We start from the raw sequence: 144,179 nt of genomic DNA on the forward strand, positions 1-144,179 counted from the left end.
TTTAAGCTGTATGTCCTCGGCGTGGGCAAGGGTGAAGACTCCCTTGTCTCTAGTTTCCCTAGAGGTCTTGTCTAGCAACCCATGAAGGTTGGACAGCTAGTGGAGGAACAACTAGTGACATCCCAGAGTGTGACACCTCACAGAGTTACCTTTACACAGGTAGATACAGAACTTAGTGGCTCATCTGTACTGGGACACTACATAAGCATGCAGATCATGGCATAGTGACTTATTGGTGCTTTCCTGCAGATGCTTTTATAGAGAGAAAGTCCAACACATGCAGACTGTCAGAGAGAAGCCCCAGAGGAGTCATGCCACGGGGGAGAGCACAGGTTCCGCTACAATACTGTGTCAATTGTATCTGGAACAGCGCCTGAGTCGGTCTCTAGTAGAAGAGCAGCACTAGTGTGACACCAAGAGCTCAACAACAGCCTTATGCAGAGTGTTTTCAACGGCCGTTATTTTGAGGCCAAAACAACGGCCGTAGAATTACTATTGTACGGGTTAGTCGTGAAACTACGACCATTGTTTAATTTTGATTCCTAGCATGATTATAAACGGGATGAAACAGGTCATTTACTTTAAATACTGCGCCAGAGAAACCACTCCGAAAATTTTTTGACATCAAAATCAAGTTTAATTCGGCAGATATAAGTTTTACGTTCGCGGCTGCATTGAAATCCACGCCCGTTGTTGCAGTATTACCGTCCGGAAATAATTGACATGTTAATTTTTCACGGGGCCGTATAAACAACGGCCGTTATCTGATACGTAGTGTGAATTCAACGGCCGTAGTTACATTGCATTGCAGTCATTATAGGGAACCTCAAAACAACAGCCGTTATTTTACGTAGTGTGAACATAGCCTTGAGCTGGATATGTGAAATTGTCAGGTTTGTTTGGCTAACGGGAACACTTTCTGGGGAGATTTATTAAGACTGGCGTACTCGTATGCTGGTCCTAAATTAGGCCCCGTCTCCATCCACCCCACTGGATTTCCTGAGCGGTGCATACATCTGGCGGGTACCAGGAGGGACATCTATTAAAATTCCCACCAGGCGCATGCCACATAAAAGGGTCAGATTCGCCTCTTATCTGTGGGGTATTCCAGCTGTGTCCCCCACTTATCTGATGGGGGGGAGGGTAGATGTGGTGCACAATGCGTGCGCCTCTTAGTAAATCAGTCCAGCAATCTGGAACTCCCTTTATACCCTTCCGGCTACAATTTCTAATATCACCGTACAGTTTGGTGCCTTTCAAAGTCCATCTTCAGACGCTGCCCTGACTTGTAACTAAGTTTGCATAAGTTTGCCTAGGAAAATACTGAGCATGAAAACAAGACTTTTGTGCTTTTTTAACAAAAAAAAAATAAATAAATATATATATATATATATATATATATATATATATATATATATAACATCATATTGTACAGCCATCATCATAGTCCTTTTATTTTACAGGTTTCAACTTGCAGTTTATCTTTTATTGTACCATAAAAGAAATAGGACCTTTACTCACAGTTTATGTTTCTTTTTGTATTTCCTATATCACCTCTGAGCAGAGATAGTAGCAGTCAGAAGTTTTCCAATCTGTTGCACCAAAAAGTGTGAAAAGTGTTTTATGCTTTGCTGCCACCTATGGCTGTGTTGGGAACTGCAGGGCTGCTCAAGCCCTAGCTATGAATATGTCGCTAGTACTTGCTGCATGCAGATACTGAGCCTCCACTGTTGTCTATAAAATGGATGTTACCATTATGCAGTGTCCCACAACCCTGCTTGTTGTGCTGTAAAGATATGTATTTTTGTAAGGCGAAAAAAGCCTAACTTTTATTTCAGGTCTACAGGAAATTGTGTGTGATGAAGGATGTTAAATTGAATTGCTGCATTTTACTGTGTGTTCTATTCCCCTACAGTAAGCTTCTGCTGAAGTACCACAAGAGGTTACCTGTGTACATGATGTTGTGCACATACTTGTCTGCCACCTGCTTGTGTAGCGCTGGATAACCCCTTTAACAGTTATCCCTACTCACTCTGCTATAGAGACAGCTCTGTGACAGCTTCCCCAAGTGTAGTGTCTATTCTGATACTAACATGTGTTTTATAGACAACATAGGAGGCTCAATATCACTAGCCATATGTAATTGTACCAGGACCAGGGCTTAAGCATATCTTGGATAGTTCCGGAATCCCATGAAGCTTAGTGACATATAGTGTCCTCTGTATTTTTCTGTGTACAGAACCTTACTCCATAGATTACACCCTATGACCCTCCTTCCAAGGACTCGAATTCCTCCTCTTCTATAGAATATGTCTGTTACTCCATTCTGCATAGTTGCGTTTGATCCCCCCCCCCCCCCTCCAGGCTTAGTCGGAAGTGTACTGAACACTTGATTGAACTTTTTTTGATTTTTTTCCAATTTTTTTTCTTCTTTTTTGGATTTCCACAACATAACGAGTGGTGAAAGCCAACCGCACACATGTTCCAAGCATTACCTTAATGCAAGGAATGTTATAGGAACCCGTCAGGAATTTATTTAATGTGGGATTTTACACCATTCTACCAGTCTGAGCAATATATGGAATCCAAATACAAACAGAGGGAGAATTCCAGCTGAAAGGTGTCTGTGTTCACACGACCTGCAGGTGGGTGTTTGGGAGCTGTAGGAAACATTCTTTGAAGAAGACATCAAAATGAAGATTCCCCCTCTCCAGGCAACAGAAAACAGGCAACATGTTCATTAATCACTCGAACAATATTAAAAACAGGGCGTCAATAATTTACGAGTGTTCAACTGTTAGACGTTCCCTTCGGCGGATCGACAATCGGCAGATACAGAACGGATCTGAAAAACGAAGGATATGCTCGGATTGAGCCAACACCTCCACACCAAGTCAACGTCACTGGTACATAGACACGTCTACTGTATAGAAATGGTCCCATTTTGATCTGGTTGATGGCAATGAAGGGCCAAAAGCCCTTTTACACTAAGCGATCATCGACTGTTCTTGGCTGATTATCGGCCGTTATGGCTGTTTAGTGTAACAGCTAGTGTTAAAAGGTAACGATCAGCCAACATCGCTGTCTTCCAACATGTTGAAAAAAAATTCAATGATAGAAATGTGCTGATCAGACATTGATGGCCTACTTTGTGGATTGGCCATAAGTGTTTAAAACACTGACGACCCCTTTAAGTTTCTCATATACATTGGTCAAAAGTTGGCTTCAGTGTATCAGCTTACTGTCTAAAGCAGAATAGGGAACGTTCGTCGCGTCAGCTGTTGCCTGACTACAATTCCCATCATGCCTTGACAACTGGAGGGCTGAAGGTTACCCATGCCTTGTCTAAAGTAGATGGCAGCCCTTAAATCTTTCCAGACATCATCTGTCTCATAGGTTAGGCATGTTGAATCTCAAATCCCCCCCTCAAAACATTTTATTCTTGGGTAGATAAGCCACAACCAGAGCTGTCTGGCATCTCTACACTAGAAACACATGAATGCTCGGCAATGCCAAATATTCAAGTGTATGAAGAGATTAGGAAAGATGGTTGTCCACCAAATGTTCAGCCAAGAGATGTGAAAAGTATCTAGCCAACTTTAGGGCATAATAGAAACCAATGGGTTTTTAACCGAGTTAAACCATAGAAGATCCTGGTATTGCTGATCATTAGAGAATCTGGTTGTATTTTGCAGCTTTCCATTGTTTCCACTTGTGGAGACCAGTTGATGGTGTAGGAAGTCCAAAGACTGGGCAATGTTGGGTGAGAAAGAAGCTATGTAAATTAGTTCTCTTCGATAAAGAAGGAAGCTGCGTCACCCATTGACAAAGCTACCCTAAAAGTCAATGTCCGAACCTTTATTGAGTAATAAGGAGGGATTTTTGGGGTAGATGTCTCCAATAGGTGGCACTAGAGGGCTTACTTCCTTCTGGAGAAAAGTAAATTTGCATATTCTGATTCCCAAGCTGCATTGCCTGATCTGTAAGACTCGCTATACTGGCTGGTACTCTCCATAAGGAGAAACATTACCCATAGAGACCTTATGATTGATTCCTTATGTTTTGTTTTTGTTTTTTTTCCTGCTCATGGTAAATGTTCCCTATGGTGGTTGTCTTATAGTGAGGAAACCTTGTCTAAGACCACCTGGTATAAAATCCCTTTCTCTATAGAGATACTAACAATCTATGTAATGGGGAAGCCACTATATTTGCCCATAAACCAATCCATCCATAAAATGGCAGCATCCTAGCCCTAATTATAACCTGGGACTGAATCAGAACGTGATAAGGACTGAACCGCAGAATCATTTCTCACCAATTGAGTTACATCTCTCATCCTTTTCAAGCATGTGCCAGAGACGTTGCAGCCTTAGGGCAATCATATGGCTCTTTATCATTTAATGGCACGATTACAAAGCAGGTTCCACGGCTAATATTGTGATGTCTTGGAAACTGGCCGTTCTAAATGCAATGAGTGGGTGTGAGGCTGCTGTGAAAATAAGTGCTCATCCCCCTCCTCCTACATGAGATATATGACAGACGTACAAAAATAGCTTCAGGTTCATGTCTTGTCTTGGGAATTGCAACCGACCCTGAACCGGTGACATGCTCACAAAACCGTTTTTATTCTGCAGGCACAGGATCCCCGATTGACCTGCCTGTGGTGCTTGAGTGTTTTTCAAAGGGTATGCTGGGAGTTGTAGTGTTGCACAATATTTAGAACACCAAATAATGATAATTGACCAAGATATGGAATGGTTCAATACCCTTGAAAAAATCTTGAAGAATTTCCTATGTTTTCCTCTGAATGTACCCATGACGTCTTCCATCCACATTGGCTGCCCAACTTTGAACAGTAAGGCTAGGTTCACACTGCGTTTTCAGCATCCGTTTAACGGATCCGTTTTTTTTAACGTCCAGAAAAATAGGGTCAGCAACGTTTTTTGGTCCGTTTTGGTCCGCCAAAAAAAACGGATCCGTTTTTTTTAATAATGGAAGTCAATGGAAAAACGGATGCACACAAATGAATCCGTTTTTTGCAATCCGTTTTTCATGCGTTTTTTTCAAAAAACGGATGCGTTAAACGGATGCTGAAAAGGCAGTGTGAACCTAGCCTAATTGACAAGTCATCCCTCAGCATAGCCATGAGATCCTCCATCGTTATCCCTTACCTAACCTTTGGACAGCATTTGATATGTTTGTGCTCAACGTGCTATGAGGTCCTACATCCACATCACTGCCAAACCTTTTGATAGAATTTGATATGTCTACCGTCAATGTATACATAAGGTCCTCCATTCTGATCCCTTCTCTCAATGTAGCCATGAGCTCTTTTATTCTCATCCTTGGTTAGAATTCGACTGGTCTCCCCTAAACATGAGGTCCTCAATACTAATTCCTTGCTGAAGCTTTGGACAGAATTTGACATATGTTCCTAAAATGTAACCACAGGGTTCTCCATCCACATCCCTTGCCAAACCTAGAATTTGATGTTATCCCTCAACGAGGTCCTCCATTCACATCCTTCCCCTCAACATGTCATGGGGTCCTCTATTCTCATCCCTTGCTAAACCTTTGGACACAACTTGATATCATCCCTCAATAAGGTCCTCCATCCACATCCTTTACCCAAAATTTGGACAAAATTCAACATGTCCCACCTCAACATAGCCATGAGTTTCTCCATCCACATCCCCTGTCAAACCATTAAACAAAATTAGATATGTCTTCCCTCAATCCCTGATCCCTCTATACACATGAATATTTAGCTTAGCCCAAAGTTTCTCCCCCCAACAGATGTTGTTGGTCAGGGGAAAGAAGGTAGATGAAGTAGCTGAAGGTACAGTAGATGAAGAAGGTAGATTAAGAAGTTGGTGGGTTCAGCTGACCTTTCGCGAACATGTATGGTGACCTCTATACCATCAGACATGATTGTGCTCTCCTCAAGAAGGTGGATGCAATGCAGAACTTCCTCATCGCTTGTTGGCTTTTGATTCAGGAATAGCTATGATAAGGAAAATTGTATTGTTGCTCCACCTATGGTGATCCTAGAGAAATAGATGATGTGACCAGGATAAAAGATAGGCAACCAAGAGACCAGCAGAGGGAGGTAGCAAATGCGAATGGTTCCTTGGTACTTGAGGAAGCCCCAAAGTCCCTATGAAACCAGAAGACACCAGTGGAACATGGTACTGTATCTGAAGTCAATCTTACAGGTTTTTGTACTCAGGTCTCATAATTTACTATCCTAGTTCTCTTCTATATAGTCAGATGTGTAGGCTCGCTTTGGGCTCATCAGAGGAGAGCTAACACCCTTACGTGTAACAGTAGTTTACTCTCAGGACTCGTGCAACACTAAATATAGAATGAGCTTTTCTATGGACTGTGGTCCTATTACACACACTTCCTGTGGGTCCACCGAAAACAATTCTCGAATATTATACACCCTCATCTGCCGAGATGATATGCTTCTGTAAATACCCAAGTGAAAGGAAGTGAGAAAGAATCAAATAACAGTCTGCCCTTTGCAGAATCTTGCCCCGATGACCTATTGGACCATATCTCATATGATAAAAACAATGTTTTACATTGTTGAAAAGTTCAATCAGATGCAAGGAAAGATACTGTTCAGAGAGAGAACAAATGGTCGTAGAGATTTGTTTACATACAGAATAAACCAATGCAAACACAATGAGGGTATTATGACAGTAACTTAAGAAAACAAAGGCTCGGAGGAACAAAGTCGGATCCGCTTCTGCATGAGTTCATAGTCTAAATATCAGCATTTGAAAGCTTTGGTGGCCTGTTCAGCCCTTCCTGTACACACAAATACTGTCAGTGATACCTGGTGCGTCAAAGGGAAAGTGGAATTATACTGAACATAGCCCCAATGGGCTACATCCATCCTAATCTGGAGGGGAAAACAGCCAGTGTATAAGACCATTCTGCGCCCCTCCTTCTAAGGACATGGTCTTCTTATTCTTCTATAAGTGTGAAGGGCAACTATTGGGTCCCAATATATACTGAAAGAGAACCAATGGTTGGTATGGTATGAAGTATGGAAGTAGGACTTCTTGTTGGTTGGCTTGGGTCTTTCTTCTGACCTTCCATGGTCTGCTACTCCTGGTCGTCCCATGACCTGGATTTTGGAAGAGACCAACAGCAGCAGCCAGAAGACCCTTTTGTGGTGTTGTGTCTACAATCAAGTACAACAAAACCAAGTGCCTAACCTTGTACAAGTAATGTGTCTTCTGGGGGAGACCACCAAGGTGCCATAGGGAGTCATATAGGCCATACAGGAAAAAAATGGTATGTTTCAAAGTTGTATTGAAGGTCAAGCATTAACTTGAAGGGAAGTTTCCTCCAATATGTGGTCCTAGACGAGAACCGGTTCTTTTCACTCTCAAAGAGAGTTTCTACAGTTTCTACATAGAGGTCATGGTTTGATCATGTCTTAAGGACGTATTAGATGGCCCAATATTTCAGAGCAAGCAAGCGCCGACCTCTCAGTTCAGCGCTCGCTTGCTCCTTGTTTCCCACTTGCTTTCGGTGCTATTATACACCCCAACAAGGAGTAGGGAGCTGCGGGGTGGAGAACGTCTTCATTTGAGGATCGGTTTGGATAAACCCAAACCTTCAAAGTTCAGCCAACCTGTCGAACCGAACCTTTAAAAGTTTGCACACCTCTAGTCAGTATCATCTCCTCTGATACACCCAAGAAGCCCTGTCCAGCACCTAACCAGACCCATTGATCTCCAGTATGAGAACCCTTAATGTAGTCGATTTCCACCCACAATGTTTGATTGGTCAAAGGTGACTCAACAGCCAACGTTTAATGACCCATTTAAATGACCTGTGAATTCACTCAATATCGTTCAATCAATAACCAAAAAACTATTTTGCCAGTAAAAAATAAAAAAAAATAAAAATAAAAAAAAAGAATTTTGCCATCAGTTTAAGGGTGGTTACTTCTATGGTGGTGACAATCACTTCTGCCACAACTGATTAGAAAAATTCCATTATCTCTATAAGTAAACAAGCTATTGACTCCTGTTCTAAGCTCTGATATACTAGTGTATGGACAATGATAGATTTGGGGAAGATATCCTCTTAAAGGGGTTGTTTGTCAAAAAAAAATTCTTTCAAATCAACTGGAGCCAGAAAGTGCCACAGATTTGTAATTTACTTCTATTAAAAAATGTACTTATCAGCTGCTGTATGCTTTGTAGGAAGTGGTGTATTCTTTCCAGTCTGACAAAGTGCTCTCTGCTGCCACCTCTGTCCATGTCAGGAACTGTCCAGAGCAGGAGCAAATCCCCATAGAAAACCTCTCCTGCTCTCCAGGCTGGACAAAATACCACTTCCTGCAGGATATACAGCAGCTGATAAGTACTGGAAAACTCAAGATTTTTTTAATTAAAGTAAATTACAAATCTCTGGCACTTTTTGGCACCAGTTGATTTAAAAGTATTTTTTTAAGGTGAATAGCCCCTTTAAAGTAGGAAGAAAATCCTGACCCTATTGTCTTGCCTTGTCTGTCTTGCTCCCTATATCACATCTGTGATCACGGCACATTTATAAGGCCGCGCATCACAGTGTTTGTTATATGACACAGAATGAAATCGAATCCTATACACTAATGGTTTTCACACCCATAAAGATTAAAGGATTATAGAATTTCTTATGTCTTCTAGAACTTGGAGAACAATGACTTTTGTGGTCGGCAAAGATAAAAAAGAAAAAAAAAAAATGGGATGGATTTATGCTCCCATAGGAATCTGTAGGGAATACGAGCAAGTGATTTAAGTTTATATATAGAATATTACAGATTTGTAATTTACTTCTATTTTAAAAATCTCCAGTCTTCCAGTACTTATCAGCTGCTGTAGGAAGTTCCAATCTGACACAGTGCTCTATGCTGCCACCTCTGTCCATGTCAGGAACTGTCCAGAGCAGGCAAGGTTTTCTATAGGGATTTGTTACTTCTCTGGACAGTTCCTGACATGGACAGAGATGGCAGCAGAGAGAACTGTGTCAGATTGCAAATACACCAAAAACTACAATTCCCATCATGTTTGGGCAGCCAAAGCTAAAGCTTTGGCTGCTCAAACATAATGGGAATTGTAGTTTTTCACCATCTGGAAGCTGGCATGTTTGGCCTAAATAGAATACTTATCCCATCTTGTTGGATACTCTAGAATCCATTTGTGTACTGACATGCGCTAAGCCTGCCATGCCACCTGTGTGCATTCTATCACTCAGACGTTACCTAATTCCGCCTTTTACAGCCCCAAACGCTTTATTGCCCTCTAAGAATGACTATTAGTTAATGGATCTCCATTTCTCCACCATTAGATTACCAATTGAGGAGCACTGAAACGCTATCCCAGCCCATCACCCTGTTTGCCCAGCTGGCCTGATAGCCCAATGCACCTGCCTGCCGCTTATTCTCCACCATCACTAGGCCCGGCTATCGGCTCCTTCATCAGTTTTATAACCTCGCAGGTCGTCCGCTGCTGCTGCATTTACGCAGGGGCTCAGGGTCATCCATCTCTATGAGCTGTCATGTCATGGCCTAGAACAGGTTACATTGATTTATAGATGGGTAACGGCAATCATATTAAGAGAGTGTGATGTAATGGTGACCTGCGGCTGGAGTGATGTCACCGCGTTCAGCACCTGACATATCCATCATCCGTGATATCAGGCTGGGGGATTGGATATAGGAAGCGTATAGATTTTATTTGTTATCTGTGTATGGAGGAGAATGTAATGACACAATGCGGCTTTTATCTTAGTGTGTGGTTTATACTATAAAGTATTATTGTCTATGTGCCAACTGTGTAAAAGGTCTGAGCCTTGTGCAAATGGTAGAGCTGTGTGCGAATAGCCTGTATGATGAGTCCCTATGGGTCCTTAAGGGTACGTTCACACTTACCGGCACCGCAGCGTATTTTCTGCTGCGGATTCGCAGCAGATTTCATTTAAATAACTGAACACAGCATCAAGTCTGCACCATCAAATCTGCTGCGGATCTGCTGCGGATCCTGCAGGTGTGAACGCATCCTAAGGCTAGGTTCACACTACGTAACTTTCCGGCCGTAGCACGCTCCGTGAATAAGCGGACGGAGACTTACGTAGTTTGCGTACAATGGAAAGTATACGATCTACGGCTGCACAGTTCACACTACGTACGAACTTACGCCCGGATCGTATGCGGCGCCGTAAAAAATTATCCAGACCATTGTTTCGGGAGGGAAATGCTGTAACTTACGCCCGTAGCGTAACATGCGGTCCCGTACGGAGTGGTGATTTCTTCTTTTTTCCACTTTGTTTTGCCGATCCAAAAGGTTCTGTGGGGTGTCCGGGGCTGGCCGAAGATTTCCCAGTAAAATACCGCTGTCAGATCGCTACGTACGCCGCTCGGGAAGCGTACGTAGCTTACGGGCGTAAGTTCGCGGACCGTACGTAGCCGGCCACAACTTGCGTAAATTCCGCCCGGAGTTTTACACGTATATGTCCGGCCGTGAAAAATATGCAGCCGGACATATACGTAGTGTGAACATAGCCTAAAGGGGTACTCTGCCCCTAGTGTAAAGATTACTATACTTAGCGCCGCTCCCCTCCCTCCTCAGCTCCTGTTCACCTCTGTCCAGTCTCCTGTTCTTCACTCTCTCTTCCTGTTTTCAAGATAAGCACTCGGCATCTGGACCTGCCAGCTCATCCAATCACAGGCTGTAGTGGTGATCTGTCTCGGCCAGTGATTGGCTGAGCAGGCAGATGTTTCTCTCACTCGCTCATCTTGGAAGCAAGAAGATAAGGGGACTGGATAGGAGCAAACAGGAGCAGGCTAAGTTTTTTTTGTTGTTTTCTAACCTCCCCACCACCACCAAGGACTGGAATAACAGCTGAGCTGTTTTATGTAGTTTCCGCTGCCATTGACCTAAATGGGAGTAGTGTTAATAGCACCACAAAGTGGCACTACATAACAGAAATAAGAAGTCCCACAGTTAAAGAATAAGCCAAATGGTCATATCTGTCCTCAGAAGCCCAGGGATCATTACTAACACGGTCTCTTAAAGTAAAACTCTATTATTCATATCCGCATTAAGGTTTTAGTAAGTTTGTAAATACTTTCTTTTATTTATTTTCTATTGATCTTGAGTTACAAGCTATTCTTTTTTTTGCCAGATGCATTGTGGGAGGCAGGAGCTAAGCTATTAGGTCACATGACTGACAACATGATGAAGCCAATCTGTTGTCTGTTTCTAAGGACAACCAGCAGAATTCTAAAACCACCTATTTCAGTAGCCTGTAAGAATAGATTATCTGGTGGTTTAGACTCCACCCATGAGTTAGGTCACACCCACAGCCATGTATGGCTTTAGAGTATTTGCTCACACAAAATAATTTGATCCCTTTTTCCCCTCCCTAATTGTTCTTCTCTCATTCCCAGGTCACTTTGACGATAAAATTTACTTATGAATATGGCCTTTTTAATATAGAAGTCCTGTTCAGCTGGAGCCTCCCCCCAGATCTGTCTATAGGTACAAGCCTAATGGGGGAGATTTATCAAGCACGGTGTAAAGTGAAACTGGCTTAGTTGCCCCTAGCAACCAATCAGATTCCATCTTTCATTTTCCAAAGAGTCTGTGCGGAAAGGATTGGTTGCTAGGGGCAACTGAGCCAGTTCTACTTTACACCAGTTTGATAAATCTCCCCAAAAGTGTCTATAGGTAAACACGATGGGGGAGATTTACCAAACTGGTCTAAAGTAGAACTGGCTCAGTTGCCCCTAGCAACCAATCCTTTCCTCACAGATTCTTTGAAAAATGAAAGGTGGAATCTGATGGGTTGCCGGGGGCAACTGAGTCAGTTTCACTTTACACCAGTTTGATAACTCTCCCTCGATGAGCTGAATTTCTTGACATTCACTGTCATTTAGGTGGAAACAATCAGCATGATTGCTGACAGTTTCCCTTGTTGCGGCAGAGTGTCAGATACAGGGGAGGGGGGGATTCATGATGAGATTCGCCTGCGGCTATGAGCGTTGGGCCCAGTTAAGCCGTCGGAGGCTTCAAAAGAGCAAAATAAAATATTTCTGTCAATATTAACTTTTCGCGGGTATAAACCATGGAAAGAATGAACAATAAGGAGCAAACACGGCCAATGAGAGTAGCGTTTGGTTTTATGAGGAACACAGCCTACCTGACTAATCTTTATTAACCTGCATTCAAATGATATTTCGTTTGCTTAGACAAACCTGGCGGAGATTCAAGGGCCGTAAATAAGGCAGAGGAATTAAGTCCTGGAGGAAGTGGAGGCATGATATCGGAGCTGAAATCTGGGAGCTGCCTCGTATTACTCAACGGAGGTGACAACAGGCAAGGAAGCAAACAAACAAGTGTCCCTGTACAACCAGCCATTCATCACTGCACGGGAAGCCATGTTGTCCTGCAAGGTAAAGAGTCAGCGCCTGGTACTCTAGTGACGGGAACACTCACTAATCCATAGGGTGTAGCTATATGGGGTGTACAGGTTACTGTCACACTTTCTCCCTGAAGCCTTATAACATATAAAAAGACTAGTACTAAAATGTTATTAAAAAAAAAAAATTACACTGAGTGGCAGTGTCAGAAACCACAGGGCTGCTCAAGCCCTGGTCCCTTAAAGGGGTTGTTCACAAAAAAAAAAATTATTGCAAATTAACTGGTGCCAAAAAGTGATAGAGATTTGTAATTTATTTCCATTAAAAAAAAATCTCAAGGCTTCCAGTACTTATCAGCTGCTGTTTGTCCTAGAGGAAGTGGTGTATTCTCTCCAGTCTGACACAGCGCTATCTGCTGCCACCTCTGTCCATGTCAGGAACTGTCCAGAGCAGTAGAAAATCCCCATAGAAAACCTCTCCTGCTCTCCAGACTGGAAAGAATACACCACTTCCAAAACATACAGCAACTGATAAGTTCTGGAAGACTGGAGTATTTTAATAGATGTAAGTTACAAATCCCTGGCACCAGTTGATTTGGAAAAAAATATTTTTTTTTTGTGAACTACCCCTTTAACAGTTCTCTGCTGCCTCCCCTGATGTCTATATATTACATGTTGGCATTAGACTAGACATTACACTGGGGGAATCTGTCTGTGTCACCAGCACAACAGACAATCAGACCAATCAGTAATTGACTATTATCTAAGCTTGCTCTGCTACACCTGCACCTGCAGTGCTACTGACACAGACAGCTTTCCCAGGGGTAATGTCTATTCTGATGCCAATTGATGTAATATAATAGACATCAGGGAATGCTCAGTATAGCTAATGCAAAATACAGCAGCTCTACCATATGTAAATTTGCCGGAAACAGGGCTTGAGCAGCCCTGCAGTTCCCAACCATTGGTGGCCAGTGGTTGGGAACTTGAAAGGAGTTTGATTAAGTCCTAGGAGATGGATACCCCTTTAAGGATAAGGAAAAGTCACATCTGACTCATTAAATGTATATCACACATAGAAACTTTACTTCTCACACAGACCTCTCACTCTTACAGCAAACATCTCATAAAATATCACATTATAAAGGGACGGGTGGTATTTAAATTCCACTGGAACAGCTTTCACTGCGAGCAAAAAAAAAAGATGAAAGACGGGCGGAAATCCCCTTCAACATGTGGAGACGGAGAAGAAGCCAAGTCCTGCTGCCTACATACACGGGACAGGGCCGCGCCCCGGGCAGCAATGAATAGCTTTTGTCATGTTGCTGCTACTGTGCCGTACATATTCTGGGAGAGATACAAAATAAACACACAAGCTTCTTCAGTGAACGGAACAGATAGAATTAACCATTTCTGCTCCAAAACCACATATAGAGATGCAGCAGAGCTGGATTGGTCACTGCACTGACCTTTGTATGCACGGCGATGGGCATTGTGCCAACAATAGACTAGTCATTCTCCCTATATAGCATGCCCAGATTCATCGAAGAGGGCAAAAAATCCTACCCTGATACACAGCCCCAAATCCTCACCATAGAGATAAAGTGATGCATTTTTAACTGCTTTCAGCCACCTTTAGAGGGAGCTAGAGAGCGCACTGAAGACTGTGTTATCAATAGGTAACCTAGAAGAAAAAACACCATGACAAATATGCGTTCAAATAATTTTATTGGGAAAACAAGAAAAATTTAAGGTGATCGATCACACTAAAGGATGGAATTAACTAGGTCCATAAAGTATACAACTCTAACCAGATTAGTCTTGGGATATAGCAACAGTAGGAAAAGAAATGCAGACATAGGGGTATGAAGCTAGTCTTTTAAAGTAATTTTAAAGCGATTATCCAGGAGTAGAAAAAAAAAAAAAAAAAAAAAGATACTTTCTTCCAAGAGTCACCCCTGTTCCTAGGTTGTGTGTAATATTCAATTCATCCATAACAAACCATAACCAAACAGGCGCTGTTTCTGGAGGGAAGCAGCCATGTTTTTGTTAACCTGGACAACCCGTTTACATGGGGTTGAATGTGATTCAACCAACATGACTGCTGTTTCTTTTTCACACCAGTCTATGGATTGCGTTTGGCACTGGAATGGTGCTGAGCTGCAATACCAAATACAACCTGTGGGCAAGTGTGGCGCTGTTTTGTGGCAGAAAACAGACAATTTTATTTTCTCTAATTCTTTAAACTCAAAGTGGTCACTGGTATAGGAGTTAACACATTAGATGATAGGAGTTGTAGTGATGTAACAGCTAGAAGTTTTGATCGGTCGGGGTCTCTATGTTTAGTACAATGAGCAGGAGGAACAAGTGCACTTCAATGCTTTACTCTTTGTCTTGCTCCATTCTTAGACTTATGATGGTGCCATCCAGATGGTGCTGCTTCTCCCTGCTCATTCTACTTATCATGGGGGACTCGGCACTAAGACCCCGACCAATCAGAACTTTTGACTTATCCCTGAGACACATCAGAAATGACCAAAACACTGTAATCCTTCATTTCGAATCACCGCATAACCATCCAGCAATGTGGATTTTTTTATCATGACTTTCCCATATAATTTAAGTGTTGCTCCTTTTAGAACAAAGAAAATGTGGGGAATCCCGAATCCTTCACAATGAGCTGGAAGTAGAAGTGAGTCACCGAATATTTGGAAGAAAATCCTGTGCCGTCTCCTGCTGTATACAGATACGGTTGCAGCAGGCGTCAGGCACAACTCTGTCAAATATTTGGCGAGTTATAATGGACTCTAACCTCCCGGCTCCCATTATTAACACATTCATTGCCCTTTTTAACTGTTTAATTTCTTTATTTACAGTACTTTTTTTTCTTTCAAAGCTGCATCTCATAGGATACACTGAAGAACACAGAAGAGCCAGGCAGTTTGAGACAGGGCAGTGATACCTACTATATCACTGCACTCCAGGTCTCTTTAAGAGGATCAAACTTATTATTTTTTTGCAGCACATATATACATAGAGCTGGGTGGATAGGGGATGGGCTGCATCTCATAGGATACACTAAAGAACACAGAAGAGCAAGGCAGTTTGAGTCAGGGTAGTGATACCTACTGTATCACTGTATTCCAGGTCTCTTTAACAGGATCAAACTTAATATTTTTAGCAGTACATATATAGCTAGAGCTGGGTGGATAGGGGATGGGCTGCATCTCATAGGATACACTGGAGAACACAAAAGAGACAGGCAGTTTGAGTTAGGGGAGTTATGTAACTTCTAAGAGCTAATCATTGTATGGACTCACCTACTGTATCACTGCACTCCAGGTCTCTTTAGGAGGATTAAACTTATTATTTTTAGCAGTACATATATAGATAGAGCTGGGTGGATAGGGGATGGGCTGCATCTCATAGGATACACTGGAGAACACAAAAGAGACAGGCAGTTTGAGTTAGGGGAGTTATGTAACTTCTAAGAGCTAATCATTGTATGGACTAACCTACTGTATCACTGCACTCCAGGTCTCTTTAGGAGGATCAAACTTATTATTTTTAGCAGTACATATATAGATAGAGCTGGGTGGATAGGGGATGGGCTGCATCTCATAGGATACACTGGAGAACACAAAAGAGACAGGCAGTTTGAGTTAGGGGAGTCATATAACTTCTAAGAGCTAATCATTGTATGGACTCACCTACTGTATCACTGCACTCCAGGTCTCTTTAGGAGGATTAAACTTATTATTTTTAGCAGTACATATATAGATAGAGCTGGGTGGATAGGGGATGGGCTGCATCTCATAGGATACACTGGAGAACACAAAAGAGACAGGCAGTTTGAGTTAGGGGAGTTATGTAACTTCTAAGAGCTAATCATTGTATGGACTCACCTACAGTATCACTGCACTCCAGGTCTCTTTAGGAGGATCAAACTTATTATTTTTAGCAGTCCATATATAGATAGAGCTGGGTGGATAGGGGATGGGCTGCATCTCATAGGATACACTGGAGAACACAAAAGAGACAGGCAGTTTGAGTTAGGGGAGTTATGTAACTTCTAAGAGCTAATCATTGTATGGACTCACCTACTGTATCACTGCACTCCAGGTCTCTTTAGGAGGATTAAACTTATTATTTTTAGCAGTACATATATAGATAGAGCTGGGTGGATAGGGGATGGGCTGCATCTCATAGGATACACTGGAGAACACAAAAGAGACAGGCAGTTTGAGTTAGGGGAGTTATGTAACTTCTAAGAGCTAATCATTGTATGGACTCACCTACAGTATCACTGCACTCCAGGTCTCTTTAGGAGGATCAAACTTATTATTTTTAGCAGTCCATATATAGATAGAGCTGGGTGGATAGGGGATGGGCTGCATCTCATAGGATACACTGGAGAACACAAAAGAGACAGGCAGTTTGAGTTAGGGGAGTCATATAACTTCTAAGAGCTAATCATTGTATGGACTCACCTACTGTATCACTGCACTCCAAGTCTCTTTTAGAGGATGAAACTTTTTTTTTTTTTTTTGGCGACCGATACAGATAGCACTGGGTGGGTAGGTGAGGGGACTGCTCTGACAGAGAATGAAGTAAACCTGCAAATCACAGAAGGTTAGCCACACAGGAACGACTACTTCTTGTTACACATGAAGCATGTAAATTTCTGGCGCTAAGCGTGGTCACATGATCCAGCTGCCTTAATGAAATATATGGATGCAGCTGAGCTGGGATAAAACAGATGATACTGTTAAAATAATGGTGCTCACCACCATTACAAGTTCTATGACTCCCCTGACTCCTGCCTGTCACTTCTGTGTGCAGATTCTCTAGTGTATCGTATGAGATGCAGCTTTACATTACTCTCCAGAAACCTATCACAAGGAGACAGGCTGAAGCTGCATCTCATAAGAATACACTGAGACTCTATAGTGTAAAATAAGAGCCAAAAGTTCTATGTCACTAATCTGTCACTTTTTGTAGTTAGAATATGTGCAGTGATGAGGCTCTAAAGTCACTGGCATAATCAGAAGTGTAGGCTGTACTAGGATGGCCACTACAGTGGAAATAGGAATCAAGATGGTAGACAACCCATACGTGCAACTAAGCTTGGCTATACATACAAAACATTCTTCCAGAAACAACACCACTTTTGGGTCCAGATCGGGTACAGTTTTTAAACATTGAAGTGAATAGAGGTGAGTTGTAATACCACAAACAACCTGAAGACAAGGGTGGCGCTATTTTTGCAAAAACTACAAGTCTGATACAGTTGATACTGGATGTACAGAATGGTTGTTCAAACTAGGCCATAGCCAGATACAGTCCGGTTATAGTCAGGAGTCACGAGGTTGATCTATACACATAACATAATCCCGTGAAAGGTTTTATAAGCACTGGGGATATTTTTACACCCGTTTACAAAACAAAAGTCTCTTTTTTTTTCTTCTTTCCCATATCTTACAAATGTCAGGTCAGAATGATAGGATGTGGTTGTGTCCTCGTGCGGCCAGGCAGAGGCGCTGTAATGGTTTCGCTCCAGTTGGGTCCAGTATGAGCCAAGCTTTGATTCCCATTGACCTTTTCGCTTAATCCATTACATCTATATTTATAGATGAGGGTGAGTCAGACCGAAGTTTCATATTGAGATACATTGTGTTCATTCCAGTGGTTAAGACCATTAGTCATGTCAGAGTTGCCAATGAGACTTTATAGCTTTATAAATGCATTGTTTCTTTTCATAGGCATCCGAAGCTTTTGTTGCATAACAGTCCATTTCCCATGACAGTTTATAGCCCGAGCTTTGTTCTTAAAGGGGTTGTGCAACATTAGTAACAAACAGAGCTTAAAAAAAAATTGAAAAAAAAACAGCGCCGCCCCTGTCTACAGGCTGTTTGTGGTATTGCAGCTCAGCCACGTTCCGTTCCAAAAAAACTACTGCAATGCTAGGCCTAACCAAATGACTGGTTCGCCAATTATTCTGAATGTAAGTCACTGTGTTCTTCTAATTTAAGGGGTTATAAAAAATAAAAAAAACATGCCTCAATTTGGGTGTGTGGGTTTTACAGCTCAGCTCATTAAATTGAATGGAACTGAACTGTAATACCACATACAACCTGAGGACAGGAGTGGCGCTGTTTTTTTCCGAGAAAGTAACTGTATTCCTTCTAATCTTGTGAAATTCCTTTAAATGGAACCATATAAAAAATATGGACCAGAACATAGTATTTTTCCTCTCTGGTCTCTCAAATATATACGTCCTCTATACATTATATAGGTTCATTACAAAAAAACAAGTAATGCTGCATGTTACAGGGCTGGAAAGCAGAAGTTGCCAAATTGACTCCGTCCCTGTCTGACATAACTCAGTGCTCTGCAGCGATTGGATAAAATCCCCCCTTACACACTTCCTGCTTTGCCGCAGATGGGGGGCCACACCCCTGCTAACAGCCATGCATATAGATTTTATTCTGTCTGTATAGTGTTCCTATAATGTGATTTCAAGGCCTCTAGAATTACATTAAAAAATTCTCTGCAATCTAATGATAGTGAGGTGACTCTGCTCATTCTGTCCCAGTCTACACAGCAAAATTTTGTGTGTCCTCCAGTGGTTAATGTGAAAACTAGAATATTTCAAGATCTTTAATATTGATTCAGATGACATTTATGACAAATTGTCCCCTTTTTAGTCTTTTTTTGTTCTGTTGGGGAACCTTTTAGACAGTTTATAGTCTATGTAAGTGCTCAGACAGGACCATAGTAGGAATCTGGATAGAATAATTATAACAAGCAAAAATACCAGGATTCCCGATTCCATCTCTAAATAATAAACAGAAGTAAAGCGCTATTTTTTTTTTCAGTCAAATGTTCTGCTTCGAAGAGAGGGGGGTGGCTTCCTCCACATTGGGACCAGCTCTCACTTTTAGGTTGTTTGCCCTCCGACCCTCCGACAGGTTTCCTTGACAAGAACTTCGGTTTCACGACAGCACTGGTCAAATTGTTCTTCTCAATTTAATAAAGCTCTATTAAAAAAAAAAACATTTATTTAAAGGTGAACTCCAGCAAAAAGAAAAAATCCAGTATGGGCTGGGGGTGCAGAAACATAATAAAGAATCTATACTTACCCATCCCTGTGCCCCCACAGTGCTGCATCACTGCCTCCTGAAGCCCCTGCTCTTGCAACACCATGGCCTGGCACAGGAATGCCTGCTCGGCCAGTCAGTCACTAGGGCGGGACACCACTGCAGTCACTGACTGGCTCAGTGTGCACTTCCCACCATGTTGTGAAACCAGGAGAATTTGGAGACCTGTGGGTAAGAGCAAGCTGGTGCTGCAGGGGCACGGAGGAGGGTAAGTATAGATTCCTTGCTATGTTCCTGAACCCCTCTTCCCATACTGGATTTTTCATTTTTGCTGGAGTTATCCTTTAAGGAAAATATCAGTGTAGTTGATTTCTCTATAACATGTCCTAGTGGTGTACAGAGTTGGCACTACATCTTTTGCAAACCTCAATATGCTATCAGCATAGTGTGCTTGGTAGGGAGCAGGGACACCTGTCTTTAACAGATGTTCCTGCCCCTTTGCCTATTTTCTAGGATGCCCCATGGTATTAGCATAAGGCACCATGGAAGGAAGAGCAGAGTGACTAGTAGTCCTTGTTCCACCTACAAAACAGTAAGCCAGGGATGCTTTCTGAACGTTGTACTAGCAACGAGGTAAGGCTATCTCAACTTCTTTGAACTAGTTACTTTTGTATATAGTAGCCCCTTATTATGATGCTAGGCATTGCCTCCCATAAGGAACTAATATTTGTTGTTGTCGTCCCCCATATAGCCATGAAATAGCAAATGCAAAGGTATATGAAACAGAGATGAGTGCCAAGTGCCTCCTGGGTCTCATTGTCCGTCTCTATGCTGTGTATGTCCCTAATCTGGCCAGGACTCCTTTGTAGGTTAACAGAAGTAGGAGAGGGGAGCAAGAGACTAACAGGACTATAGGATCAGAATACACAGGGTTATTATTATTATTATTATTATTATTATTATTATTATTATTATTATTATTATTATGCCTGTATAGGGGCCCATAGGTCTGCATGGTAACTGTACACACAAAGCAAAAGAGATTCTCATTTTTCTTGGTGATAAAAGTGCAGAAAAATGTCTTAAAGGGATACTTCAGCAAAGAAAAAAGAATCTTTCAAATCAACTGGTGTCAGAAAGTTATACAGATTTGTAATTGACTTCTATTTAAAAAATCTTTAGTCTTCCAGTACCTATCAGCTGCTGTATGTCCTGCAGAAGGTGGTGTATTCTTTCCAGTCTTTCACAGTGCTTTCTGCTGCCACCTCTGTCTATGTCAGGAACTGTCCAGAGCAGTAGAGGTTTTCTATGGGAATTTGCTACTGCTCTGGACAGTTCCTGACATGGAAAAAGGTGGCAGCAGAGAGCACTGAAAAAATACACCACTTCCTGCAGGACATATAGCAGCTGATAAGTACTGGGAGACTTGAGATTTTTAAATAAAAGTAAATTACAAATCTGTATAACTTTCTGACACCAGTCGATTTGTAGGAAGAAAAAAAAAATCCGTAATAGGTTTTTTTGCCTATGGTGAATTTCTGTTTATATATATATATATATATATATATATATATATATATATATATTCCCATTATCAGTAATCTGTCTCCATCACTATAATCACACATATAGATGTATAACCCCTATATAATGTTATGTACATGGGCGTGATCAGATCTGTATCCTAAAGAAGACCCAATCACCGCTGCCTAACGTGACTATATGCTGTAAAGTAAGAGAGGATCAGCGTTACTTACAGAGTGGAAGCTTCTCCTAATTCACTGCCTTCTCCTTTCTATTGGCTTCAGCTACAAAAGTCACAAAGGTGCGAGCAACGCTCTTCTCCACTTTAAGCAAACTCCCATGGTGCATTGCAAAAATGATTAGAGGAAAAGAACTTTTAAAGAGTCAACACCTAGGGAGTAATATATCTGATATCACGTGTCACCTTGAGACTTTCTTAGTAGTCCAAGGTGAGATGGTAGCGCAAAGACCTCAAAGAGGAAAACTACAACTGAATAGACTTTAAGTTATCAGAACTGGGATATGGCACAATAGCTTCCTGTTTCCTTCTTATGTATATGTTGATCTTCTTTGATTAACTGTATACACATAGGGGGAGATTTATCAAACTGTTGTAAAGTGAAACTGGCTCAGTTACCCCTAGCAACCAATCAGATTCCATCTTTCATTCCTCACAGACTCTTTGGAAAATGAAAGGTGGAATCTGATTGGTTGCTAGGGGCAACTGAGCCAGTTTCACTTTACACCATGTTTGATAAATCTCCCCCCATGGACTCACATAATAATAGTCTACAATAGATGACTGACAAAGGGGAGAACCCCGAATAGCTAAAGTAGTAGGAAATGGGGTTTCCACTGATTTGCAAGCGATCAACGATCAAAATAGGTCCAAATTCTATTAAGCGATTAAGCGATTAAGCGTCTACTATTACACATAAAGATTATTGTTCAATTACGAACTACTTAGCGATTTTTCGGACGATAATAGTGGAATAGGGCCCTTACTCTGGGGACCAGGCCTGGCCTGAAGGTCAGGCAGGTCCTAGAATGCCATGAGGGACTTTAACACTTATCTTTAATGGCTGTAGTCTCTCAGCTACATGGGTTGAAGATGTAGTTTCCTTAGCTAAAATAAAGTTGAAGTTTCCTTTCCTCTCTGAGGCTTTAGCGCCAATTACCCCTCCAGCTGTTGCAAAACTACAATTCCCATCCCAAAGCTTTGGCTGTCCAGGCATGATGGGAATTGTAGTTTTGCAACAGCTGGAGGGCCGAAGGTTCCCTAACCCTGACCTAACACTTCAGGGATTCATCCATCTTAGGAACTTATGGTGCGTTTACACGGAGCGATAACTCGCCCAATCGAACGATTAACGATTTCAAAGTATCAATGTGTTTTTATAACGATCAACGTTTAGACAGAATGATATATCGTTTGAAAAAATCGTTATTGCGATTGTTTTAAGATCGCTTAAGCCCATCTCACACATAGGGTGAATCGGTGAAAGACGAATTTTTAGTGACCGACCGACTATTTGAGAACTTTGAAAGATCACAATGAACGATTTATCGCTCGTCGCTTGATCGTACGCTGTGTTTAGACAAGCCGATTATCGCTCAAATGCGATCGTTATCGCGAAAACTTGAGCGATAATCGCTCCGTGTGAACAAACAAAGTGTCCATTTACACAGAAATTATTATCTGACAGATTATCTGGCAAAGATTTGAAGCCAAAGCCAGGAATGAATTTGAAAAGAGGAGAAATCTCAGGCTTTCCTTTATGACCTGATCTCTGTTTATAGTCTGTTTCTGGCTTTGGCTTCAAATCTTTGTCGGATAATCTTTCTGTGTAAATGAACCCTAGGGGCCATATTACACGGGATGATTATCGTTTGAAAAATCGTAAGATTGAATTTAAACGATAACCGTTTAGTGTAATAGCAGACAACGATTAAACGTTTGATAGAATTCGGACCTATTTTTATCGTTTAATCGTTCGCACATCGTTAAGTGTAATAAGAAGTCATAGCTGAAACGTACGCAATAGCGATGACAAAACGACTGCAAGAACGATCATAAGTAACAATCATCGTTCCGTGTACTTGGGCGAACAATTTCAGGTCGTTTGCCGTAGCGGTCGTTTAAGATCGTTCATCGTTAATCGTTAGTCGTCAAAAAATCGCTTGGTGTAATAGTACCCTAACTCAGCACCATCTCCAACTAACACCGCAAGCAATACCATCTTTACCAGTGTCCACCAAAGTCTTTACCAAAGTTCCCAATGAACTTTTTTTTTTTGTAATTTTTACAATTGCCCTTGGGAACAATGGATTCTAAGAACAGGAAAATGTGTGATCTGGTGTGACCATGTGTGACCATGTGTGATCTGGTGTGACCATGTGTGATCTCTAGGCCCCATAGAGTGACAGCCCATCCAATGGAAGGGACCAAAGCTCCTCGCGATGTCCCATGATCTACAAGGTTCCCGCATGACCATGTCCCACTCTTCCCTCATCTCCACTCAGTCTGTATGACAGCCGCCCTGTTGCATACATCCGTCTCTCCCCACATAGCACGCCATAATTTATAATACTTCGTATCTAAAAGCTTTAAAAAATAAAAATAAAAAAATTGCCACGAACCCTTTCTGCATGAAAATCCCGGGCTCTATTGGATTGTTATATTTGACAACTGTTCTCTCATTGTCCCCATTGCATTTGTATTAAAATAATCAAATCAGCTTTATCTGGGTCTCTATGCAGGGGACCCCATGCGTGCGATAATTTTTAACGTTCACAGTTGCTTTTTAAGCCATTAGTCCTGCTATTCTTGTAGACTCAGTGTGCCCCAACACACAGCCCTTGTAAAGTTTTACTGCCAGTGAATAGACTGGAATCCGGCCGTCATTAGGGATGAGAAATGAGGAATACATGGCTGTTCAGGGAGAATTTCACAGACGATTGATCACAGGCTGCTCCAGTGGCTTCTAACACCAGCTGCAAGGCTCGTGCGGCCCAGCAGAACAAAGGCACAAAGCTTGCAGCTAAGAAAATGTTGACAGCTTGTTGGTTGTGGCAGAAACTAACTGTGTGAGGCTTTGGCACAAAAGCGAGATCTGAGACGGCCAGCAGCTTGCGGAGGGGCATTATGAAGTCGGGAATCAAAATTTAGTCTCCTGGTTCCAAAAAAAAAAAAAAAAAATCACTTTAAGAAACTTTTTGAAAAAAAAAAAAGTTGAGTAGTCCTTCGAAGACAAGATGTCCATAACTTTATTCTGTTGTTTTGTGGTCCTAACTTTTGCTATTGGGGTAAAGGATGTATTGACCTTAGTAGGGTCTGATCAGGGGACAATGGCCGTCCGGGTAATGTATGAAGAGTCCTTTTGGGCCGGAGGAAAAAATTGCTCGTTGTTGACTTCAGTGTGAAAATCTGTCCTGATCCAGGTGATTGACGGATATAAATGGACTGTGTGCCGCTGTGTGATCACGTGGTCAGGACGGACTCTGTGCAGTACTGTTGAGGTACTACAGTGAAAACGCTGCAGTACTGTGCAACAAAACAGGCAACGTGTGAACACTACCTAAGATCACAAGCGAGCGAGTGACAATCTCAGAGACTTTACAAGGCTCAATCAGTAGTGTAATTGGGCTGAAGAGGACTTAAAAAGTGTTCACATTTTTTTAAAAGTTTTAAAAGTTTTTTTTTTTTAAATGTTAAAGAAATTTACTCCCTAAAAAATGAAAAAATAAAAAAAGTTAAAATTTTTAAAAAAAAGTTTTAAAAGTTTTTTTAAAAAAATATTAAAGAGGTCTCCGCCCTTAAAAAAAAGAAGAAAACTATCAAATCAACCCATCCCCGCCCGTTTCTTATTTATCCAATAAATTAAAAAAAAAAAATAATAATTATAATATATTTGGTATCACTGGGTAATATATAATCCCATATATGGTCCCATATACAGAAAAAGTGCAAGATTATTTTATTTATGGTTTTTTTTGGGGTGGGGGGAGGGAGTTTACATCACACACACACACACCAAAAAAAAAAAATGTACCAATAAAAATGACAGATCACATGACCCATCAAAATAAAAAATAAAAAGTTATAGATTTAGAGTTAGATTTTTTTAATCTTAGAAGGAAATTTGGCATCATCCTTAAAGGGATTGTCCAGGCTTACAAAAACATGGCTGTTTTCTTCCAGAAACAGTGCCACACCCGTCCTCAGTGTGTGTGTGTGTGGTATTGCGGTTTGCTTCCATGATAATTGAGGAGGAGGAGGATGATAATCGTGATCTCTTACTACTGTGTAATAATAGTGTCTGAGATCAGGATGATTGGTGCTAATGATGATCATGACTGATGACGATGATTGATGATAAGGTGATGATGACGACGACCGATTATAACTATGTTCATAATGATGATTGATTATAATAATCATTGAATATAATCGTGATCTTTTGTTTGAGTTGATGAATATGTGTGTCTTCCGTTACCCGCCCTGTGTGATAAATGATAGTGATGCTTGATAATACCAGATGATGATGTCAATGGGGATGATGGTGATTGATTATGATGCACGGGGATGATGAAAACATGCGTCTTCTTTCAACCATATTATGTAACTATGATTGATGGTAATTGATTGAGTTAATGATGATGATAATTGATGATGACAGTAATGATGATTTTAACAGCGCTCGATAATTGATGATGATACTGTGGATGATTGATGATAATGACTGATAATAGTGGGGACCATAATGTTGGTTATAATAGCTGCTGATGATGTTTTATTTATGCCTTTATTTCCTTTCTTAATACAGTGATTATGATAATGAATGATGATAATGATTACTGATAAGGATTATTGATTATGATAATGATTGTTGTTGATAATAATAATAATAATAATAATAATATTTGGCTATTATGATATAAATGATTATTGATGACTATAATGATAATGATTGGTGACAATGGTGATAATGATGATGATAATTGATGATTATGGCAATAATGATGATGATAAACATTATTTGATGATAATTAATATTATGATGCTAATGATTATTGAGGATTATAATAATGATGATTGATGATAATAATAATAATTGATTAATATGATGATTATGATGATGATTGACGATGATTATCATTAGGAATTTATATGATGAGTATTGAGGATTATAATAATGATGATTGATGATGATAATTGATCAATATAAACATGATTACTGATGATTGTAATAATGAAGATTGATGACTATGATGATGATCATTAGTAATTAATGTGATTACTGATAATTATAGTAATAATGATTGGTGATGATTATTGATTAATATGATGCTTATGATTATTATTATAATGATGATTGATAAATATGATGATCATTAGTGATTAATATGATGATTGTTGATGATGATTATAATGATTGGTGATAATGATTAGTGATGATTATTTTAATCATAATTGATGACTATGATGATAATTGATAATAGATAATTGATGTAATTGATGATAATTGATAATTTTAGAGATGATGATTATAATAATGATTATTGATAATTATGATCAAGATATTTTCTTATTATGGCGCTAATGATTATTGATGATCATAATGGTAACTATGATGATGATGATAATTGATTTCAGGTTCACCAGATTAGGAATCTCTCTTCTTTGAGTAAGTCTGTGTGTACATGCAGTTTTTCAGTGAGTATTCTGCTGATGGAGTCACTGTCATATATTACATATCCTTAACTTTTTTTGTTTTTTCTGCCATTTGGTTAATTCCTGGAGCCATTTTTTTTTAACTTTTTCAGACTTTTTTCTCCCCAAAAAATGTTTTCCAAAAAGGAGCTTGCACTTCATTTCACAAATTTAACTGCATGTGTATTACCAGCCATCTTTTCGTTGATTTCAATAGAAGTCAATTATAAAAAAAAAAAATGCAGTTTTATGGCTCAAAAACAGCCTACACTACCGTCAGACCCTGAGGATTTATTGACAACATCGCTGACAGACTGGCCCGTATCTGATCCATCCTCTGGCCTCAGCCTGTCCTTGTACATCGCTTTTCGCCCTCATAAATATGAAGAGAGAATCAGGTCGACGCGTTTCCAGCAAAAGCTTCAGGGACCGGCGCCAATTAGAGGCTAGAATGGTACACGTCTAGGGAAACAAAAGGCTTGTCATGGCATACATTATACTTGGCACAGGCATGGCCATGTCCCCTTCACCTCCCCGCTATTTGGCTTTGGTATCAAAGCCAACAGTAAAATGCCGGGTGGCATGCCCCAATTACTGATCTGCCAACCAGCTAATGCCTGGCACAGTCCTCTCCTGGAATCCATACTGGGCTCTGCTTCATCACATCAACATCTATAGCCTTCAACTTGTCATGTGCTCCATATCACTCTTCTCCAAACTGTTGCAAAACTACAACTTCCAGCAAGCCCTGACAGCCAAAGGCTGTCAGGGCATGCTGGAAGTTGTAGTTTTGCAACAGCTGGAGACCTATAAATCAGTGTGGAGCCCTAGCCTGAGATCCATCAGTCAAAGAAGTAACCTAATGGCTCCTTTGTTGGGTTGTTCAGGATTAGAAAATTTATTGTTACTTCAAAAAAAAAACAAAAAAAACAGCGCCACACCTGGTTGTGTGTGGTACTGCAGCTCCATACTTATTGGACAGATGTAGCGATATATATATATATATATATATATATATATATATATATATGTGTGTGTGTGTGTGTATAGGATGGTCAAAAAGTAGGAGGACAGTGTGTGTAATAGGGTTATGAAGGGGGAGATTTATCAAACATGGTGTAAGCAACCTAGCAACCAATCAGATTCCACCTTTCATTCGTCACAGACTCTTTGGAAAATGAAAGGTGGAATCTGATTGGTTGCTAGGGGCAACTGAGCCAGTTTCACTTTACACCATGTTTGAGAAATCTCCCACATTGTTTATCTACTTTTGGACCACCCCGTGTGTGTCTGTGTATATATATATATATATATATATATATATATATATATATATACAGTATATGTGTGTGTGTGTGTGTGTGTGTTTTTTTTATTCTGATCAAGTTACCAGTGTTATTGCCCAGAGCAGCATTCATAATTCTGCTAGTCCTCACCTTTAACAACAATACTTATAAGGTAGTGGGATGATATGTTTTACTGCTGTTTACTGCTTGTAATTTAAAAAATTACTATACAGGCACTGAGAAAACAAGAAATGCTAGGAAATGTTGTATCTGAATACAGAAGACTTGTGAATGCAGCTCTGAAGCATAATAAATGTTGTAAATCAGTATCAGTACAAGTAAGGTAACATGTACCCAATGACTCCACCAGCAGAATAGTGAGTGCAGCTCTGGAGTATAATACAGGATGTAACTCAGGATCAGTAATGTAATGTATATACACAGTGACTCCACCAGCAGAATAGTGAGTGCAGCTCTGGGGTATAACACAGGATGTAACTCAGGATCAGTAATGTAACATATATACACAGTAACTGCGCCTGCAGAATTGTGAGGAGGATATGATACTACTACGACAAGATGAAGCAGTGACAATAAATATATTTATAAAGTGATTTTGTTAGTAACCTGTGACCTAATCTGCTGACTATGACTATGTCTTCCATCCTCTCCCACAATGCTGCACATTGTCACCTGTAGGCCTGTGATGACATTGCTCAGCCCCTGGCTAAATCTACAAATTCTGACACCGAGTCAATAGAATAAAACAATGGTTCAAGGTTTAAAAAAAAAAAATTTAACCACTCCTATGTGAAAAATGTGCGCTTCCCCTTTAATAGAACAGCTGAGCTTGTCACTTTAAACAATTCTCAGTGGTATTTGCAGAGGATTAGCATTTTGGTGCAGGTCTCCGCTGAGACACCCCGGCTCCTGCCAGGCCCCAGGTACGGCACTGGCAGAGACACCTCCAGCTCCTGTAAGTCGGCCGCTTTCCTTACCTGATAACCATCACAAGACGGCCGAGCTGGCAACCACTGAAGGATTTTTTTTTCCTTCCAGTAGCATACCTTGAAATGCTGAGATCAATGTGAATGCGTTTTTGGCAAAGGGCAGGGATATTGTCTCCGCACTGTGGGAAAATGTTTAATGCTCAAACATTTCCTTAAAGTCAGATTACAAGGGAACATTATAGGTCATGGAGGGAGAGCGTCCATGTTGGGCTGCTACTTCCATGGTGAGGCCATTGGTTCCCAGGTTACGTCATCTCTGGCTACAAATATCCAGATCTGACCTTAGATTGGATGGAGTCCAGGAACCTTCTATTGGCATCTGTATCTTTATACATTACCATATAGCGTCTACATAACACTACAGTGTAAGACTGGGGTATCTGGGGCCCACCTGAGGGAATGATCCTGGGGGCCCACCAATGAAATACCAGGGAGAAACAACATGTAAGTCAGTGTTTGTGCTGGTTCTAAAGCTGGGGGCCTTCTGGTGGGTCAGTCTGACACTGGGTATCTAAATAGAGGAATCTGGGGTCACTGTGTACATACATTACATTACTGATCCTGTACTGATCCTGAGTTACATCCTGTATTATACCCCAAAGCTGCACTTACTATTCTGCTGGTGGGGTCACTGTGTACATACATTACATTACTTATCCTGTACTGATCCTGAGTTACATCCTGTATTATACTCCAGAGCTGCACTCACTATTCTGCTGGTGAGGTCACTGTGTACATACATTACATTACTGATCCTGTACTGATCCTGAGTTACATCCTGTATTATACCCCAAAGCTGCACTTACTATTCTGCTGGTGGGGTCACTGTGTACATACATTACATTACTGATCCTGTACTGATCCTGAGTTACATCCTGTATTATACCCCAGAGCTGCACTTACTATTCTGCTGGTGGGGTCACTGTGTACATACATTACATTACTTATCCTGAGTTACATCCTGTATTATACTCCAGAGCTGCACTCATTATTCTGCTGAAGAGGTCACTGTGTACATACATTACATTACTTATCCTGAGTTACATCCTGTATTATACTCCAGAGCTGCACTCATTATTCTGCTGAAGAGGTCACTGTGTACATACTATACTGTACATTACATAACTTTTGTACATTTACCATGTCTATATGAATGACTTCTAATTCCGCCACGTCCATGTATGAGCTTACAGAGTCCATCCTCATACTGATCTCCACATACCTCTCATTCAGGAAGATACATATTAATGTCACTGAAACGCGTCGCCTGCTTTTTTTTTTTTTACCATTGATGAGATGGGAGATTTTCTTTCCTGTTTTTCTATCAGTCAAATACCGTTTCCACAAGTAATGACCGGACTATGCAAGCAATGACTGAGAAGAACCCAGAGGCTGAATCCTTTAAATTCTGCAGCCCACATACGATCTGCAGCTCTGAAGTGATACTGCTGCTGCTCTACACTATACTCTATACTGTGCAATGCCAGAAATGTAATAAAACACGATGATACGGGGAGGTCAGAATGCGGTGAATCAAAGACAAGTTCTGACTATATCCACAGGTTATGTCCAGTGGCAAATTCTACCGAGATTGGTCACGCAGGATAAATGAGACCAATAGCGCCCCCTATGGTATGTGAAATGACATGCTGTGCACTCTCTTATGCATGGCTCACATTTGCTGGTGAGTTGGTACAGTGATGGGCTCTCTAGTGCACTGGTAAGGAACCTTTCTTTATGACATCACATATATCTACGGAGAAAGCTGTTGTGACATCACATATATCCATGGGGGAAAGCTGTTGTGACATCACAAGCGGGTTTTTGATGTTGTCTTCTGTGACATCACAAACTAATTGAACTGATGAGATGTAACAAGAGGGATTCATATTGGTAGCATGATATGACATCACAAAACTGCATCATTCCGGCAGCTGTGACATCACGAATTGGGTTAAAGTAAGGTCCTGCTGTGACATCATAAATGGATTAAAGTATGGTCCTGCTGTGACATCACAAATGGGTTGCAGTAAGGTACTGCTGTGACATCATAAATGGGTTAAAGTAAGGTCCTGGTGTGACATCACAAATAGGTTAAAGTAAGGTCCTGCTGTGACATCACAAATAGGTTAAAGTAAGGTCCTGCTGTGACGTCACAAATGGGTTAAAGTAAGGTCCTGCTGTGACATGACAAATAGGTTAAAGTAAGGTCCTGCTGTTACATCACAAGTGGATTACAGTAAGGTCCTGCTGTGAAATTATAAATGGGTTACAGTAAGGACCTGCTGTGACATCATAAGTGGGTTAACGTAAGGTCCTGCTGGGACATAAGTGGGTTAATGTTAGGTCTTGCTGTGACATCATACGTGGGTTAAAATAAGGTCCTGCTGTGACATCATAAGTGGGTTACAATAAGGTCCTGCTGTGGCATCATAAGAGGGTTACAGTAAGGTCCTGCTGTGACATCACGAGTGGGTTAAAGTAAAGTCCTGCTGTGTCATCACGAGTGGGTTAAGCCAAGGTAAGGTTCTGCTGTGACATCATGAGTGGGTTACAGAAAGGTTCTGCTGTGACATCTTAAGTGGGAAAAAGTAAGGTCCTGCTATGACATCATAAAATGGATGAAGTAAGGTCCTGCTGTGACATCATAAATGGGCTAACATAAGATTGACCGCACAAATGGATTTCAGATAGAAAGTGTGGGACGACATCACAAATTGATGACATCAGAAGTGTGTTTAAAGCACAGCAAATGTTTTTTTATTTTTTACATCACAGCCTGCTATTACATCATACACCTGTATCACTCGGGCAAACTGCTATAAACTCCTATAAAGTGAGTTTCAGATGCTATGACATCACAGATCTGCAGGTTAAATGCTGTGACATCACAAGTGTATTGCTGTTGTGACATCACATGTGAGGTCGGTAGACTGCTATGACATCATACATGTGCTCAAGTAAGGCAAATGGCTGTGACATCATAAGTTGGTTTAAGGTGGCACACTATGACATCACAGGTAAGTTTATAGGTTTGAACTGCTGCGACATCATCGGTAAGTTTCCATTAAGTAGTCAGCAGTGACATCACTAGTTTGGTTGGGTAGGGTCAGCGGTATAGAAATCGAGGAAACTTTTTTTTTTTTTTTGCCCGGGGTCCCTCTGTTGTTGATGTCTATAACCAGCCATCTGCCAGACCTTGTGCTCTCTAACATCCTGGATGACACACACGGCCTAAGGACTGTCTTTCACTAGAGATCTGCTGCCCCCTAGTGGTCATATGTAGATGACGGTCAAGTCAGGGTTCAAGGGACAGACCATGGAACCTGAAAAGCTTACTAAATTTCCAGAACTAGGGGAAACTTTAGAAAATGTGAAAAAATTCCTAAAGCACAATACAGGAGGATAATCATTCAATAATGTGTCCTATCTGAAGGTCAAAAGCATACTAGTTCTCCATAAAGGGGTAGTTAAAAAATAAGCATTTCTTTCAAACAACCAGAGATTTGTAATTTACTTATATAAAAAAAAAATCTCACATCTTCCAGTATTTATCAGCTGCTGTATGTCCTACAGGAAGTGGTGTATTCTTTTCAGTCTGACACAGTGCTCTCTGCTGCCACCTCTGTCCATGTCAGGAACTGTCCAGAGCAGGAGAGGTTTTCTATGGGGATTTGCTGCTGCTCTGGACAGTTCCTGACATGGACAGAGGTGGCAGCAGAGAGCACTGTGTCAGACTGGAAAGAATACACCACTTTCTGCAGGACATACAGCAGCTGATAAGTACTGGAAGACTGGAGATTTTTACATAGAAGTAAATTACAGATGTACATAAAGTTCTGACACCAGTTGATTTGAAAGAAAAAGATGAAGTACCCCTTTAAATAGAATATGTAAGCTTTCAGTGTCCTCTGTCCTCTGGTGTCTTCTTCCTCTCCTTGCTCTGCAAGCGCACAAGTGATGTCACTCATGCACCACCGAAGCGCGGGGGAGGGAGCGACCTCTTGTGCTGCCTCTGGCTAGAAGAGAGAATGGCACAGCAGGGTGCCAATAGCTCCTCACTGTGTCAATCTTTGCCAGCCACAGCTCAGAGATCCCAGGCTGAGCAGGCAGCAGTGAGCGGAGCTTCGCATAAGGGGGAAACTGCCCTTAACCCCAGCTTGTGTGCGGTATTGCAACTAAGCCATTAAACTGAATAGATCCGAGTTGTAATACTACTCAAAACCTGAGGATAGGGGTGGCGCTGTTTTTGGAAGAAAGCAGATGGGTTTTTCTAATCTTGGATAATCCTTTAAACGGCATTTCGAAAGTCTGTCCCAAAAACTGGAAAACTCTTCTCCCAAGTTCACAAAACTACAATTCCCATCATGCTAAAGTTTTGGCTGTCCAGGCCTGATGGGAATTGTATTTTTTGCAACAGCTGGAGGGCTGAAGGTTCCCCATCCCTGCTATAGAGAATAAATGGAGAGCTGGCCGTGCAGTCCGAGAACCATTTTTTTCCTGTTATTGGGGTTCTAGTGGTCAGACCCCCACCGATCAGCTAGTAATCCCATATTTCCACCATAATGAGGGAAAACATTGCAAAAAATTGACACATTTAGCACTAGGCCACTATGTTTTTTGATATATTTGCACAACTTTCCCCAAAATAAAAAAGGCCAGATGTGGAGGACCCGGGGGTTGTGCATTATCTCGTTACTATCAGCCCGCAAAGTTCCAGCAAGCAGGTGGCGGTGGTGCGGAGGCAGCCGCCAGCATGGGTTGAATTACATAAAGAACTGCCGTCTTTTCACTTTTCCCGTAATCTAATGTGGGACTATAATGGCGCTCTTTGCTTGAGGTGCTAAAGTGTAAAGCACAGTCTGCTCCCTTTTTTTGGCATTCTGTCCTTCACTTTGATCCGGGCCTTTTCTTGTGCCGTCGTAACACCTTAAAGCTTTGTTCCGTCTTTCTTCACAAAAGTCATTGTCCCGGCCCTTTCACAGAAAAACAGCAATTACAGTAGGTGGGATATAGGACACCGGCGGCTCGTTTAGTGTCGGTGTAACACAAGAACGCACACATGTGGGAGTTTAACTGTGAAGGTGCGGAGAGGGGTTTCCGGGGAGCTTTGCTGGTTACTGTTTCAGATGGGAATATTGGATACTGTGTACAGTAAAAAGGGGCCGGGAGGGACGCAGTCAGGAGGATGGGTGGGGTTTGGTATTGCCATGAATGTGATTGAGCGTAGCAGAAGAAAGACGGCCATGTTTTTTTTTGTTGTTTTTTTTAAGGCTGAGTTCACACTGCGTTTTTTTTTTTTCATCCGTTTTTTGCCGGCAAAAAAAAAGAAGAAAAAACATTCATTTTTGTGCATCCATTTTGATCTGTTTTTCCATTGACTTCCATTATAAATAAAACGGAGCAAAAAAAATAAAAAATTAGAGTGTACGTATTGATCCTTTTTTAGGTGTTTTTTTTTTACAAGGGAAGTCAATGGAGAAACAGATGAAAATGAATGCACAAAAATGTGTCCGTTTTATGCAAAAAGAACGGACTGCAAAAACGGTTTTGGGAACCACAGCGGTACAGACCACGTAAAATTACAGAGCGCTGAGGAACAAAGTGTACAAGGTCACCAATGCTCTGATGACTCAAAAACTGCAGAGGCCTCATCTAACATTAACCCCCTCCCCCCCACCACTAGACATTAGGGATGGGGAAAAGCAGTATTTTAAATGCAGCTGTCAACTTTGACAGCAGCATTTAAAAAGCTAATTAGCGGGCACGGCGATCGGACCATGCCGGCTAATTGCCATGGTCCCAGGCCGCGCGGCCCCCCTCTGAATGCCCTTAACGACGCAGGGGCATACATTTACGCCCTTGGTCGTTAAGGGGTTAAATGGATTATACAGCGAAAATCTTTTTCAAATCAACTGGTGTCAGTAAGTTATATAGATTTTTAATTTACTTCTACTTAAGAATCGCCAGTCTTTCAGTACTTATCAGCACTGTATGTCCTGCAGGAAGTGGTGTATTCTTATCAGCACTGTATGTCCTGCAGGAAGTGGTGTATTCATTCTAGTCTGACACAGTGCTCTCTGCTGCCACCTCTGTCCATGTCAGGAACTGTCCAGAGCAGCAGCAAATCCCCATAGAAAATATTACTTGCTCTGGACAGTTCCTAGGGTGGCAGCAGAGAGCACTGTGTCAGACTGGAAAGAATACTCCACTTCCTGCAGGACATACAGCAGCTGATAAGTACTGGAAGACTTTAGAATTTTAAATAGAAGCAAGTTACAAATCTGTATAACTTTTTGAAACCAGTTGATTTGAAAGAAAAAAAGTATGCCTTTAACTTCAGCACAAAACCATCCCTATCAGGAGCTTCATAAGGGTTTCTATGGCTGAGCAGCTGCATGCACTCCTTATATCACCAAGTATAATGACAGAGTTAGATGGAGAGGGGTGAAGCCGCAGCTGCTGGACCCAAGAATAGTGGAATTATGTTATGTGGGGCATCTGTATATACCGCCCATTAGTACTTGTCCGGTCCACTTGTCTACTATAGTAAGAAGTGCTCCATGTGTAAGAAGCCCAGCCCTGGCAGATAGGAAACATTCCATTCCTCCTACAGAATATCGAGCTGTGCGGCATCTTCTTGGCATTGAGTATCTGATTCTGTACAAATAAATCAGGCAGGTGCAAAGGAAATAGCTGCACCCTGGCACATAATGAAAGCCTCAAAGGTCACTACCTGGCAGCTGTATACACTGATCTCCAAGAAGCAGGTGAAGGACGGGAGATAAGACTTACCTGACAGCTGCAGGTAGGTTACCTAAGAGGAAGTGTATTCTACAGCCAGCCCGTATGGGTGCTCACCCCATCAGACACATTAGATACCCTAATACTGGAGGGGATACATCTGCACCCACTAAACCAGTGACGGCCAATGCTAAGAACTGTGGTCAAACACCTGTGGGGTCCAGGCGCCTATTAAACCCTTGGAAGAATTTAAAATGGATGATTTATGGGGGTGTCACTTGTCTTGTAGATAAGAAAATGACTCTATAAATCTAATAGATGACCTGTAGAATAAAGACAGCGTACTAACCTATGCCTCACCTCTCCTGTATGACTCCTGTATTGTTCAAGGGCGACATCTAGTGGGGAAGGTGTGTAACTTACAGTGCAGTCAGGAAGGCCTCATTCACATGTTCAGTGATTTTTAAGGACTGTGATTTTAGTCCGCTAGCTAATCCGTGAAAAAACTATATGTGACTGCATCTGGTTTTGCCTCTGTATCTTTTTTTTCACTGATGAGCACCACATCTCATCATCCGCATTTAGGTTCCTGATGGGGCACAGAGTGGGGGGGGGCAGCAGTTTGGTAACACACTGGGTGCGCAGGGAGAGGGTGATCTTGCTGTGGTTATGAGACAATGGATCCCTCTCTTTCACGGATTCCACAGACGCGGCATCTGTGGAATACGTAAAAAACACAAATCCCATAGACTTCTATTAGGGGATCCGTCTGAATAGGCTAATAGGTCCCTAAACTTGTCCATGGCACTGGTTGCAGATCTGCGATCACGAACAATATCACAGGGCGTGTGAATAAGGCCAAAGGCTTCAAAACCTTTAACATTTTACACATTTCTCATGTTGCAGCTTTGTGCTAAAATTAAAAAATTAAAGTTTTTCCACTCATTATGCATTCAGTCCGCCATAAAGGGGATACAATTGTGGTGTCCCACCACAGGTGTTACGTGTTTCTTGCACCTGTCGCAAAAGCTTTCTCTCCAGGTTAAGTGGTGATGAAGGTATTTTATAGTTTTTACCACAAGATGTCAGTATTTTATGTGTAAGCTCTTATGTAAGGCACGACTGAAGCTACCAAATGGTAACTGTTTCCTGTGTACTATGTACTTTTATTGACCTATGGGAGATGCTCTTTCTTTCTAGCCTATCACTCTTCTTCTTTTCTTTGCACACATTCCTTTCCACCACTCACAGGGTAGATAACACATCCCCTGTAGGAAGTTACTTGGTGGGAGGAGGTGTGGCGTCAGTCTTATCCAGATTCTCATGGGAGGAGAAAACAAAAGGAGATTTATTAAAGGGTGTAAAATTTAGACTGGTGCAAACTGCCCACAGCAACCAATCACAGCTCAGCTTTCCTTTCAGCACTGCCTAAAGCTGAGCTGTGATTGGTTGCTGTGGGTAGTTTGCACCAGTCAAAATTTTACACCCTTTGATAAATCTCCCCCATAGAGTAGACATCCCTGCTGTAGCCAAGCCAGGGCCTGGCTCTGCCAGAACCCTTGTCTGGGACAAGTTCAGTCAGTTTAGTGTGTTAATTGAGTTTAAGACACATGTATTAAGCAACCAGAGACACTTGGTTCTTCTAGTCTATCTACTATATCTATTATGCAGTTCTAGACACTACAAAGGGAGAAGAGACGAGGACAATCCTAGCCCACACCGTGAACTAGTCTAAAAGGTGCAGGGCAGTATCCAACTACACAAAAGGAACTAGCCTGGATAGAACAAAGCTACCAGATGGTCTACGTATTCTATCTTGCAGTGCAAGTTAACCGGGAAACCTCGGGCACTAAGGGCCCATTTACATAGAAAGATTATCTGACAGATTATCTGCCAAAGATCTGAAGCCAAAGCCAGAAACAGACTATAAACAGAGATCAGGTCATAAAGGAAAGACTGAGATTTCTCCTCTTTTCAAATCCATTCCTGGCTTTGGCTTCAAATCTTTGGCAGATAATCTGTCAGATAATCTTTCTGTGTAAAAGGACCCTTAGCTTTACCCAGATAACCAAGGCTGGGGCTTGTATCACCCTGGTAGGACAAGGTTCTCGACACTGTAGGGCAGAAGGTGGTCAGACCATAGTCTAAACACAGGTACAAGTAAACTTCTCACTCCCACGTATTCTTCAAAAGTTCCGGCATAGCACAGTACTACATTGGGTTGGGACTCCCTTGACAAACTCCTCTCCTCTACGCTGCTCTACTCTACTCTAAACTTTTCAATCACCACTACAACTACCTCTACTCTACGCTTTTAAGCGTCTCCACAGCACAAACCAAGTTTAAGCACTGAAGACTGTACAAAGATTTTCTATTTGCTGCCAAAGTATTTTGTACTATTAAGGGACTGTACAGTAAAACTGTTCTATATTTTCATCACTGGTCATCCTTTCCTCCGCACCAGCACCCATACACCTTCGCCGCACACCTTGGGTTATTTTTCCCCTTTCTATGGGTGGCAGTACCGATAGTCCGGGTGGGTCGATTGCCACCCAGGAGCCCAAGGGACCCACTACAACCCGGCAGGTCACCGACCATTTGGGGGAGTACAGCCAGCCACAAAACAAAGCAGGTACTACCACTATACCTGTGTGCTGGACCTGGCGTCACGACACTTACACCTCTGGCTGAGCTGTATCATACCACTGACCCTCCAAGTGGTCACCACACAATGACAAAATGGTAGAAATATTAGCTAATTTCTTAAAAAGGAAAAAACTAAAATCCCCATTGGTTCCTGATTATAAGGTACAGGAGGAAATCTCCCTCCCGTCTCCCCTAGTCTCCCCCCCCCCTTCTGAGACAGCTGATGTAAACAAGTCCCTGGCTGGCTGTATCTGCAACATTGTAGTTTCTTTGTAATGCTTGAATGGTTATTTCGAGGTCAATTTGCTAATGAAGCCATTCAGGGACTTGTTTACATCAGCTGTCTCAGAAGGGAGGAGGGGGAGACAAAGAGAAAAGCTCACACACAGATTTTTGTACAGAAACAACCTAAATTATTACAGGTTATAGTAGCTAGCATTGGTAACTGTATCTGTTCGTATGGCTGTCACCTGCATCACAGTCTTCTGATACAATGATGTAATATGCTAATACACTTCTCAGTATACAGAGGCAATATCACATTTTGGCCACAAGGTGTCACTATAATACTACTCAGTGCTCTTCATCTGTCTGCGCTGCACAATTGTGTATAGATTTCTTGATAACCTGTGTGTGATGTAAGAGAGAGATGAGCAGTACAGCACTTACAGTATAGGACAAGCACTGCAGAAAGGAACTGACACGCAAGCCCTGACAAACCCAACGTCATTTTATTCTGATGTCCTGGGATGTTATTTAAAAAATAAAAAAAAATAAAAAAAGGTGGATTTATCATTCTACTTTAGAGGGCGGGTCTAATTTAGGTGTCTGGGGCGAGCCTGGGCTGGAAAGGGCACCAATAAGGAAGGGGTTCTGAATCTATAGAGGTTGGGGACATATTGGTGTGGGGTTTTTTTTGCCTTCCTCTGGATCAACACTGCAGGGTAATAGGCAGAACAGGATTTCATGTATATTTTTTCAGTCATTAAAGTTTCTATTATGTGAGGGTTACCAGGCAGGTGAGTGCTTGGGGGCTGGGAAGGGCGCTCGGCGGGCTTGGACTCTTTTAAGGGGTTCTATGTGGGTTTTAGCAAATGCTAGGTAAATGAATGGTTTGGATAGATAACATGGCCATTTGGGCTAGGGAGGAGGGGGGCTATCTAGGTCCCTTCACCTGGACATGGTGTGCAAAGCTGGTGGGGGTAGTAGTCCTGGTGGGGTCACCAGTGCCAGACAGGTCAATGGGGAGAAGCCGGACTAAGGGAAAAAGGGCTGGCTTCCTTCTTCTGCACACTGCCACAGCATCTCTGTTGATGTAGATGGGGGTAGTTCTGAGAGGTTAGCCCCTGCGGTCAGAAGACAATGAATGTGTGGAGTAGGGGAGTACTAAATACTGGGGCTCTAATAAAGGAGACCTGTAGGTATGTTTCCCAGTATAAGGAATTACAGGAATATATCTTTGATGTTCCAGCAGATGGTTTTTTAAGCTACTTTTGTAATAGCACCAGAATCTACTTTTTTTAAAAAGTTTTTTTACTTTATGTCTGAATGTCTTATTCGTACTTTTGGGGTTAATGCGCCCACTCCTCAAAGGAAAGGGTTAAGTGATTTGCTGCTGTCAAATTTGAATAGCCCGAGCCTTGTACCTCCCTGTAGTGCACCAGGCTCTGCTGAAGCAAGAAGCTGTCAGGGTGAGTATCAATATAATATTAACCCCCTTCCTTTCTGTGATGGGTACCGTTTGGGGTTAATTGAGGATGCCATGCATCCCTTTTATTTTCCAGATATCAGTATCCAGAGGATTGCGGTGGATTTGGTGGTTTGTTGTTTTTTTGTAAAATGGTCAACGAGGGGGGTTGGGGTGTTCTTTTTTTAAATAAGAGACTTTTCTCTATTGTGTTGTGTCTTATTTTATTACAGGCTTAGGGGCCTAGTGTTAGCCGGTAAAAACTGGCTAGCACTACCCCCCCCCCCCCAGTATTACCCCAGTACCCATTGCACCAGGGGTACTGGGAAGAGCCGGGTACCAGTAGTCCCGGAGCGTCAAATTTGGTGCTCCTGAACTGGAAGGTAGCAGGCTGGCATTATTAGGTTGGGGACGGCCAAAATAAATGGCCCTTCCTACCCTGGTACTACTAGGCTGCTGCTGTTTGGTTGGTTATGGAAACAGAGGGAACCCTATGCAATTTTTTTTTTTTTAATAAATAATTTTGAAAAGGAGGGGGGCCCTATTGATACTCACCCTGACATTTTAGTTTTTCAGCAGAGCCTGGTACACTGAGATACAAGTGTGCCAGGATCTGCCTCTTCAAAGCTAAAGATCCTGAATCAGCAGCTGCAGCCGGGACACTGCTGCAGCTGCTGATTGGCTGATATGACATTGCTCAAGCGTTATCTCAGCCAATGCCAGCGTCCTTGCTCTGCCGTTGATTACAACACAACGAGGAGAAGACCGGAGGGTGAGATAACCATCCCCTGGTTGACCGCCCAGGGACTAAAATGTGCCATTCTGCATCTCCCCCCCACCCCGGTATATTCACTTTAAAGCTAATGTACGACTTCCTAACTAAAGTTCTTTTACATCACCTGTTCAGCACAGGCGTGAAGATGGTGGTGGTGTGGTCCATTTTTCAAATCGCCGCCTGGTTCCCACCATCTTCACTGGTTTCCTCACATGCAAATTGGGCCACTCTATGCACTGGAGGCCAGCCCCACCCCCCCACCCCACAGTGTACCGATCTCCCCTCCCCTTGGTGATACGCCTCCTTCAGAATCAAGTCCGACTCAGTCACAGGCGGGGGTTATTGGTACACTGGGGGTGCTGGGCTGGCCTCCAGTGCATAGAGTGGCCCAATTTGCATGTCAGGAAATCAGCGCAGATGGCAGCTTGAAAAGTGGACAGAGCCACCTGGTTCTCTGCACTGGCGCTGGAAAAAAATAATAAAAATTAGCTAGCGGGTGGTACATTAACTTTAAATGCAGCAGCCAGATGTTAGCTGGGGGGTCAGTAGTGAAATATAAGAGGCTGCACCACGGTGCTTCTTGGTGTTATTAGACTGTCTATGGCTTTTTTAAGATATTGTGCCATTTTTCGCTACATAGACCTCTCTTTTGGTGATAAAAAAAAAAGTTAAAAAAAAAGGTTCAATTTTTTTTTCAAAGGCCAGAAAAGCATCAAAAATGAAATTGTGAAGGTGAACAACAACAGAGGATCAGTGACCCTTCACCCCAATCTAGTGCAGGGGTAAGGAACCTTGGCTCTCCAGCTGTTGCAAAACTACTCCCATCATGCTATGTTCCCTTCCCCTGATCTATTGGCTATAACCTATAATATTATTATGCTCCTGATCTCATGTAGTGGGTTTATGACACCCTCCTCCTGGTGAGATACAGGATGTCTCCTTATTACAGATAGAAGTAGATGATGTGCTGCCCCTTATACAAGGTTATTAGGTCAAACCTCATGACAGAGGTCACATGCAGCCGATGCTATGTGTCATGGTGTTCAGTGCTAGGATAGGCCCATGAAGGGGATAAAGATGGAAGCTCACATAGAACAGGGGTCCGAGGCTAAAAAAACTGGATAAGTAATGTATGTACACAGTGACCCCACCAGCAGAATAGTGAGTGCAGCTCTGGGGTATAATACAGGATGTAACTCAGGATCAGTACAGGATAAGCAATGTAATGTATGTACACAGTAACCTCACCAGCAGAATAGCGAGTGCAGCTCTGGAGTATAACACAGGATGTTATATGATGGGGTTTTAAGCAGGTCCCTCATAGGCATCATTTAGCTATAAGGCATACCTTCCATGGTATATCCATCACTGTCAGACACAGGTCACGTGCATATAATTTCTTATAATCGTCCAGTAATGATATAATTCCTTTGTCGCTTCGGGTGTTTTCTGCCCCAGAATATTCCGGCAGGGAACAATGATAACTTGTGACTACAGACATAGAGGACGGGCGGTCTGTTCCAGTCTCTTCTCCTTGTGGGTGGATTAGGGTCTCGGCCTATTACCTAATATGATGCTATAGTGTGTAGTGTAGTTGTGGCTGATAGACCCGGAGGTCCGCAGCCTCCTGTATCAGCATTGTGAGGCGTCCAAAATATATAAAAAGATCTAAATAAACAAATTCAGCAAGTTTGGCTCCCACTGCCGTCATGTGTTACTCATCTGCCTTTGCTCCTTCTTCAGTGAGTATTTTAGCAAGAAGATGGTATATAGAGATAGTGGTGCTGTATACTGTACGTTCCTTTGTGTATTCAGTATCACTCCATAGACTATCCTGCTGACCAGTTGTATCGATGGTATTCTGACCTGTGCCAATGGTGAGCAGCGTAGATGTCTACAGCGAATAATATGGACTTACACCACAAGAAAAAAAGTGAAGGGATTATCCAGCAGAAATCTTTTCCTTTCAAACCAACCGGTTTTAGAAAGTTATACAGATTTGTAATTTACTTCTATTTAAAAATCTCCAGTCTTCCAGTACTTATCAGCTGCTTTATGTTCTACAGGAAGTGGTGTATTCTTTCCAGTCTGACACAGTGCTCTCTGCTGCCACCTCTGTCCATGTCAGGAATTGTCCAGAGCAGGAGAGGTTTTCTATGGGGATTTGTTGCTGCTCTGGACAGTTCCTGACATGGACAGAGGTGGCAGCAGAGAGGAGTGTGTCAGACTGGAAAGAATACACCACTTCCTGTAGGACATACAGTAGCTGATAAATACTGGAAGACTGGAGGTCCTGCTAGGTAATGTATGCTGCTTCTTAAATCGTCAGTCGTCCGCAGCGCACCGCTATTCCACGGTAGCGACAATCGGTGGGGGACCGATAATTTTAGGTTTGGCCCTAAATAAACGATCAGCCGATGACACGATCATCGACTGATCGTTTTCTCTATTCCACCGAGCGATAATCGGCCGATTTGGGCCGATTCTCGCTCCCGTGGAATAGGCCCCCTAAGACTGGATATGATTGTAGGATCCCCAGAACAGAGCAGACACTGAGATCAGCTCCTATACCTCTTCATAATATACAGTAACATAAAACACAATCACAATTTGTTAAAAATATTTATTTCTCATTTAGTTTAAAAATAAAAAGTGCAGATCCAAAAAAAAAAAATAAAAGAAATTCTCCCATTCATCTGTCAACAATGAAGCCTGCGACAGCCCCGCCCCCTCCTTATGTAATAATATAGAAAAATCCAGAACACAACACTTTTCTATTGCAAATCCCTTCAGCCTCAATGACACTAAGTAGTACAAAAACTAAGACAGTGCTGCTTAAAGTGCTGAACAACAACAACGACAAATGGCCACAATCTGCTAGAGCCAGGATGGGGAACCTTCAGCCCTCCAGCTGGTGCAAAACTACAATTCCCATCATGCCTTGACAGCCAAACCTAAATCTTTGATGGGAATTGTAGTTTTGCAACACCTGGAAGGCCGAGGGTTCCCCATTCCTGTGTTAGAGCATCTCCCTGTGAATTTATAAACATAGCTGCTATTTTTTTTTTTTCAGAAACAGCGCCACCTTTGTTCTCAGTTTTTATGTGGCATTGCAACTCCGTTCCATGAAGGTGAATGGAGCCAAGTGGCAATCCCACAACAACACAACCCGAGAACAGGGGTAACATCGTTTTTAAGGAGGCTGCTATGTTAACCCCTTTAATGCTGGGCTATGTGAATTTTCTCTCTGTACCCCTGAGAATCCCTTTATTTCCATTCATTTTATAAGAAAGGCAGTAAAACACTAAAATATAAAAATCGACAAGGGCATAATTAATGTAAAATACATGTTTGTCATCAGGCAAAAAAAAAAAAGCAAAAAACTAAAAAATAAATTCATAGTAAATTCAACCTGAAGTATATCTGGTGCCTTCCCATAAGGAACAAAAACATAAGGAAGAAAAACATAGTGAACATACGGGGGGGGAAACTGGATTCGGAGTCTTATAGTATGTAAAGACAACATCTCAGAAGCTTTTTCATACCGAAACCACTGGCAGTGTGAGATACATGACTGAAAATTATAGGATTCCGGATATTAAACATTGTTTGCCTGCTAGATGTATGTCAATGAAGTATCTAGAGTCATTGGAGTGTTACCCTGTAGCTCTGTTGTCTCTCTGAATTTATCTCTCCCTTCACTGCAAGCACGCCTCCCGTTTGCTGATTTTATGTCAATCATCAGATAGGAGGCGTGCTTGCAGCTGAGGGAGAACTGAATGCAGAGAGCTGTCAATCTTTAGGGAGGAGGCGTGCTTGCAGCAATGGATGCATGCAGAGTGATGACTGCTGTTCAACACCCCAGACTCTCCAGGTACTTTATTTACATACAGCAAAGTTTAATGTCTAAAAACATATTACTCAGACATACATGTAATTCACATGTATAGAATATTTTGGTGGTTTTCGAGGATTAGAAAGTAATGGCTGCTTTCTTCCCAAAACAGCACCACACCACAGTTTCTACAAACTAGGGACGCCATGTGGCACCATGTAAAAAGCTTCTGACAGGTCCCCTTTACTGGACTAACCTTCTAATTTTTGGATGGGTAAGAAGTCAACCCAGTGGCACTTTACTGGCAATGGAGATCGGAAGAGTTTATAGAGGCTTTACTATATAGTCCATGCTCCAAACTTGTACCGATCTTCTTTTAAGTCTACACAGAGTCTTTCATTTGTATCTTCCCTGTATGACTTCTACGGATCAGGGGCAACCTGGACACTTCCTTTAACAGAACAAAAACGGGGAGGAGCTTAGACAGGGAAAAATCTATCGACTACAAGAACTTGTATTCTAGTTAAGAGCAGCCAGGCCCCTTAGACATTACAGAGTTGGCAAATCCCATAAGACCTTGCAGGATCAGGTAACTAAAATCCGATTTCTATGTAACCAAAGTAATCTTCCCTACTACTCTCACAGATCTCAGTTCTGCATATAGAAGGATACTTGTGCTTCACAGCGATGTAAAAATCTGACAATAGTTTCCTCACATAGTGGTTTAAAGGACTTGTACAGGAGAAGAAAAACATGTCTGCCATCTTCCGGAAACAGCTCCATACCGGTTTCATGGTGTCAGCCCCATTGACATGAATGGGGGTGAGCTGCAATACCACTCGTAACCTGAGTGGCGCCGTTTCCTGAATAAAGCAGCCATGTTTTACTCCGTCCACACTAGCGTCAGAGGAGTCTGTAGTTCTGTCAGAACAGTGTACACAGAATCAGTACAAGAGACACCATGTTGGAACCAGTCATTGAGAACCGATGTCTGGCACGGCCGTCATAGCGTCCACTGTACAGGGGGTCTGTATTATTTAGCCATTGTATGTAACAAGCAGCAGGTTTGGTATGGCAGCTTAGAGTGATTTCTTCCCGATTGTCCAGTATACATACACTTATAGAAAGTGACCTGTACAATGTGAGGGTCACCTGGAGAGATGGAGATGCGGGTGGTGGTGTAAGTGATCCAGGAGTTCCTCAGCTGTCGGTTCCTCCAAGTCTTCCCTGTAAAGTGGGATAAAATGAAGCAGTCAAAGTCTGGCTGTGATTGGCATGAGGCTTAGGAGCTGGGCCTGTTCCATACAGAGCTGATAATATGCCTGGCATCAGTGAGAACGCTGATGTCAGTCATAAGCATTTATGGCATTTTTGAAATTATAGTAAGAAAAATAATTTTTCATATTAAATGCCCATGTATTATACCGATTTCAAGTCAGCACAGTGTAATACTTCTATTCTCCTTCGGAGGAGCTGCAGGAAAACTGAACACTTGCCGATAGACGTCCCCACAGGTTGTAGCTGATTACCAGGGAGTCTCCACAGCAGAACAACCCAAGATAAGCTCACTGATTGATGACGATATATTGTCTAAGGGTGACAAAACCTTAAAACTTGTGTAACATACCTAAACATAAGCTGAACGGTCATGGGATGGTCTACTTCATGAGAACTGAGCGCCTCTAAATGCCGAAAACTGCGATCCCATTTGTGAATGAAGTTCTAAAGTACAAAAAAAAAATGGATGAGTAATTGCCATAGAATTGCTAATTAAGGCTATGTTCACACAATGTACTATTTTTGAAAAGAACGGCCTCTAGTTTGCATTTAAACAACGGACGTTCTTTTTATACTGCAATTATATGCACTGAAGTCAATGCAACAATGGCCGTTGTCGTCGTTCAATGCATTGTGTGAAAACAAAGGCCATTGTTCCATTGACTTTGATGCATAGCATTACAGTATGAAAAGAACGGCCGCTGTTTTAGTGGAAATTAGATGCTATTCTTTTCAAAAATAGTATATTGTGTGAGCGTGGTTTTACGGTGTATCCAAATGTCCTACCATCTAAGTGAGATGTAGCAGAGCAGACATGCTGAACAGATCGGTGTATTAGTTACATCATTCTGTTCATCCATTCTCCTAATATGCAGGAGAATACGATTCTTGCCACACACCCCTTCCCCCGCCCTCCAGCTGCTGATTGACAGTTGACTGCCCATACACAGCATGGATAGATAACTGCCAATCAGCAGCTGGTGGGTGGAGTTTTCTGCTTCTCATAAATATCCAGGACTACTGAGCACATGCACACAATGGAGAGGACTACTTATTGTCCATGTTATTCAGAAAGATATCTCTGGATCAGCTGCACATAATAATGTAAGTGATACATCATTCTGTCCAGCTTCTCTGTCACTAGTTTATGCTACCCTGAGATAGGACGCCATAATACTTCTGACAGTCTCTTTAATGGATTAGTAATCAACGCTTGCCCCCATTGTTTTACCTCAAGGATCAGGGCTACAAACAGATTCACCCAAACCACAGAGGAGACCAGCCACCAAGCCACGAAGTACAACTTGGACCACCTAGAAATAAAGACGACATGGGTAAAATGTAATGAAAATATATATTTTTCAGAAACAGCGCCACCCTTGTCTATGGGCTGTGTCTGGTACTGCATATAACACATTTAGCATATTACATGTTCACTCACGGACTTGCGTATCTAGAGTAGACATCCAGGAACACCTGCCAGTTATTCACCACCATCACGTCCCATAAGGTAACCAGGGCGGCCTGCCACACAGAAAGAACGTGTCTGTTACATCATTGTCCTACAGAGATTACACCGCCACTAGGAGGTGCGGCACTCACCGCAAAGTCATCAAAGTTGTTGGGCCAATATTCCAGCTGCTCAAAGCTCCCGCATTGTAACGTCTCGTTGCTGGAACTGTCATTGGATGAACTGAAACGTCAGACGGAGAGAGAGGTGTTTGGTAAATCACTATCAATGTACACAGTGGAGTCACAGGATTATCACCAGTCTCTACACGACATCGGCCGTGCTCAGGTCATAAAGGAGTCACTTGTGGGGAGCGGCTATGAGAGGTTAAAGGGGATTTTGTTTTTCTTTCAAAAGTTATATAGAATTGTAGTTCCAGTACTTTTCAGCTGCTGTATGTCCTGCAGGAAGTGGTGTAATCTTTCCAGTTTGACACAGTGCTCTCTGCTGCCACCTCTGTCCATGTCAGGAACTGTCCAGAGCAAAACTAACTAAACCAGGGCAGTAAGCATGGCTCTAGACACCTGTGACACCCACCTGGCCATCTAGCTGCTGTCTGTGCTGTACGTGGTAGTTACTCTGGATATAAGCTACTGGTCATAATAAGGTGTATACGTGGCGATACAATATGCATGTCCTCCTGCATAGTCACCTACCTTGCATTTCCAGGTTTAGGAATGACACCTCTAAAGAGATGGACACCGATAATAGCAAACACATAGTACAAGACCTAGATGGAAGACACCAGACGTCAGTAGGCAACAAATGATATGCAACATGGGTAAATGGGGGAAGGACCTAAATATATGGGGGAAGGGGGGGGGGGGAATTTATCAAACATGGTGTAAAGTGAAACTGGCTCAGTTGCCCCTAGCAACCAATCAGATTCCACCTTTCATTTTCCAAAGAGTCTGTGAGGAGTGAAAGGTGGAATCTGATTGGTTGCTAGGGGCAAGTGAGCCAGTTTCACTTTACACCATGTTTGATAAATCTGCCACACAGTTTACTGGCCACCTATACAGATATGTATTATTATCACCCAGTATACATTATAGCAAGGTAGGGAACCGTGGCTCTTCAGCTGTTGTAGAACTACAACTCCCATCATGCCTGTCCGGGCATGATGGGAGTTGTAGTTCTGCAACAGCTGGAGAGCCAAGGTTCCCTCCCCCTCCATTATAGTAAAGGAACTTTACCACCAGGATGCCAGCGAATGCCCTCAAATTCTTCACCAGATCCAGCACAGTGCCCGCTACAAGCGCCATCACCTACATGAGGGGGGATAAGGTTATTTTAGCTGTATTCAGTGTACAGGATCAGTTGTCTTTGGGTATTACAACCATCCGGAGATCACATGGGCACACTGCTTCTCCACATAATACAGGCTCGCTCATACTAACTGGCATACTTTTCTCCTACAGAGCATTGCCTGGCCTCTAAGACTCCGTATACCAGCAAAGACTGGGACTCACCTTCATATTTGGGATGATTCTCAGAAACCTGAAGACTATAAACATGTTGACCAGCCGCACCATTTCCCAGAGAGACAGCAGTCCCTGCATGTCCGGCCTCCTGCAACATATCGAGCATGTTATTAGTGGTGAATAAGTCCGACCCCTCCATGCCTCTCCATTACATTGGTTATAATAACTGAAGCCAAAGATTAAAGTGTCCATTCATAACATCACTGTAACGGCATGGGAAGTGAAATAATGCACAGTATATATGATATACCCAGTGCAAAGTCTGTAACAGGGCTCCCAGCTGTAATGCTGCTTTCCATATAATAGACCTTAAAGGGGTACTCCAGCAAAAAAAAAGATAGTTTTTTTGTTTGTTTGTTTTTCAAATCAACTGGTTCCAGATATGTGTAATTTACTTCTATTTAAAAAAAAGTCTCCAGTCTTCCAGTACTTATCAGCTGCTGTATGTCCTGCAGGAAGTGGTGTATTCTTTCCAGTCTGACACAGTGCTCCCTGCTGCCACCTCTGTCCATGTCAGGAACTGTCTCAGAGCAGTAGCAAATCCCCATAGAAAACCTCTCCTACTCTCCAGGCTGGAAATAATACGACAATTCAGCAGCTGTACCGAAGACTGGATTTTTTTTTTTTTTTAGAAAACTAAAATTACAAGTCTCTGGCAGCAGTTGAAATACATATAAATTTTTAATTATTTTACATATATGTGACTTTTTCTTTTAGGAGCCATATATCTTGATACATACCATCCGGGGTGTGGGAACTTGTATATGGCAAAGGTCGCAATTTCTAAAATCTAAAAGACAATGACAAAGGAGACCATAAAAGCCAGAAAATACTGAGATACTACTCACTACTAGTGGCGGGTCACGCATACACGGCACTACATTTTCTATGGGAGAAGCCACAGAGACCCATCACTCTCACCGCACTGTGCAAAGACAGACACGTGACGTACCAGTAGGATGATTGTCAGAACGCCATCAAAAATGTTTCCTGGGTAGGAGACATAGCTCTTAATTCCAAGGGAGAGAATCTTCAGAGCCATTTCCAGGACATAGTAGAGGATGAAGAAGCAGTTTATGGCCTGCAGATGACAGACACGTGTAAGTATCATCCTGTACTCTCAGCAGCCTCTGCGTCCATCACATAACAATCCGCTTAATGTCATATAAGAGCGCCTCTTCTGTCTGTTACAAGGTTGTAAGGTTAAAAAAAGAGATACTCACTCCCAAGTTAAAGTCATCTCGTTCGCTGGCGGATTTCTCTGCATCAATCATTAACACGGCCTGTGAAGACAAATGCCAATAATCTAGTATTTAATAGACCATAGAGAAACAATGACAGCATTAGGGCTGAGATATGAGATATATATCACAGGTCACGTCCTGGAGCACATTATCCGCAGGGTAGCTACCTCTACTAGGTGGCGCTGTAGAGAGCAGATTCTCCGCAGGGTAGCTACCTCCACTAGGTGGCGCTGTACAGAAAGTTATTTTCCCTATGGATATAAGCTACTTTGCATGATCAAAAAGTATAAAATTCTAAATCTGGGAAACCCCCACCAGTCCAGACAATAGGCTATATGGACATTACTAAGCCACTGCTTGGGACCCGCCAGTTTTTCAGGTCGTAGATGAAGGCTACAATTGGTTTAAATACAAAATTCAATTTCAATGCGGCAAATCTTACACAGATAGAGAGGAGATTGGCCAGGGCAACCAAGTTCCCCAGATAGTCGAAATACCGATGGCTGCCAATGACTTGCAAAACTTGAAGGAACCTGGACTGGTACACAGGTTGGGGCGGGTGCTGTGAAAACAAAGGTTGATATATATCAAGAGTTAAATCAGATCATTAGTCAAAGTAAAGTTGTGGTATGGGATTGGCAAAACAGCGCCCCCCTTGTCCTCAGGCTGCATCTGGTGCTGTTATATAACTTTCTAATAGAAACAGGTTAACTTCTAGATCTCTGCTTGCTTTAATGAATGGAAACATCTATTTAGAGACTTAAAGCACATATTGGTATTGCTTATATTACAATGTATGAGGACACCTAGTCACCATAACCTCAATGATTCTTGAAATGAAAAAAAAAAAAAACTGGCGAATTATATCAACTATGTATGGGTCTGTGTGAAAACTATAGTTCATGTCTGACAGCGAAAACAAACTTTTGTTGTCCAGGCATGATGGGATTTGTAGTTTTGAAAGGTTCCCCGCCACAGTTATGGGGGGCAGTGACTAAGGTAACAGCAAGGCCAGCCATATTGTAGACCACCCAGAAGCAGATACAATACCTGTCTGACCGCATCCTTATCCAGCTCATCGAACAGCTTCTGGAAGAGCTCCGCAGAGATGACCCCGCTGCTGCAGCGGCATTTTGCCTGCTGTAAAATAACAGAGGATTACTGCATTATAACCAAAGTAAAGTAGAACAATGGAGATTATAAATGGAATGCAGAATCCGGCGCTGTCCTTACCTCCATGATCGCCATCTTGTAGTACCCGTCCATTTTGACTTTCCGCAAGACTTTGATGAATGTGTCGCAGTCTACACAAGCCCTATGACAAACATAAGGATATAGGGGGAGATTTATCAAACATGGTGTAAAGTGAAACTGGCTCAGTTGCCCCTAGCAACCAATCAGATTCCACCTTTCATTACTCACAGACTCTTTGGAAAATGAAAGGTGGAATCTGATTGGTTGCTAGGGGCAACTGAGCCAGTTTCACTTTACACCATGTTTAATAAATCTCCCCCCAAAGTTCTATGGAGTCTAACACTTCATCACCTACTCTATCAAGCCCATTGATCACGTCAGATGAAAGCAAACGTACCACTAACATTGTAACAGTGCCGTCCGCTCCACATATCGCTGCCGGTTCCTGAGATCCCCTCTGGTTTGTACTTATGTAAGGGTGGTATTACATGGAATGATTATCGTTTGAAAAATCAGTCTGATTAACAATAATCGTTTAGTGTAATAGCAGACGATTAAACGATCAACGAGAAATCGTTGGTTGTTTAATAGACTTTAGACCTATTTTTATCGTTGATCGTTTGCAAATAATAAGGAGTCGTTCGCAGTAGCGGGGAATGCAGTGGCGACGACAGGACGAAAGCAATCACAATCATAAGTAACGATCATCGTTCCGTGTAATTGGGTGAACGATTTGAGGTCGTTCGCCATAGCGGTCATTTAAGTTCATTTTTTTGTCAAAAAAAAAAAAAATCACTTCATGTAATAGTACCCTAAATGTCCAGTTTGGTGCACTGGAGGTGGGATCGGCATCCCCAAAACACAGATATCTCCTCCCCTCAATGACACGCCGTCTTCAAGTATAAGCTGGAGGAGATCTCAGAAACTGGGCACCATTACAATATAAAATTATTGTAAACACATTATATATATATATATATATATATATATATATATATATATATATATATATATATATATATATTAAATTCCAGCGTTATCCAGATGACACATGCTTACTCCTGGTCCTGACTGCGGGATGTCAGTTCCCTGTAGAAAGAAAGAACTTCAAATGCCGCTCGGATTCCCAACCTTCTCCTCACCAGGGAGGCCCGGATGGATTTCTGGTGGAAATAACCAAATTTAAACATTTAAATATGACAAAATGTGACAGCTCCAATGCAGATAGACTATATACCCGAGGCAGCGCTCGAATCCACTCCAAATGTGGCTTTTACTCCACCAGATGCAATGCTTCATATGATTGACTTTTTTTTCTTTTTAATATGCTATGGTTTCCAATGTGCTAGAAATAGTCCTTCTGGACTATAACTAGAGCTGCAAAATAGCAGTTACTATCCTGGCTGTGCTGGACTGACTGAGACCAAGAAGTATGGTAATGTGACCAATCACCCAGGGATCACATGATCAACTGCTGTGTACAAGGCGTCTGAGAAGATAAAATACTGTTCCTGTCTTCTCTCATGGGTTTACGGCTGTCTGACAGATCTCTCAGATACTATTCTGCAGAAACCCGACCCACAGCTACACGATCTATGTGGCCCATATTCTAGATTGGATAAAGACACATACTGGTGGTTATTAAGGGTAAATGGTAGGAAGACAAAGGGAGCCCCTCAATCTGTCTAACAGATAAGCAGATGATCTTTGGGACTGGCTTAACCCTCTGGCTGTAAGATATATGTACTTTACACTGAAGGATTATCTGACGAACAGGGCAGATGTCGCCCGTGTGTAATAAAGGCAACGATCAGCTGAGGAGCGAGCAATCGTTTGCTCATTGGCTGATTGTTGTCTTTTAGTTTAATAATCATTGGTCACTGACCCTCGCATTGCTCCCTGTGACAGCTAATGCACAGACGATTAAAGGGGTACTCCAGCGTCAGTGTAAAAGATGTTACGTTTACCTCTCCACTCTCCCCTGGGGTCCTACTGCCTTGTCTCAGGATCCACTGCTGGCCGTAGCCACCGCCATAGATGAACCTATGCAGCAACAGCCCGCTCAGCCAATCGCTGACCAATATGGGACAGTGCCTGAGCTGGATGTCACGGCAGAGATGGGTTTGTTTGCAGAAGTTCTGGCGGTGACTGGTCAGCAGGGGACCCAGAGACATGGCAGAAGGACACCGGGGGAGAGTGGAAAGGTGAGCATAACATCTATATTATTTTCTATATACAGACAGATTACTAACTATGTCTGTACAACCCTGCCTGCACCATATTATATATATATATTATATACACATATATACATACACACAGAGAATCCACAGCACTCCAGCATAGTGAAAAAGCTCAACAAGCTGTGTTTATTCAGTCAATTCATAGTGCAACACTCCAAGCGCAACGTTTCAACGTTGCGCTTGGAGTGTTGCACTATGAATTGACTGAATAAACACAGCTTGTTGAGCTTTTTCACTATGCTGGAGTGCTGTGGATTCTCTGCATATATACTCATTACAATCTTTGGTCTGGATCAAGATCCGCTGACACCACCAATACAACATGAAGCAGTGCTGCTTCTTCTCTTCTAAATATTTTATATATATATATATATATATATATATATATATATATATATATATATATATATATATATATATATATATATATATATATATATGTCCAGACTGTAACGATACGCTATAGCAGGAAAAAATATATATGTATATCACTTTACCATTAAATAGCCGCGGAACTGATTGTATATGATGGCCGTCAGCAAGTTCATCAAAATCAGACTGCCTGTGTAGCAAGAAGACATAAGTATAAGATCAGGCACAGCCGGCACAGTGCAGGGACCATAGCTGATACCTCCCCATAGTCACCTTACCTATCACTGTGAATATGATGAAGAAGAGCGAGTACAACCGGTTGAATGAATACGCTGGAAGCATCACTGGTATGGGTGGAGTAAAAAGCTCTGGGTTAGTCCATTATAACCATCTGTATGATTTAAGTCTTTATAATAACATTGTCATCAGTCTAAGAGAGTGAATACTGTCCGCTATACATCTACCAAACCCAGATGTCTGTATACACTACAAGGCATATAGCTGAACAGGCCATAAGGAAGGGGCAGCTAGTCATCCTTTTAAAGGGAAGGAGTCACTTAAATTTTCTTTGACTGATTAGAGTCAGATACTAAAACTTGTTCTTTTATTCAAATATGTTTCTATTTCCTAGCTTTAATTTTAATAATTTTACTGTTTGTACATTGTTATGAGGGCTGCCATACTGCCTGAGATGTTTTGAACAGCATTTAGTAACTTGCTTTACAGCGAAACTCATGGACATAGACAGCAATAGAGGGAGTCTGTCCCCTTGAGATGAATGTAACACATCATTAAGCCTGCTCTGTGACCTTTAAAGAGGTAATTCCACAGGGAGCTGCTATAGTCTCCTCTATCTACTGGTGTCACATGTCACCGCAATGCTGTACAGATCACTTTACAGCTGCCGCCTCTTATCACCACAGACACAAAAGGAAGTCTCACCAAAAATTCTTTAAAAAAGTTTAACATATACAATAAGTCATTTGCTGATGACACATTCCCTTTAAGCTGTTGCAAGACAACAACATCCAGCATGTCTGGGGGCTGTTTCACAACAGCTGAAGTACAAAGAAAAAAAAAAAAAAAAAAAAAAAAACACACATGCCCCACCGTTGAAACGCATGCAGTCTACTCACCATCAGGGTTGTTGGCGGTGGTCAGCAGCACCAGAAGTGAGGTCAGGGAGTCCGGCAGATTGCGGAAGTATCTCAACCACTCGGCATCCACCTTAGAATCCTGGCAGCGACAGAGATGGGAGGGGGAGAAGAAATGATTCTATTCTTTGTAATGGATGAAAGAAAGTCATGATACACGGAGAAGAGAAAATATGACCAAGAGCTGACAGTCGCAGGAAATGAAAGAAAAGAAGAAGAGGAGGTGCTTACATACAGGAGAGCTTAGTCCTGACAACAGAGGAAAGCAGAGGGTTGTGCACCTACAGAAACAAGAGCAACATGTGACAGCTGTTCACATTACACAGGAAACAATGGGGAACTTGGGGAAAATTGGTGTCAAACAGTTATATAGATTTAAAAATTACTCCTATGTAAAAATTTAAAGCCTTCCAGTACTTATCAGCTGCTGTATTTCCTGCAGGAAGTGGTGTATTCTTTCCAGTCTTACACAGTGCTCTCTGCCGCCACCTCTATCAATGTCAGGAACTGTCCAGCAAATCCCCATAGAAAACCTCTCCCGCTCTGGACAGTTCCTGACATGGACAGAGGTGGCAGCAGAGAGCACTGTGTCAGACTGGAGAGAATACACCACTTCCTTCAGGACATACAGCAGCTGATAGTACTGGAAGGCTTTAGATTTTTAAAATAGGAGTAATTTACAAATCTGAAATACTTTTTGACAGTTTATAAACAAAAAAAAACTTTAAGGAACTTAACAGATATAAGATATGCTCATGATAATCTAACCTCAAAGATGAAATTCAGCGCGATTAGTAAATTCCCAATGTCACTTTTTAGACGTTCACACTTACCGGATCTGCAGCGTATTTTCTGCTGTGGATCTGCAGCAGATTTCATTTAAATAATTGAACACAGCATCAAATCTGCACCATCAAATCTGCAGATCCGCAGCAGATTTGATGTGGTGTTTAGTTATTTAAATGAAATCTGCTGCGGATGCGCAGCAGAAAATCAGCTGCGGATCCGGTAAGTGTGAACGTACCCTAAGGCTGGGTTCACACTAGGTATATTTGAGGCTGTATTTGGTCCTCATAGCAACCAAAACCAGGAGTGGATTGAAAACACAGAAAGGCTCTGTTCACATAATGTTGTAATTGAGTGGATGGCCGTCATATAACGGTAAATAACTTCCATTATTTCAATACAACAGCCGTTGTTTTAAAATAACAGCACATATTTGCCATTAAATGACGGCCATCCACTCAATTACAACATTATGTGAACAGAGCCTTTCTGTGTTTTCAATCCACTCCTTGTTTTGGTTGCTATACAGCCTCAAACATACAGCCTCAAATATACGTAGTGTGAACATAGCCTAAAGGAGTTCAAATACAACGGATGACATTTTTTATTCATGCTGAGGATGTAGATCAGAGATATAAATCCGGATAGAAAGCAAACAGGAAAATCTGCAATTCATCCATCAGGGAATGAGCACGTTACCCTCAGAGACCTCCTGAGTCATATGCCGGAGCCGTTGTTTAATCACCATATAATAATAGCTTTCAGGATGTCATAAGAGCGACATAACTCCTACTCCCATGGTGCCTCATCATGGAGACGTCATCACCTCTATACCCTGAGTGTTTCTTCCTCCAGTGCTAGTTATCACGCCATTCACTTCTAAGAGTTAAAGGGATCATCCAGGATAAGGAAAACAGCTCCACCCCCTGTCCTCAACTTATATGTGGCATTTTAGCCAAGCTCTCCTGACATGAATGGAGGCAAGTTGTAATGTAACAAACAACCATAGGACAGGGTCACTGTCCCTTGCAGAGCAGCTGCGTGCAGGACATAAGACAGTCACCTGACGCCAACCCCTGATGTTCCCTTCCATTGCTGTCACTTGTAAATGGGCAGGGCAAGGCATCAAGAGGCCCATCACCTGCCGCCATACTGTACGCTGTCCCTGCTGTGCTGTATGGGTGTGCTGTTGTGAGCTCCCCCTGGTGGCCGGAAGCCCCCATACGGCACGCTGTCCCTGCTGTGCTGTATGGGTATGCTGTTGTGAGCTCCCCCTGGTGGTCGGAAGTCACCATATGACACGCTGTCCCTGCTGTGCTGTACGGTTGTGTTGTTGTGAGCTCCCACTGGTGGCCGGAAGCCGGAATTATTCTTCATACAAAAATAAGACATCTCCTGAAAATAAGACCTAGCGCATCTTTGGGAGCCAAATTTAATATAAAACAGTCTTTTTTTTTAGAGGAAACAGTAATAGACATCCAGCAATAATGTGGTTACCTTTGCATGAGCAAACAGCAGCATACCAAACATAGTGAAGAGGCAAAGGTGCAGAGCCAGAAGCAGCATCACACTATCAGGAGACAAAGCCGTCAATTAGACTCCATAGCAGGATCTCTGGAATACAGAAATCTCATGGATGGGGAACCTTTGGCCCTCCAGCTGTTGCAAAACTACAATTCCCATCATGCCTGGACAGCCAAAGCGAAGCTTTGGCTGTCCAGGCATGATGGGAATTGTAGTTTTGCTTCCATCTGCACAATTACTAATGGACATACAGTAAAAGAGTGGACGGTGTGAGTTGGGTATCTCGTGATATCATATGGATAGGGTAGTTGGCATCATCTTCATTGAGACCCAAGATACCCATATGCCACCCCCACCCCATCATACCTTCCCATCTCCGGTAGTGTTCTCTTGATACACTTCAGAGTCTTCTTCATCAGAGAGGAGTTTTGGAGAAGAAAGAATGGACGCAGGAGCCTCCGAATTCTCACCGCCTTTAAGAAAACAAAAGTAAATAAATGTTAGTGGTTTTTATTATGAAGAGTCAGGACCAGACAGCCTGACCCTAACCCCGACAAGGCCCCATTCCTGTTTTGTGTCAAAAGCTCAGTACATTTAATAGAACAAAGCTGCAATACCACAGCCAGACTGAGGACGGGAGTGGAGCTGCTTCTGGAAGAAAGCGGCCATGTTTTTTTAATCCTGGATAATCCCTTCAACTAAGGGGTTAACCATGGTGGTATAAATGAACAATAAGGGTGGGGGATTGCAGCAGTAAGCTGACTGGTTGCCAGAAATTCGTAATTTACTTCTATTTTTAAAAAAATCTTCCAGTACTTATCAGCTGTTGTATGTCCTGCAGGGAGTAGTGTATTCTTTCCACTCCGGACAACAGTAGAGGTTTTCTATGGGGATCTGCTCCTGCTCTGGACAGTTCCTGACATGGACAGAAGTGGCAGCAGAGAGCATAGCAACCATAGATCGTACACCATACACTTTGGAGGGGAGGACGGAAAAATTAACACTGCCATTGTCCTTATATTTTATGGCTTAGTGTAAAGGTCCCAATACACCTTATACTTTTGTCGGCCATTTTTGGGGGGTTTGGCCATTGGTAGAAGGTGTATGGGGCTCTCCTGACCCACCACAATAAATAAAGTCGGGAAAGATAGAGGTTGGGCATGGATTTTCCTTTGTTCTAGGAGAGATAAGCTGCATCCAGAGCTCTCTGGCTGCAGCTTAAGCCTCCTGATAGAGAACACAGGAGCGCTAAGTAGTACTAAATGCTTCTATGTATAGAGAAGACAGGCGGGGAATATAACGGACAGCCAGGCGTTCGTATGGGGGTATGGGGACCTTTACACTACGGAGGAGGCAGAGTGACTTACATGTCACATGCTCCCCCACAAGGAGTCACGCATAGATAGAGGAACAAGCCGCCATGACACCAGTATGGGGGATCAGCTGGTATAGTTACAAAATACAGGCCTGCAGTGCCTAGTCATAAACTAAAGTTAGAGGAAACGCTTGTAAAGGTGGCCAATAGTTTACTATAGTATATATTACAGGTATTCTCTTTTTTCGGTGTTGATTTGTGTGTCCCTTTAAAGTGTCACGGTCATTTAAATTTTTTCTTTGCAGAAATCAATAGTCCAGGCGATTTTAAGAAACTTTGTAATTGAATGCAGATAATGGCATATTTGCCTAATAAACCCAAATAGACTTTCCCCCAGGTCCCCTCCCCCCCCCCCCCCCTCTCTCATTCACTGATCATTATCAGGAAAACTCGACTCTTTTACATCAGTCGGGCCCTGTGTAACCTATGGAGAGGGGAGGGAGAGGAGGGAGATTAGTCACCATCAGAGAACAAAGGATTACACAGCGGGACCTATGTGAAAGCCAGCATTCAGAGGTTAGAGAGGTCAGTGCTGACTTCAGAGGAGATAGACTGGTGATGTAGCTGCAAATTAACTCTTTGTTCTCCTGTTTTGGTGCCTCATCTCCCCAACCTTTTCCCTCTCCACCATGAAGACAGGGGGAGAGCTTCAAACTGCTTTTTCATGATAAAAATGCATTTTTCGGCTAATAAACCCAATTACAACGTTTCTTACAATCATCTGTACTATTGATTTCTGAAATAATAATAATAATATAATTATTATTATAATTATAATTATTATAATTATAATTATTATTATAATTATTATAATTATTAGTATTATTATAATTATAATTATTATTATAATTATAATTATAATTATTATAATATTATAATTATTATTATAATAATAATTATAATAATAATAATAATAATAATAATAATAATAATAATAATAATAATAGACTGTGACACTTTAAGTATCATGTGCCTCTTCCTCGAGGCACATCCTTGTCCAAAAGCTGTAATCGGAGGAGTAGACAATACATGGCATACGCCGCAGTGATACATCACCTCTTTGCACATAAAGCACAGGGACACCGTCCAATCCGCTATAGAAACTGTAAGAGCCAGGATGTAGCAGAGCAGCCATTTGTTCTTCAGGAACTCTGTCCAGCCAATTAGATAACTCTAAAAAAAATAAAAAATAAAATTATTCTTATTAGGGGTCGTCCTAATATAAGGGAAGGCTGAGCTTTCTGGGTCTCAGTGGGGGAGGGCTCCTGCAGCCCCCCGGGTTATTACCTTCACAGAGAGATCTGCAATGAACAGCAGGAATGTGATAAACTCGATACTCTCGGTCAGTCCACACGGCGGCTCCCAGGCAGCGCTGCGGTATCGCACATCCGATGTCACCGTCAGGGATGAAGGCTTTTCTACGAAGGCCAACGCTAGATTCACACATATTGTCACATTTAAGATCCTACAGAGAAAGATGACAGTAACGTAACGTTACCATGAAGTAGGGCTGGGCGATATGGCCAAAAAATAAAATCTCGAATTTTAGATTTTTTTTCTCGATTTAATGCTTGTTTTTTTTGTTTGTTTGTTTTTATTTATTTTATACTAATTATGATGGGTGTAGAAGTAGAGGCATAGTGGATAAGGTGTGTAGAAGCATAGAAGATGAGGGGTGTAGTAGTAGATAAGGGGAGTAGCAGTGGTGGATGTAGTAGTAGCATTTTGGAAGAAGTAGTAGTATCAGGTGTGGGAGTACTAGTAGAGCAGTATTGGGGGTAGTAGTAGCAGCAATGGTAGTGCAAGCAGTACAGCAGTATTGTGGGTAGTAGTAGTAGTAGTAGTACGGGGAGGAGTAGTAGTAGTAGTAGTAGTAGTGGTGGAGCAGCAGTAGTAGTAGTAGTGGTGGAGTAGTAGTAGTAGTAGTGGACCAGTAGTAGTAGTGGTGGAGCAGCAGTAGTAGTAGTAGTGGTGGAGTAGTAGTAGTAGTAGTGGACCAGTAGTAGTAGTAGTGGACCAGTAATAGTAGTGGACCAGTAATAGTAGTGGACCAGTAGTAGTAGTAGTGGACCAGTAATAGTAGTGGACCAGTAATAGTAGTGGACCAGTAATAGTAGTGGACCAGTAATAGTAGTGGACCAGTAATAGTAGTGGACCAGTAATAGTAGTGGACCAGTAATAGTAGTGGACCAGTAATAGTAGTGGACCAGTAATAGTAGTGGACCAGTAATAGTAGTGGACCAGTAATAGTAGTGGACCAGTAATAGTAGTGGACCAGTAATAGTAGTGGACCAGTAATAGTAGTGGACCAGTAATAGTAGTGGACCAGTAATAGTAGTGGACCAGTAATAGTAGTGGACCAGTAATAGTAGTGGACCAGTAATAGTAGTGGACCAGTAATAGTAGTGGACCAGTAATAGTAGTGGACCAGTAATAGTAGTGGACCAGTAATAGTAGTGGACCAGTAATAGTAGTGGACCAGTAATAGTAGTGGACCAGTAATAGTAGTGGACCAGTAATAGTAGTGGACCAGTAATAGTAGTGGACCAGTAATAGTAGTGGACCAGTAATAGTAGTGGACCAGTAATAGTAGTGGACCAGTAATAGTAGTGGACCAGTAATAGTAGTGGACCAGTAATAGTAGTGGACCAGTAATAGTAGTGGACCAGTAATAGTAGTGGACCAGTAATAGTAGTGGACCAGTAATAGTAGTGGACCAGTAATAGTAGTGGACCAGTAATAGTAGTGGACCAGTAATAGTAGTGGACCAGTAATAGTAGTGGACCAGTAATAGTAGTGGACCAGTAATAGTAGTGGACCAGTAATAGTAGTGGACCAGTAATAGTAGTGGACCAGTAATAGTAGTGGACCAGTAATAGTAGTGGACCAGTAATAGTAGTGGACCAGTAATAGTAGTGGACCAGTAATAGTAGTGGACCAGTAATAGTAGTGGACCAGTAATAGTAGTGGACCAGTAATAGTAGTGGACCAGTAATAGTAGTGGACCAGTAATAGTAGTGGACCAGTAATAGTAGTGGACCAGTAATAGTAGTGGACCAGTAATAGTAGTGGACCAGTAATAGTAGTGGACCAGTAATAGTAGTGGACCAGTAATAGTAGTGGACCAGTAATAGTAGTGGACCAGTAATAGTAGTGGACCAGTAATAGTAGTGGACCAGTAATAGTAGTGGACCAGTAATAGTAGTGGACCAGTAATAGTAGTGGACCAGTAATAGTAGTGGACCAGTAATAGTAGTGGACCAGTAATAGTAGTGGACCAGTAATAGTAGTGGACCAGTAATAGTAGTGGACCAGTAATAGTAGTGGACCAGTAATAGTAGTGGACCAGTAATAGTAGTGGACCAGTAATAGTAGTGGACCAGTAATAGTAGTGGACCAGTAATAGTAGTGGACCAGTAATAGTAGTGGACCAGTAATAGTAGTGGACCAGTAATAGTAGTGGACCAGTAATAGTAGTGGACCAGTAATAGTAGTGGACCAGTAATAGTAGTGGACCAGTAATAGTAGTGGACCAGTAATAGTAGTGGACCAGTAATAGTAGTGGACCAGTAATAGTAGTGGACCAGTAATAGTAGTGGACCAGTAATAGTAGTGGACCAGTAATAGTAGTGGACCAGTAATAGTAGTGGACCAGTAATAGTAGTGGACCAGTAGTAGTAGTGGACCAGTAGTAGTAGTGGAGCAGTAGTACGGGGAGTAGTAGTAGTAGTAGTGGAGCAGTAGTACGGGGAGTAGTAGTAGTAGTAGTGGAGCAGTAGTACGGGGAGTAGTAGTAGTAGTAGAGCAGTAGTACGGGGAGTAGTAGTAGTAGTAGTGGAGCAGCAGTAGTACGGGGAGTAGTAGTAGTAGTAGTGGAGCAGTAGTACGGGGAGTAGTAGTACGGAGAGTAGTAGTAGTAGTAGTGGAGCAGTAGTACGGGGAGTAGTAGTAGTAGTGGAGCAGTAGTACGGGGAGTAGTAGTAGTAGTAGTAGTGGAGCAGTAGTACGGGGAGTAGTAGTAGTAGTAGTGGAGCAGTAGTACGGGGAGTAGTAGTAGTAGTAGAGCAGTAGTACGGGGGGGAGTAGTAGTAGTAGTAGTGGAGCAGCAGTAGTACGGGGAGTAGTAGTAGTAGTAGTAGTGGAGCAGTAGTACGGGGAGTAGTAGTAGTAGTGGAGCAGTAGTACGGGGAGTAGTAGTAGTAGTAGTGGAGCAGTAGTACGGGGAGTAGTAGTAGTAGTAGTGGAGCAGTAGTACGGGGAGTAGTAGTAGTGGAGCAGTAGTACGGGGAGTAGTAGTAGTAGTAGTGGAGCAGTAGTACGGGGAGTAGTAGTGGAGCAGTAGTACGGGGAGTAGTAGTAGTAGTAGTGGAGCAGTAGTACGGGGAGTAGTAGTAGTAGTAGTAGTAGTGGAGCAGTAGTACGGGGAGTAGTAGTGGAGCAGTAGTACGGGGAGTAGTAGTGGAGCAGTAGTACGGGGAGTAGTAGTAGAGCAGTAGTACGGGGAGTAGTAGTAGTAGTGGAGCAGTAGTACGGGGAGTAGTAGTGGAGCAGTAGTACGGGGAGTAGTAGTAGTAGTAGTGGAGCAGTAGTACGGGGAGTAGTAGTAGTAGTAGTAGTAGTAGTAGTGGAGCAGTAGTACGGGGAGTAGTAGTGGAGCAGTAGTACGGGGAGTAGTAGTGGAGCAGTAGTACGGGGAGTAGTAGTAGAGCAGTAGTACGGGGAGTAGTAGTAGAGCAGTAGTACGGGGAGTAGTAGTAGTGGAGCAGTAGTACGGGGAGTAGTAGTAGTGGAGCAGTAGTACGGGGAGTAGTAGTAGTGGAGCAGTAGTACGGGGAGTGGTAGTAGTGGAGCAGTAGTACGGGGAGTAGTAGTAGTGGAGCAGTAGTACGGGGAGTAGTAGTAGTGGAGCAGTAGTACGGGGAGTAGTAGTAGTGGAGCAGTAGTACGGGGAGTAGTAGTAGTGGAGCAGTAGTACGGGGAGTAGTAGTAGTGGAGCAGTAGTACGGGGAGTAGTAGTAGTGGAGCAGTAGTAGAGGAGCAGTAGTACGGGGAGTAGTAGTGGAGCAGTAGTACGGGGAGTAGTAGTACGGGGAGTAGTAGTAGTGGAGCAGTAGTAGAGGAGCAGTAGTACGGGGAGTAGTAGAGGAGCAGTAGTACGGGGAGTAGTAGTGGAGCAGTAGTACGGGGAGTAGTAGTGGAGCAGTAGTACGGGGAGTAGTAGTGGAGCAGTAGTACGGGGAGTAGTAGTGGAGCAGTAGTACGGGGAGTAGTATTGGGCGGCTGCTGCGGTGCTCTGGGTGCAGGCGGGTGGCGGTAGCAGTGCTCTGGGTGCACGCGCGCAGCGATCATGTAGGTGGGTGTGTGTTTGGTAGGGCAGCTTTTGCCTTCTCCGGGTGCGGGCGTGCGGTCCCGCTCTGACCTGCAGGAGTAGCAGCTTGCCTGCTCCTTCTGCAGGTCGGAGTGCTTTTTTTTTTTTTCCTTTTCCTTAAAAATCTAATTTACGATTTTCAAAAAGATTTAAATCGATTCTCAAAATCTAGGTGAATTAATTAACATTACAGGGCGTGTAAGTTCATATGCTCACCATTGGCACAGGTCAGAATAATACCACCTATACAACTGCAGGGAGTTCTGGTCAACACGATGATCTATGGAGCGATACTGTAAACACAAAGGAATAAGGATTTGTATGAAAACAGTATACAGCACCAGTATGTCTATATACCCTCTTCCATAAAATCCGGAAAATACCAGAAAGGGCAAAGGGAGAGGATTACCACATGACTCCAGGACCAGACTACACAGAGTGTGTTTGTAGTCTGTAACCATGGAGACATATAGGTCTAGTATGAGGCCTCTAATCATGTGTATGTGCAAGGTTGCAGAAACACTTTTCGGGAGATTTATCAAACATGGTCTAAAGTGAAACTGGCTCAGTTGCCCCTAGCAACCAATCAGATTCCACTTTTCATTTTCCAAAGAGTCTGTGAGGGATGAAAGGTGGAATCTGATTGGTTGCTAGGGGCAACTGGGCCAGTTTTACTTTACACCATGTTTCATAAATCTCCTCCTTTATATTTTGACCCCTTAGGCAACGTAAATGTTATCATGGATATAAGTGTAATCATGGCTAAAGCCTCACAATGCTGATACAGGAGGCTGCGGACCTCCGGATCTATCAGCCACAACTACACTACACACTATATCATCATATTAGCTAATAGGCCGAGACCCTAATCCACCCACAAGGAAAAGTCTTTGTGCAGTAAATAGAAGCGATCCATGGGAGAGACTGGAACAGACCGCCCGTCCTCTTATGTCTGTAGTCACAAGTTATCATTGTTCCCTGCCGGAATATTCTGGTGCAGAAAACACCCGAAGCGACAAATAAATTATATAATTACTGGACTATTATAAGAAATTATATGCACATGACCTGTGTCTGACAGTGATGGATATACCATGGAAGGTTAGGTCTAAACTGCAATTATTCACAAGCATACAGATAATGTCTATGAGGGACCGGCTTACATCCTACATCATACACAGGAAACATCTCTACTATGTCTTGTATAGAACCTGAGTTACATCATGTATTATACTCCAGAGCTGCACTCACTATTCTGCTGGTGAGGTTACTCTGTACATACATTACTGATCCTGTACTGATCCTCAGTTACATCCTGTATTATACCCCAGAGCTACACTCATTCTGCTGGTGGGGTCACTGTGTACATACATTACTGATCCTGTACTGATCCTCAAGTTACATCCTGTAGATCTTTTATTTAAAAATATAAAACCTAACAACAAACCAATAATATAAATAACATAACTGTACAATATATACAAGTCCATAAAAGTCTATAAGCGTATTGGCTGGTCCAGCCTCACACTCACCAAACGCACCGCTGTATTATCCCCCACACGTGCAAACTAGACTTTCCCACAAACACCACAATAATAACACTATGAAACTTAACTTAACTAACATAACTATACTGTACACTAACCCCCTGGTCCGGTTGCGTTCCACAAAACTAAATAAATGCACAAATAAAAACATAAATGAATATATACATAGAGCCCTACACCAAACACCATAACATTTTTATAATTTATTTATTTATTTATTTATTTATTTTTTGGGGCCCTGAGCTGGTCCCGCATCCCATGCCCCCAGTACATGATAACAGACGTCCATGAACCAGCCCAGGATTTTCTGTTTATACTAAAGTCCCCAGAAACCCCCTCCCCCCATATAACCCACCACCCAACCTAACACTAAACCCCAAGCCCAGGTGGAGACAAAATATGCAAACTATATACACAAATAAACACACTAATAATATACACACTAATAATACACAAACATACACAGTAAACCATATTGGGGCTTCCCAGCCCCACACACAGCCTGAAAGCCCAAGTTCAGTACCTGCAAGCCCCATACTCCAGTATCTCTACAGCACAAAACAAAAGACTACGGTGCCAGCATCAGCCCACCACCAGGAGAGGAGACGCAGGCTAAGGAACCTTATAGGCAAAGCCCCTCCAAAGACAAGAGGCCCTACCAGCCCCCAGCCTCTCGTACTCCAGAGAGCGCACCTTCACCAGGTCACCGAGTGTGCCCCTAACCACCTCATCCACAGGGAGGATTTTACGCTGCGTCGACACTAAACACCGTGCACTCCACGTGTGGTACCTGACCACTATGCTGACTAGGAATAAAGTGCTCCGGTCCCAGCCACCAAGGTTTCTGAATGCTCCATAGGCCCATTCCGCATAGGAGAGGCGGGCCAACCTGGGCCACCCGATGGAAGCGCCCACCCTGTTGTAAACCTCTGTATTAAAGGGACAATGAAGCAGAAAATGCTCCATGCTTTCCAGCATGCCTCCACACTCCTCCCGGGGACATCCCCGATCCTCAGAGCTCCTGCACTTCAGATTGTCCCTCACATAGTTTCCCATGGAAGCAGCGCCAAGCCAAGTCCCAAAACTTCAAGGGGATCCTGATGGAATTCAATAGGCCCAAACCAACCTCCAGATCCCGACTTGGGCAATCCTTGAGCGCCAGCGGTTTTTGGAAATGGGATGACAGGACCCTATTGTCAAGGAATTTCCTCGACAGAGTCCTAAACTCCCACATCCCCAAACCCCACCGACGAATGACCTTCAGAACCAGGGTAGCATAAGCCGGAAGATGCCCGTGTGGTGTGCGGAGATCCTTCACTTGCCCTCCTGTCTCCCATTCCTGGAAGAAAGGCCGAAACCATCCCCTACAGGAGAATACCCACGGAGGAGCCCTCTCTTTCCAGAGGTTTGCAATGTTGGTCTTAAGAAAGGTATTCACCAGGAACACCACGGGGTTGACCATACACAACCCCCCTTGTCTCCTCGTACAGTAAGTAACCTCCCTCTTGACTAGGTTCAGTCTATTCCCCCATAACAGCTGGAAGAACACACTGTAGACCTGAGTCCAGAGCGGCTCTGGCAAAATGCAAACACTGCCCAGATATATCAGCAAAGGGAGCAGGAATGTTTTGATCAGGTTAACCCTTTCCCTGAGGGTCAAAGACCAACCCTTCCACTGATCCACCCTCTGAGCGGCGATCTTAAGCCTGCTGTACCAGTTTTGTTTGGGGTAATCCCCTTGGCCGAATTCGATGCCGAGGACTTTTGCAAACTCCTGGGGCTCTGGAAGGGTGTCCGGGAGATCAAATCCAGGATCTCCACCTCCCAGCCAGAGACTCTCACACTTATCCTGGTTGATCTTGGACCCAGATGCCTCTGAGTAGCGCTCCACCTCTGACATCACACACTGCACCTCCTCTTGCGAGGAGACGAATATGGTGACATCATCGGCGTACGCTACCACCCTCAGAGTGGAATCCGGCACCACAGGGTCCATTCTCACCCCCGTCAACGGTCCACAATCAATCCTCCTAAGGAAAGGATCAATTGCAAACACGTACAACAGTGGGCTCAAAGGGCAACCCTGACGGACACCAGACCCAACCTCAAAAGAGCGGCCAATCCAACCATTCACAAGCGGGAAACTCTCTGCCCCTGCATACAAGGTCTTAAGCCAATCAACAAACCCCCCCGGCAGGCCATATCTCAGAAGGACAGACCAGAGGTACTCGTGGTTAACCCGATCAAACGCTTTTGCCTGATCCAAGGACAGCAAGTACCCCTTCCAGTGACCCGCCCTACCCTGCTCCACAGCCTCCCGGACACCGAGCACAGCACTAAAGGTACTGCGGCCTGGAACAGAGCAATGCTGGGCCCCCGAAAGGAGCTGGGGTGCAAACTTCACCAGCCGATTAAACAGCACTTTTGCCAGAATCTTTCTGTCCACACTGAGAAGCGCTATGGGACGCCAATTCTCAATGCGGGGCGGGTCTTTACCCTTTGACAAGATGATCAAGGCTGACCTCCTCATTGACTTACATCCTGTATTATACTCCAGAGCTGCACTCACTATTCTGCTGGTGGGGTCACTGTGTATATACATTACTGATCCTGAGTCACATCCTGTATTATACTCCAGAGCTGCACTCACTATTCTGCTGGTGGGGTCACTGTGTACATACATTACATTACTGATTCTGTATGGACCCCGAGTTACATCCTTATACTCTAGATGTGGCCATTTGCAGACACTGGGCCTTTATGGTTTGCTTAGAGATTCCAGCTCTGAAGCTTTCAGAATTATAAATACAGCTCTACAGTATAATAGTTTTTCAAAGTGCATCTGAATCGGAGTTAGGAGAACGCCCTCCCAGCGATCCCATCACTTACCTGGATTGCATCTTCTATGAACACAACCGCTTGGTTCACATAGAGGTTTTCATCCACCGTACCTGCAGATATATAATCACATGGAACCAGTCAGCACTTTCTATAAGATCTCTGCTTGCTGTCAGTGAACAGTAACCTGCACAGCTCTCATGCAATTGTACTGACTGATACATTGTAACAAACTAGGAGGAGAGAAGCACTCTACATTGCTGATCAATACAACAGCAGCACAAAGAGGCTGCCGCCAGGTTACTTTATAGATGGGTTAAAGGGGTATTCCACCAAACATTACTTTTGATGTGTTTCTGCCCATGGTGAGACTAACAATTCCTTCCATACGTCTTACTATCTATCAGTCTCCTTCCCCCAGTTCTGAGCTGCTGCTTTCTGCTGAAGACACAAAAATCTGTGTGAGTTTTTCTCTCCGTTTTCCCCTCTTCCCCCCTCCCTCCCTTCTGAGACCACTTATGTAAACAAGTCCTTGGCAGGCTTTATCTGCAACATTGTAGCTTCTTTGGTATACCGGGAGGTGAGTTCATTAGCAACTTGACCTCAGATTAACCCTTACAGCATTACAAAGAAGCTACAATGTTGCAGATAAAGCCTGCCAGGGACTTGTTTACATCAGCTGTCTCAAAAGGGAGGAGGGAGAAGGAGGAAGGAGGAGGAGACCGAGAGAAAAGCTCACACACAGATTTCTTTGTGTCTTCAGCAGAAAGCAGCAGCTCAGAACTGGGGGAAGGAGACAGAATAAATAATAAAAAGATTATGACTGTGCCTGTAATATCTTATGAGCAGGTCATGACTCCAGTCATGGGTCATAGTAGTAATGGAAGATGTAACAGGATGACACACGCCGAGTCAGTGACAACTACTCTCATCATTGCCAACAGCCTCCTGGACATAAAGGAGCTGGAACAGGTTCAACCAGAGGAATAGAGGCAAAAGGCGGACTACAGGAACCAGAAAGATTAGAATTAGACACCTGGGGATGACCTAATAACTATTTATAGGGGTTAGCACAGAGATCCCATCATCTAGTTATAAGGATACACCCTCTAAGTCTCCAGAAGAGAAGATTTATACATCATCATGTACAGGATTCTTTACTGTAAGAGCAGCGACTATGGATTCCTCTGCCACGGGAAGCTGTCAGGGTTAAGTCACTTTAAGTGCTCATAGAAACACGGAAGGTTGTTGGTAGAAAATAAGGGGTACTCCTATTTTTCTTACAAATCGACTTACTTCTATTTAAAAATCTACAGTCTTCCAGTACTTATCAGTTGCTGTCTGCTCTGCAGGAAGTGGTGTAATCTTTCCAGTCTGACACAGTGCTCTCTGCTGCCACCTCTGTTCATGTCAGGAACTGTCCAGAGCAGGAGAGGTTTTCTATGAGGATTTGCTACTGCTCTGGACAGTTCCTGATATGGACAGAGGTGGCAGCAGAGAGCACTGTGTCAGACTGGAATGATTACACCACTTCCTGCAGGGCATACAGCAGCTAAGTAGTACTGGAAGACTAAAGATTTTTAAATAGAAGTAAATTAGAAATCTATAAAACTTTCTGAAACCAGTTGATTTGAAAGAAGCACCTATTTAAGGCTCTGTTCACACAGATGACACAGAATATTGCCGATCAAGGCACAGGTCCCTACACGCTATATTACTATACAGGCACAGGCTACAGTTGTACATAGACATCTAACCATACTGCAACCTGTGGCTCTTCAGCAAAACTACAACTCCCAGCATGCCTGGACAGAAAAGGTTGTCAGCACATGCTAGGAGCTGTAGTACTGTGACAGCTGAAGGAGCACAGGATGAGAGCTCAATAAGCAGGGCATGATGGGAGTTGTAGTTGGTTACAGGTTAGAGAACATTGCCGTCGGTCTCATCACCCCTGGGTTATCTCCTCCTTCAGGGTAGAAGACGATTCTTTACAACCTTCTGCAGGGAGACGGTTAGGGCGGCTACAGGCGGATGCACTACCATACGGCCACAGAGGGATCCACAGTCACATACATGACTATACACTGAGGGTTCTGCCCTGTGGTCATACGAGGAGGTCACGTGACTATACACTGTGGTCATACGAGGAGGTCACGTAACTATACACTGTGGTCATACGAGGAGGTGACATACATGACTATACACTGAGGGTTCTGCCCTGTGGTCATACGAGGAGGTCACATACATGACTATACATTGAGGGTCCTGGGCTGTGGTCATACGAGGAGGTCACATACATGATTATACATTGAGGGTTCTGCCCTGTGGTCATACGAGGAGGTCATGTGACTATACACTGAGGGTACTGCACTGTGGTCATACGAGGAGGTCACGTGGCTATACACTGTGGTCATACGAGGAGGTCACGTAACTATACACTGTGGTCATACGAGGAGGTGACATACATGACTATACACTAAGGGGTTCTGCGCTGTGGTCATACGAGGAGGTCACATACATGACTATACACTGACGGGTCCTGCACTGTGGTCATACGAGGAGGTCACATGACTATACACTGTGGTCATACGAGGAGGTCACATACATGACTATATGCTGACGGGTCCTGTACTGTGGTCATACGAGGAGGTCACATGACTATTACATTGAGGTTTCTGCGCTGTGGTCATACGAGGAGGTCACGTGACTATACACTGTGGTCATACGAGCAGGTCACATACATGACTATACACTGATGGGTCCTGTACTGTGGTCATACGAGGAGGTCACATGACTATACACTGTGGTCATACGAGGAGGTCACATGACTATACACTGCCGGGTTCTTCGCTGTGGTCATACGAGGAGGTCACATACATGACTATACACTGAGGGTTCTGCCCTGTGGTCATACGAGGTGGTCACGTGACTATACACTGAGGGTTCTGCGCTGTGGTCATATAAGGAGGTCACGTGACTATACACTGTGGTCATAAGAGTTGGTCACATACATGACTATACACTGAGGGTTCTTCGCTGTGGTCATACGAGGAGGTCACATACATGACTATACACTGTGGGTTCTGCGCTGTGGTCATACCAGGAGGTCACATACATGACTATACACTGATGGGTCCTGTACTGTGGTTATACGAGGAGGTCACGTGACTATACACTGTGGTCATACGAGGAGGTCACATACATGACTATACACTGTGGGTTCTGCGCTGTGGTCATACGAGGAAGTCACGTGACTATACACTGAGGGTTCTGCGCTGTGGTCATACGAGGAGGTCACATACATGACTATACACTGTGGGTTCTGCGCTGTGGTCATACGAGGAGCCTCATAGGAATTACTGCTTTCCAAACAGCAATAAAAAAACTACAAAACCTCAGCGATGTGTGAACTCTGACATGTCCCCGTCATTACACAAAACCTTTTACATCTCAGAAGTTCTGAGCTGACGTTCTCTCCCCCTTCCCTTATTATAAGTATATTGTATAGAGAGCGAAGCACATAACCCAGCGCTTCTCCTTACTCCTTCATGCCAAAAGCTAAAATGTTTAAAGTGAGACACAAACAGGCCAGGAATTCATCATAACACACACAAAACCGCGACAAAAACGCATAGTGTGAACACAGTCTAATCCATTACATCAGTCCCCTTCCCTGCAGTAAGGAGATAGTGACCCCCTACAGATCCCCCTTGTATAGGGAGCAGCTATATATCACCCAATCAGGGAAACACGCATCCTCTCACCACCGGACTCCGCATGGCTGCTGCGGCCGCTCGCGTCTCCTCCTGAGGATGCGGTGGATGAGTAGGAGCCGCTCCGGGGGTTGTACAGCCGCTCCTGGCCGCTGAAGTCCGGGTCCGCGCACCAGCTTCTCTGCACCGAAGCCAGGAGAGGGTCCGACTCCATCCCGGCCACCGTACACAGCCGACCACCCCGGAAACCCCGACTACTGGGAGTCAGCCGGCCGCAAGGGCAACTCTAATGTGGACATCCCCCGTCAGCCGGGCTATAGGACCTCTAGTGACGTCACGCTCATGTGACCGGCTCCACGTGTGGGCGGAGCTATCCCCCGTCTGATTGTTTCCGGACTTTTTCTGTAGTGGAGCTGTGTCTGTGGTGTGTTATGTGATGCTCTGCATGAGCTGGACTCTTATGTAATGTTCTGCAGGGACAGGTGCTGTGGCTGGACTCTTATGTGATACTCTGCAGGAGTCGGACTCTTATGTGATGCTCTGCAGGGGACTGTGGTGGACCGTTATGCAACGTTCTGCAGGAGCCCGACTGTTATGTAATGCTCTGCAGGGACAGGGGGCTGCGGTTAAGACTGTTTTGCAATGTTCTGCAGGGACAAGGAGCTGTGGTTGGACTGGAGTGCAACGTTCTGCAGGAGCTGGACTGTTATGCGATGTTCTGCAGGGACAGGGGGCTGTGACTGTACTGGAATGGGATATTCCACAGGGACTGGGTGTAAAGTTATGATGTTCTCCTATGCAAAGAATTACTGGTTTAACCACCACCAAATCAGGTATAAATGACTGTGCTCTCTGCTGCCACCTCTGTCCATGTCAGGAACTGTCCAGAGCAGTAGCAAATCCCCATAGAAATCCTTTCCTTCTCTGGACAGTTCCTAACATGGACAGAGGTGGCAGCAGAGAGCACTGTGTCAGACTGGATACAGAATACACCACTTCCTGCTGGACATACAGCAGCTGATAAGTACAGGAAGACTGGAGATTTTTATATAGAAGTAAATTACAAATCTATTTAACTTTCTGACACCAGTTGATTTGAAAGAAAAATATTTTTGCCGTAGTACCCCTTTAACCATTAAAGTGTAGTTGTCATTTGTAAAAAAAAACTTCTGACATGTCACTGGGGGTCTCGGTGCTGAGACAGAAGGACTCAGAAGCCAGACCCCCACTGATACACACTTCTGGCATGTCACTGTGACATGTCAGAAGTTTTTACAAATGCTACATTTGTTACACTTTAAATATCGGCATCATATTACATCCAGGGTCCTGCTTACAGCGGGGGACTCCCTGCGATCAGCCAGAGCCCTGCTCAGTCCTCAGGGTTAAAGGGTTTATCCAGCACTACACAAATATGGCCACTTTCTTCCAGAGACAGCCCCCCCTCTTGTCTCCAGTTTGGGTGGGGTTATGTAACTCATTTCCATTGAAGTGAATGGAGCTTAATTGCAATCCACACCTGAACTAGAGACAAGAGTCATACTGTCTCTGTCAGAATGTTGCCATGTTTTTGTAGCACTGGAGAACCCCTTTAACCCTTTGAGGACCAGGCCCAAAATGACCCAGTGGACCGCACAAATTTTGATCTTAGTGTTTCCGTTTTTCCCTCGTCCCCTTCTAAGAGCTCCAGCACTTTCAGTTTTCTATCTACAGGCCATGTAAGTGCTTATTTGTTACAGGATTAGTTGTACTGTGTAATGGCGTCTTTCATTTTACCATAGAGGAGACAGGGTGGGCACCACCAAGCAGAAATAACAAATAAATAAAGCACTGGGTGCTGCTGACGGCCCTAGACAAATGACAGCATGTATGAAGAGAAGGACAGAGAGAAACTAGGGTAACCAAGTCAGACGCACACCAAAAATAAAGTGAGGGAAAAAATAAACTTTATTGGTACCAGCTACAAAAAACATGTTAAAAACATTTAAAATCCCCAAACAGGGGAAAACACACTGCAGGACCTGTGAATAAAGGTACAACTGCACTGCTACAATGTTCCGGGCCAAAAGGGCCCCCCAGGCATGGGACTCAAAAGAAGGGAAAAAATGACAATACAATCATAAGCAATAATCCAAAAAATCTTATTACATGAATCAAAAACAGGTCATACCCTACAAACGTATCACGTCCCCATGTAGCAGACAAAAGAAATACCCCACGCGTATCGCCGCTACGTTGCGGCTTCGTCAGGAGTCCTTCTTTTGAGTCCCATGCCTGGGGGGCCCTTTTGGCCCGGAACATTGTAGCAGTGCAGTTGTACCTTTATTCACAGGTCCTGCAGTGTGTTTTCCCCTGTTTGGGGATTTTAAATGTTTTTAACATGTTTTTTGTAGCTGGTACCAATAAAGTTTATTTTTCCCTCACTTTATTTTTCATTTTACCATAACATGTATGACGGAATCCCAAATATATTATTTATGAAGATATAAATAGGTGAAATCGTAAAAAAGAATGCAATATGGTAACGTTTGGGGGGTTCCTGTGTCTACGTAATACACTATATGGTAACAGCGACATGATACTATTATTCTATAGGTCAGTCCGAACACAACCATATGCAGGTTACACAGATTCTCTAATGTTATATATGTATTTTTTTATGAAATCCTTTTTTTTGGCAATTAAATATTAATATAATGGGTCTATTGTGACGCTTATAACGGTTTTATTTTTTCACCTACTGGGCTGTATGGGGTGTCATTTTTTCCGCCATAATCTCTAGTTTTTATTAATACCATATTTGTGAAGATCGGACATTTTGATCACTTTTTATAGATTTTTTTTAATATATAATGCAACATAAAATCGGTAATCCGCGCACTTTTTTCCCTCTTTTCGTGTACGCCGTTCACCGATCACAATGACGCTTGTTATACTTTAATAGATCGGACAATTACGCACGCTACGGTATATTATATGTTTATTTATTTATTAATTTTAAATGTTTTATTTATATAATGGGAAAGGGGGGGTTATTTCAACTTTTATTGGGGGAGGGGTTTTGGGGTAGTGTGTTAGTGTTTTGAACTTTTTTTTTTTAACACATTTGAAGTCCCTTTGGGGACTTTTACATTCACTACTTGGATTTCTACACTGATGAATGCTATGCCATAGGCATAGCATTGATCAGTGTTATCGGCGATCTGCTCATTGAGCCTGCCTGTGTAGGCTCAGTGTAGCAGATCGCCGATCGGACCGCACGGAGGCAGGTGAGAGACCTCCGGTGGTCCGTTTCAACGATCGGGACCCCCGCAGTCAGCTTTTCGGCAGCTTTTCTCTGAGGGGACCATAGCTCAGTCTTATCACCGCCCTTAGTCCCGCCCCCACTGCTCCAAACAGCTTTACCAAACAGGATTACACTACAAACTGCATGAGAACGTCACCGAGGATGAAGGTAAGAGGCTAACCTTCATCCAGAGTGCCCTGGGTGCAATAGGGACATTTCAGCAGGTTATATGTCTAGTTAGATAGTTTCCCTTTAAATACCTCTTACTTGCTGATAACTTTCCTTTAATGTATTCACAGTTGTTACTATATCCTAAGGGACCGTTTACACACACAGATTATCTGACAGATATCTGATAGATTTTTGCAGCCAAAGCCAGGAATGGACTATAAACAGAGAACAGGTCATAAAGGAAAGACTGAGATTTCTCTTTTTCAAATCCATTTCAGGTTTTGGCTGCAAAAATCTGTCAGATATCTGTCAGATAATCTGTGTGTGTAAACGGACCCTAATGCTGCGTTTACACGGAACGATTATCGTTCGAATTCGAACGATAATCGTACGTGTAAACGCAGCGAATGATCGAACGACGAGCGAAAAATCGTTCATTTTGACCTTTTATCTTGTTCTTAAATCATCATTCGTCAAAAATTCGCAGATCGTTCTGTGTTGGTTGATCGGAGCGGCGGCGGGAGTGGCGATTGGAGCGGGGGTGGCAAACGGGGCTGCGGTTGACTGTGGGGCTGGGCTGCGAGCGGGGAGCCGGGCTGCGGGTGCGCGATCGCAGGACGTTCGCAAAACGATTTTTCCATACGATATATCGTACCGTCTAAATGCTGATTGTTATGAAAAAAAAATTGTTACTCCGACATCGTTAATCGTACCATCGGGCCAATTATCGTTTCATGTAAACCCAGCATAAGTCTGTGCTGTCAGGGCAATTGCAGAAGGTGACTGGTGGAATACTACAATGATCATCAGCCGGCATTAGTATCTACAAAAGTGACAACCATTATGGCCGCCATTACAGTCCCCAGCATTCTGGCAGTTTGAAAGGCCCCTATAACTACATATATCGTGATATAAGTCACCAGCACAGCTAGATTAGCTGTGCACTGCCCCTTTAAAACTGACGCCATGTTAGACATGATCCTGCTGCTGGTTTTTATGGAAGGTGCTGTCACTTTAAATCCACACCATATTGGTTTTGTTGTCACTTCTTGTGTATATATATATATATATATATATATATATATATATATAATGTGTGTGCGTGTGTTTCTATATGTTATTCCCTGCTTCTTAGCAGGTGCTGCAGCACAGTACATTGTATGTGTGTTAATATCGATTGTTTTTTAATAAAGTTATAACAGTAATAAAAAAAAAAGTTGTCCAATCACGGTATTGTTAGGATTTGAACTGGTTGTTGAGGTTGGTGACCAACTGCCACGATGAGTCGGGCGATTTCTGATGGGCGGTTTCTGAGGGGCGGCCCATGTCTCCTCACACAGACGCCTGATGGACGCCACAGACCGCCGGTACATTCCCTGGTAAGTGCTGCTGGTACACACAGGACAGATAGGGGGCGCTGCTCATGTTAGGGGGCCATGTAACCAGCTGACAGGTATAAGGACAAACTGGGTGACATTGGTAATGGCGGCAATGGACAGCTCAGCTGATACTGATCTTATCTGGCCTATAGAGTAATACGGGGTTATCCGCAGCCTCCTCAATGACAGATTGTGCTGCTCCATATACAGTACCGACAGATGGGGCTGGCCTGGGCTGTATAAGCTCTGGTAAAATGAAAGCTGAGCCGTGATTGGTTGCTAAGGGCAACAAGGGGCATTCTAAGTATAGGACTGCCTGATGTATCATCCCTATAATCCCTATGTAGATGCCCATAATGTGTATAAATACCAAAGCCCTCTGGGCTGGAAAGGGCACTGGGAGGGTCCGTGTTAGGGGTCTGGGGCGGGCTGGGCTGGGAAGAAAGCAGCGAGGGTCCGCTTTAGGGGGATAGGGTGGGCTTGGGCAGGGAAGGGCGCCGGGAGGGTCCGTGTTAGGGAGATGGGGCGGGCTTGGGCTGGGAGGGGAGCAGGGAGGGTCCGTGTTAGGTGGATGGCGCGGGCTTGGGCTGGGAAGGGTGCCGGGAGGGTCCACTTTAGGGGGCTGGGAAGGGCGCCGGTAGGGTCCGTGTTAGGGAGATGGGGCGGGCCTGGGCTGGGAAGGGAGCAGGGAGGGTCCACGTTAGGGGGCTGGGAAGGGCGCCTAAAGGGGCCTGGACTCTTTTAAGGCGCTTCATGTGGGTTTTAGTAAATCATAGGTAAATTGGATGGGTGAAATGGCAATCGGGCTAGGGTGGAGCGGCTCCCTCTTGGTGCCTTCACCTTGACGCGGTGAGGGAGCTTGCGTGTCTCTGTGATCCAATGAGCTAAGCTGGCGGGAGTACTACTCCTGGTGGGGTCACCCGTGCCAGACAGGTCAATGGTGAGAGGCCAGACTAAGAAAGGCACCCGTGAGAAAGTATATTCAGAGGGGGCAGTATTATATTCAGAGGGGGCAGTGTGGGGCAGTATTATATTCAGAGGGGGCAGTATTATATTCAGAGGGTGCAGTGTGGGGCAGTATTATATTCAGAGGGCGTAGTATAAAGCAGTATTATTTTTAGAGGGCGCAGTGTGAGGCAGTATTATATTTAGAGGGGCAGTATTATATTTAGAGGGTGCAGTGTGTGGCAGTATTATATTCAGAGGGGGCAGTGTGTGGCAGTATTATATTTAGAGGGGCAGTATTATATTTAGAGGGGCAGTGTGAGGCAGTATTATATTCAGAGGGCACAGTATGTGGCAGTATTATATTCAGAGGGGGCAGTGTGTGGCAGTATCATATTTAGAGGGGCAGTGTGTGGCAGTATTATATTTAGGGTACAAACCCACTTGCCGGATCTGCAGCGAGTCAGCTTGCTGCGTTTTTGCAGCGAGACTCGCTGCAGATCCCAGCCCTATACTTTCATTAGCAGAGAAACTCGCAGCAGGGATGTACATCCCTGCTGCGATTTTGTCTGCAGCCCTCCCCATTAACCCCCTAGCCGCCGGACATTATACATTACCGGGTCCCCGTTCCTGCTTGCTTCGGGGCTCCCGGTGTCTTCACGGCCCGCCCGGCCAATCAGTGCGCTGCGTCAGGGAAGCGCACTGATTGGCCGGGCAGAACGTGCCGGGAGCCGCCGAAGCAAGCAGGAGCGGGGACCTGGTAATGTATATCCTGCCCGCCCCCCCTGCAGCCCCGATCGCCCCCCGCCCGTACGATCGCCCCCCCGCAGCCCCGATCGCCCCCCGCAGCCCCTGGCCGCATGATCACCCCCCGGCCGTACGATTGCCCCCCGCAGCCCCCGGCCGCACGATTGCCCCCCGCAGCCCCCGGCCGCACGATCGCCCCCCGCACCCCCCGATCGTGCGGCGCGGGGGGCGATCGTGCGGCTGGGGGCTGCGGGGGGGCTATCGTACGGCCGGGGGGTACGGGGGGCGATCGTACGGCCGGGGGCAATCGGGGCTGCAGGGGGGGCGGGCAGGATATACATTACCAGGTCCCCGCTCCTGCTTGCTTTGGCGGGTCCTGGCACGTTCCGCCCGGCCAATCAGTGCGCTGCCCCGCCGCAGCGCATTGATTGGCCGGGTGGGCCGTGAAGACACCGGGAGCCCCGAAGCAAGCAGGAACGGGGACCCGGTAATGTATAATGTCCGGCGGGTAGGGGGTTAATGGGGCGGGCTGCAGACAAAATCGCAGCAGGGATGTACATCCCTGCTGCGAGTTTCTCTGCTAATGAAAGTATAGGGCCAGGATCTGCAGCGAGTCTCCCTGCAAAAATGCAGCAAGGAGACTCGCTGCAGATCCGGCAACTGGGTTTGTACCCTTAGAGGGGCAGTATTATATTCAGAGGGCACAGTATGTGGCAGTATTATATTCTGTCCCCTCAGAGATCACAGGGTGTTGCACATTGAATGCAGGGTATGATTTTACCTGCATGTGATGACCAGGACCTACACCTGTCCCATCCCGTCTTGGAAAGTATACATCCGAGATGTAGGAAGGATGGAAGGAAGCACTGGAGAGCAGAAGGCTATTTTCTGCTCCAACAACCCCTTTTGAATGACAGTAACACTTAAAGGGGTACTCCCATCTTTACTAACATAGTTATACTTGTAGGACTCTTCAAATTTTATATTTTTGCAGATACATTAAAGGGGTAGTTCAGCAAAAAAAAAAAAAAAAATCTTTCAAATCAACTGGTGCCAGAGATTTGTAATTTACTTGTATTAAAAAAAAAAAAAAAAATCTCATGTCTTCTAGGAATTATCAGCTGCTGTATGTCCTGCAGAAAGTGGTGTATTTTCTCCAGTCTGGAGGGCAGGAGAGGTTTTCTTTGGGGATTTGCTGCTGCTCTGAACAGTTCCTGACATGGACAGAGGGAATACACCACTTCCTGCAGGACATAAAGCAGCTGATAAGTACTGGAAGACTTGAGATTTTTTTTTAATAGATCAGTAAATTACGCTGCTAGTCGGCTAGGTCCTGGCAGATCACTTTCACTACATACACGCAGCGGTCCGAACGACTGCTGTGTGTATGTAATTCTGCCGGCCCCTTAACCCCTTCAGCTGCTGCCCGGCTCTGTATACATTACCTCTCCTCGCTGCACGGGGTCACGGCGTACTGCTCTCCCGCCCGGCCAATCAGTGTTTTGCCCAGCTGCAGCCATTGATTGGCCGGGCGGGAGAGCAGTACGCCGGGACCCGTGCAGCGAGGAGAGGTAATGTATGCAGCGGAGCGGGAGCTGAAGGGGTTAAGGGGTCGGCAGAATTACATACACGCAGCGGTCGTTTAGACCGCTGCGTGTATGTAGTGAAAGTGATCTGACAGACTCGCAGCGTAACTTACGCTGCGAGTTGCTAGGTGCGAAGGCACCCTAATGCTGGGTTTACACGGAACGATTATCGTGCGAATTTGCACGATAACGATCGAATTCGAACGATAATCGTACGTGTAAATGCAGCGAACGATGGCACGACGAGCGAGAAATCGTTCATTTTGATCTTTTAACTTGTTCTTAAATCGTCGTTCGTCGTTCGCAAAAAATTTGCCGATCGTTCCGTGTAAACAGTCGTCGTGCGAAAGTCCCGCCGCCCAAAGGCCGGCCCCCCGCTCATCCGCAGCCCGGCCCCCCGCTTATCCGCAGCCCGGCCCCCCGCTCATCCGCAGCCCGGCCCTCCGCTCATTCGCAGCCCCCTGCGCCGGCTTGATCGGCACCCCCGCTGCTCCGATCACCACCCCCGCCGCCAGCGCTCCGATCGCCACCCCCGCCGCCGCTTCGACCGCTGCCGCGGCCAAGAACGTACGTTACCTGCTCCGCGTCGCAGGTCTTCAAAATCCCCGGATCCCCTCTTCAGCGCATTGATTGGCTGAAGAGGTGAGCCGGGAATTTCAAACGGCTCCTCTTCAGCCAATCAGTGCTCCTCTTCAGCACTGATTGGCTGAAGAGGAGCCGTTTGAATTTTCCGGCTCATCTCTTCAGCCAATCAATGCGCTGAAGAGGGCAGTCGGGGATTTGAAGACCTGCGACGCGGAGCAGGTAACGTATGCTCGCGGCCGGGGCGGCGCAGGGGGCTGCGGGGTGGCGGGCTGCGGGCGCGTGATCGCAAAACGATTTTTCCGTACGATATATCGTACCGTCTAAACGCTGATCGTTATAAAAAAATTTATTGTTACTAACGAAATCGTTAATCGTGCGATTGGGCCAATAATCGCCTCGTGTAAACTTAGCATAAGGGTGCGTTTACACAGTGAGATTTATCTGACAGATTTTTGAAGCCAGGAACAGACTATAAACAGAGAACAGGTCATAAAGGAAAAATCTCCTTTTCATATCCATTCCTGGCTTTGGCTTCAAAAATCTGTCAGATAAATCTTTCTGCGTAAAGACACCAAAATAGCAGCGATCTATTGATCACCCGGGCAGCACCCCAAGCCCCCCCCCCCCCCCCCCCGACTCTTACCCAAGCGAGGAGCAAGCGAGAGCCCCATGTAATAGGGCCTTAACTTTCTGACACCAGCTGATTTAAAAGAAACTTTTTTTTTTTTTTTTTGCTAAACTTCCCCTTTAAATTAGCAAACTTGTCTCCTTCTGATATGTTGTTCTTTCCCTCCCACTCGTTCCCTCACAGTTCGTTGTCTAGATTACCAACCACCACTGCTGTGGCTACTGTCCAGGCTGAGTCAAAAGTCTCAGGACCCCCTTTTATTTTTTAAAAAAAGAAAAGGGAAAACCACATATCTGAATACCCCAGTGAGGGGGCCTATCTTTTAAGCTATGTTCAGAACATGGCCACCATCTTTATGTTTTTTCCTTTCGTTTATTATTTTTTAAAATGAAGTCAAAATCAAGGTTAAGTTTTTCCAGACCTGAATTGTCTCATCTGTGTGTTCCCTCTGCTTCCTCTATTGCCCCTTCTCTCTCTCTCTCGGAATACTGATACCAAATACTTTTCATCTGCATGGTAATTGTTTATGTAGGTTTATTATTATTATTATTATTATTATTATTTTGGCTTCTCCGTCTCAGTAACACAGATATCCCCGGGGCTCACACTCACACATCCCTCATCTATCTCTTCTCAGTCATACGGTGCTCTCCAGTACTGAGTCCCTACCATAGGATCTATCCTGATACCTCGACGTTCTGTTGGAGAAATTGAGGGGATGATGGTTCTGTCCTACATACTTTCTGGTGGTGCCCAAAACTGGTTCCTTTCTGGAAAGAAGTGTGGTGACCCCCGGTGTGGAGGTACGGCCGGTCACTTGCCAGATGATAAAGTGTGATGCCAGTTCTATGGTGGTTGGCCAAGATATAGTCGGGCCCAATGTTGTGTGGTGACGCCAGTGCCGGTTGGGCACACAGGTATGGTGGTAGAAGAATACTTGTGTCTGTGTTTTGACCTTTGGGTCTTCGCGCCACTTATTGCCCTACAAGTGTCGGGGGACCCATCCTAGTGGGTGAAACAAGCCCCAGACCTTGTTACCTGGGATAAGCGTAATGCTGAGGGTTCCCTGCTGATACCCGCGCTGCGAGATAGAGTTCATAGGCTTCTATCAACTTTGCTCTATCCGGATCAGTTCCTAGCCTTGCTTTGTGGATACTGTCCTGCACTGTGACTCTCCTTGTCCACGGCATGGGTTGAGATGATCTCTAACCTGTCCTCTCTAAGAAAGGGTTTAACACTGCATAGGGTCGAGTGGAGTGACTGAAGGAGAAAAGGTTACCTGCATCTTGTCTGTACAGTGTCTAGAGACAAAAGACCTCTATCCTTTCTCTACCCACGTGACTTCCTAGCTACAGCCCCCTATAAGGTGTGCTGTTAATGGGTGAAGAGTACATACAGAAGAAGTAAAGGGAGAAGTGATAGGACAGAAGAAGAGAACACACTCATTGGTCTACAGATCCATGTGACAAACAAATAAACAATAACCCTTACAGTTCTGCAGCTGTGCATCAACTAAGTATATACACTTACAATAGCGACATCTTGTGGCGAAACTTTAACACTACTTTATCACCACTGATACACAAAAAGTACAGGCTTTTGCTAAGGGTGTAACTAAGAGCAACACCCGTGGTGGGACACCACACTTATTCTCCACCTTCAGCTTTCAGCCTGGTGTTCTTCCTCTTACACATCTCCGATATCCATTCTAAGACATATCGGCACTCCGTACTCCTGGTCAACCCCACCAGAGCTTGCATACTGTCCTTGGCGAAGTCCATACCCTCCTCGTATCACCACTTGGTTGCAGAAGGTCGAGGACATTAGGCTCATGGAGGACTTCACCTCCCAGCGATATGATCGTTCCTGTATCTTCGCACATGGTAGTACTGGGACCAGTTTACAGACAACTCTCCTAGCTCAGTACACTATATGTAAAGGGGTACTCCAGCAAATAAAAGTTATTTCAAATCAACTGGTGCCAGAAAGTGCCATAGATTTGTAATTTATTCCATTTAAAAATATAATCTTCCAGTACTTATCAGCTGCTGTATGTCCTCTGGGAAGTGGTATTCTTCCTCAGAAAAGGTTTTCTTTGGGGATTTGTTATTGCTCTTAACAGTTCCTGACACGGACAGAGGTGGCAGCAGAGAGCACTATATCAGACTAGAGAGAATACACCACTTCCTGCAGGACATACAGCAGCTGATAAGTACTGGAAGACTTAAGATTTTTAAATAGAAGTAAATTATAAATCTTTGCTCCTTTCTAACACCAATTGATTAGAAAGAAAACCCCTTTAACAGCTTGCAATTTTCTTTCTGTGGCTTGTACCACATCCTGTTATGTTATATGTGTTACTGTAGGAGCCTCTGCAGGCGTTGCGCGTTACTTTTTCAAGTGAAAAACTGAATAAATTCACAATTAAAAAAAAAAAAAAAATTTATATTTATATAGTTTTTTTTTATTTTTATTATTATAAGAGCTCCTGGTGATTATTGGTAAGCGACCATATTCCTTCTAGGATACGGAGACAAATACAATAAAGGAAAAAAATAAATAGAGACAGACAACGCAGACAAGCAGAGAGAGACGACGCTCTGATTCATTCCACTTTAAGGCGAGTATTCTTGACCACTAAACCACGCTTAGTGATCTGATACTGTTCTAAGGATTCAATGGCCGCTTGAAGTTCATGTTCAGTGTTTGTCAAGCGTCTTAGTGATGCCGGGAGGGATTTCATCTAAAGATCATAGGAAAAAAGATCATGGGATAAAGTACTTTCTTGCAAAAACAGCGCCACCCCTGTCCTCTGGTTGTGTGTGGTATTACAGTTCAGCTCCATTCATTTTTCAATGGAACCAAACTACAAAACGTAGTAGTGGAGCTACTTCTAGAAGATAGCAGCCATGTTTTCCTAAGCCTGAACAACCCCTTTAAGCCAATTGTCAATAATTGATAGTAAAGGGAGGAGAAGCTTCTTATAAGTAATACATTTACATTTGAGAAGCCATTGCGTTTGTTACCTCTTGGGATACAGCGGTGCTTCCGGATAGTTGATTATTCCTTTGGAGATAATTTTGAATCTGTTCAAGAAAATAATTGATTACATATAGATCAATAGCATTCTTTTTTACAGCAATGAACACACAGGGTGAAGTACGCGGTAGCGGGCCTCACTCCTATGCTGTCAATCATCTCCGTGCAGAAGCCCCATAGATTGTTTCTCGTGATTGGTGGGGGTCTCAGCAGTGAGGCCACGGCCAATCAAAACTTGTCTCTGTGATATGTCAAAGGAATTTCTTAATGACAGTGCTCATATAAAAAGTACCTGTCATAAAAAAAAACTTTAGCCATGTCACATGAGATCCGACTGTTCAGACTGCGACCAATCAGGAGAATGATCCGGGAGAAGTTTGCACTACCATAGTGATGGTCTGCTGGCTGTCACTCCATAAAATAGGCAGCAGACCGCCGTTATTTTCTATGGTCCATGTGGATGATCTAAGGATAATCCGGGGAGCCCCTCCCGCTGCTCCCTACTCAATGTCTGTGCATGTAATAGCATAAACAGCAAGCAGGGAACAAGGAGCAAGCAAGTGTTGACCTGACAGGTTGGCGCTCGCTTGTTACTTAAAGGAAATCTGTCACTAGTTTTATTCCGGCTTAAATGAGGGCAGCATAAACTAGTGACAGAAATGCTGAATAGATCGGTGTATTACTGTCATCATTCTGTTCAGCCGTTCTCCTAATATGCAGGAGAATAGGATTCTCGCCGCACCCCTCCCACCGCCCTCAAGCTGCTGATTGACAAGTCGCTGACTATATACAGCATGGATAGATAACGGCCAATCAGCAGCTGGTGGGTGGAGTTTTCTGCTTCTCATGAATATCCAGGACTTCTGAGCTCATGCACATAATGGAGAGGACTACTTATTGTCCATGTTATTCAGGAGGATATCTCTGGATCAGCTGCACAGAACAATATAAGTAATACATCATTCTGTTCAGCTTCTCTGTCACTAGTTTATGCTACCCTGAGATGGGACAGCCTAATACTACTGACAGATCTCTTTAATATCGCTCCGTGTAATACGGCCTTTATATTACGCAGCTGTCCAGGTTACACAAATGGGAAAAAAAAAACAGTTTAAGCAAACCTGTAGTAAGGCGTCCTCTGTTTTTTGTGGATTCATTCGATGGGCTTGTGATATGTCAGCTACTGGTAAAGGCATTGAGAGTAGTGTAAAATTCCTTTAAAAAATTAAATGGTATAGAGAATGAACCCCTGTAGATTAAATTGCAGTCCAGCGTTAAAGGGAAACTATCAGCAGGTTATACAAATCTATCCTGATATCTCCCTATTATGCAGGAGACACTGAGGATGAACATACGTCTCTTACCTTCATCCTCAGCACCATTTCCATGTTTGTTGTTCAATCCAGCTTCTATGAGGACAGTTTAGAGCACTGAGGTTGTGGCTACTGCCCCCAGGGCACTAATCCCCCCTGGCAGTCCTGCCTATTCTAATGATTATCAGGGGGGTGGGCCGGATCTGTGCTCTGGGGGTGTTAGCTCCGCCCCCAGTGCTCCAAACGGTCTTACTACAAGCTGGATTGAACTACAAGCATGGAAACCGTGCCGAGGATGAAGGTAAGAGATGTACCGTCCTCCTCAGCGCCCTGTGCGGTACAAGGAGATATCAGGTTACATTCATCTAATTTGCTGATAGTTCTCCTTTAAATAAATTAAATATAAATAATGTTAGTAAGAAAAAAATTGAACTGTCATAAAATACAAGACATCCAGTAAATCAAACATACTGCCCAAACCACATGCCCTGCACCATCCACTACAATATTACGACAAGTATATCAGAGACAACTAGAGAGTAGAGATAAGCCGACCTCGAGCACGCCGGGCTTAGTCCAAACCTGATTGTGCAGCATTTGACTACCGGTGGCTGAAGAAGTTGGATGCAGTCCTGGAGAACATAGATACAACCATTGGCCATATGCAGTATCCATGGTTACCTGGACTCCCTAAGGATGCATCCAACTTCTTCAGCCACCGGTAATCAAATGCTGCACGCTGAGGTCTAGATTAACCCCGCCATGCCCGAGGTCCGCTCCTCTCTACTAGAGGGTAGAAGTTAGGTTCTACTATTTGTAATGAATCTCAGGATAACGGACATACAGCTCTTTGTCATGCCGCATCATCCTAGCAGAGCGTACCAGCAGTGACATATTAGCTCCAGCGGACATGCGCAGTACAGCTGTGCCCTATTCCCGGCGTACTGCGCATGTCTGAAATAGCCTCAGACTCTGTCAGAGGCTATTTCGGACATGCACAGTACAGTGGGAATAGGGCGGCGCTGTACTGTGCATGTCCACTACAGCTAATCAGTATGCACAGGCATGCGCTGTAAGGACGGCAGTGCACACCCACTTCTTTCCCTCTCCACCCCCGATTATTCTATATTACCTCCTTATACAATATTTTTTATGTATGCTCTATAGAAAAACTTCAATAAAAATATAATTAGAAAAAAAACGTGCACCTTTACCTTCTTAGGGCATTTGCCACATCTAGGAATCCAAGCGATGTTGTATTGTTTCTATCCCATATTAGTGTTCTGTTTAGGGGTAAAAACAACCGCAACAATCTTATATCAGTGAGTTTAAAGTGAGCGCTATAAGAAGAGAGCTAGGTGGATTAAAGGGGCACTCTGGCGGATACATTTTTCTTTCAAATCAACTGTTTTTTACTTCTATTTTAAAAAAATCTCCAGTCTTCCAGTACTTATCAGCTGCTGTGTGTTCTGCAGGAAGTGGCGTATTCTTTCTAGACGGACACATTTAGATTGGTCGGGATCTCACTGCTGAGACCATCAACGGGGAATCAGGAGAAGCACGCAGTCATCTCAATCCAGTGCTCCATTACTCACCTATGGTGTCGCTTGACAGAGAGGAAGGGAAGTGAGCTCCCATGTGCTTCTCTCTGCTCCTGATCTGTGGGTGTACCAGCTGAGAGACCCTGACCGATCACTATTCATGTGTCCCATGTAAAATTACAGGTACGCTATGAGAGCACTGAGATTGGGTTGCCCAATATATTTATTAATAACCATGTAGAGGGACTGAACAGTATAATATTTTTAAAATAATTAAATAAAATACGTATACTCGGGTGAGTGTCTGATGAAATGTGATTATTACTTCTAATAAAGCGGCACTCACCTGAGCTTCCTATTCATATGTAAGGCTTTGGCCAACAGCTTTGCTCCAGGATCTCCTATTAAATTCCCGCTTATATCTATCTTGGTGAGGTTGTTGCTGTTTCTTAGGGCATTCAGGATAACGTTGGTTCCCGACTTCAATCTTGAATCGGCCAGAGACAGAGAATTCACTGTCTAAAGTAAAAAAAAAAATAAAAGGATTCCCGGAGGGCGATGAGTCTCTGAAACGCTCATCCAGTAAAGCGTCAGTGTAAAAGAAACCAATCTATACTCTATAGTGTATGTAGGCAGTATACAGTATACACCACGACGTAATAAATACATACACAGTCGTCATCTTGTAGCAGCTCAGCAATGCGGTGAAGTATATCTGTGACAGAAAAGCTGAAACAGAAAAAAGATGAGTAAAAAAAAAATAAAAGTCTAATCCAATCTATAGCAGCTGTTATATAGGAAGAAAAAAAGCCTTCCCCATGCACTCCCATCTCTCTCCATGGAGTTGCCTTGCTAGTAGCTGCTGCAGGACCCTAAGCTGAGATGAGTTTTCAGGCTGGAAGACCAAAGAATAGGGAGAGGGAAGATGTTTGACAACAAAAGGAAGCATTTTTGTCTGATAAGATATATAATAAAGTTTATTATATTCACTTGTACTATTAATCTATGCAAAGTTTGCCAAAACAGCAGTGCCTAGTTAAGGTCGAGATGCCAAAAGCCCACAGAAGACCAAAGTATGGGGAGAGGGAAGATGCTTGATAACAGAAGGAAGCATTTTTTCTGATAAGATATATTATAAAGTTTCTTATATTCACTTTTATTATTGATCTATGCAAAGTTTGCTGAAACAGCAGTGCCTAGTTAAGGTCAAGATGCCAAAAGCCCATGATTTTGCTATCATAGTAAAGCCTGGTCCAGGTAACGGTACTGGGTATGGAGGAACACCAACTCATCATACAAAGCACATACATAGAAGGCACTGTGCCACTGACATTACACTTACTTGAACTTTGAATTGAAGTTTTTGCCTAAAGACACATGTTTTATGGATCTACTTCTTCCTATTGATAATATCAGAGTTACCATCTCAGAGTTAAAACCTACAAGATAAAAAAAAGTTATCACTTAGTCGTTGTCCAGGTTGGGCATTCCTTATAGTTTCCTATCATCTGCTTGGACAGTCCTACGATTAGGCCATTTAAACATGATCCTGTCTTTCCAGCCTTGTGTGCTGTACTTTGTTAGGGACACTCAAGAGATTCAACTATAACATATGCATATAGACAGCTGCAATACCAGCTACTGGCCATTAGGTGGCACCAAAGTTCTACTGTTTGCATCCTCTTCTGAAGTAGGAAAAGAAGGCGCACCACAGTGCCACCTCAGCGTCTCTTACAATCTATGTTTAAACCCTTAAAATAAAGATTGCTTAGCTTCTACAGACTTAAAAATCAGAGACCTTTACCAGACATTTGTGGAAAATGAGAAGCTAGTCAGCGACACTTCGCAATACACTAGATTCACATTCAATCCAGTGCAGCACAAACCTATTTTAAAATTTAGGGACCCAAATTGACAGCTGGTAAATTTACCTGAGTCTGAGTATGTTCCCTGACTAAAGACCCTCTATGTTCTATCAGTCACATATTAACTCAATTACTTCCCTTGTTTGCTTTTCACCGGAGGGGCACTCCGGTGAAAATTGTTTTCTTTCAAATCAACTGGCATCAAAAAGTTATATAGATTTGTAATTTACTTCTATTTAAAAATATTCAGTCTTCCAGTACTTATCAGCTACTGTATATCCTCCAGTAAGTAGTGTTTTCTTTTCATTGCTCTCTGCTGCCACCTCTGCCCATGACAGGAACTGTCCAGAGCTGCAGCAAATCCACATAGAAAACCTCTCCTGCTCTGGACAGATCCTGACATGGACAGAGGCGGCAGCAGAGAGCACTGTGTGATACTACAAAAAAATACACCACTTCCTGCAGGGCATACAGCAGCTGATAAGTACTGAAAGACTCAAGATTTTTAAATAGAAGTCAATTACAAATCTATATAACTTTCTGACACCAGTTGATTTGAAAGAAAAGAAAAATACCACGCTACATACCGTTTCCTGATATATCCAAAGAGCTCACAGAACTGACATCAAAGATCACGTCTTGTATCACCTGTGCACCTGATGAACGGAGCTTTGAAAAAATAAATAAATAAATAAGTGTCCTTAATAAAACATTATTATACCTACAGACACCTGTATGAATTCTTAGTAATAATAGTAATAAACAGCTATGCGGTACTCACCTCACCCACTCCTGCCCTCCGCCTACCCTGATGATGCGCTGTCTGACCTCTCCTGATAATACTCCATATACACTGCAGCCAATTACTAGGGAAAGACCGATGGTCACACAGAGGCAGAAGGAGGTCTATAGCTGTCACTACCTCCTCTTGTCTCTTCACACCAGGTCCCCGCTGGTCTCTCTCCTTTTCCTCTATACAGGTTATAGTGAGAGCTGTAATACAATTCAACTCTCACTTTAACTCCCTGTCTGGGTTGCAGATAGAGCTGCGATTATGGACGTTAAAACAAAACCAGGATGACATCTCTAGCTGGAACCCAGACTAAGATAGAGCCTGTAGTAATATACGGTTGGGAAGTGAGAGTGGCAAATGTATGTAGCTGTCACTTCAAACAGCTCTGTCTCAGGCTGGAGCAGACTTGCTTTAAAGGAGTACTCCGACAACAATATTATTCTTTTTGATCAACTGGTTTCAGAAAGTTATATAGATTTGTAATTCACTTTTATTTAAAAATTTCAAATATTCCCATACTTATGAGCTGCTGTATGTCCTGCAGGAAGTTGTGTATTCTGACACAGTGCTCTCTGCTGCCACCTCTGTCCATGTCAGGAACTGTCCAGAGCAGCAGCAAATCCCCATAGAAAACCTCTCCTGCTCTGGACAGTTCCTGACATGGACAAAGGTGGCAGCAGAGAGCACTGCGTCAGACTGGAAAGAATACACAGCTTCCTGCAGGACATACAGCAGCTGATAAGTATGAGAAGGCTTGAGATTTTTAAATAGACGTAAAATTCAGATTTATATAACTTACTGAAACTGGTTGATTTTAAAGAAAGAAAAATTTCACCGGAGTACCCCTTTAAAGAATGATGTATCACTTACATTGTTCTGTGCAGCTGATCCAGAGATCTCCTCCTGAATAACATGGACAATAAGTAGTCCTCTCCATTATGTGCATGAGCTCAGTAGTCCTGGATATTCATGAGAAGCAGAAAACTCCTCCCACCGGCTGCTGATTGGCAGTTATCTATCCATGCTGTCTATAGGCAGTCACCTGTCAATCAGCAGCTGGAAGGCAGAGGGAGGGGTGAGGCAAGAATCCTATTCTCCTGCATATTAGAAGAACAGCTGAACAGAATGATGTAAGTAATACACCGATCTGTTCAGCATTTCTGTCACTAGTTTATGCTGCCCTCGTTTAAGGCGACATAAACCTAGTGACAGATTCCCTTTAACTATCCCTCCCTTGCCCTGCATTGCTATGTTACATATTGTTTTATATAGTTGTGAATAATGGCGGGCGTACCTCACAGTTACTGAGGTCCAGGTGAAGATCAGAGATTTTCTCATTACTTGCCAACCCCTGGAATATTCCTCTGGAATTAAGCAGGAAGAGAATAGTAAAGCATTGCTATCATTTGCATTAACGTCTGACATGTCCTCACACACCGGGTCTCTCTCCAGAAACCATGCCTTGTCTACAGCAGGGGAATCCACTTCCCGCCTGTTATTTATATCCAACTCATTTACTCCATTAGAGTCTATGGGGTGAATGATTTGGATCTCCCTGCCAGTCGAGGAGTAGAGATGAGCGAACCGGCCGAGGTTCGGGTTCGTATGAACCTGAACTCTCGGCTTCTGATTCCCGCTGTCTGCCAGCTCCGTGGAGAGGGTGGATACAGCCTGAGGACCGCCTGGAAAACTGGGATACAGCCTATGGCTATGGCTGTATCCCAGTTTTCCAGGTGTCCCTCAGGCTGTATCCACCCACTGCACGGCGCGGGCAGACAGCGGGAATCAGACGCCGAGAGTTCAGATTCATACGAACCCGAACCTCAGACGATTCACTCATCTCTATCGAGGAGTGGACTGCCCTGCTGCACACTCCTCCCATCTGTATCTTGATTTAGGAGTGAGACCCAATGCAATCAGTAACTTTTGACATATCTGATCCTCCATGAAAGGGGTTGTTCACCAATTTTTTGTTCTCTGTCAAATCAACTGGTGCCAGAAAGTGTCAGAGATTTGTAGTTTACGTCTATAAAAAAAATATATATATATATACAGTGAGTCCAAGAAGTATTTGATCCCTTTGATCAAATTGATTTTCTTTGTTTGCCCACTAATAAAGACATGATCACTCTATACTTTTAATGGTAGATGTATTCTTACATGGAGACACAGAATATTAAAAAGAAAATCCAGAAAATAAATCTAAGGAATATATATTAATTGATTTGTATTTCATGGAGTGAAATAAGTATTTGATCCCTTAGTATTCATTAGCAGTTCTGGCTTTTACAGACCAGTTAGACACTCCCAATCAACTTGTTACCTGACCTGAAGCCACCTGTTCTCACTAATCACTTGTGTGAAAAACAACTGTCCACAGAATCAGACAGATCACACAGATTTCAAGTCTCCAACATGGGTAAAACCAAAGAGCTGTCACAGGACCTCTTGTTGACCTTCACAAAGCTGGAATGGGCTACAAAAAGATTAATAAGGTGTTGGATGTGAAAGTAACAACTATTGGTGCAATTATCAGAAAGTTTAAAGAGTATAACATGACAATCAACAGACCTCGGCCCGGTGCTCCAAAGAAGATTTCGCCTCGTGGGGCGGCAATGATGCTGAGAACAGTCAGAAATCGTCCTGCAACCACTCGGCAGGGGTTAGCAAATGACCTGAAGGCAGCTGGGACCACAGTTTGCAAGGAAACAATTGGCAACACTTTGCGCAACAATGGATTCACATCCTGCAGTGCCCGAAAGGTGCCCCTGCTGAAGAGAGCACATGTGGAGGCGCGCCTCAAGTATGCCAATCATCATTTGAAAGATGAACCAAGTTATTGGGAGAAGGTTTTGTGGTCAGATGAGACCAAAATTGAACTTTTTGGCCTCAACTCCACCCGCCATGTGTGGAGGAAGAAAAATGCTGCCTATGACCCCAAGAACACTGTGCCCACCGTCAAGCATGGAGGTGGAAGCATAATGTTTTGGGGGTGTTTCTCTGCCAAGGGTACAGGGCTACTTCACCGCATCACTGGGAAGATGGATGGAGCCATGTACCGCACAATCCTGAGGGACAACCTCCTCCCCTCTGCCAGGGTTCTGAAAATGGGCCGTGGTTGGGTCTTCCAACATGATAACGACCCTAAACATACAGCAAAGGCAACAAAGGATTGGCTCAAGAAAAATCACATTAAGGTCATGGAGTGGCCCAGCCAGTCGCCAGACCTCAATCCGATGGAAAATCTATGGAGGGAGCTGAAGGTCAGAGTTGCCAAGCGACAGCCCACCAACCTTCATGACTTAGAGAGAATCTGCAAAGAAGAGTGGGCCAAAATTCCCCCTGGTGTGTGCGCTAAACTTGTGGTTAACTACAACAAACGTCTCACCGCTGTGCTTGCAAACAAAGGCTTTGCCACTAAGTATTGAGTGTGTTTGGCAAGAGGGATCAAATACTTATTTTCCTCATTGAAATACAAATTAATTAAAATATATTCCCAGCATCTAATTACAGATGCTGTCCGGCCGCGGGGGGGCTCCGGTACATGCATTCCACGTCCGTGATCCGACAGGATCACGGAACGTGGAAATGCAGCCCTCACCAGCTCCAGCGCTCTCCTGCGTCCGGTTGCCGCTAGACACAGGAGAGCGCTGTGCCTGTCAGCTCCGGGGAGGCAGCGCACGCCTCTTCTCTCTGGCGGGCTGCACGCGATGACGTCATTTCATCGTGCGCCGCCTGCCGGAGAAGACGTGCGCTGCAGAAGATGGCAGAGGGCCCGGCCAGCTCAGGAGCGAGGAAAGGTGAGTGGAGTGTTTTTTTTTTTTGTTTTTTTTTACTACATCAGCACACCAGAGGGGATTGGGGGGGGGGGATACAGCTACCAGCACACCAGAGGGGATTGGGGGGGGGGGGATACAGCTACCAGCACACCAGAGGGGATTGGGGGGGGGGAAACAGCTACCAGCACACCCGAGGGGATTGGGGGGGGGGATACAGCTACCAGCACACCAGAGGGGATTGGGGGGGGGGGGGGGGGGGGGGGAAACAGCTACCAGCACACCAGAGGGGATTGGGGGGGGGGGGGGGGGGAAACAGCTACCAGCACACCAGAGGGGATTGGGGGGGGGGGGATACAGCTACCAGCACACTTGGGGGGGGGATACAGCTACCAGCACACCAGAGGGGATTGGGGGGGGGGATACAGCTACCAGCACACCAGAGGGGATTGGGGGGGGGGGATACAGCTACCAGCACACCAGAGGGGATTAAGGGGGGGGATACAGCTACCAGCACACTTGGGGGGGGGGATACAGCTACCAGCACACCAGAGGGGATTGGGGGGGGGGGGATACAGCTACCAGCACACCACAGGGGATTGGGGGGGGGATACAGCTACCAGCACACCAGAGGGGATTAAGGGGGGGGGCTACAGCTACCAGCACACTTGGGGGGGGGGATACAGCTACCAGCACACCAGAGGGGATTGGGGGGGGGGGGAAACAGCTACCAGCACACCAGAGGGGATTGGGGGGGGGGAATACAGCTACCAGCACACCAGAGGGGATTGGGGGGGGGGATACAGCTACCAGCACACCAGAGGGGATTGGGGGGGGGGGGAATACAGCTACCAGCACACCAGAGGGGATTGGGGGGGGGGGATACAGCTACCAGCACACCACAGGGGATTGGGGGGGGGGGGATACAGCTACCAGCACACTTGGGGGGGGATACAGCTACCAGCACACCAGAGGGGATTGGGGGGGGGGGGGGATACAGCTACCAGCACACCACAGGGGATTGGGGGGGGGGGATACAGCTACCAGCACACTTGGGGGGGGGATACAGCTACCAGCACACCAGAGGGGATTGGGGGGGGGGGGATACAGCTACCAGCACACCAGAGGGGATTAAGGGGGGGGGGGGGCTACAGCTACCAGCACACTTGGGGGGGGGGATACAGCTACCAGCACACCAGAGGGGATTGGGGGGGGGGGGGGATACAGCTACCAGCACACCAGAGGGGATTGGGGGGGGGGATACAGCTACCAGCACACCAGAGGGGATTGGGGGGGGGATACAGCTACCAGCACACCACAGGGGATTGGGGGGGGGATACAGCTACCAGCACACCACAGGGGATTGGGGGGGGGGGGATACAGCTACCAGCACACCAGAGGGGATTGGGGGGGGGATACAGCTACCAGCACACCAGAGGGGATTAAGGGGGGGGGGATACAGCTACCAGCACACTTGGGGGGGATATAGCTACCAGCACACCAGAGGGGATTGGGGGGGGGGGGATACAGCTACCAGCACACTTGGGGGGGGGGGGGATACAGCTACCAGCACACCAGAGGGGATTGGGGGGGGGGGGGGATACAGCTACCAGCACACCCCAGGGGATTGGGGGGGGGATACAGCTACCAGCACACCAGAGGGGATTAAGGGGGGGGGCTACAGCTACCAGCACACTTGGGGGGGGGATACAGCTACCAGCACACCACAGGGGATTGGGGGGGGGATACAGCTACCAGCACACCAGAGGGGATTGGGGGGGGGGGATACAGCTACCAGCACACTTGGGGGGGGGATACAGCTACCAGCACACCAGAGGGGATTGGGGGGGGGGGATACAGCTACCAGCACACCAGAGGGGATTAAGGGGGGGGATACAGCTACCAGCACACTTGGGGGGGGGGGGGATACAGCTACCAGCACACCAGAGGGGATTGGGGGGGGGGGGGGATACAGCTACCAGCACACCACAGGGGATTGGGGGGGGGGGGGATACAGCTACCAGCACACCAGAGGGGATTAAGGGGGGGGGGCTACAGCTACCAGCACGCTTGGGGGGGGGGATACAGCTACCAGCACACCAGAGGGGATTGGGGGGGGGAAACAGCTACCAGCACACCAGAGGGGATTGGGGGGGGGGAATACAGCTACCAGCACACCAGAGGGGATGGGGGGGGGGGGATACAGCTACCAGCACACCACAGGGGATTGGGGGGGGGGATACAGCTACCAGCACACTTGGGGGGGATACAGCTACCAGCACACCAGAGGGGATTGGGGGGGGGGGGGATACAGCTACCAGCACACCACAGGGGATTGGGGGGGGGATACAGCTACCAGCACACTTGGGGGGGGGGGATACAGCTACCAGCACACCAGAGGGGATTGGGGGGGGGGGGATACAGCTACCAGCACACCACAGGGGATTGGGGGGGGGGATACAGCTACCAGCACACCAGAGGGGATTGGGGGGGGGGATACAGCTACCAGCACACCAGAGGGGATTAAGGGGGGGGGGGGCTACAGCTACCAGCACACTTGGGGGGGATATAGCTACCAGCACACCAGAGGGGATTGGGGGGGGGGGGATACAGCTACCAGCACACTTGGGGGGGGGGATACAGCTACCAGCACACCAGAGGGGATTGGGGGGGGGGGGGGGATACAGCTACCAGCACACCACAGGGGATTGGGGGGGGGGATACAGCTACCAGCACACCACAGGGGATTGGGGGGGGGGGGGGTACAGCTACCAGCACACCAGAGGGGATTGGGGGGGGGGGTACAGCTACCAGCACACCACAGGGGATTGGGGGGGGGATACAGCTACCAGCACACCAGAGGGGATTGGGGGGGGGGATACAGCTACCAGCACACCAGAGGGGATTGGGGGGGGGGATACAGCTACCAGCACACCAGAGGGGATTGGGGGGGGGGGATACAGCTACCAGCACACCAGAGGGGATTGGGGGGGGGGATACAGCTACCAGCACACCACAGGGGATTGGGGGGGGGGGATACAGCTACCAGCACACCAGAGGGGATTGGGGGGGGGGGGGATACAGCTACCAGCACACCAGAGGGGATTGGGGGGGGATACAGCTACCAGCACACCAGAGGGGATTGGGGGGGGGATACAGCTACCAGCACACCAGAGGGGATGGGGGGGGGGATACAGCTACCAGCACACCAGAGGGGATTGGGGGGGGGGATACAGCTACCAGCACACCAGAGGGGATTGGGGGGGGGGATACAGCTACCAGCACACCAGAGGGGATTGGGGGGGGATACAGCTACCAGCACACCACAGGGGAGTGGGGGGGGGAATACAGCTACCAGCACACCAGAGGGGATTGGGGGGGGATACAGCTACCAGCACACCACAGGGGATTGGGGGGGGGGTGGAGAACTACAGCTATCAGCACACCACAGGGGATGGGGGGGGAGAACTACAGCTATCAGCACACCACAGGGGATGGGGGGGGAGAACTACAGATATCAGCACACCACAGGGCATTGGGGGGGGGGAGAACTACAGCTATCAGCACACCACAGGGGATAGCTACATGAGCACCACTAAATCGTTAATTACAGTGCTAGGGGCACTGGGGGCGCAAGTACTTTTCCTTGCCCCAGGTGCTGCTAACCCACACACAGCACATCTGCACACAGTATAACATTAAGTGCGGACACAGCAGGAGCAGAAGATATTATTGCTATATGGAGGCACAGCCAGGGACATTATGACTATATGGAGGCACAGCAGGAGACATTACTACTATATGGAGGCACAGCAGGAGACATTACTACTATATGGAGGCACAGCAGGAGACATTACTACTATATGGAGGCACAGCAGGAGACATTACTACTATATGGAGGCACAGCAGGAGACATTACTACTATATGGAGGCACAGCAGGAGACATTACTACTATATGGAGGCACAGCAGGAGACATTACTACTATATGGAGGCACAGCAGGAGACATTACTACTATATGGAGGCACAGCCAGGGACATTATGACTATATGGAGGCACAGCAGGAGACATTACTACTATATGGAGGCACAGCGGGAGACATTACTACTATATGGGGACATAGGGACTTTATAACTATTTGGGCGCACAACAAGGGAATTCTACATACACGGGCAACTCACATACAGTACTTACTCACTTTACTGGAAATCACACCAAAAAGTGGAATTACTACTGTTTGAGACCTTATAGGTTGGGAAAAAGGAAGTAAGTTGTTGAAAAAGTGAGGAGCCTAAGATGTTTGTCTGGCAGGTTCTAAAGAGACCAATTGTAGCTGGAAGAAATCATCATGGTGGTCCAGGCCAGATGGAGAGGAAAAGGAAAGTGACACTTCAGATCAAAGAAGACATCACCTGTGAGTCACTGAATGATGTTTTTTTTTTTTTTGTATTTTTTAGCACATTATTCGGTAGGGGTGCCCCAGGGTAAAAAAAAAAAAATGTTAGACTATATTGCTCTTAGCCATAATACCCACACTGCTTCTCCCTAGCAAAATCTCCCCACATGTTCAAAATCTGCCACCGGCCGTGCATCGCTACGTTTAATAGTGATGTGCGACCGATGGCTGATCCAGCCTTATAAAAGGCTCTGTAAGCGAGTGCCAATCTAGCAGAACGACGCTACTTACCCAGTGGGTAAGAACACACAGAAGGTGCTGGGTTCTCACATTGTGTTTGTGATAATAATGCAATGTGAGAACACACCCTGATAGTCAGCCTTCCCCGCTCCTGTCTCTAGGCCTGGCATCTTCCTCTGCACTCTAGTGACCATCACATGCACAACATAGGAGGATGCTGAGCCACACAGCCAGGAGTGAGAAGGGGTCTGTGCTAAGTCGCCTACAGTAATCAGCCACCTGTATAGATAGCAGTATATTTTTATTTTTTTTTTGAGAGGGGGGGAATGGGGGGGGCCCCAAAAAAATTGTCGCCCAGGGCCTCCACCAACCTTAATCCGGCCCTGTATATATGTATATTATATAATATATACAAAAATATATATCCTGTCTTCCAGTGGTGTATTCTTTCCAGTCTGACACAGTGCTCTCTGCTGCCACCTCTGTCCATGTCAGGAACTGTCCAGAGCAGTAGCGAATCCCCAATAGAAAACCTCTCCTGCTCTCCAGACTGGAAAGAATACACCACTTCCTGTAGGACTGTAACGCCTGGACTAGTGGATCCACTGGACCGTCACCAGCGATGGCACTAACCTCCCCAGGGAGCGGAGTCTAAGGGGCCGCTGGTTTTCACCAGAGCCCGCCGCAAGGCGGGATGGACTTGCTGCGGCAGGCGACCCCCAGGTCGCTACCCCTGGCTTGGTTGCTGGTGACGGCAGGCGAGGCGTGGCAGGAGCAGTAGGCAGGAGATGGTGCTGCAGAGGTCAGTGGACGTAACCGCAGGTGACAGGCAATACACAGGAGCAATGGTGATGCAGGGGAACAGGAACCAGGAACAAGGACTAGGGACAAGGTGGCGGATAGGAATCAGGAACAGGGACTAGGAACCAGGTAAGGACGGGAATCAGGAACAACAGGGAGCTGGGCCAAACGCTATGGGAAGCATGTAGAGGCTCCAACACCAGGGACAGGGCATGCTGGGATTTATAGGGGAGTGATTGGGTGCAACTACCAATTAGGTGCGGACTGGCCCTTTAAATCCGAGACAGCCGGCGCGCGCGCGCCCTAGGAGGCGGGGACGCGCGCGCCGGCCGGCACAGACGGAGGCAGGAGCGGAACCAGGTAAGGCGCCCCCCGGGGCCGAACATGTAGCAGCGCCGGGTCCCTGCACCGGGACCCCGGCAGCTGCATGGGATGGAGGGAGGTCGCGGCGGCGGCCCGGAGCACGGGACGCCGCCGCGGCCGTGACAAGGACATACAGCAGCTGATAAGTACTGGAAGACTGGAGATTTTATAATAGAAGTGAATTACGAATCTCTGGCACTTTCTGGCACCAGTTGACCTACCCTCTGCCATTGGGACATGCTCCAGGAATGGGACAAGGTGGATAACAAGGGTTTAAAGATTTCCCTGTTAACTCTTTATAAAATGCAGCAATGTATATACTCAATTTGCTTAGAAGAATTCCTGAAGGACACGTCTGCTGAACGTCAGTACAAAAACATAGGGAAATACCTTAACGCATCTGTTGGTAGTTTAGTTCCGGATAGGTTAAGGTGTCTGAGAGCCAGGGCGTTGCTTAAAAACTTAATAGCCGGAGATATATCTTTCACTTTCCTGCAGAATAAAATAAATATGACAACTTAGATGGTTGGTCAGAGAACATGAGCAGCTCCACAGACGAAAAGTCAATGGAGCCTTATTAAAGAGTCTCAAAACACAGGACTAGCCAGATATCCCTCCGGGAAGGACCCAGCCAAGGGGCAGCTCCTGTAAGGAAATCACCAAAATATCATGTTAGGTGGCCTTATAAGTCAATGTTATGAATTGGAACTTGGAAACACCAAGCCCAGGTATGTTTCCCAGGGGGCAATGCACCTAGGGTTTCACTGCATTGAGCGCTATCACTAGCAGCCGGCAGTGTTATCGTTTGGCTGGTCTCCCTGAGATCAGTGATTTGTTTCTCTTACAGCTCCACAAACGGCACCTGACACCTGATGTACTAATCAGAAGAACATAGCTTCCAATAACGGGGAGTCAGCACAGGTGACCCCCACCATGAAGCCGCTTTAGGTAATGACCACCCAGTCGTTTACAGGACACTGATGCAGCCAGTCCAAAAAGGAAGCTCTTCAAGGTCAAAAGAATATGATGAACGATTTCAGGTTAAGGATAAACATAAGGATCTCGTTACTCGTTAAAAATCGCTTTGCCTAAAAGGACCCCAACCCTTCCACTATACATAATTGGGCTTATAAGAACAATTACTAGAGAGTAGTGCCGAGCAGAGAGGCCGAACTGTTTGGGAGGCGGGATCCGTTTCATGTCCGCTTAGATCCCGCCTCTGACTGCCTGAGCGGACCTGAGATGTACCGTCTCGGGCCGACGTCAGACACCAGGAAGCGGGGACCGGAGCGCCGAGATGCGGGACCCGCTGCTGGATCCAGGGAGGTGAGTGGACGTCGTTTCCCTCAGCCACCTCCTCCCCGGTCCCAGGAAAAAAATGCCCCCCCCCCTCTGGAGTACCCCTTTAGACTGACTGTAACTATATACAAAACAGATACAGTGATGAAGTCATTGTGCCCATCGTGCACCATGCATGGTCCACAATTATGGACGCTGTGTCAGTACAGTAGTGCGAAGATTTAAATGGTCCCATAGCTCCCAGCTTCTTATGAATTATCCATAGTTCATTATGTTGCACATCGTCCAAGAGCAGTACATGTATATGCCCCTTAAAGAGGTTATCCAGTGCTACAAAAACATGGTCACTTTCTTTCAGAGACAACATGACTCTTGTCTCCAGTTCATGTGCGGTTTGCAATTGAGCTCCATTCACTTCAATGGAACTGAGCAGCAAAACCTGCACCCAAGCTGGAGACAAGAGTGGTGCTGTCTATGGAAGTAAGTGGCCATGTCTTTGTAGCGCTGGTTAACCCCTTTAAGGGGGACAGCAGGAAGTACAGTAGGTGACAAGTTCTCTTTAAAATGAAGATGAAAACGTGTTTGCGGATTACCTGTGGGAATAGACGCTTCTTGCAGCACTCAGATAGGACAGGCTTACGCTGCAGCCATGATGCAAGGATTCAAACAGCTAAAGAAACAGACAAACAAATCAATGTAAAATTCAGCTGGAACCATTCCTAATGTGATCATTCAGCCCATACTTACACAGTCTAGAGGACAGTCAGTTCCGGAAAGGTTAAGATGACAAAGGGAGGTGCAGTGAGTAAGGAAACTGAAGACATTCTGGAAAAAAATTAAAAAAAACTTTATTTGGTCGTTTGGCTGACATTTTCTCAACCTGTTTGTGTTGAGGATTTTTGGGACTGTCTTGTGTCGTGTTTGCAGTGTCCCAGAGCAGGTATCCTTGTATGTGTATATGCTCTGGGCTGAAGGTTGCTTTCTACTCCTTTACCACTTGGTGTCTCACTTCCCTGTACGTATTACACAGCTGAAGGTAACACAAGGGTTAAAGTGTTGTTATTGCCCAATCCTTAGACTGGCTACCACACTGGCCTATCACATACTCAGGTCTTGTCCTTTCCAGAAGTTACCTCACCAATGGGAGACAAGTTCCGGACTACAAAACTTCACATAGATTCAGAATAGTCAGTATGGAGAGAGCGTACAGGAAGTGTTCCTACTGAAGTTTACTCCAGGGCCTGGCCCAAAGGCCAGGTCCCCTAACAGGGACTCTATGCTACAGTGATTATTCCCCAGTGTTTCTACAAAGCTTAGCTATGCAGTGCTAAAGCCAAAAGGTGAGATAACTTGTCTACGTCAGGGTTGACAATCCTTACTAGTCAGGACGTTCCAGAGAAGTTGTGGGTTTGTCTGCAGTGGTGCAAAGTGCGACGAAAGCTGAAGTACTCCACTGATCTTTACTCAGCCAACTGGAGGAACCTAGAGTGGCTAGCATCGTCCAGTTATGCAAGCCCGGGACTTAAGCTACCATACCTGGAGTTCTTCTATCAAGATTGACAGGTACCTTTAATTTCAAAGAATTTATATTAGCAATAATAAATGATAACTCACAGCGGACTCTTCTGTGGCAAAAATGCCAGGGTTGCCAGACAGGTCAAGATGGCAAAGAAATTTACTACATAAGCCATTTAAGGTAAGGGACTGGAATAAACTGCTGACACCTAGAAAGAAAGGTAAATATGAATCATAAATGCTGATAGATACTCATAGAGAACTGTTATATATGCCAGCCCCCTCCACGTTTTGAAAGGTTTACTTCACAAGAAGCAAGCTACGGGGACTGGCATCCTGGATGAGCCCTTTAAAGGGGATAGCCAGAAGTAGAGAAAAAATTTTTAACAGCACCACACTTGTCCTCAGGTTATTTGTGGTATTACAACTCGGCTCTATTCATGAGCTGCAATGCCACACAAAAACTCAAGACAAAGATTTAAAACTCCAAATTTTACGGATTAAAAAAAAACAAAAAACTTTTGATTACCTTTTGCTGTTACTGATATTCTTGCAAGGCTAAGATGTTGTAAAACTTGCTGACGTTTTTCTAAATGTTGGCTCATCGCTGTAACACCTTATGGAAAAAAAAATATAAATACATGCAAATTTAAAGGGGTATTCTACGCAATTCCACATCATTTTTGATATGTTGCTGCCCAGGATGAGACTAAGAATTCTTTCCATACTTGTTTTTATCTATTCAGTCTCTTTCCCCTAGTTCTGAGCTGCTGATTTCTTCTGAAGACACAAAAATCTGTGTGTGAGCTCTTCTCTCTGTCTCCCCCTCCTCCCTTCGGAGACAGCCGATGTAAACAAGTCCCTGGCAGGCTTTATCTGCAACATTGTAGCTTCTTTGTAATTCTGGGAGGGATATTCTGAGGTTAAGTTGCTGATGATCTCACTGTGATTATCCTTCCCATCATTAGAAGAAGTTAATATGTTATAAATGCAATAATATACAAAATAGGGGTGTAGCTTTGGTCCTCCTGGAGTATCCCGGATGGTATGTTATTTAATCTATTTATAATGGGTGGATAGGGAAGGGATCCCCTCACTGAATTAATTATACTTTTATGCTATATAGTCAAGGAGGCGGGGCCAAACTGCTCAAGAGCCACAGTCTATTATGCCTCCTTGCTCACATGCAGCACACACACACACACACACACATTGATCTACCTCTATCTTCTATGTGATTTCCAGAAAGATTGATGGTATGGAGCATAGTGTTCACATTGCTATCAAGTGCCTGAGCCATCCTGATGGCAAATTCACTGTAGAAAAGAAATAAATATAAATATATAGAAAGACAAGGACAAGATGGTTTCCTATAAGGCCACATTCACACATACCGCTAACCAAATACTTTATTCATGGGTTAAAAAAAAACCTGTGCAGTCACTGAACTATACAGTCCTGCCCGTAATATACATGTGAAGCATGAGTAGGGTAGAACATGAAAGGAATGATGGAGATGGACCATATTCTCACCATTTTAGGCCACAGTTTTCCAAAACTAGTTCTTCCATTTTCTTGGATCTTCCTAATACATATAAAATTTGCTTAAAAATCTCTGGTTTCTGAAAAATAGTATGAAGAGTAAGGACTGTCACTATATATATATATATATATATATATATATATATATATATTTATTTATTTATTTATTTATTTACATTAAGCAACATAGCCTCTCTGCTGCCACCAATGGCTGTGTCTGGATCTTTCAAATCAATTGGTGCCAGAAAGTTGTAATTGACTTCTATTAACAAAATCTCCAGTCTTCCAGTACTTATCACCTGCTGTATATCCTGCAGGAAGTGGTATATTCTTTCCAGTCTGACACCACAGAAAACACCACTTTCTGCAGGACATACAGCAGAGGATAAGTACTGGAAGACTGGAGATTTTGTTAATGGACGTCAAGTACAACTTTCTGGCAACAATTAATTTGAAATATATATATATATATTATTTTTTTTTGCTGGAGTACCCCTTTAAGATGTATTGATAAAATACTACCACGCAATAGGCAAAAACACATATATACACACATATACAGTATACCCATATATATATATATATATATACACAATCCATACACACACAAATATATACACTTACACACGCACACACACATACATACACACATATATATATATACATATACATACACACACACATATATACACTTACACACACACACATACATACATACATACATATACATATATGCACTTACACACGCACACACATACATACATACACATATATGCACTTACACACGCACACACATACATACATACATACATATATATGCACTTACACACATACTTACACAAACATATACACACTTACACACACATACACACACACACATATATATATATATATATATACACACCCATATATACACTTATTCATGCACACACATACATACACATGCACATACTTGCGCACACATATACACACACATACATACACACGCACACATACACACACACATATATACACTTACACACACACACACATACATGCACTTACACACGCACACACATACATACATACATACATACACATATATGCACTTACACACATACTTACACAAACATATATACACTTACACACACACACATATATATATATACACACCCATATATACACTTATTCATGCACACACATACATACACATACTTGCGCACACATATACACACACATACATACACACGCACACACATACATACACACGCACACATATACACACACATGCACATACTTGCGCACACATATACACACACATACATACACACGCACACATATACACACACATGCACATACTTGCGCACACATATACACACATATACATACACACGCACACATATACACACACATGCACATACTTGCGCACACATATACACACACATACATACACATGCACACATATACACACACATGCACATACTTGCGCACACATATGCACACACATGCACATACTTGCGCACACATATACACACATATACATACACACGCACACATATACACACACATGCACATACTTGCGCACACATATACACACACATACATACACATGCACACATATACACACACATGCACATACTTGCGCACACATATGCACACATGCACACACACACTCCCACAACAAAATAAAAAGGACAACTTACCAAACGGAAATCATTGCAATGAAATTTGGTGAACCATTGGTTGAATGACAATGAAGCTACAACCAGCGCAACATCACTACAAGTAAGAAAGTTATATTAGACATATACAGCCATGACAGCCTTTATATTACACATAGTGAATATTACATGTATACTTCTTACCCGGCATCCAAGTGAATGAAATCTAATAAACTGAACTCTTTGGATCCTTGGCTGTGATATATGTTATCGATGTCCTACAAAAAATCCACAAAAAATATGTGTGAAGTCATCAAACGCTGCATAACAAAACGCTAACATTAACATAAAGGAGAAATTGCAAGCTTGAAAAGTGAGTGAAAAAGTTCCAAATAATAACCCCCAACAAACAAAATAAATAAATAAAAATTAATAAACTGGCTATGTAACTTTATTGCTGGGTGAGCAGTGCAGGAGCTGCTCTGTTATTCCCTGCTGTTGCCTGTAGCAATATGGGCAGCAGCAGAGAATAGCAGAGCTGTGTCAGTACTGTGCACACACCTTCTCCTGATCCTGCACTGGATAAATGCCATACCTGACACTCTATCTCTGGCATATAACATCCAGGATTGGCATCTTTACAGCTATAGAAGAGCAGGCAGCTGATTTGTACAGATTCTGAATAGCATTGTGCACTTAGGATTGGGAGAAGGGGGTCACCTGTTCAGCTTATGTTGTCTACTAGAAAGACAAGAATTAGTTGAGGGGTTAAATTAAATCTTTTTCTTCCAAATCCAATGGTTTCAGAAAGTTATATAGATTTGTAATTTACTTCTATTTAAAAAATCTCCAGTTTTCCAGAACTTATCAGCTGCTGTATGTCCTGCAGGAAGTGGTGTATTCTTTCCAGTCTGACACACTGCTCTCTGCTGCCACCTCTGTCCATGTCAGGAACTGTCCAGAGCAGGAGAGGTTTTCTCTGCACAGTTCCTGACATGGACAGAGGTGGCAGCAGAGAGCACTGTGTCAGACTGGAAAGAATACACCACTTCCTGCAGGACGTACATCAGCTGATAAGTACTGGGAGACTGGACATTTTTAAATAGATGTAAATTACAAATCTGTATAACTTTGTGAAACCAGTTGATGTGAAAGAAAAATATTTTTGTCGAAGTACCCCTTTAAAGCCTGCTATTGCCTTGCTCCCCCAAAGCTGTAGATTGCTTGGCACATAATTCTGCTTCATCAGTCAATCACAGATGTTGGGGGAGTTTGAGAATAACATCTGTCTGTATTGGATTGTGGGAGTCTCCAGCATTTCTCATTGCTTTTCCCAGCAGTGCTGCAATTTGAATTACAGTTCCAATACTGACACCTAGTGGTTGACCACATGAAGTGCAGCCTGACAAATCGTAAGGCGTTAATTGGTGCACAATGCACTAAAAAAATATAAACAGATATGTACCCCCCTGGGCCCGAAAGCGAATAATCTGCCCCTTCTGCAACTTTTATAAATTGCCCTTCCTATCCATCACAGCAATAAGGGATATGTGAGCAGATGGCCTATCACAGCTTATATACCCACCTACATGCTGCCAAGGTAGTGATAATAATGGGATCCCATTATGTATATTGCAACCCACTACATAGCAGAAGGTGAAATCCAATACAACAATCCATGACCCCATACAATATAAAGGCCATATTGTGGATTTGCAGTTTTTTTCCTGTTTAGTAACCTGTGCTCACGGATCATTTATGCACAATTCTATAACTGAAGCTCGACACACATATATACCATTAGTGAGCATGCAGCACATATAGAAATGTATATATATATATATATAGTGGTGCCTTGGATTACGAGCATAATTCGTTCCAGGACCGCGCTTGTAATCCAAATCCACTCTTAAACCAAAGCAAATTTTCCCATAAGAAATCACTGATATGCAAACAATTGGTTCCACACCCCAAAAATAATGATTTATTATTCTGAGTAACATGTAGAACAGATGAAACAAACAATGAGAAACAGCTGAATATGTGATATATAAGTTACGGTACAGTATAGCAATCAGCATGTGGTGTATAATGTATAGTAACTGCATAACCCTGATAACACCGCAGCAGTTTGTAGATACAGGATGGAGATGCAGATCCCCATAAAGCAGTAGTGTAGTACAACAGGCTAGAATAGAGAAGCAGGGCTGCTGTCAGAGGTCTGTGTGGTCACATGACAGCAATGAGGAAGAGGGGGGGGGCTCAGCATGGACCAATCAGGAAGTGAGAATCACAGAGCTGTGCAGGAGGACAGTGATAGAAACTTTTCTTTGCAGCAGTGTGAATGGCTGAGTGTGAGTGCAGGCACTAGAGACGAGCGAACCTCGAGCATGCTCGAGTCCATCCGACCCAATCATTCGGCATTTGATTAGCGGTGGCTGCTGAAGTTGGATAAAGCTCTAAGGTTGTCTGGAAAACATGGATACAGCCAATGACTATATCCATGATTTCCACATAGCCTTAGGGCTTTATCCAACTTCAGCAGCCACCGCTAATCAAATGCCGAAAGTTCGGGTTCGGATGGACTCCAGCATGCTTCAGGTTCTCTCATCTCTAGCAGGCACATTATAGCAGCAGTGTGTACAGCTGAGTGTGAGTGCAGGCACATTATAGCAGCAGTGTGTATAGCTGAGTGTGAGTGCAGGTACATTATAGCAGCAGTGTGTATAGCTGAGTGTGAGTGCAGGCACATTATAGCAGCAGTGTGTATAGCTGAGTGTGAGTGCAGGCACATTATAGCATTAAATTACCTCCACAGTCCTGTACCCTGATGTCATCCCCAGCCTGAAGTGGATCTGCTATGATTTGGAAGGTGAGGGAGACTTCCTGGGTTAAAGTGACACGGGCCCCCCCCCCCCTTTTTTGCATTATGACTTCTCTACACAGGTGTAATGGGTAAATTTAGCAGTTTTCATACCCTAGTTTATATCATACGTCATGGTGCTTTTTCCAGTAAAAGTGATCTTTTATCATCTGCTGATTGTACTATCACGGGCCACAACGCCACCATGACGTAATTGCCGCATACGCCATGCCCCCTCATCGGGATTGGGATGGGCCAACCTAGAGGGGGTGGGGCCTAGACCTTTAGGACGGCCTGCCACCTCTGTCCATGTCAGAAACTGTCCAGAGAAGTACCAAATCCCCGTAAAAAAAACTCTCCTATTCTCCAGACTGGAAAGAATACCCCAATTCCTGCAGGACATACAGCAGCTGATAAGTACTGGAACAGTTTTTAATAAAAGTAAATCACAAAGCTTTGTCACTTTCTCGCACCAAGAAAAAATGTTTTGGTGAACTATCCCTTTAAGTCGTGTAGTGTTCAGAACTGACCTTGGGTATAAAAATGGTTATCCACAAACTGAGTCATGATACAAAGTAAAAATAAACCTACCCACTGTATCTCTTCTCGTACAATGAAGCCGTTGTAATCACATAATGCAGCATACGTCTCTGAGAATCCTCCTGTCACCAAAAAATAAAAGATACAATAGACAGTAATCATAAGGAAATGAATTTCTAGATCTCAATATCAGAATGCTGTACATTAGAATATGGTACCTTAGAATGCTGTATATTAGAATGTCACACATTAGAATGCTGTATATTAGAATGCTGTATATTAGAATGTCACACATTAGAATGCTGTATATTAGAATATGGTACCTTAGAATGCTGTATATTAGAATGTCACACATTAGAATGCTGTATATTAGAATGTCACATATTAGGCCTTATTCACACGTTCCGTAATTTACGGATCCGTATTTCCGGATCCGAGTTAGTGCACATTGAAGTCTATTGGGCTATTCACACGATCAGTAGCAGAAATGGATGAAAATCAATCCGTAAAAAAAAAAGGACATGTCCTAGTGCGGACCGGGTGCGGACCCATTTTTTTTTGCGGATCCTCTCATTGAAATCAATTGGTTACGGATTGTTTACGGATTGTAACATGTTGGCATCCGTATTTCCGCAAAAAAATCCGGATGAAGTGCATTGAAAAGCAATGAGTAGTAAAAAAATGGAATTACGGAAATACGGATGGAATACGGATGGAATACGGATGGAATATGGATGGAATACGGATGTCCAATCCGCAATTTCTCACGGGTTGCTTCAGGACCAGAAAAAAATACTGAACGTGTGCATAAGGCCTTAGAATGCTGTATATTAGAATGCTGTATATTAGAATGTCACACATTAGAATGCTGTATATAAGAATGTCACACATTAGAATGCTGTATATTAGAATGCTGTATATTAGAGCATGGTACATTAGAATGCTGTATATTAGAATGCTGTACACTAAAATGCTGTATATTAGAATGCTGTATATTAGAATGCTGTATATAAGAATGTCACACATTAGAATGCTGTATATTAGAATGCTGTATATAAGAATTTCATACATTAGAATGCTATACATTAGAATGTCATACATTAGAATGCTGTATATAAGAATGCCATACATTAGAATGCTGTATATTAGAATGCTGTTTATAAGAATGCTATACATTAGAATGCTGTATATTAGAATGCTGTACATTGGAATATGGTACATTAGAATGCTGTATATTAGAATGCTGTACATCGGAATATGGTACATTAGAATGCTGTATATTAGAATGCTGTACATTGGAATATGGTACATTAGAATGCTGTACATAAGAACGCTGTACATTACAATGCCATACATTAGAATGCTGTATATTAGAATATGGTACATTAGAATGCTGTACATTACAATGCCATACATTACAATGCCATACATTAGAATGCTGTATATTAGAATATGGTACATTAGAATGCTGTACATTAGAATGCTGTACATTACAATGCCATACATTAGAATGCCATACATTAGAATGCTGTATATTAGAATGCCATACATTAGAATGCTGTACATTAGAATTAAGGATGGTCTGAACCTGCCGAAGTTTGGGTTCGTATGAACCCGAGCGCTCAGCATCAGATTCCCGCTGTCTGGCCGCTCCGTGCAGCGGGTGGATACAGCGGGAGGACCGCCTGGAAAACTGGGATACAGCCTCTGGCTATGGCTGTATCCCAGTTTTCCAGGCGTTCCTCCCGCTGTATCCACCCTCTCCACGGAGCGGGCAGACAGCGGGAATCATTGCAGAGAGTTCGGGTTCGTACGAACCCGAACCTTGGCAGGTTCGAACCATCCCTAATTAGAATGCCATACATTAGAATGCTGTATATTAGAATGCCATACTTTTTTTGTTTTTTTTTGTTCCGTGTCCGGGCTGGAGGGGGGGGGGGGGGGAGGAGGGGTATATATTATGTGCTGTGATCTTATGTTATTATTATTTATGGTATGGGTTGTTGGTAGTCTGATTCTTTTTTGTGATAAAATAAAGACAATTAAAAATAAAAAAAAAAGAATGCCATACATTAGAATGCTGTATATTAGAATGCCATACATTAGAATGCTGTATATTAGAATGCCATACATTAGAATGCTGTATATTAGAATGCCATACATTAGAATGCTGTATATTAGAATGCCATACATTAGAATGCTGTATATTAGAATGCCATACATTAGAATGCTGTATATTAGAACAGTACATTAGAATGCTGCTCAGTAGAAAATTCGATATTCGATAATTGTACACTAGAATGCCGTATACAAGAATGGTGTACATTAGTATTGCTGTACATTAGTATTGCTGTACATTAGAGTGCTGTATATTAGAGTGCTGTATATTAGAATGCTGTAGCCAGAACTGAACTAACCAAGGCCGGTTTCACACTAGTGTATTTTTTAAATCTGCATTATGGCGACAATCCCATCCTGACTACGGATCTTCAGACCCTTATTATAGATCACTATGATCCTGACAGTTCGGGTCATTCAGCCGGCGGTCGGGCCTGGATTTGTGACTGTAATATGTGTCTGACTGTATTTTACTACACACAACCTTATTCTCCTGCAGCCTCATCTACCGGAAATAGTCATACCTGAGCCTCACCAATGGCTTAAAGGAAACCTGCTGTCACTTTCTCATTTCCTGAACCATGAGTCATCCCCGCCTTATGTCATAGATCTCTCTGTGGTGTGAGCCCCCGGTGATGTTGTGTCGGAGGATTGGTATATGGTACTGTGTGACGACACTCCCGCGGTGGTTGGTTGAACACAACCGGACCTTTTATTCTAGGAGGCCGGTTGTACCCTGTGGTCAGTGTCCTGCTGGCCTGCTAGGTCCCTTAGTGAAATCACGGAAGGCCAGGGTGTTGTAGTGACCCTCCGGACTATCGGATCCGCCACCCACAGAAAGGGGAAGTGTCCCAAGGTTGCGGTGTATATGCTGTGTCAGTGTAGGATGACGAATCACAGAGTCTCTTTACCATAAATAAACTTGTTTTTACTTGAAAGGTATTTGTGTGCAGCAAGTTATACAGCTTTAGGCTATGTTCACACTATGTAAAAGTACAGCCGTTGTTGCCATCGGCGGAGGGGAACATAGCCTATTGTTCTATGGGATCCCGGCCGGAGCGTATACACATCTTATACGCTCCGGCCAGGATCCCGTGCGGCGCCGCAAAGAACTGACATGTCAGTTTTCTGTGGCCGAAATTCAGTGAATTGCAGCCGTAGTAAACCCTGTCAGTTCACACAATGAAGCGAGCGGCACCGGCCGCTCGCTTCATTGTGTGCTATGGGAGGTTCTGATGCGGGGGCGGGCGCGCGCTGATGCGCCTGCATCAGAAAACTACGGCCATGAAGATCATCCAGCCAGTACTGCAGTACCGGCCGGGATGATCTGTTCAGAGACCGGCCGTTCCGTGACCCGGTCGGGGTCACGGAACGGCCGGTCTGATACGTAGTGTGAACATAGCCTTACTTTAACAGTATACGTTTCCCTTGATAAAGCACTTGAAAATACACTTGATAACACTTGTAGACGAACACTTGACAATACAACAACCAGATCTGCGATAGGAATGTGGTGGAGCGTGTTTGAGACATACAAAGAATCAGAGGAGCAGAGAGGAGGATGTTGTGACCCTTTGGGTCTTCGCACCACGTTATGCCCACTAGATTTGGAGGACCTATCCTAGAGGGTGACACAGGCCCCAGACCTTGTTACCTGGGATGAGCGAAATGCTTAGGATTTCCTGCTGACAACTGCGCTGCGAGATAGAGTTCATAGGCTTATTGCAACTTTGCTCTATCCAGATGAGTTCCTAGCTTGCTGCTGTCTGTGGATACTGTCCTGCTCTGTGACTCTCCTAGTTCACAGCGTTGGTTGGGGTTGTTTCTGACTTGTCCTCTCCTGTGAGGGTTTAAAACTGCATAGTGTTGTGTAGCGTTACTAAGTGGAAACTGTTAGCTGTGTCCTGTCTTGCTTCCTACCCATACAGGGATCCAGCTAAGACTGACTTAAGTAGGGGACCTGGCAGAGGGCCAGGGCCCAAGAAGAACCACTGTAGAGAGCTGTCTAGTATGCGTCCTTACTCTACAACATGAAAGAGCTATGCACCTCCTCTACCCATGTGACTTCCTTCCTCAGCGTATCTAAAGTGCGCTGTGAGTGGGTGAAGAGTGCAAAAGAAGAAGCAAAGAGGGAGATGATGGGAGAGAAGAACAGATTCCTATAGGTTCACAGATCAATGTGACACACAAACAGACAATAACCCTTTACACACTACAGCTGCGCAGCATCTGAATACATACATCTAATACAGCGACATCTAGTGGCAAAACTCTATCATTGCCTTCGTCACCACCTTTACAAGTACAGGCTTTCTCGAAGGGTGTAACCAATAGTAACACCCATGGTGGGACACCACATCTCCCTATACCCAAACATGGCAGCATCTATCAGTCAAGGCCTGTGGGCAGGGAGAAAGCACCGGGGACTGCAGATATAGCTCCAAGTGCCACAGCCCAGAGAAACCGGCAAAGTACAATATGCAGGATCAAGATACATATAACATACATGTAGTCAGCCTTCTGCTATGGCATATGATAAGCTGCTGACATGGTACTGATCACATTTATTCTCCTGAGAAGAATAGACATTATAACAATCCTTACCACAAGTTCCTAGGTCACTTGTAAAATCTTCCAGGTGATCGGTAATCCCTGTGTAATGGTTGTGGAGGTCTGGATTCTTCCTTATTAGTTTTCTAAGAATAAAAACCAAATTTAAGTACTGTATGGGATCATTTACATCTGGTTTCACAAAGTTATATAGATTTGTAGTTTACTTCTATTTAAAAATCTCCAGTCTTCCAGTACTTATTAGCTGCTGTATGTCCTGCAGGAAGTGAGGTATTCTTTTCAGTCTGGCACAGTGCTCTCTGCTGCCACCTCTGTCCATGTCAGGAACTGTCCAGAGCAGGCGAGGTTTTATTTATGGGGAATTACTGATTGGCAGTTATCTATTCATGCTGTGTATAGGCAGCAAATGTCAATCAGCAGCTAGAGGGCGGGAGGAGGGGTGGAGCAAGAATCCTATTCTCCTGCATATTAGGAGAACGGCTGAACAGAATGATGGAAGTAATACACCAATCTGTTCAGCATTTCTGTCACTAGTTTATGTTGTGCTCATGTGCGGAATAAACCTAGTGACAGATTCCTTTTAAGATTGAAAACTGCATCCTTCCCCTTTCAAACCTGCTACCAATCCCATGATGCATCAGCACAGCATCACATGGGCAGCAAGAGCCAGCACCATCTCTGCAAACGTTTTTTTTAGGCGATACTCACTCGGGAGATGAATCCGGGAATATTTTTTTTAAGGCAGCGGTAACACAAATCACCACTTGCTCAAGGTCCTCCACAGACATAAACTGGAAAGGATAAAGTGAGGTTTCCGTCTCCAACACGACCTGTTAAACCAAAGATCTGTGAGAAACAAGACCTCTGTAATAGAATACACAGCTACTTTATAGCAAAAACAGCGCCACCCCTGTCCTGCAGATTGTGTGTGGTATTACACGTGAGCTTCATTCACGGCAATGGAACTGAGCTGCAATACCACACCCAGACTGTGGATAATAGTGGCGCTGTTTCCGGCCATGTTTTTCTAGGCCCTTTAATTCTGGAACACATAAATCGAGAAATCGAGCACTCACCAGTTTAAGATCTTGAATATCGATGTCGCTAATTTCTAAGTAGCTGAATGTATTTTCCACCTAAATACGAAGCGAAACGTGTGAATATTGATCCACATAACATAATGACGTGAACAGGTAAGACTAGTATCGTCGGTCAGATAAGTGTTGAGACCACCGGTAACTAGAGTGGGGAGAGTCGCTCAGCTGGGTGCTTCTCTCTCTCCTCACTGCAGGAGAAGCGTCTTAGCTCACCTTCAGTGGGAGTGTGTGATACAGCAGGAACGCTCTGCAGGAAGTCAGTACCTGCGGATGACATCAGATTATACTATATTATGTTATATAAACACTACATACATCAGTAGGCTACACTATAATGTGGCCAGAGCGTCTCTGACAGGTCAAAGGTTACGATCCATCGTGGTCTGAGTGTTCCTGTTATAGATGGAAGAAGCGCTTGACTGGATGCTTCTCTCTCTGGCTCCTTCTGATCGCCGTCTCACCGTAAGAGATGAGCTCCATTATAATAGTGTGTTTACACAGACAGATTTATCTGACAGGATTGGATTTGAAAAGAAGAGAAATCTCAGTCTTTCCTTTCTTTGTTTATAGTCTATTTCTTGCTTTGGCTTCAATAAACTGTCAGATAAATCTGTATGTGTAAAGCGAGCGCTGATCTCCTATATAGGCGCTTGCTTACTGAGCCCATATACTGCTGGATAATCGGGCAGCAAGGGCTGCATGGACATCGTTAACGATGTCCGTGCAGTCCTTATAAAAAAATTAACTCCTACATGCCTGTCCACGCTCCCTGACGTCCTGCTAGCTTCGGCCCGCTCCTGGCACAGGCCGCTCAGCCAATGACTGATGATTTTAGGTCCAGATCTAAAGAAACAATGAGCCGATGATTGTTTGATCAGCAGATCATTGTCTCTATTACATGGAGCGATAATCGTCCTGATTATCTATAAACAGAGACCAGGTCATAAAGGAAAGACTGAGATTTCTCCTCTTTCCAAATCCATTCCTGGCTTTGGCTTCACATCTTTGGCAGATGATCTGTGAGATAATCATTCTGTGTAAATGGACCCTAATAGGGCCCTAAGGGTCCATTTACATAGAAAGATTATCTGCCAAAGATTTGAAGCCAAAGCCAGAAACAGACTATAAACAGAGATCAGGTCATAAAGGTAAACCTGAGATTTCTCCTCTTTTCAAATCCATTTCTGGCTTTGGCTTCAAATCTTTGGCAGATAATCTTTCTGTGTAAATGGACCCTTATGGTGCGTTTACACAGAGATTTATCTGACAGATTTTGGAAGCCAAAGCCAGGAATAGATATCTCAATCTTTCCTTCATGACCTGTTCCCTGTTTATAGTCCATTCCTGGCTTTGGCTTCAAAAATCTGTCAGATAAATCTCTCTGTGTAAACGCACCATTAGTCTTCAAGACAGACATCACAGCTGTATCGATATATCAGAGGGGGTCCTAACACCCAGACCCCAATTTATAAAATGTTTGACATAGGAAATCGCAGAGAGCCAGGGAGAGAAGCACTCAGTCCTAGGCTTCACCCACAACATCTAGCGATCATAGGGGAGGAGTCTAAAGACTGCGACCAATCAGACGTTTGCAATCTGAAATGTTTGGAATTTAGAACCTTTTGCCCTCTATATTCCTCTTATTCATTCTGGATGACGACGCATTCATACATACCAGGGCCAAGTCTCTGAACTGGGATTTCATTTTCAGCTGAACGGGTTTTATCAGCATCACTTCTCTGGGATATAAGAAATCCACTGTACAGGCTGAAAAGATCGGGAACAGGTCACATGACGCTCAATGAGATATGAAGAGTGGCAGGAAAAAATACAAACTGGTTCAGTAATCCAGTACTTATCAGCTGCTGGATGTCCTGCAGGAAATGGTGTATTCTTTCCAGTCTGACACAGTGCTCTCTGCTGCCACCTCTGTCCATGTCAGGAACTGTCCAGAGCAGTAGCAAATCCCCATAGGAAGCCTCTCCTGCTTTGGACAGAACTATATAACCGTTCTACTTGTATCTTTCACATATGGTACTACTGGGACCAGTTTACAGACACCGATGAGTATAAAGCTCAGTAACTGGGACCCCTCTTCCTTATTTTTTTCCCTCTCCTTCTCACCCCCTTCACTTTTGTGCTTCTTCTCTGTTCCACCCCTGCAGTTCCTTCTTTGATTGGAGCTGGTCATTTTGCCTGTTGCTACACTATATTTAAAGGGGTACTCCAGCAATAAATATATATATATATATATATATATATTTATAATCAACTGGTGCCAGAAAGTTACAGAGATTTGTAATTTACTTCCTTTTAAAAATCTCTTCTTCCAGTACTTATTAGCTGCTGTATGTCCTGCTGGAAGTGGTATTCTTCCTCAGAAAATGTTTTCTATGGGGATTTGTTGCTGCTCTGGACACAGAGGTGGCAGCAGAGAGCAGTGTGCCAGACTGAAAAAAATACATCACTTCCTGCAGGATATACAGAAGCTGATAAGTACTGGAATGCTGGTTATTTTAAACAGTCATTTACAAATCTGGCACCGGTTGGTCTAAAAACACTAGTTTTTTTTTTTCCCCCCTCCGGTGTATCCCTTTAAAAATGTAGTTAAGATCTCTGTCACAGTGTACAAGTTGGTGCCAAGGATATTGTGGTGGAAGGAAAATAGTTTTTTTTTGTGTGGAAAATGCAGATATCTGCAATGAACTATGGGGCAGTTGTTTTGCAAGTATATCCAGCGAGTGAGCTGTGCTGAGACTCCAGGTGTGCAGCTAGTGAGTGTACCTACACATTGTAAGACATCACAGGAAACCACATAGTGTGGCAGATCACGGGCCGATAGCACACCCACATGCACACTACACACCAATCACCTCTTCCGTTACTGCTATTGTTGCTTTCGGTCCGCTTTGTTAAGCTAAATGAGAGATCTTGGATGTTGGAATGTGTGATACACATTTTTCTATTTTTTTTTTAATTGAAATACTTAAAGGGGTAAAAAAAATTTCTTTCAAAGCAACTGGTTTCAGAAAGTTATATAGATTTGTAATTTACTTCTATTTCAAATCTCAAGTCTTCCAACACTTAGCTGCTGTACGTCCTGCAGGAAGTAGTGCATTCTTTCCAGTCTGACACAGTGCTCTCTGCTGCCACCTCTGTCCATGTCAGGAACTGGCCAGAGCAGTAGCAAATCGCCATAGAAAACCTCTCCTGCTCTGGGCAGTTACTGCCTTGGACAGAGGTGGCAGACTGGAAAGAACAACTTCCTGCAGGACATACAGCAGCTGATAAGTACTGGAAGACTTGAGATTTTTAAATACAAGTAAATTACAAATATATAACTATATAACTTTCTGAAACCAGTTGATTTGAAAGAAAAATATTTTTTGCTATAGAACCCCTTTAAGGGCAGATTTTTTCCCAGGTTGTTTTTTTTCATAAGAATCCACAATTGTTTTACAGCTGACAAAAAACACTGTGAACATAACCTCATTGAATTCTTAAAAGGGGTATTCCACTCAGATAAAATACATGTTGAATCATCCCCCATCCTGGAGACAAATATGGAATGAATTGTTAATCTTTTGTCTCCTTCCCCCAGTTCTGAGTAGATGCAATCTGCTGAAGACACAGAAAACTCATGTAACCAGTGTCTCTGGTCGGGCTCAGGAACACTGGTTACATGAGCCATCTCGGAAGGGAGGAGGGATGTCAGAGTGGAGATGGAGTGAACAGCTCACATACAGTTTTCTGTGTTGTGTGCAAAAATCAGCAGCTCAGAACTGGGGGAAGGAGACAGATGATAATGATGTGTATGGAATGAATTGTTAGTCTCCAGGAGAGGGGGATGATTCAACAGATTTTACCTGAGCAGAATACCCCTTTAAAGAACGCACAGGGTTACAAAGCCATTGCTGAGGCTCTGGGACTCCAAAAAACCCACAGCGAGAGGCATTATTCACAAGAGTGGAACACTTGAAAAAGTGGTGAACCCACCTAGAAGTGGTTGTCCTACCAACATGTAACCATCAACAACCAATGCACAAAGTCCCAAAACAACCAAAATGATCATGTAAAGAACTTCGAGCCTCAAAGGGGGACACAATCTGGAAGGAGAATAATATCCTCTCATCACACCATCAATCACATCGGATGAGATGTCAGAGGACGAACCTCTAAGGACAGGGCATCAACTTTATAGCCATGGAGAAGCCCTTTAATGATGTAGATAATAACGCATGGATTTTATAATGTAGACCGTCACATCCTGAATGTAATATCGTCCATCCTACAAATCCTAAACTACCCCACCGACTAGTCTACCTCTTGTACGTGTAATAATAATTGTTAAAACACCATACTCACCCTGTAACTCATAGCTGACGGCCTGCATGCTGCTCTCCATGCGATGCTCACACCTATGAAGTGCTGAGTGAGCAGTGGAATTAGTGAGTACAGGAAGCCGATGTGCGGCACACTTACTCCACCCCCTCAGTGCACCTCTCACCATCACACAGCAAGGAAATCGCATTCAGTTCTATCACACCGATGATGGTAGACTAGACCTCACTGGCTGTATGTAGGTCATCTAGTCGTGTTACTTTCTTACTGTGAATTATGATTTTTATACGCAAGGACTTAAAAGGGAATCTGTCAGCTCCCCGTCCCTACCTAAGGTGCTGGCAGTCCCCTAGAAAGCATGGTAGCTTTTGGTAATTTGTCCGTGCAGTGGATTATGCACAATCTCACGTCTCCTACTGTACTGAAGAATCAAAGAGGAGTTGTTTGTGCTGCACTCTGGCACTCCTCACCACTCCTTTCTCCTCCCTCCACTTCATGAATAATCAAGGCTGCACGGCCTCCTGCTCACTCACTAGTTTCATAAATGCCGCCAACATAAAGTAGACATGTTGCTAATGCTACATGATATATAATTTATGTGGTATAACCATTTTCTGTATAAGCAGAAAAGTTTCAAAGTTGGAAAAATGCATTTTTTCACAATTTTTCACGTTATTTTGGTGTTTTTCATAAAGATTTGTTATAAGTATCGACTCCAATTTACCAGAAATGTAAAGTACAATATGTCACGAGAAAACAATCTCAGAATCAGCCAAATAGGTTAAAGCATCCCGAAGTTAATGAATAAAGTGACACAGGTCATTCATAAAATTTGTCTCTGTCCTTGGCCATTTCAGGCTCTGTCCTTAAGGGGTTAAAGCCAAAGCCAGGAACAGACTAAACAGAACAGATCATAAAGACTGAGATTTCTACTCCTTTCAAATCCATACCTGGCTTTGGCTTCAAAAATGTGTAAAAGTACCCTAACTATCCACTAGTGCCTGAAAATCCCCAACTGTGGGCAATACCCATAATAACCAGTGCTATAGAGGCTGCAATGAGAAAACATGCGGCAGCACCACCACATTGTACCAGCTTTTAGACATAACGTTGTCTTCATCTCAGCTGATATCAAGACTAAGTACCTGGTGGTTTTAAGCCTTTGGACATCTAGAATATTCTCAATCACCACAACTAGAGATATGAGAGAATTTACAGTAACAAAGTTTGCAATCTGCTCCTCAGCCGGCTGCCTTCCCCGGGTGCTGGGAAAATCTGGATCCAGTCCTGGGAAACTGGGCGAAGTATACTATTATAGTAATTAAAGGGGTGGACAAGGGGGCAGAAAACCACTGACGCTTTAGAGTCCCCGGTGCTCACTTCGAGTTTTGGAAGTAAACCTGGGTGGGGTCTAAGTTGCAATGAGAAGCAGATGAAACTACACCTATCTACACCTACTGCAAGTTGGACCAGCTTCCGTATGTCTCAGGAAGGGGGTGGGCATTTTCAGTGCCACGTTTTTAGCAGTCTTCTGCTCCATGGACAACCCCTCTTAAAGTGAAGCACTATGTCAGAGGTAGGGAACCTTGGCTCTCCAGCTAGCTAAAGCTTTGGCTGTCCAGGCATGATGGGAGTTGTAGTTTTGCAACAGTTTGAGAGCCAATGTTCCCTACCCTTGCACTATGGGAAAGCTACATGACTAAACAATACCATGGGCAACAAAGGTGCACTTTTCAAAAGGTCGCTGATCACAGATTACTTTTAAAAGCATTATCCACTTTATTGCAAACACAGCACCACCCCGGTCGCTAATTCGTGTGATATTGTAATTCAGCTTTAACTTTTTAACAAAAATTATTGGCCCCCCTGTAGGCTCTGTCACTTACACTCACGGCAGCTGATCAGTGTCTAGCAGCTCTGTTTAATACAATAAATATATATTTATATAAAATATATATATATATATATATATATATATATATATATATATATATTTTTTTTTTTTTTTAACTGCTTCCTTAACGGAACCCAGCTTCATATTTTTCTAACTCCGTTTAAAGGTGTTGCCCTGCATCAGGATCTGGAAACTGCACCACCCCTGCCCTCAGCTTGGGTGTAGCTTTTGAATCTCTGTTCATTTCAAGTGAATAGAGCGGAATTGTAATACCACACACAACCTGGAGTACAGGGGTGGTGCCTTTTTTGCAAGAAAGGTTTTTTTTTTTAACAATCCCAGTAAACCACTTAAGGAAGGTTTTCTAACTTGCCAAAAGTATACTCTCAAATTTGCAGAACACATGTAGTTATAAAGAATCCATGATGCAACATAATCCTACATTATTTATTAGCTGTACAGTAGTACATTCGCATTTGAAAAATCCTACTTTTTTTGCCCATCACAATATTTTAAACAATGAATCAATGTTGGCCTCTTAAAATAATGAAAATATCACAGGACAGGTGGTTATAAAATAATTAGGAAAAAAAAAAAAAAATCCAGAACAAACAAAATTCAGACTAAACTGATAGCTATTGAAATGCAGTACATAAAAAATAAGGGGGGAAAATTAATTTACAGACGTAAGGAATGAAGTTTCTTAACATGATGTAATATATTATGCATGAATCTATGTGACTAACGTATAGAGAGGAAAAAAAAAAGTCTAAAAAGAAACTGGTGTCGATAATGTATACCATACCTAGTAAAGTTTATGGTCTAGAACAGTATGGAAAGGAGGGTGGGGGAGAAAATAACCCACACGCAACCAACAACATTTAGCATTTGAGGGTACAGGTTTCAGATTTGCAAAAAAACTTTCGTCATCCAAGAACGTTTATGTATATTTCATCATCCCGTGTCAGCCGTTAAAAGTCATCTGACTACATCTCTCCGCAGTTATTTAAACTTCGATAGAAAAAGATTAAATGTAAAAAAAGTTATTTACAGAATCAAGTGTCGCACAACAAAAGCCATAGCCTGGAAAAGAAATCCAAAATAAACATTTAAGCATGCTATATATATATATTTATATGTACTAATGATGGACAGCCGTGTTTCGGAAACCCGTTGCAACTTCTGGGAACAAATGTTTGAGCCACAACCTTTTTTTTATAAAATAAAATGTAGGCCTTACCGGAACTCAATTCCCTAAAGCAAACGATTGACGCTGACCTGTTAGCCAGTCCATTTGCATCTGACATTTATCTTTTTTTATTTTTTTACATAGCCTATTTCCATTTAAAAATCATAAGGATTTGCTAAAACGAGCTATCCAGTTTTTATTTAATTTGGGAAAAAAGAGCCTTCTCGGTGATCTCAACGCCAATACGTAAAAAATAAGCAACTAGGAAAGAAGTCACTTCTCCTTCGGCGAGATTTCTAAAATGCCACCAACACTACGTACAACTTCTTGGAGTCCATGATTTCATGTTTTCGGACATTGAAGATCGCATCCTCAGGTCAGCCAATGTGCATCATCACTTTTTTTTACCCCCCCTTAAAGGGGTTTAGTAAAAGTCCTTAAAATTTAATGAAAGCAAAAAAAATAAAAAATAAAACGTTTCCCATAAAATAGAGGTGGGCCATTTAAACACAGCCCGGGCCAGTTCAATCAGAAGGCAATAATCTTTCGGTCATCACCGGTCCATCAGGCTGAAGATCATCTCTGGGGTACTGAGATCTCCGTTGGGAGCTTCAACTGTGGGAGCAGCTGGTGGAACATCTACTACGTCTTCTGCTTCCATATCGGTTTCTTTCTTCACTTGTACTATGATATTTTCAATTTCTCCTGTGCTTTGATCTTCCACTTGAATGACTGTGGCGGCTGTAAAGATAACATGGTAGAGTCAAGTAGGATTACAATGACAATCTATACTTATTTATCTGAAAACTAATAACAAAGAGAGCCACCAATGACGGCAGGTAATAGACATAGCTTATCTTCACAGTGACCTCTGCAAAGGTCATAAAGCATGCACAGAAAGCTTTCCCAGAGCAGTCAATAGGTAAGGTAATCAAAAGCTACTCTCTAGTCCAGTGGTTGATTCATAGGGGACCAAGCTGTGGCAGAACTTCAATTCCCATCATGCCTGGCTACCGAACGCTTTGTAGTTCTAGTTGTGCAGTTAGAGGGCCACAGCTTAAGACACAGTGACTTTTGTCTGTCTTGTGTAACTCTGTACAATCTTTTATTGGCACATTTAAAAGGGGGCTTCCACATAAAAATAACTTTTCATATGTTGATGGCGATGAGGATAACATAGCATATACTTAAAGGAGAAGTCTGGCAATTTTTTTTTTTTTATTAAAGCAATGTATTACCCCCCTAGTTATACAAATCCCCAACAAACACTTATTACGGGAAATGCATAAAGTACTTTTTTCTCTGTACATACTACTGCATCAAGTCTTCACTTCCTGAACATGGTGATGTCACTTCCTGGATAACAGTGATGTCACTTCCTGGATAACATTGCGATTTCACAACCAGACTCCCAGAGCTGTGCGTTCTGTGACTGCTGGAGAGGATGATGGCAGGGGGATGCTCAGTGTCCCTCCAGTGTCCCCCTGCCAACATCCTCTCCAGCAGCCACAGCCCGCACACCTCTGGGGGTCTGGTTGTGACATCACCATGTTATCCAGCAAGTGAAGCCTTGATGCAGTAGTAAGTGCAGGGAAAAAAAAGCACTTCAGAAGCATTTCCTGTAATAAGTGTATATTGGGGATTTGTATAATAAAATAAAATAAAATACTTCAAAAAAACAACTTTCTGCTGCACTTCTGTGGAAAGTTAGAGTTTGGGGACATGAAGATGTAGACCCAGGGGGAGCGCTGAAAGGTAAGAATACGCTGTTTATTATGTTAACCCCAAGGGCAGCAACATATGTTATTTGTGAGCTGAATAACTTCTTTATGTCTAACATCCCTGTGCGGAAATGAAGCCAGTTTTCTAGAAAAGCATACCCCTATTCAAGAGCTAGGCAACAGTAAGAAACCCCAAAAATAAGATGTTACGTGAACTGTAAGCGCATTTTTATAACAGTCCCTTAAAGTGATCACCTAAATGTGTTGTCTCCACACTATTATGTCTATGTGGCTGAAGTGAATCTTGCTCTGTTAACATACTTTGTTTTGGTTGATTAGTTTTTCCTGGGGGTCTTCCTCTGCGTTTCTTTGCAGGAGGGGCCAATGGAGTAAGTGGCTGTTCCATTTCATGCTCACGATCTGCTTCAATCTCAACTGGGAGATCATCATCATCTTCGTCATCCTCATCATCATCCAAGTCTGGATCTGCATTATCCTCTAAAAATCAGGGGAAAAAAAGGAACAATTTTCAGAATAATGAAAGGAGCGGTGGTAAAGTACATGTTTACAAACACATGACGTGAGAAATAGGGGTCTGGATACTAGTTCCCGCACCAACTGCTGCACTAGGAGGGTAGGGGCCTAGAGCTGAGACACTAAAAGATGGCGTCTAAAGAGGAGTAACCAAGTGAGAAATGCCAAATACAAGTCATAATGGGCAGAAGCATCTACTCCTCGTGTGTAGACGACCGCTTCGCCTACAGCTGATCAGGTCTTCCACAAAGCTGGCCACTATAGCAGAGATCCATTACGAGAGGCCTATATGATACCAACCCCACATGTCACTACAGAAAACTATGACCAGAATTGTGTTTCAATTAAACTATATATAAATTTGCATGTCCTTTACCAAAACTGAATTTCCTTACCACTATCTGTGGACCCTTCCTTTTTTGAGCGCATCTTCCTCTTGCGTCCACGCTTTCCCTTTTTATGGATTATTTCGCCCTCTCCTCCATTTTCTCCATCTGTACCATCAGGGCCAGTGCAATTCTCTGCGTGCCTTGACATTGTATTCTGAGGGAACCAATTTACAGATGGTTATTTGAAAGTTCAACCTCACCACACAGAATAGTTAAATGGAATGTGGCACCTAGAAAAATTTATTATATATTTATAATTATTCCACCAAACAGAAGTCTTACCCTTCGTGTAAAGGTCTTTCCACACTTTGAACACACAAATGCGGCAGGAACGAAGCTAGGATCATGGTATCTCTTGAAATGCATGTCCAGAAGCTGCTTCTGACGGAATGTTTTGTCACAATGGCTACATGCATATGGTTTCTCACCGGTATGGGTACGTTTGTGCATTATCATATGACGTTCCTGAAAAAAATAAAGACAACATTAAGAAAAGAGGCTATAGACCCCCCCCTCTCTTATTACACGAGCCTCAATCAGCAAGAACTGGAGTGCCATCTTGTTCTGTTAAAGGAAACATTTTGGAGTCTTCATCCTATATAAAAAAAAAGTGTGAAAAAGTGTGCACATGACTGACTTTATAAACTAAAATGCCCTTCACTTCCATCTCAGATCAGGACTTGTGGCAATAAAGATGCAAAAAACCACTCAATCTATGTCAATGACCAGTAAGTCCCATCATCCCTCAGGAGAAGGGTTTGGGCACTGTAGCTGAAGGGAGCAGTGACCCGTCCACTTTATTAACTCAATGGGGGACACGTGACAGCCACTGAAAACACTGGTATGAATCATGGTTTGAGATGAAGCGTGGAGGCCATGGAGGAGTATTCACCCTATAACAGTTTGAAAGACGTTTATAAGTGAAAGCCCTTCTAAGTACTACATTGCTGGAATCTGGATATGGAGTTCTTTTATCCCAGGCACAAGGGTTGCTATCAGTAACACCATGCACCAATAAGCATATATCCGGGTTGACAGTTTCCTGTTGCCGATCACACCGGCAGTGCATACATACCTTCACCGCAGTGTGATCGAATGTGTTGCTTTAAAAAAAAACAAAAAAAAAAAAACACACGTTCTTTATCTCTGGCTGACCTTTTAAAAAGGCGGCCAGTGACACTGTCAGCTCCCACCCTGGTCTCTGGCCGCCATACCACTTCCTCCAGATTTATTGACAGCCAGAAGAGGCCGCCTGAAGATACAGCAGTAGCTGGAAAGCGATGCAGACAGGAGCAGACAGCGTCACAGACCCATTTCCGTGTCGTCTGTTTCCCTTTAAATTATAAGGTGGTGATAATGGATATTTATGGCATGGCACAGTAGGTTAAGTTCTAAATTAACATTTTTACAAGAAACTAAACCATGGCTCTACTTGCTAAGCGTTTAGACCTGTTCCCTACGGACTAGATAGTGTCACCGACCGGGACATTACCTGTCTGCAGGCATATTCACACTGGTCACATTTGAATCGTTTTTCATTCTTGTGAGACTTCTGGTGCTGGATGAGGGCGTAGCGCTCATGGAAGACCGTATCACAATAGCGGCACTTCTTGCCTTGCTCGATAAAGGAATGCTGTTTACGTAGATGAACACCTGAAAAGAATAGAAAAGCTGATTAGGTAAGGAAGCAGAGTTGTCATTTAAACAAGGCTACTACATAGACTAGGAAACCGATTTATAGATCAAAGATCAGGTTTCCCAGCATTTACACTCACCCAGATCACTTTTCCTTGCAATAACTGTATCACAATGCGGACAGTGAAACTTGGCAACATTCTCAGTATGCTTCTGTAAAATGTGCATTTTCATTGTACCGCTTTGGGTAAAACGTGCATGGCAGATATAGCATTCATATGGCTTTTCACCTAGAACACAAAACCAGTAAAGACAATATTAGACATATATTCCTTACACAGCACTACATGTTTTAGCCAACAAGAGGTTATAGCCCCCTAATAAAGTTTTGGAATGAGACATTTTTCTTCAACCTAGCAGCAAATATACTGATCTCTGGTATGACCAAACATACAAAAAAAAAAATTAAAAATCACATTTAGTACTTTGTTGGTCCTACTATGGCTTTTATGAATTTTTTTATGCATGGACCATACTGATTAATCTACTTTCATCTGGTTCCAACTATGCCAAATGCATGTACATTGTATAATATCACTTGAAAAGAAACGTTACCAAAACAAGAGTATATTTGCTTCAGAGACAATAAATGTTCAATAGTGTGTGGGGCGGGGCGGGGGGGAACTTACCCGAATGGGTTCTCATGTGTCGCTTCAGTTTGTAAGTGTCTCTACTGGCGTAACTGCACAAACTGCATTGGAAAGGACGCTCTCCTGTATGAGACCGTATATGTCTCTTCAACTTGCTCACCTAATTAAAAATAAAATAATCAAATCAATATTATAATAAAGTCTTATCGACAAAGTGTTGTGTGATTTAGTGGCACTACGGGAAACACGAAGTGGGTGCCTGTGGACGCTGTTCAGACCACGAACCTTCTGTGTAGATATAGACAATGATCCACGGCACTCCAATAAAGTGAAAAACTTCAAATTTATTCAAAAAAGTGGATTACATAGTGCAACACAGCAGGACACGACATATATATATATATATATATATATATATATATATATATACACACACACACACACACACATACATACATACATACATACATACACATATAATATTATATATGAATGAATGAATGAATGAAGTTGGATGCGGCCTGGAACTCTGTTCTGGAAAACATGGATACGGCCTAAGGTGATATCCAAGTTTTACAAGCAGCCTCAGGCCTCCCACAAACTTTAGCCACTGCTCTCGTTTGGACAGACCTGAGCATGCTAGAGTAGCGCTCATCTGTAATGGTAAGGTGTAATACCAACAAAAGAACCAGTTGTTGCCACTTACCTCAACACTGGCATAATCGCACATGGAACATTTAAAAGGTTTCTCGTGAGTGTGTTTGTAACGGCGATGTCTGACCAATTCGCCACTCGTCACAAAGGCCATGTCACAGTCTGGGCACTTATGAGGCCTAGTACCTATAAATGGGAAGATATACAACATGAAGTATGGACAGGCAACATATGAAAGAATGAGAACTGTTCTTTGCAATAGCAATAGGATAAAGAACATGTCAGTATGGAGCTATAGCAGTACATTAAGTAATGACAATGGGGCGTTTCATGGCAGAGGATACTTTGAAGTTCTGTAATAAATAAAAATCTTCAATATGTAGTATTCTTAGTAGTTTCCCCACAATCTCGCACCACTCAGGGGTCCAGCAAGCTGTTCCACTACACCAGTGCTTTTCAAACAGAGGCGGGCCTCACCAGTGAGGCGCCCCCTGGTTGTTGGTGATGCCTAGCTGGGGAGCCAGTTTTCAAAAAAGTAACTTATGATCTGCACATTCCTTTGCAGTTTGCAAAAATCTCCATTTTAGCAACATAATTTATTTTGTGCTTGCTTTATTAGTATCTAGAGCTTGGGAGACAGGTGAAAGGTAGCCCTAGCATTATTTTCAGCTTTTAAATAAGACTTTCACCACAGATGGTGAGGCCTCTTGGTCAGTCTGGTGATGCCCAGGCATTGCCTTGGTCTATTGGGTGAGGCTCCAGTAGAAAAAGTTTGAGAAGCACTGCACTACACCACAGCTTGCTGGTCGCAGATGCTCAGTTAAAGCACGAGGTATAAGAGGACACGCTTGTCTATGAAAAAAGCAGAAGATGGAAGCTAGGAACTAATGTGAGAGGATTAGCAGTGAGGGAACAAATTATGAACTGCAAAAGAGGGTGAAGACACCAGAGGCAGAAAAGTAAGAACAGCCAGGAGAAGAGGTCAGTGACCTGAGGAAGAGCACATAGGGAGCAACAGTGACACCAATAGGGTGAGGATACGTTTTCAGGATGCAGTATTACTGCTCTATTGTTGCTCAGTGTGTAACGGACCTGCAACCTATCAATTCTTCCCTCCAAACTACAAAACATGCTTCTGAAATAGGAATGTGTCCATTTTTATAATTTCATGCCAATAAGCCTTCTTGTAAGTAACGTTGCTGTATGCTGAAAAGTAAGACACACACATGCATAATATGGAAGCTAACCTGTATGAGTATTCAGATGGTTCCTAAGCAAGGTAACCGTTCTAAACGCCCGACCACAGAGGTGGCATTTGTGTGGCCGTTCATCGGTATGACTCTTCATATGACGATCGAGGTTTGACCGTCTAGGACAAGTATAACTACAAAGTTCACACTGGAAAGTCTTCTTTACACCTAAAAAAAAAAATAGAATAAAACATTATTTTACCAAACATTTATCAGAACCATATAAATTATAAATAAAATAAATTATAGGAGTTCAAGTCTCCCAGTGGGCGGCTAGGAACGATTCAGTGAGCAGTCTGCATTGCATATGCCTGGTTTTCATATTGCAAAATCAAAAAGCCCATAAGATATGGACATTTCCTTTAAAATTATCTATACAGAATGTCTAACAGTGGTAAATGCCACATTACAGTGTTATATAGATTTTTTTAATAAAATTGATTTAAATATTCCGCACAGACAATGTTAAAGGGAATCTCCTCTATTAATCCACCGGCATATAAATCAGCTAATAGACAAAGTAACAAAGTTACCTTTCTTTTTAATTTTTGTTGGCTTGGGGGGCTTCATATTTCCAACTACTTTTTCAGCATTAACCTCGGAGAGGAGCCCTTCCTGCTGTTCTTCTTCAAAGTCATAAACCGAGACATCCACGTCCTTCCCTTCTTCAGTGTAGCGCAGTTTACTTTTCTTTGTTTTCTTCATCTTTTTGATAGGCGGTGCATAGTCTGGATCCTTTTGCCATGTTGTCTCGTCCTGTGACTGAAGCTCTGCTTGCTCTAACGTTTCCACTTCACCATTTGCACCAACCTTGACAACCTGGAACCCCTCCGGGAGGGGCAGTGTGTGACAAATCATTGGCTCTCCATCTGTCAGACCTTCCTTGGCCACCTCATTGTCATAGGCGGCGTGAAGCTCGCCCACAGAAGTGGCAGCAACAGGGACGGCTACTGGGACCTGAACAAGCTGGAGTTCTCCTAAATTAATTGGCTGTTCCTCCATATTTACAACTTGTAAGGTTATGATCTGTGTATCATCTACTGTGGAGTCGCCTTCTTGGGGTACGACCCCTTCCATGACTTCGGTTTTCATCTGTAGTATTGTAGAGTCAAGCTGTTCCATCATAACCATCTGAACATTGCTATTAACATCGCTGGACACGTCATTCACGTCCGTCTGACTCTGCACCATAACGCAGCCATCTTCATCGGCACCACCCTCTCTACGTCTCTGATAAGTCTTTGTTTCTTTTCTTTTCATGAAGGACTCTGAATCATCAACAATGGCTTCTGCCATCTCGCCTTCCATCTTTACAAACTAGAGAAAAGAACTGAAATGAAGAGAAAAATGCAGATTAGTGACTGGATAGATACGTTAGTCAGAAGTTTCCACTTTAGGCTACATCCACAAATTCAATCTGGACACCGCACAATATTAAGTATGAGTCTCTATTGGGAACTTCTGATGGTAGGAGAACCCCTTTATAACACAACACATTACCAAGCATGTGTCTTGGTAGGGAAGATAATCTAATGTTCTTAAAGCAGCTTACCTGCCATGATGTTATCCATTGGGGCTGTTTGATTAGAATATATGTGTATATATGAAATATGACCGCATTGCCCTTGCAGACAGTGAGGTTCAGCAGCACTAACCCTCAGCGGCTGCAGCTCTCCTTACCTATATATTCCATCAGTCACCTGTAACCAGTACGGGGAACCAATAACCCCTGATGAGATGAGGAGTCCGTGTATGGAATCCAGCCATATGAAACAATAATATTTATTCAGTTTCTCACAGTTTATCGTGCCTAATGGTCTAACACAAGCTATTAGGACAACACACCCAAACCTATAACGTAAGATACTGTGCCGGTGTATCTAATCTTATATAAATGGATCTTGGACGCCAAGCCTGTATCTAAGCCTGTGATACTGCGCAGCCGAGCAGATTTATCCCTGTAGCTGCTATTAAACTAAACCCATGAAAACCGATAGCGCTGCTACATGAAAACTATATGTACATATCTCCATTATTACAGGCAGAGATAGGTCTGCACAGCAGTGTTATCTGCGACACAGCATCTGATAACCAGCATTAAATCCTGGAAACCTGGGCCATATCCTGGATAGACAAAGGGGCCTGAAGTGGACCGTCTACAACTGTGCCCACCAGCTGCTAAGAAACTACAACTGCTGCCTTTGTTCTGGAAGATGGCTCTTATACTATAGTGTATACACTATACTGCCCCTATTTACAGTCATTCTGCTGCAGGATGTTTAGTTCTTTTTCCCTCCTATGGTCATACATTGCTTCCTACATAGAAGCCAGGTGTTGGATTAAAACACTGCTGCGTCTCCTCTTCTCACTCCCTTGAGGAAACCTTATAGAGGCATCCACTGTGCACAGCTATTGGAGTGATCCCTTTAACCCCTTAAGGACAGAGCCAATTTCGATTTTTGCGTTTTCGTTTTCTCCTCGTGCTTAAAAGGCCATAACACTTGCATTTTTCCACCTAGAGACCCACATGAGCCCTTATTTTTTGCGTCACTAATTGTACTTTGCAATGACAGGCTGAATTTTTGCATAAAGTACACTGCGAAACCAGAAAAAAAAATGTGTGGTGAAATTGAAAAAAAAAAAAACGCATTTTGTTTATTTGGGGGAAATGTGTTTTTACGCCTTCGCCCTGGGGTAAAACTGACTTGTTATGCATGTTCCTCAAGTCGTTATGATTACAACGATATATAACATGTATAACTTTTCTTTTATCTGATGGCCTGTAAAAAATTCAAACCATTGTCAACAAATATACGTCACTTAAAACCGCTCCATTCCCAGGCTTATAGCGCTTTTATCCTTTGGTCTATGGGGCTGTGTCAGGTGTCATTGTTTGCGCCATGATGTGTTCTTTCTATCGGTACCTTGATTGCGCATAGGCGACATTTTGATCACTTTTTATTACAATTTTTCTGGATTTGATGCGACCAAAAATGCACAATTTTGCACTTTGGGATTATTTTGCGCTGACACCGTTTACCGTGCGAGATCAGGAATGTGATTAATAGTTCGGGCGATTACGCACGTGGCGATAGCAAACATGTTTGTTTATTTATTTATAACCTGGGAAAAGGGGGGCGATTCAGACATATTAGGGGAGGGGGCTTTTTACTAATAATACTTTTTTTTACTTTTACACTTATACTACAAGCCCCCCTGGGGTTAGGGTTATTCCCCCCCCTGGGGTTAGGGTTATTCCCCCCTGGGGGACTTCTAGTATAAGTGCTTTGATCTCTCATTGAGATGTCTGCAGCATAGATATGCTGCAGAGATCCATGAGATAGGCACTCGTTTACTTCCGGCTGCTGCAGCCGGAAGTAAACGAGTGCCGAGCCGGGGACGGCGCCATCTTGGAGCGGTCCCCGGCCGGCTTCAGAAATGGAGATCGCTCCTCCGGGATAACATCCTGGAGGAGCGATCTCCCCACTAGACACCAGGGATGACGCTGCGTCCGGTAATCGGATGCAGCTGTCATGTTTGACAGCTGCATCTGATTACTGTATTAGCGGGCACGGCGATCGGACCGTGCCCGCTAATACCTGCGGTCTTGGGCTACAAGCGGCACCCGGGACCGCCGCGGTTCAGAGCAGGGTCGCCGCGCGGCCCCGCTCTGAACGTCCTTAACGGCATCAGGGCGTAAATATACGCCCTATGTTGTTAAGGGGTTAAAGCCCAGAAGCCTTATTTACACCCCACGTAACCCTATAAAGAAGGGGGAGGGGGATGCTGCTGCAGCCATTGCCCAGTGTGCAGTCAGACCTCCAATATGAATGGAGTCGGCACATCCTGAATTAATAAGTGTTATATGAATAAGGTGGTGGTGATCCCATACCTGCTTACAGACAATATATGGGTCACACATACTGATTTATTTGGTGGCACATTGCACATTTGCACCAATTCTGGCCGAATCACACCTGACAGATTCCCTTTAAGTTTAGCCCAATTGGCTTACTTTACTTTAAACCAGAATTCACAGCCAAAATGTTGATGTAATGCTTAGTACATGTAGGTCTCCGCCCTTTTTCTTTCTTTTTTTTTTTTTTTTACTAAAGCCACGCCCCTTTGTCAGGCCTGGCTAACGAGTGTCAAACTCAAATTGACATCAGAATTTTGAGTCCAATAGTCAATGTACGGTCAGACCTATGAGCTGCAAGGTTGTAGAGCTGGGCTTGTCTCATCTGTATCTGACACTTTGGTGTAACCCGGCATCCTGTCTGCCTGACACTGATGGTTAGAGGTTAGTGTCTGGGGAGTTGTCAGCGTGTCCTGGAGGCAGCGCTATATACTTCATCCCGTGTGATTCAGGTGACATTGTGTATACAATAGACCGGAGATAGTCTACAGCTGCTCTACGTCAGGATAAACAGCCCAAACCTAGCCACAATAACACTAGCTGCCCTACACTACATAGTATACAGAGAAACACAGGGATACGGGTATTCTGCTATATACATAATGTGTATGGGCAGAACATGATGGGAAAGTTATATAGGATATATAACAGATTGGATAGTATAACATGTAGTTGGCTCTTACAGCACAGGAGGCGGCTAGTCGGGAACGTTTTGCCTCTTTGCCGACGTGTAATAAGGTTAGCGCTCCCGACAAGGTGGATAACCTGGAAAGATACTTCGCTTTAGTTTCCAAACCTACAATAATGGACACAGAGAAGGAATCCTATGTCAGACTTCAATATTGCAGATGTGTGTTAGTGAAGACTTCAGATGAGAAGGATTTAGGGGCAGTAGGAAAGGCTAATCATTCAGATGTATAACCAGGAGATCGCTGTATACAGCTCTAGTGAGCCCACTGTGCTGTATACCGTGTATCCCATGTCTGGTTATCCCTCCGTCTTATGATGTCACAGCTTATCTGTGGTTTTATTGGATAGTTCAATGGCCAGAGGATTCCCCACAACCCAACAGCTGCTGCCCATGCGGGGGCCTCACTGGTCCCACATCCGGCCATACCCGTTCTGTGATAATAGAGTAAGGGAACATTATAATGGCCAGTGCTGCACAGCTTCCTCTTCTCCTGAAGATGTGTATATCCATAGTCTGACGTCATTCATCCCCATCTACAGAGGAGTGCCAGGCCTTTATGCAGTCACTATTGGCAGCCATGGGTTGCTGTGTGACGATGATGCATATGCAGACACTCAGCATAGGATAGGACCACCCCGCTCCAACATGTCAGAATAAGACATTAGGGGGAGCTGTCACTAGTGCTGCAGAGTGAGCAGGGATAGTTGTCACTCACTCTGTATAGTCTGCAGTACTAGTGAGAGACGGCTTTGCCCTGTGTAATGTCTATTCTAATGGTAACATGCATTATACAGACATCAGGGAAGGCTGCAGCACTAGCGACACAGACAGCTTCTCCAAGTGTAATGTCTATTCTAATGGTAAAATGTATTATATAGACGTCAGGGAAGGCTGCAGCACTAGCGCCACAGACAGCTCCCCCAAGTGTAATGTCTATTCTAATGGTAACATGTATTATATAGACGTCAGGGAAGGCTGCAGCACTAGCGACACAGACAGCTCCCCCAAGTGTAATGTCTATTCTAATGGTAACATGTATTCTATAGACATCAGGGGAGGCTGCAGCACTAGCGACACAGACAGCTTCTCCAAGTGTAATGTCTATTCTAATGGTAACATGTATTCTATAGACATCAGGGAAGGCTGCAGCACTACTGACACAGACAGCTTCTCCAAGTGTAATGTCTATTCTAATGGTAAAATGTATTCTATAGACATTACACTTGGGGCAGCTGTCTGTCAGTAATGCTGCAGCAGAGCAAGCAGGGCTAACTCACTTGCTCTTTTACATTGTGCTGCGGCTGTAGCACTAGTGACACACACAGCTTCCCCCAGTGTAATGTATATTCTAATGGTAACATATTACATAGGCATCAGGGAAGGCTGCAGCGCTAGTGACACACACAGCTTTCCCCAGTGTAATGTCTAACGCTAACAATATATAGCTATTGGGAGGCTGCAGCACTACTGACACACACAGCTTCCCCCATATGTCTATTCTAATGGTAATGTGTTATATAGACATCAGGGGAGGCTGCAGAACACCCAAAACACACACAGCTCCCCCCCCCCCATATAATGACCATTCTAATGATAATGTGTTAGGGTGCCTTCACACCTACCGTATCGCAGCAGAAAATCCGCTGCGGATCAGCAGCAGATTTAACTAAATGAATGAACACAGCATTACATACGCACTGTCAAATCTGCTGCGGATCCGCAGCAGATTTGTAAGTGCGGATTTGATGCTGTGTTCATTCATTTAGTTAAATCTGCTGCGGACCTGCTGCGGATCCGCAGCGGATTTTCTGCTGCGATACGGTAGGTGTGAAGGCACCCTTATACAGACATCAGGGGAGGCTCAATCACTAGTGAGAGGTAACTGTTCCTGTAACCACAGCTTGTGCAGCCCTGCAGTTCCCAACATAACCACTAGGGGCAGCAGGGCCAAGTCACCCTTTACTGCTGACACTCAAGTGTAAAAAAAAAAAAAAGTTACATTTTTCTTAAATTATCTCAACATATTGTAAAAAATAAATAAATACTCATAAAATATCTACATCTGGAATCAGTTTCCTACTGACTATGAAAAACCATAAAGGTAATGGGGTGCAGGTGTTTACGATTACACTGCGCCTATAACAGCCCAGGGGACGCTGTAGTATACAGGAATATTCAGGGGGAGGGATCCTTGGCTCTCCAGCTGTTACAAAACTACAGCTCCCATCATTCCTGGACAGCCAAAGCGAAGCATGATGGGAGTTGTAGTTTTGCAACAGCTGAAGCGACAAGGATCCCTACCATAGAAATCATTAGTGATCTAGGGACAAAAAGGAGAAACTCACTTCTGGACAGACATTTAGAACAAGGCGGCAAAATTTACAACCTAGATCTAAAGGGATTATAAGGTCGTGGCAGTAAAGCGAGATCTGGGACCTCCGTATACTTTATTATAATTTTGCAGCATCATCAGATCAGAGGCAGATGTGAACTAAAATTGTTGGGAGGGGGAAATATAATATATATATATATATATATATATATATATATATATATATATATATATATTTTATGTGTTTTTTTTCTGAAATAGTAGATACTGGGAACAATCGTCTGGCAGAGGTGGTTGGTAAAGCGCATCATATGAGAGGCAGATGTGAACTAAAATTGTTGGGGAGGGGGGGGGGGAATATATATATATATATATATATATATATATATATATATATATATATATATATAAAAACCCCCAACAATTTTAGTTCACATCTGCCTCTGATCTGATGCGCTTCGCCAACCACCTCTGCCAGACGATTGTTCCCAGTATCTACTACTCTTTTAGAATTTTTTTTTTTTTTTTTATAATATACATTATATATATATATTTTTTTTTTTTTTAAGTGTAGTAGGCAGAGGTGGTTGGTAAGGTGCAGCAGTTCAGAGGCAGATGTGAACTAAAATAGTTTGAGGGGGAAAATAAAATGAAAAAAAAAAAAAAAAAAAATTATTTTCCTTAAAATAGTAGTAGATACAGGGAACAATCCTCCAGCAGAGGTGGTTGCTTAAGCTACAGTAACAATATAAAACTTGCATAAAAGGAAAAAAAAAAAATTCAGCTTGTGAGGAAACATAGCAAATAAACGCAGGTAGTGTGAACGGCGGCCGATGGAGGAAGCGGCTGTTCTCCCGCGCTGTAGTCCGGGGGGTTACCGCCATAACCGAGGCGCTATGGACGGGCGTGGTTTCGTATGAGGTAAAAAAATATAAATAAATAAAAATTGCGGGAGAAATTGCGGCGCTTACAAGCAGTAAGGACAAAGCCGGGAGAAGGCGCCATACGGTTCGGTGCGGTATCGGCGCGGTTCTTGCAGCGGAGCTGACGAGGAGAACAGAGGAGGCAGCTGAGGGGAAAATGGAGGCGGAGGAGGAGGAGAGGCCCAGCGCGGCGGCAGCCACAGCCTCAGCCATAGCGTCCTCCTGTGCCTGCCCGTCCTAGCGGCCGCCTGGGCGCACAGCACCTCAGCCGCCTCCTCACAGGCCCGGGCTACAGACATTTTACCAAATACAAATAACGATAGAGGGAGACAAACACCCCCATCCGCCGCCCGCACCGGAGCCCCATCGTGACACCTAGAGGCCGGAGAAAGCTCCTGCAAAATCGCGCTTACAATTCTCCTTACCTCTCTAGAGCGGCTTTTTCTCTGTTTTTTTCTGCTTTTTCGCACAGATTCGGCTGATCCGGACTCACAGGGACCCGCGGGAGGCGAAAAAACCGACGCGCCACACGATAACCAGCTCGCCGTTTAATCTCTCCAAAAGCCCTGCTTCACAAAATGGCGGAATCATCGGTTAGGGAGCATGCGCAGTTAAGGAGGGGCCAGGGGGATTCTGGGAATTGTAGTTGGTCGCCGTCGGAGAGGCGAACTACATAAGCGCTCGCGGAGAGGGGCGGGAGGGGGAAGCCGAGGGGCGGAGCCGCAATTTGAGCGCCAAATTTGAAAGGCGACGCCGTGACGTAGTAGACCGGGGGGGATGTGCGCCTCCGGGACCACAGGAAGGGGAAGTGTATATTAGCCGGGAATAGAATAATAATATATAACGCTACACTGTGTGCTTTACACTGTAGTCACACAGTGCGGTACCGCAATGCGTGTGTGGCTACAACTGCATGGACGTGTACACACTACTATGTGTAACGCAAGCGGCAGTACTGTAGCGTGTGTGAACAGAGCCTTGTAATAGCCAGTGCATGTATATGGACTCTTACACACTACAAATTTATCCCTCTAAGGGTACTGTTCACACTTACCGGATCCGCAGCTGATTTTCTGCTGCGGATCCGCAGCAGGTTTCACTCAAATAACTGAACACAGCATCAAATCTGCACCATTAAATCTGCGGATCCTGTAGGTGTGAATGCACCCTAAGAGTCTATTAGTTGCCTGTAGCAACCACCAATCACAGCTCAGCTTTCATTTTAACAGAGCAATAGAAGAAAAGGTCATAGGTTGCTATGGGCAATAGGACGACCAATCAGATTCCAGCTTATATTTTTCTCATAGGCCTCTGCTAAATGAAAGCTGGATTCTGATTGGGATTTGGTTGCTATGGGCAACAAGGAGACTCCTAATATAAGACAGTGCTATAAAACTCCCCTGACATACGTGTTTATTAAGCTATATACTTCTATTTAAAATGTCTTATGTATTCCAGTACTTATCAGCTGCTGTATGTCCTGTAAGAAGTGGTGTATTCTTTCCAGTCTGACACAGTGCTCTCTGCTGCCACCTCTGTCCATGTCAGGAACTGTCCAGAGCAGCAGAGGTTTTCTATGGGGATTTGCTGCTGCTCTGGACAGTTTCTAAAATGGACAGAGGTGGCAGCAGAGAGCGCTGTGTCAGACTGGAGAGAATACATAACTTCCTGCAGGACATACAGCAGCTGATAAATATGGAAAGACTGGAGATAAAATAAAAGTAAATTACAAATCTATATAACTTTCTGACACCAGTTAATTTAAAAAAAAAATGGAGCATACTTGCATGAGGTGGCCAGAAGTACCATGTGTCCTGCTGCTGTATGCCACAGTATACGGTCCCTGTCCCAGAGGCTCATCAGTCATCGCTTCCAGGACACCAGGTCATCCCGGCAGGTCCTGCTCTCATACCTTGTCTTAAAAGCAGAAGCAAGTAGTATAGAGGGGGGACTGGGAGGGTGTGGGGGAGCAGGGTGGGTGAGTATCACTTATTTTTATTTTAACCACATCCCCACCATAATATAGAAAGTTATTGGAATATCGTAATGATGGTAAATGTGATATCCGAACAGGTGTAACATAGAGGGTCTTCAGCGTTTGATGTGGGTCTACAGTGTTTGTAGGTGGAGGGAATAGCAGGTGCTGGTGAGATGGTGCTGCTGTGGGTGTAGGGCCAGCCGTATGAGGAGCTGCCCCTTACACAGGAGCACACTGACCAGTCAGCACTTACCTCATGGGAGTTCTGCTGCCTCTGACCGAAGGGAACACGTACAGCCGGGGGAGGGAGGTGCTGATACTCCAACACACTGCCCCCATGTATCCCACTGCCCCCATGTCCCCCACTGCTACACACTGCCTCCATGTATCCCACTGCCACACACTGCCCCCATGTATCCCACTGCTACACACTGCCCCCATGTCCCCCACTGCCACACACTGCCCCCATGTATCCCACTGCCACACACTGCCCCCATGTCCCCCACTGCTACACACTGCCCCCATGTATCCCACTGCCACACACTGCCCCCATGTATCCCACTGCCACACACTGCCCCCATGTCCCACACTGCCCCATGTATCCCACTGCTACACACTGCCCCCATGTATCCCACTGCCACACACTGCCCCCATGTATCCCACTGCCACACACTGCCCCCATGTCCCACACTGCCCCATGTATCCCACTGCTACACACTGCCCCCATGTATCCCACTGCCACACACTGCCCCCATGTATCCCACTGCCACACACTGCCCCCATGTCCCACACTGCCCCATGTATCCCACTGCCACACACTGCCCCCATGTATCCCACTGCCACACACTGCCTCCATGTATCCCACTGCCACACACTGCCCCCATGTATCCCACTGCTACACACTGCCCCCATGTATCCCACTGCCACACACTGCCCCCATGTATCCCACTGCCACACACTGCCCCCATGTCCCACACTGCCCCATGTATCCCACTGCCACACACTGCCCCCATGTATCCCACTGCCACACACTGCCCCCATGTATCCCACTGCCACACACTGCCCCCATGTATCCCACTGCCACACACTGCCCCCATGTCCCCCACTGCCCCCATGTATCCCACTGCCACACACTGCCCCCATGTCCCCCACTGCTACACACTGCCTCCATGTATCACACTGCCCCCATGCCACACACTGCCCCTATACCCCCCACTGCCCCCATGCCCCCCACTGCCCCATGTATCCCACTGCCACACACTGCCCCCATGTATCCCACTGCCACTATGTCCCACACTGCCACACACTGCCCCTATGTCCCACACTGCCACACACTGCCCCCATGTATCCCACTGCCACACACTGCCCCCATGTCCCCCACTGCCCCCATGTCCCCCACTGCCCCCATGTCCCACACTGCCCCCATGTCCCCCACTGCCCCCATGTCCCACACTGCCCCCATGTCCCCCACTGCTACACACTGCCTCCATGTATCACACTGCCCCCATGTATCCCACTGCCACACACTGCCCCCATGTCCCCCACTGCTACACACTGCCTCCATGTATCACACTGCCCCCATGCCCCCCACTGCCACACACTGCCCCTACTCCCCCCACTGCCCCATGTATCCCACTGCCACACACTGCCCCCATGTATCCCACTGCCACACACTGCCCCTATGTCCCCCACTGCCACACACTGCCCCCATGTATACCACTGCCCCCATGTCCCCCACTGCCCCCATGTATCCCACTGCCACACACTGCCCCCATGTCCCCCACTGCTACACACTGCCTCCATGTATCACACTGCCCCCATGCCCCCCACTGCCACACACTGCCCCTATTCCCCCCACTTTCCCCATGCCCCCCACTGCCCCATGTATCCCACTGCCACACACTGCCCCCATGTATCCCACTGCCACACACTGCCCCCATGTATCCCACTGCCACACACTGCCCCCATGTATCCCACTGCCACACACTGCCCCCATGTATCCCACTGCCACACACTGCCCCTATGTCCCGCACTGCCACACACTGCCCCCATGTCCCCCACTGCCACACACTGCCCCTATTCCCCCCACTTTCCCCATGCCCCCCACTGCCCCATGTATCCCACTGCCACACACTGCCCCCATGTATCCCACTGCCACACACTGCCCCCATGTATCCCACTGCCACACACTGCCCCCATGTATCCCACTGCCACACACTGCCCCTATGTCCCGCACTGCCACACACTGCCCCCATGTATCCCACTGCCACACACTGCCCCCATGTCCCCCACTGCCACACACTGCCCCCATGTATCCCACTGCCACACACTGCCCCCATGTATCCCACTGCCACACACTGCCCCTATGTCCCACACTGCCCCATGTATCCCACTGCCACACACTGCCCCTATGTCCCACACTGCCCCATGTATCCCACTGCCACACACTGCCCCCATGTATCCCACTGCCACACACTGCCCCCATGTCCCACACTGCCCCCATGTATCCCACTGCCACACACTGCCCCCATGTCCCACACTGCCCCCATGTATCCCACTGCCACACACTGCCCCCATGTCCCACACTGCCCCCATGTCCCCCACTGCCACACACTGCCCCCATGTCCCCCACTGCCACACACTGCCCCCATGTCCCCCATTGCCCTTATATCTCTCAATGCCCCCACTGCCCCCATGTCTCCCATTGTCACACACTGCCCCCATGTCCCCCAGTGCCCTATGTCTCCCACTGCCCCTATACCTTTGCGTTACTTTTTTTACTATCCTAAAATCCGTCTACTAGTTTTATACGTCCGTCCATGTGTGCAGAAGTTACACCCTCAGGCCATGTTCACATGACATAAGACACCGGCCATTCTGTGACCCAGTGGCGTCACAGAACGGCCAGTGTCAGAGAAGAGCATCCCGGCCGGTACTGCAGGTGATCTCCACTCATGCTGATTTTGGATGTGGGCGCACCCTCTGCACCCGCATCTGGACTCCCCGCTGCACACAATGGAGCGTGCGGCCGCAATGAATTGTCAGTTTTTTGCGGAGCCGCTAGCGATCCTGGCTGGAATGTATACTATGTGCATGTGTGTAAATGTATATATATATATACACACACTATGTGTATACACTCCGGTGGGGATTCCCTCTAGCTGCAGCACAACGTAAGTTCAGTATTTATCACAGCAGTTGTTCAAATGGCAACAACGACCGTGATTAATACTGAACTTACGTTGTGTGAACATAGCCTCATACTAGTGTCTGGTGAGAGCCGGGCTCCAGCTCCCCATTGACTTCTATGGTGTAATGGAGATGGAATATTCCTGGGTGTTTTTTACTGCTTTACATTTTGTTCCCTTTTTGTGTGTTGTGTACTATAGCGTTACCTGTGCTATTCTGTCCAGCAGTGTAACACCTACACCGCATAACAACGCTATGCTTTTAATAGTCAATAGGAAACTGATATAGACATTTTATTTTTTTAACAATACATTAATACATTGATATAAATTAAGGAAAATTAAACTTAAAACAAAAAAAAAAAATTGAGCGTCAGCAGTAAAGGGTGATGGCCCCTCTGCTGCCCCTAGTGGTAGTATTGGGAACTACAGGGCTGCACAAGCTGTGGTGTCAGGAACAGTTATCAGTTGTGATTCTGAGCCTCCCTGATGTCTATATAACATGTTCCATTAGAATAGACATATGTCTCACCTGAGGAATAGAAGAGCCATTGAGACGTGACATTTCAAGTCCGCTCAGCCAGTCAGTGGCAGCAGCAGGATCCCGCCTCTGCCACTGACTGGCTGAGCGGACTTGAAACGTCACGTCTCAAGCACGCATCAGAGGCCAGAAAGCGGCCGGGCAATGTGGACAGGAAGCGACGCGATCCGGGACACGCCGCTGGAACCGGTGAGGTAAGGGGACGTCGTTGCCCTCATCCACCTTCTCCCTGGCCATAGACAAACAAAGCCCCCAGCCCGGAGTACCCCTTTAATTATTTGTTTTCTACATTATTATGGGGGCATCCATCTTGCATGAGCTATTTTAACAGCATTTCGAGATATGCTTTACAGCAAGTCCCATGGACTATAGGCACGATAGACAGGACCTGTCCCAATAACATGAATTAGAAAAAAAAGGCTTCTAGGCATGCTCAGTGACCTATAAAAATCTTTTTTTTTTTTTTTTTTTTTGGGGGGGGGGCACTGTGTTGTCAGCAGCTATTGTGTGTATCTGTTATCTATATACTGGTGTGACCTGTCGCTGTCCTTCTGTCTGTGTTATGTATATACTGGTGTCACCTGTCACTGTCCTCCCATCTTTGTTATCTATATACTGGTGTCACCTGTCACTGTCCTGCCATCTTTGTTATCTATATACTGGTGTCACCTGTCACTGTCCTGCCATCTTTGTTATCTATATACTGGTGTTACCTGTCACTGTCCTCCTGTCTGTGTTATGTATATACTGGTGTCACTGTACTCCTGTCTGTTTTATCTATATACTGGTGTCACCTGTCACTGTACTCCTGTTTATGTTATCTATATACTGGTGTCACCTGTCACTGTACTCCTGTCTGTTTTATCTATATACTGGTGTCACTGTACTCCTGTCTGTTTTATCTATATACTGGTGTCACTGTACTCCTGTCTGTTATCTATATACTGGTGTCACTGTACTCCAGTCTGTGTTATCTATATACTGGTGTCACCTGTCACTGTACTCCTGTCTGTGTTATCTATATACTGGTGTCACCTACCCTTGTACATCTGTTAGTGTTATCTATATACTGGTTTCACCTATCACTGTACTTCTGTGTGTGTTATCTAAATACCGGTGTCACCTGTGACTGTGTAGTAGAATTAGTGTAAAGTAAAAAACTGAAAGTATTAAATAAAATATAATAGAAAAAAAATCCTGCCACCCTACCACCAAATAATAAAATAATAAAATACACATATTCCCCATTCAAAATGAATTGTTACCTTAAACATTAAAGGGGTTGTCCGGCGATAAAAAATTATTCACAGAATAACACACATTACAAAGTTATACAAC

General features: G+C 44.1%; 4 protein-coding genes across 5 annotated transcripts; all 4 read right to left on the reverse strand.

The window, feature by feature from the left end:
- Positions 1–16,399: 16,399 nt before the first annotated feature.
- Positions 16,400–21,534, reverse strand: SMIM38 (small integral membrane protein 38). The gene is made up of 2 exons (XM_069965216.1): positions 21,284–21,534; positions 16,400–19,466 (listed from the first exon to the last, which is right to left on the reverse strand). The coding sequence occupies exon 2, from the start codon at positions 19,259–19,261 to the stop codon at positions 19,130–19,132; it is 132 nt and encodes a 43-aa protein (XP_069821317.1). The 5' UTR covers positions 19,262–19,466; positions 21,284–21,534; the 3' UTR covers positions 16,400–19,129.
- A 21,984-nt stretch (positions 21,535–43,518) lies between these two features.
- Positions 43,519–72,712, reverse strand: TPCN2 (two pore segment channel 2). Of its 2 annotated transcripts, XM_069965213.1 has the most exons (26): positions 72,428–72,712; positions 68,715–68,776; positions 64,495–64,571; positions 60,198–60,375; positions 59,967–60,083; positions 57,902–58,008; positions 57,509–57,581; positions 55,208–55,307; positions 54,350–54,415; positions 54,197–54,261; positions 52,516–52,619; positions 51,496–51,577; positions 51,313–51,402; positions 50,705–50,824; positions 50,242–50,301; positions 49,971–50,099; positions 49,759–49,808; positions 49,007–49,106; positions 48,731–48,802; positions 48,191–48,264; positions 47,627–47,717; positions 47,466–47,548; positions 47,256–47,337; positions 46,374–46,468; positions 45,899–45,973; positions 43,519–45,197 (listed from the first exon to the last, which is right to left on the reverse strand). In XM_069965213.1, the coding sequence occupies exons 1-26, from the start codon at positions 72,588–72,590 to the stop codon at positions 45,176–45,178; spliced, it is 2,337 nt and encodes a 778-aa protein (XP_069821314.1). In that variant the 5' UTR covers positions 72,591–72,712; the 3' UTR covers positions 43,519–45,175. The 2 variants fall into 2 exon arrangements, with proteins under 2 accessions (XP_069821314.1, XP_069821315.1); XM_069965214.1 differs by having other exon boundaries at positions 43,519–45,973.
- Positions 72,713–84,183: 11,471 nt separating this feature from the next.
- LOC138789475 (F-actin-uncapping protein LRRC16A-like) lies at positions 84,184–116,769 on the reverse strand. The gene is made up of 24 exons (XM_069968137.1): positions 116,691–116,769; positions 115,229–115,279; positions 114,995–115,054; positions 114,627–114,748; positions 113,952–114,043; positions 109,281–109,351; positions 106,031–106,104; positions 105,869–105,944; positions 104,178–104,266; positions 103,866–103,960; positions 103,174–103,260; positions 102,744–102,853; positions 101,877–101,954; positions 101,723–101,799; positions 100,221–100,322; positions 91,549–91,618; positions 90,049–90,130; positions 88,939–89,035; positions 88,268–88,325; positions 87,943–88,115; positions 87,270–87,338; positions 85,864–85,957; positions 84,730–84,789; positions 84,184–84,446 (listed from the first exon to the last, which is right to left on the reverse strand). The coding sequence occupies exons 1-24, from the start codon at positions 116,745–116,747 to the stop codon at positions 84,309–84,311; spliced, it is 2,082 nt and encodes a 693-aa protein (XP_069824238.1). The 5' UTR covers positions 116,748–116,769; the 3' UTR covers positions 84,184–84,308.
- A 4,907-nt stretch (positions 116,770–121,676) lies between these two features.
- Positions 121,677–137,724, reverse strand: CTCF (CCCTC-binding factor). Its single transcript, XM_069965217.1, has 11 exons — positions 137,560–137,724; positions 129,806–130,602; positions 129,270–129,440; positions 128,075–128,208; positions 127,408–127,528; positions 126,859–127,008; positions 126,576–126,736; positions 125,366–125,548; positions 125,090–125,237; positions 124,482–124,658; positions 121,677–123,180 (listed from the first exon to the last, which is right to left on the reverse strand). The coding sequence occupies exons 2-11, from the start codon at positions 130,578–130,580 to the stop codon at positions 122,993–122,995; spliced, it is 2,208 nt and encodes a 735-aa protein (XP_069821318.1). The 5' UTR covers positions 130,581–130,602; positions 137,560–137,724; the 3' UTR covers positions 121,677–122,992.
- Between the last annotated feature and the right edge of the window lie 6,455 nt (positions 137,725–144,179).

Source organism: Dendropsophus ebraccatus, chromosome 4, assembly GCF_027789765.1.
Source record: "Dendropsophus ebraccatus isolate aDenEbr1 chromosome 4, aDenEbr1.pat, whole genome shotgun sequence".
Taxonomy (NCBI): domain Eukaryota; kingdom Metazoa; phylum Chordata; class Amphibia; order Anura; family Hylidae; genus Dendropsophus; species Dendropsophus ebraccatus.

Coding starts and splice junctions, on each gene's coding strand:
- SMIM38 (XM_069965216.1), bottom strand. CDS start 19,261: ATGGAATCGGGAATCCTGGTATTTTTGCTTGTTATAATTATTCTATCC.
- TPCN2 (XM_069965213.1), bottom strand. CDS start 72,590: ATGGAGTCGGACCCTCTCCTGGCTTCGGTGCAGAGAAGCTGGTGCGCG. Junction 54,416..55,207: donor CACCGCCAACAACCCTGATG/GTGAGTAGACTG, acceptor CACCCATACCAG/TGATGCTTCCAGCGTATTCA. Junction 50,100..50,241: donor GAGATGACTTTAACTTGGGA/GTGAGTATCTCT, acceptor TGTCATCTGCAG/GCCATAAACTGCTTCTTCAT.
- LOC138789475 (XM_069968137.1), bottom strand. CDS start 116,747: ATGCTGATAAAACCCGTTCAGCTGAAAATGAAATCCCAGTTCAGAGAC. Junction 114,749..114,994: donor ATATTCAAGATCTTAAACTG/GTGAGTGCTCGA, acceptor TTGGTTTAACAG/GTCGTGTTGGAGACGGAAAC. Junction 85,958..87,269: donor GTGGCAAATGCCCTAAGAAG/GTAAAGGTGCAC, acceptor AATTTTTTAAAG/GAATTTTACACTACTCTCAA.
- CTCF (XM_069965217.1), bottom strand. CDS start 130,580: ATGGAAGGCGAGATGGCAGAAGCCATTGTTGATGATTCAGAGTCCTTC. Junction 127,529..128,074: donor GCGATTATGCCAGTGTTGAG/GTAAGTGGCAAC, acceptor ATTTTTAATTAG/GTGAGCAAGTTGAAGAGACA. Junction 125,238..125,365: donor GAAAGACCTTTACACGAAGG/GTAAGACTTCTG, acceptor TGGTTCCCTCAG/AATACAATGTCAAGGCACGC.